The sequence below is a fragment of the Nuphar pumila genome, chromosome 2 (genome assembly GCF_984573655.1).
Source record: "Nuphar pumila chromosome 2, dmNupPumi1.hap1.1, whole genome shotgun sequence".
In the NCBI taxonomy this organism is placed as follows: domain Eukaryota; kingdom Viridiplantae; phylum Streptophyta; class Magnoliopsida; order Nymphaeales; family Nymphaeaceae; genus Nuphar; species Nuphar pumila.
Window position 1 is genome coordinate 81,458,623 of NC_143250.1, and position 144,179 is coordinate 81,602,801.

Sequence of the window (144,179 nt, forward strand, 5' to 3'; positions counted from 1 at the left end):
TTCTATGTTCTCAACCAAGAATGTTGGCCTCAACACAATCAAGTCACCTCAATGACTCATTATAAATGGGATGGTTTGTTCACATACTAAAGATTTTGGATGTGAACTTGAAGCATTCTCGCATGCAAAGAGAGAGATACTTCACAAAGGACCCTTTTGCAAAGGTTGATAAGTACTTTACTCAGATTTCTTCAAAATCTTGAGAGACAAACCTTTTTCATAAAGCCTCACAAAGGATTCAAACATCTTTTAAATTGTTTTTGGCATAGTTTTTTCTATATTTGATTTCCAAAACAACATCCTTGAAACATTTTCGTTGAAATCTAGAAGTTTTAAGCTTTCCAACCATACAAAACCACTTTGATCTAACACCAGAGTGAAAAGTTACAAGCAAAACAAGTTTTAGTTTCACAAAAAATATTTTGGAAAGTAGGGCTCACTTCAAATCAATTTTTCACTAATCAAATGATTGATTTCGACTTTAAATCAAAAAAAGTTTCTAAAAAGAAGGATGTTAGCTTTCTAATGCACCAAATTGTGCATAAATACAATGCACAGTTTGAGAGATACAACCAAAATATCGTACCTATAGGAAGGCCATGACCTACCAAGGTTGGTGGCAATATAGGTATTACCACCATTAGATGGCGGCAATATAGGTATTTTCACCAAGAGATAGCAGAAATACATAGACTATTGCCTGCAGGATCTAGTGACAATGCCTCTCTAGATGCATGGGCATTGCATTTTAAGGCTTGGGGGTCCAAAGCCTATAAATAGGCTTTCCCTCTCCCCCATTTCCATCATTCAAGCTCTCATGCTCTATCTTGAGAACTATAAGTCTCTTTCCCTTCAAAAAAATAATCCCTTTAGAAAATTGTTCCTTTAAAAAAAAAACTGTCTCTTAAAATTGTCCCTTTTCATAAAACCATCCCTTCAAAATTGTGGATTTTTGAGATTTTGTGTGGCGCCTGGAATCTCTAACCCAAAAATTTACCAAAAATTTCATTTTTTTTGAGTTTTATGCTACGGAAAATAGTGTTTTCACCTTTGGCGGTTAGACAACTCTAGATGGGTCACATGTGAGAATCATTCATGAAACTTAGAAAATTCTAAAGCCAAAACACTTGTATATATATATATATATATATTAGAGTTCATGATAAAAAATATATGGTTTGTAGAACACCTAAGGTTTAAAACAACATATAAGCAAAATATTCCAGGTGGGCCCCTGATCTTTATAAGACTCGTTCAGAATGTCACCACTACCTTGTGCCATCCATTGTCAACCATTACTCACCTACAATCCCCTTTAAAGGGTCTGAGTTGTAAAAGCTTGGCAGAAAATTATGCCAATTCTAGGTAAATATATGTGGTATTAAAACATATTGCTTAAGAACTCATACATTGATCATTTTATGCAACTCAAATGTCTCAGTTCATCAAGCAGATATTTAAGAAGTTTCTTAAAGGTAACACACATAAAACATGCCTTAAAATAATCATACAGAGGAATAATCATGCTTGAATATTTGCATTCTCAGGGCATGTTTTCATTTCAAACAATATAAATAAGAAGGCCTTTGTTTCAATATTTACCCCCCACTGTGGGTACTCACAAGGATAAACTTCAAGCCATACTGAGACCATACAGGGTGGTGTGAGTTTTATGAAATGGATTTTAAAAAGATATTTTTGGTAAAAACAGTTTTGTGAAAGCCAAACACCAAATAATAAAAAACGACTCACACTATTGTGAGATCCAAGTCGAACTCAGGTAACGGGAGAAAATTTTGTATTCCATAAAATGACAAGCTTTATTGCCTTTAAAATAAAAATAAATAAAAATAACTAACTATTACAATATGTTACCCTCTTGCAGAGGGCTAAAAAAGAATAATAAATGGTTTTATTACAAACCCAAGTTAATGAATTAAATAAACATAATCTAAAAGAAAAGAGAAAAAAGGGTCTTCAGTTGCTTGAGCTTTAGTCCTTTTGATCTTCACTGCTTCCCTTTGAATGCTTTAGTTAAACCAGCATACTTATAAGAGCTACTAGTATTTGATCTGTAGGCTCATTTACTCTTTGCTCACTTGATAAGGGCTCACTGCGGGGCCTTTTAGAGACTTTCAGAGGACCTTTGAGGGACCTCAGAGGACTCTTCAGGGGTACTTTTAAGGGCCTATCACACGTTCGATCGCTTCCCTGCAAAACAAAAATACAAAACGAGCAAAACCAAACAAAGAAACAATACCGAAATCTAATATTTCAATAAAAAAAAGCAAGAAACTTATCTAACTATAACAAACTTGTAACAAATAATTAACTAAAAACAAACTAAGTAACTAACATGTAACAACTAAACTAACTAAATAACAAACTATGCAATCTTGAAATGAATTAAAACAAACTAACTAAGAAAACAAGAAAACAAGCTAACTGAATTTGCATGAATTGAAACTAATTACAAGCTAACTATGAAACTAATTGAATAAATTTCCTAACTAACATCTACTAACTAACTAACAACAAGATGACAAAATATGCTAACCATATATGAGAATTGAAATTAACTAATATGCTAGCTAACTAACAAAAAAATAACAAACTAACTTCTAACAACTAAAATGTTGTACGATATTAACAAATTAGTTAATCTAACAAATCTGAAACAAACTAATGAAGAACTAACTAAAACTATCTAGACTAGCCACTTAATTTAATCAAATTAAATCTAAATGCAAGAACCCACTAATGTATATCAAACTAACTACTCTCTTTGCAAGATAAAAATATCAAGATATGAACTAAACAATTGACTAAATTGACGTGAATTAACTAAACTAACTAGCAATGAATTAAAAACTAAGAAATCTTCCTAATCTAATTACTGGAAAAACCAGAATTAACAGAATTAAAAATTGATGATAAAAAACATACCGATTAACTAAATTCGGCTAGCAATTAATCTACTTAATTAAACAATAATTAATCTAAAATAACTATTATCTAAACTAATTACTAAAATTAAAATTTTGGAATTAAAACTAACTTTAACTACTGAAAAAGACAATAAATTAAACTATCCTATTTGATAAAAATAAAAATGAATTATAAGATCTAATTATTCTATCGATTAATTTAATTTAATCTAATAATTGAATAAAAATAATTAAAGCAATTAATGAATATCAAGAACATGAATTAAACACTAACTAAACTATTCTAATACTAAAAATAAATAAAAAATATTCAGATCTAATTGACAAAAATTAAAAAGATTATAAAAACCCTAAATCGGCTAATTTATTCTAATATAAACAATTAATATAATAAATACTGACAATAAAGAACCTATTCTAAATTAATTCGACACTAAATCTGAACCTAAACTATCTTAAAAATCATGAAAATCATAAAAAGAAACCATTTAAAACCTAACGATCTATGTTAGTTTGTGTGCAATGATACGACAAAAACAAAACTATGGCATATGCAATGCTAGATATGATACTTATATATATATATATTATTTGCAATGAATAAAAGCAAGTAATCTAAACTAAATGCAACAAGTATACGATGATTAAACTATGCTATATGCCATGATAAAATATGATGCATGTATTCTACGGGATAAATAAAAACTAATCTAAATAATAATCTATGGAGAGATGGGGGAGAAGAAGCAAACCTCACAATTCGCCTCCGATGGAGGGATTGAGAAGAAAAAATGGTCTTTCCTTCGAGCTACACGTGCCTCCGATGATGGGGACAAGAAGAATCGACGCGAGAAGAGATTAAAAGTAAGAAGAGAAAAGGGGAGAAAGGAAGAGCAAAAGGGATAACCGGTTGGGAACGAAAAGGAGGAGGAAAAGAAGAGAGAGAGAGGGAGAAGGAGATCACATTTTTTCTTAAGAGGGAGACACCCCTCTCTGTTGAAAAATATGTTTTTATACTAAAAAAATTAGGTCATATGATTTTCCTTGAAAGCCCCAATTAATTTTCAAAAATTTCAAATGAACACTTCTAGAAAAGCGTGTTTCAAAAAATGAACACTTTTAAATCAACTAAGATATCATTTGACAATTTCTAAACTAATTTAACTATGAATTAAAAAAGTCCTGAACTAATCAAAACACTAAAAAATGCAGGGAAGGATTTAAATATGCGATTTTATCTTTATTTTGATTTCAAAGCAGTTTCTCAAAAACATTGACAAGAATGGATTTTGAATACAATTTTTTGATGGATCATGCATAGAAATATATGTGAAAAAAATGCAAAATTCATGCATGATCACAGGGGTTTATTATGCTATATAAATACTTTGTACGACTAACTAACTCTAAAAGTCATAGGGGACGATATAATGACCAAGAGAGAATTTCGCATTGGACTTATTCTAAATAAGGATGTAACCTAACCTTCTGTAGAAGTGAAAACTACCAACTTAGGACATAATTACAGTAGATCTAGTCCCCTACCTCCAATGATCAGAGATGTCGAGTTATTGCCACTTGATAAACATGTTTTTATTAACAACCATGTCAATCAGAGTTGTACACTTACCCTCTCCAAGGTAAGTATAGTTTTGAATGGGTAATGTGATTTTTTCTTTCTTTAAGAGGGACTTATCATTGCATGTGTCTCTTGTAGGCATTCTATAGGCTCAATAGCCTATGTACCCATTTTGAGTAGTCAAACGTTTTATGATACGATTATATGTACTCAACCATTCAGTATTACTCTGGCACTTATGAGCACTTCACTGGTGAAGGTGGATCCCTTTGCTCTTATAAGCACTTTGCCTATGAAGGCAGATCCCTTTAAGTGAGTGTGTGGGGTGACCTATTGCTAGGGCATCGACGCCGTCAGGGGGCCAAGCATTGGGACAAGTGAGGCCTAATCTGCCAACCTTCGACGAAGGGTACTCATCGATGGATGGTCGATTGCAGAGTGTCAGGGCATTTGACACTGGGTGGGATGAACCCCACCCGCACCATAGACATTGTCATTGGGCAACCATCTTTAGGGAGCAGGGGCAGCCTGCTGGGGCACCTGACATGGGGTAGGGATGAACCCCACCTCTGTCGTGTACGCCTAAATCAGGAAGCAACTCACCAGGGGCAAGGAGACCCCTTCAGCCATCTTTCGCAGGTAGGATTTTGCCGATGGGCAGTCTACATAAGCCACCCCACTAGACCGACAATGAAAAGTATCTGTTCCTGTCAGGGGCCCCTCAATAGTCTATTCTGGCAAACATGGGTTCACCAACGGTTTGACGATCGGGGTCCCTCTCTCCTGGTGCTTCGTTAGTGTAGATTAAGAAAGAGGAGGAGGAGGTGTTCCAACGGGGTTGTGGAGAAGAGGGGTGGTTGGTCTGTAGTCAAGAAGAAAAAGGGGTAGAAGAGGGAGGAGTTAGGGAAGATGGGTAGTGGGGCGTGCTAGTGGCTGGAGTAGTGGTTGGTGACAGTGCTATCGATACGAAGGAAGAAAAGGCAATGAAAGAAATGTTGTGGAAGCTTGCTGTCGATAGGGGTTTTATGTTGTGAACAATACTTGGGAAGACACTGGTGGGGTTGTTGGCATTCCGTCAGACTGGAGCGGTCGATGGCCCCCGTGGTGGTGTTGGTTGTAGTGGTGGCCATGGGTAGATATCGTGATTGATCGTGCAACCATGCAACATCGATCCGAGTAGTTATAAGACATGTAATTGACTAGTGATGTCACTCTCCGAGATGAATCCTTGGATGAATATGAAATCTAGCAGGATTGTTTCATCAAATTGTTCATTTGAACGAATCGAGGTGAATTGTTCCTTCACTCTGATAGGATCCTCCCTTAAACTTCTTAATCGAGCGATGGACGAGGTAAGCAAACCTATGACTCTAATACCACTTCGATGCAAATCGAAGAAACTCGATTTACAGTAAAATTCTATCTAACTACGATTATTTAGAAAAATAACTAGGGAAAACATGGAAATAACAAGAACTTATGGAACTAACTGACTTCTAAGACCCTCTATCTATATATAAATGAGATTTTTCTTAATTTTAAACCAGGTAAACTAGCTTCCCTGATAACCCTCTAAAAAGATAAAACTTATCCTAATATAAGAAAATTTGGATATTGAATCTAATACATAAATTCAGTATGAGTTATAAATGAACCAAAATACAAAATAAATCAAATACAAAAGATCCAAATGATAAAAATCCAAAATATAAATAGAATCCAAATGGATCCTTATGAACTCCAGTCTTCTACTCCGCTCCTACATCAATTACTCAGCTACTTGGATTTCATACCCTACAATGCAACCTTAAAACACGATCTCATCTCTTCACTTGTTGAAATCCCTCTTTAACCGTATTTAGGCTAAACTTGCCACCACCATTTCATTAAGCCGATGTCATGGCTTTAGAGATTAAATAAGATGCATCCCTACATCTAGATCCAAAAAAAAAGTTAATAACAGAGAAATGTTGCGAGCAAAAATGGCTTGCCAGAAACTGACAAAAGGTCCATGCTCGGCAAGTTTTATCGACGTGTCATGTTCATTTCAGGAGAATGCGAAAAGGTGGTAAAAAGTTCACCTAGACAGGGCCCACTTCATCTTTTTGGCTTAGTAACCCTTGTTAAACCAGGGTTAACACAACAGTGGTAGCATGGACCTGTTTATGAATTACCTACAAAAGTTAAACGGCCAAATATAATATTTGAAATGTTAGCAGTGTTTTTGTAAACATGCCAAGACTTAGGTGCCTTTTTGTAATTTTTTCAAAAAAAGTCACAAAGACAATATTTCAATTTTTTCTTTTTAAATTTTTTGAAGGCCTTGAATGTAGGTAGGGGTGGCAAAACCTGACAAGACCCGCCAACCCGACCCACCAACCCGCCTCTTAGGCAGGTTCGGGTTGGGCTTAAGCCAACCCGTTTATTAAACTGGTCGGGTTCGGGTTGGGGGTATGCCAACCCGCCAACCCGGATGACCGTTTAATAAACGGGTTAGGCGGGCGGGTCAACCTGCTAACCCGACCCGTCGAACCGCCAGACCCGTCCGCCAACCCACCAACCCGACCCGCCAACCCCCGCTACCCGCCAACCCATTTTCCCGACCCAACCCATTTATTAAACGGGTTGGCGGGTCATGTCGGGTTACCCATTTATTAAATGGGTTGGGTTAGTGTTTGCCACAATCGACCCGTTTAATAAACAGGTTGGGTTCGGGTTGAGGTATGCTGACCCGCCAACCCGACCCGATTGCCACCCCTAAATGTAGGGGTGTTAAAGGGTCGGTTTACCCGGACCTGACCCGAACCAAACCCTATAAGGTTCGGGTATGACGATAAATAAGAAGACCTGAATCCAGACCCCAAGGTTTGATTAATACATGAACCTAGATATAGCTTGTGAAATTTTATACTACTCACACCCGACCCGTAAGACCCATAAATTTTCAATGTGAAAATGATAAAAAGATATGGTTTTACCATGTATCGTCCAGGTTTGGTTCATGTAGTTCTTATGGGTCTGGGTATATTTTTTCTTATAGTGGACCTGATTAAACTGGGTCTGGACTCTATATCATACCCGAAAATCTGATCCAAGTCTGGTTTCACCTGAGTCCGAACCAAACCCGACCCATGGACACCTCTCTTTGGATGGCAGTAACATGATTTTCCAATTTCTTTATGACCAAGATTAAGGACAAAATATTTCAAATTTTTTCTTTTTAAAAATTTTGAAGGTCATGTCTTTGGATGCAGGGATGACAAGGGGTCGGTTTACCAAGACTTGACCAAAACCAAACCCTATAAGGTTTGGGTAAGGTGATAAAGAAGACCCGATTAAGACCTGAATCCAGACCCCAAGGTCTGATTAATACTTGAACCCGGTATAGCTTGTGAACTTTTATAGCAGACTCACACCCGACCCGAGTTCTGATTAAGACCCATAATTTTTCAATGTAAAAATGATAAAAAGATATGGTTTTACCGTGTATGGTCCAGGTTTGGTCCATGTAGTTCTTATGGGTCTAGGTATGTTTTTTCTTATAGTGGACCTGATTAAAATGGGTCCGGACCTGATCCAAGTCTGGTTCCACCTGAGTCCGAACCAAACCCGAACCGGGGACACCTCTGTTTGGATGGCAGTAACGTGATTTTCCAATTTCTTTATGACCAAGATAAGGACGGAAAAGATAAGGCGCTCGTCCCCTGAACTGCTGTGACGTTATCTGCTGCTCGTTTCCATTGCGATATAGTTCCCGTCAACAATATTATTCACCATTTTTTTTTAAAATTATTCAATTTCTTTTTTAATTTTTTTTCATGCTTTTAATGAATTAACAAGCGACCGGAATTGCATTCAGGACGGACAATGGCGTCATTGCCCGCTTTCCCTCAGGTACTCTCTTTCCCTCTCTCTCAATAACTGGAATTTATCAAGAACTGTTTTTTTTCTCCTTGTTTTGAATGGGTGGCAGTTGGGTTTTGTCCCTTGCTTCAAGAAGAGAGGTACTTGTCTTGTAAAGGCATGTTCTCAGAATCATCCTGTTGTGGATACTCAATGCGGTATGTTTTTTCAGTGACTTTGTTTATTTACTTGTTTCCTTCTTATGGTGCATTTTTTGATATGTTGGGTCATGTTGGTTCATCATCTTGAACTGAATGGTAGATTTTGTTGTAGCTGGTGATCCTGGAACATGGTTGTAGATGATGTTCTATAACAATGTACCAAGGAAAGTAAAAAAACAAAAAAAGAAAAAACTATGGACCACGAACATGGTGATGTCCTGTTGAACAGCACTGGGAAAGAATGCATAACATGCTTGTCTGTCAGGCTTGTGGGCTTGTTGGTTCATTTGTGAGGTGTAACATCCTGCAGCCATTGAAGCGTTTGTGATGTACATTGTTACTTCTGATGATGTGTTAAGTTTGTTGTTGCTGTTAGTACCCACAATAGTTGATTGGTGGAATTACCTAATACAGGGGATTTTAAGTTTTGCTGTTAATCTTGTTAGGCATAATTTCTGAGGTGTGATACACGGGTTTGAGGAGTAATTGCATTAGTCTGAACGGGACTAAAATGCTTTATCTAGCGGACTGAGAGCAATGTATGCACTATAAATCAGAAAGCCAACTGAAAAATATGATATGAGTACATGAATCAGGTGTAAGTTGCACCTGATCTTGTTTAATCACAACATAGGAAGATTGCTTGAGCTTTAGTACTTGTCATGATAACTGAATTCTTACAATCATCTCTTCCTGAGCTTTAAAGTTCACAAAACAACCTAGATAAAGCCTATAGTATATAGAGTGTTTGTACAGTTGCTATCAGGTTGTTCATGGAGAGACAATTGATTGATGCTTGCTACACCAAGAGATGTACTTTTGCTGCTAGCAGAAAATTTGTTGGTCTGCATGTAAATGGCTTGTGTAGTTGTATGTAAAATCATCATTAAAAGATGCAGCAAGTGCAAATGTGCCATGGCAATAAATACCTTAAAATCCAATGGCCTGCATATAGAGAAACATTTTTGAAGGGTCTATATGAATCTGCAGTATAAGACCTTTCAACCTACTGTTTTTGCATAGTCACTTCAATTCATCTCATCTTGGTTCTGCATCACTCAAGCGTTGCATTGTTTTGGATGTTTAATTGGCTCATGATTAGATAGATCAAATTTCTTCAATACATAACACCAATTCTAGTGTACGGAAGATATTTTTGTATTGCAATTTCTTCTTTTTTGCCCCATTTGTGCAACTTTGATCTCTTTTTTCAATCATTTAGAATTTGAGACGAATATGGCTTTATCTATATCATTTTTTTGCAGTTTGTGCACTTCCTAGAATCTTTACTCATATGATGTAATATCTTTTTCTAGGTTGAAATACTTCTAACATTTATATCTACATGATATTCTAGCATTCTCAAAGAAGGTTTCCTTTTCCTTTTTTCTCCTTTTCACTGGTCTTAGTTTCTCATACCTGGTGCTTGTGTCCTTTGGCACATGACCAAGGAAGGCTCTAATAAACTCTTCCTGATTGCTTCTCCATTAATGATCATCCTTATAATTGAAAATTGATAAAATTTCAACCTTTTGTGCAGCTCAATGCCTTCCCATGTGAGACGTTTTCCTGCTCATATTGGAAACAGACAAAATGTGTCTGGCCATGTTTCTTGATTTCATCTATTGGTTCTTTCCTTTTGTAGAGGCTGTTGGAAGGCGTCAAACACTTCTAATAGGGGCAATTGCTTCTTCTGTTTCTCTACTTGACTCAGCACCTGTTTCATGTGAGCAGTCTTCCTTTGCAACATAAATTATTTCTAAGGGAATATTCCTTCCTGCACTTTAGTGCATTAGTTTCTTAACAAATGGCGCATATCCTAAGACAAAACTCTTGATATGTCTCAGTTGCTGCAGAAACTCTGAAAGGATTTCAACCTGTATTCGACAAGAAAGATGGATATTCATTTTTTTACCCTTTTGGATGGCAGGTAGGTCATCTTGTACCTTGGCTTCTCCAAAGCCCTTCTTTATTATGGCTATTGCCAAACTTTCTTAGTGCAACATCCTTTTTCACCAGTTTTGAAGTCAGACATGTTCTTATTGAATGGTTAGAAATTTTTAAAGTGGAACTGGTTTTTCATTCAGGAAGTCGTTATAAAAGGACAAGACAAGGTTTTCAAAGATGTAATTGAACCATTGGAAAGTGTCAGCATCAACTTGATCTCCACAAGTAGAGAGGATATCAAGGAACTTGGTCCACCACAAGAGGCAAGACATATTCATACTATACAGGGCACTGAAAGAAATTTGTCAAATTATTTCTCACAATTGGTGATTGCCCCTTTAAGTTAAAAATGCTTATTTCTATAGGAAACTAATGAAGGTCTTCTATATGATTGACCAGGTTGCTGAGGCCTTGATTAAAAAGGTGTTAGCTCCTTCATCTCAAAAGACGAAACTAGTTGAGGCAGCCGAGGTTAGGACAATTTTCTTTTTGCAATTTACTTGCATATTTTTATTGCAAATGTAGGTCCACTCCATATAAAATGGATTGTTGTTTGTTCTGATTGAATTCAGGTTCCATGGCATTTGCCAATTACCCTGTGGAACTTAAGTTCTAGATATGTTGTCGTTGCCCACTTTGAGCAAGTTTTGACATGATTCTTTTCAGTATCTATTACAATGACAGTCTTGCTGTTCTAATAGGTGCATATTATAATGTTACAAAATCATTAAGTACACCAAATAAAGTTCTAGTTAATTATCCTTATTTTTATGTGTATTCCTTACCCTGTTTTTATCAAACTCACTGATCGAATTGGATTGGATCATTTGGCACAATCTTGATTTTGGTTTCTATGAATGCATAACTTGCTCATCAAGTATGATATTTCGAATGGATCTGATGAGTATCTAATTCAAAATTGTACTATGGGAATGCTCATATCCCTGAGAGTCTCTTTGAATTATCTGTATCTTCCACTTCCTTTGCTTATATATCATTGTATGGGAGAAATGGAGTTTGGCTGATCAATTTCAATATCTGAACTATGACACTTGAAGGTAATGGATCATGTCTTTTTTACACCAGAAGGAATTTATCATATGCTTTTGGTGGTTCTTTATTGTGATGGAATTTAGTTCTCATTTTTTTAGGTTACTATTTCATACTTTTGTGTTTTCTTTTTCAATTAATCAGTGATTAGATCTCATTATGTTATGTTTATGATTTACCTGGCTTGAAATTAGATGGTTGGATGGTAAACCTATTTTAATAACTATGAAAACTAATGCAATCCTGCAAGTAAATAATCATTGAGGGGAAAACAACATAAATTTTGTTGTGGCTGTTTATGTGGCTAGAAGTCTTAATATCTCATGCAATAAATAAGTTCTACAGTATTTAGAGATTCTAACAACAATTTGAAGCCCAGAATTTCCCATAAGTCCATATAGAGAAATGATAAAAAAGTAATTATTTGTAGTAGGTTCTGATTCCATGAAGTTACCAAGCTAATGATAAGATCTCCAAGAAGATGCTGTCTCAGATAAAATGTTAGCCTTGCACATATTCTCTTCTTTATTTATGGGATTGTGGCACAATAGAGAGGGAGTAAAATAAGATGTTGAACACCCTATGATCCCAAAGATGCCAAAGCTAACCAATACCAATAATTTTTTATTTGAGTAATTTTTGATAGAGCATATCATCACTTGGGATGAAATAGTGAAAGAAAATGTCCACCGGGGATAGGAAATTCTATTCACTTGTAGTTCAATGATAGAGATTGTGCCACAGAGAAATATCTAAAGAAAACTGGTGAAATTATGAGGGTTTTTAGGATTTTCCTTACCACTTTTTGGCTTGAAGAAAAAAATATTGCATGTACTGGCCACCACTTGCAGAACTATCCATCTACCAGCGCTCCCATTACCAAAAAGTGAACAACATCTTGGTCGAGGAAATAGATTGGAACTTACCACCACTTGCAGAAGCATCCATCTATCAACATTCCCATCACAAAAATGTTCACAAAGGTTGGTTGAGGAAATAGATTGAAAGTTTCTTTGTAACATGTAGGTCCTTGACCTCATCATGTTTCATGATTGTCCAACATCACTCTAAAATATAAACATGAACATGTGAAATAGACCTCTCTCTCTCTCAGTAACGCCCTGAGATATCCAGCCCTTGGAAAAATACATAAAACTTTAAAACTTTTCTTTTTACTTCTAAGAACAACCAGCAGAAACCTTTTTTACTTGGGTTTGAAGCCTCGGGCGGGTTACATTTCACTCAAAATGATATTATACTGAATATAGTATGGAAAACAATTTCATTCAAAATGCTGCAGTCCCCAATTGGATGTTGCAAATCCAAAGTATTACCACATGGTTTTTCCCAAAATGATAATTACAAAATCCAGTGCCTGGGATAGAAAAATGACTGGCTCTTTGATGTCGCCCTAGCATCCCGCAACCTCTCCGACCTTCTATTCATTTCATGTAGTTTGTAGAGGGTCAATAAGGAATACAATGACGAAACATGCATGCATAGTACATGCATACAAAAAACATTTCATCAAGAGTGCATGACATATCACCAGATAATTGTACCCAATTCTACAATATATGCATGTTTTACCAGAGTAACTAAAACATCTATCATGACATGGGTAGCTTACAATTCTTTCATTTACATTTCTTTCTTAGATGATGCATGTCAGGATTTCGTACATGCTCAATATACTTTTGTTTCTCTTTCTTTATACTCTATAGGTACAATGCAAATTAGATTAGAGGCTCGGCCCAGGGTATTATATTCAATCACTTTATAACTTATTACCTCAGCCTTGCATCTCCTTTCCTCTCTCTGGTGAGGGGCGCTTTAACGAGAGAGAAAACCCCAACACTTGCAACTTGATATATCAGAATTCATTTTCAATTGAAACATTCTCAGTACCCCCTCGTGACATAAGTGGTAGCTATCCCCTATCTCCGTGGTTGGGGAAGCAACCTTTCGTACTTAAAAATCCTATAGAGCCTAGTGTACCCGCTTCTTCTCTCATTGTAAGCTACAAGAGAATTAATCATTCATATTCTTTAGTTAACTCTCCTGGTATACATGATTTAAACAGTAATTGATCTTATGCAGATGCAATAGCCTCTACTGCGCTTAAGCACGTATGATTTTAATCTGTTATAAGGTTATCGACCACCACTTTGGGGCACTAACACAATCTTAGTTCGGTTGACCATACATAAGGTCAAGAGTGCATGCCATAATATCAGGTTTAAACATAAGCAACAACATTCTTAAGCATGATTTCACATGATGCATTTGATTATCATTCATCTGCATGTTATTGATCAAAGCATATAACCAGTCTCATGCATTGAATATATCAATATCATGTAGTAAAACATCATATTTCCAGTTCTACCAACATATATAGTATTATCACATTCATTTTAATGTAAAAACGGTCTCTCATTGGACCACTAGGCACTTACCTACGCATTCCATGTGAGGTTGTAGCGAAAACGGGTCTCCTAGCTTGTTTTCGGGGCGATTCATCTAAATCCTTTGTAATGAAATGGTAGTCTTCCACAAATGCACGAACAACTCACAAACATATGTCTATTGGAGACACTACAAGCATGACCCTTTGAAAGGGTATAAATGAAAGAACACTTGAAAAATAAATAATATTTTATTCATACACAAAATGCTTAAGAAGCATTGATACTTACAAAGGAGGGGATCACCCCTATTTATACAAGAAGGAAGAGGGAGTGGAAGAGATAGAGTCGTTGGACCTAGTCCAATGGCTCTATTTCTAGCCATTGGACTAGGTCCAATGACTAGGGGTTTAGTCAAGATCTAAATAGATCTTGACTACTTAGTTCAAATTAAACTACAAAAAGAAAAAAAAGAAAAATAATAAAAGAATAATAAAACAAATATATATTATATAATTATTTTATTAATATATATATATATAATATATATTACATGTTTACATTTTAACACTCTCCCTCAAACTTACAGTACAATGAGCGAAAGTTTGTCTAAGAGAAAGTGAAATCTGAGAGCAGTGAGAGGCTTTGTGAAGAAGTCTGCTAATTGATACTCTGATGTAACATATGGCAAATCAATGGTTCCATGTAAGTACTCCTTTTTGACATAGTGACAATCCATCTCAATGTGTTTGGTGTACTCATGGAATATCCGATTGCTTGCAATGTAGATGACACCTTTGTTGTCACAACACATTTTTTACGCTTGTGTCGCGTCAACTCCCATATCTACTAGCAATCATCTGAGTCAAACAACTTCCATAGTGGTGGTTGCCATAACTTTGTATTCAGCTTCAGTGGAGGAAAGTGAGACCTTCTGTTGCTTCTTGCACCTCCACGAAATTAAGGATTCACCTAAGAATACATAAAAACCAGTGGTTGAGTGCCTATTATTGGGATCACCTCCCCAGTCAGTATCAGTATATGCAATTAAATTTAAAGACGATGAAGCAAACAAGAAGAGTCCTCATGAAAGAGAGGTTTTTAAGTATCTAATAATACACAAAACTGCTCCCATATGCATAGAGGTGGGAGCATGCTGAAACTGACTAGCAGTGCGAACAACATGTGCTATCTCTGACCTAGTAATGGAAGGATAAAAAAGAGCTCCAATAAGCTGTTTGTAAGGAGTAGGATCGTCAAGAAGTTCTCCATCATCAATTTTTATTTTAATATTGACAACTTCTGGAGTGTCCACTTTCTTATCATCTGTAATTTCAGACTTGGAAACAATATCAAAAGCAAATTTAGATTGAGATATCAAATACCCACGAGGGGAATAAGCAACTTCAATGCCTAAAAAATATCTTAATAACTCTAAGCTAGTCATTTCAAAGTGAGTTTTAAGAAGAGTTTTGATATTTACAACTCCTTGTTTGTCGCCTCCGATGATGATCATATCATCCATATAAAGAAGGAGAATAATGATGCCTGCATCAGATTTCTTAATAAACAAAGCAGTGTCAGTTAAACAAGGTTGAAAACAAATATCAAGTATAACATGACTGTTGAGAATAGGTGGTTTTATGTTTAAGCCTTCTTAGATCAGAGGTTATTTGAAATTTTAATTTAATAATGGACTTAGATGTAATTTATTCTTTTAGGCCTCTCTCTATTTAACATAGAGAGTAGCTGCCCTAATAAAGTTAACGAGTTTTTCTTGTGCAGCCGTCTCTCTCTCTCTCTACCTAGGGTTCGGTGTATCTAATCTTTCCTTCAACATGGTATCAGAGCAGTCGATCGTGGGAGCGTGATCGTCGATCGTGATCAATCTTCGAATGATCTACACCAACAAAAAAATTTATATCTTCAAATAAGGTCAACTGTTCTTATTCTGTGTAAGATCTGATAACAGATCTGGGATTTGATGACCTAAATCTGTCATCAAATCTAAGGGAGCAGATGTTTTGTTCCTACCGTGATTTTCTGTTGTTTGGGAGAAGCCTTGCCGTGATTTCCTGGTTTTCCTGCCGTGATTTTCTGCTGCCGTGATTTCCTGTTGTTTGGAAGCCGCAACAATCTCATTTGTTGTGATCTCCTGCCGTGATGTCCTGTTGTTTGGGCACAGCAGCAATCCCATTTGTCGTGATACTTTTTTTTTGTGATTTCCTGCTGTTTGGGAGAAACAACAATCTCACATGTTGTGCTGTTGCTTGTGATTGAAAAAATGACTGATTTGTTTTAATCGTGCCCTGAAGAACTGGTATTCTTGTTGGCTGTCGAGCTATATTTTTTTGGGAGCAGTAGCTGTCGTGATTTTTTTTCTGCGTCTGCATATTATCATTGGTCGTGATTCACTGGATCTTTGTTGGTTGTTTCATTTCAGTTGATAGTTTATTTCAGAATATGGAAACAACAAGAGTGATTCCCTGCTGTGCTGGAAAATTTTTAAATTATCATTCATGTTTGTGGGCTGCTGTTCATTACTGTCGTGGAAACTGCAGGCTTGATGCCCTGCTGTGCTGAAAAAAAAAATTATTCTTGTTGAGGGCTGCTGTTTATTACTGTCGTGGTCTTTTTTTTTTGTGTGTGAACAACTGCTGGTTGTCGTATCAGTTGATGTGTGAGTGTCACACGCTATCCCTTGTGTTGCTTGAAGCCTGTCCAGATTTTTATCTCTGCTGAAATAGAATTATATCTTCAGTATGGATGAAACTTCGAAATGTGATTCCAAAATGGAACATATTGGGGAGTATAAGGCATTTGCCAATCCCTTTTTGTACGGCTCTTCTATAAGGTTGAATGAAACTAACTATGCCAGGTGGTCCAGAACTTTTATGATGTCGGTATTTGGACATCGTAGAAAACATATCTTGTTGGAAGACGAACCCACTGAAAAAGTGGGAAAATATGTTACTTGGGATGAAGATAATGATATAGTTATGTCGTGGATCATGAATAGTGTTGAACCACATATTACAGATGGTTTAATTTACTATAATACAGCCAAACAGATGTGGGACAATCTTCAAGATACGTACTCACAAGAGACTAATGTGAGTCGTATCCTGCAAGTTGAACAAGAGATATATAATTTACAGCAGGGAGATCAGACCTTGGCCCAGTACTATGCCTCCGTCAAATCTGCGTTTGAAAGACTTAATGCTCACAGACCTCTCTGTTCGAAACAAAAGGATCATCACGAACAAACTATGGTTGCTCGGTTTCTTACAGGTTTATCGTCATAATTCTCTGTTGCAAAAGTTCAAATGTTGACTGGTTCAGATGTACCTACTCTTGTTGATGCATATAATCGTCTGAGTAGACTTGCAATCTCTCTTCCACAATCTCAGCCTGTGACTCAGTCATCTGCTCTAGTTGTCTCATCTGGTTATGGGCATGAAAATTTTCAGAATATCAGAGGACGAGGCCGTGGACGAGGTATGGGAGGCAGAGGAAAGCTTCAATGTACATTCTGTGAAAAATCTGGACATTTAGAAGATCGTTGCTGGGATAAGCATGGTCGGCCAACCCCTTCTTCATCAAAGTCATATACTCCTAAAGCAAATGTTACTACTCTCGAGGCAACAAATGTACAGGATAATATCTCTGCAAGTGACAGTAGTATCACCCTCAGTCGTGCTGAATATGATGAGTTGATAGCTCTTCGTCCTTTGAGTTCCACCCCTTCTGTAGCTGGTGTTGCCTATTCAACCAGAAATCATCTTCATCCGACTGACAGTAAGTGGATTATTGATTCTGGTGCATCCAGACATTTGTGTGGAAATTCACTTGTGTTTTCAGATCTCAAGGATATTACTGTTCATCGAGGAGTCTCATTAGCCGATGGGAGTTCCTCGCCGGTTGTTGGTCAGGGAAATATTTCCATATCCTCCTCCTTACAGTTGCAAAATGTGCTTCATGCTCCAAACTTTCCTCAAAGTTTACTCTCTGTTAGTTGCCTTACAAAAGAACAAAATTGTAGAGTAATATTTGATCCGATGGGTTGTCATTTTCAGGATTTGCTGACGGGGAAGAAGATTGGTGGATGCTATGAAGAAAATGGAGTCTACTACCTACATCATCCAGTGGGTAATGTTCATGCTGCAGTGGAACACTCATTCAGTCCTGTTTAGTGGCATCGTTGCCTTGGTCATCCTTCATTGTCAAAGCTTCGTTCGGTCTTTCCTCAAATTCCTTCCACTACATCACTTCAGTGTGAAGCATGTCATTTGGGCAAGCATCATCGAAGTTCGTTCTCTTCGAGTCAGTCTAGTAATAAAGTTTTTGAACTTCTTCATGCAGATGTATGGGGTCCTACTAAGATTTCTACTAGGACTCAGTGTCGTTACTATCTTGTTATTGTTGATGATTTCTCTAAGTTGTCATGGGTGTTTTTAATAAAAGAACGATCTAAAGTTCCAAGTATTATCAAATCCTTAATTCTTGAAATAAAAACTCAGTTTGAATCTATTGTCAAGATTGTTCGCACTGATAATGCTCTTGAGTTTAAATCAAAAGGTCTCTTACAATTTTACCAAGATCATGGCATTCAACCCCAAACTTCTTGTGCTTATTCATCTCAACAAAATCGGGTGGCTGAGCGAAAACATAGGCACCTGCTTGATGTTGCCCGGACCATTATGATTCAATCTAATGTTTTTGCGTTATACTGGGGTGATGCGATTACCACTGCTTGCTATCTGATCAACCGCATGCCTTCATCTTCTGTGGGTGATCAAATTCCATTACATATCCTAAAACCTAATGCCCCACTCTTTTCTTTCTCACCAAAAATATTTGGATGTGTTTGTTTTGTACACAAACTTGGCCCTGACCGTGATAAATTAGTTGCTCAAGCTACAGAATGCATATTTCTAGGTTATCCCAAAAATCAAAAGGGATATCGATGTTATGATCCTATTTCTCGCCGAGAGTATCTCAGTGCGGATGTATCCTTCTTGGAATCCACTCCATATTACTCCAGTACCGGTTCCCCGCTGCAGGTTGATCCAGCTGAGTCTTTTCCATTACCTATACCTCTTTTTCCTTTGGAATCTGTGCCCTCATTACCGAACCAAACTTCATCCTCTTCCAGATTTAATAATCCTCCATTGGTATATGTGCGTAGAGCTCCACCTTCGCAAGAGCCTTCATCTTCTTCTTCCCCTGAGGTAAGTTCTACTGACAATAGTGATCTTCATGATGATGATAACAGGCCTATTGCTCTACGCAAGGGGACACGAAAATGTACCTTATATCCCATATCTAATTTTGTCTCCGATGCCAGAATTGACAGTCAGATGAAAACTTTTATTTCAGCCTTATCTGCTGAAACTATTCCTCTGAACTATCAACAGGCAGAGCTCGATAACCGCTGGAAGCTGGCCATGCAAGAAGAAATGGATGCTTTAGTATCTCAGCATACCTGGGATCTAGTTGATTCCTCAGCAGATGCTGACATTGTTGGATGTAAATGGGTATATACAATAAAGTACAAATCTGATGGTTCTATTGAAAGGTACAAGGCCAGATTAGTAGCAAAAGGGTATACTTAGACATATGGTATTGATTTCTTTGAAACTTTTTCTCCTGTTGCACGGATGGGTACCATTCGTATTGTTCTCTCAGTAGTTGTTCAACATGGTTGGATCTTGTACCAATTAGATGCGAAAAATGCATTTCTATATGGGGATCTATCTGAGACCGTTTATATGCAACAACCTCCAGATTCGAGGTTGAGGGGGAGTGTCAGAAGGTGTGTAGATTGAGAAAGGCGATTTATGGCTTGAAACAAAGTCCTCGTGCATGGTTTCAAAAGTTGTTTGAAGTGATGTCATGCTTTGGTTTTAATAGGTCAGCGGCAGATCATACTCTATTTATCAAGAAAACTAACTCAGACATAGTTGTTATGGTGGTATATGTGGATGACATCATCCTTACAGGAGACAATGTGAAAGATATTGAAAACACAAAGGCTCATCTTCAAAAACACTTTGTTACAAAAGACCTTGGTTCACTTAGATATTTTCTGGGTATAGAAGTTGCCAGGAGCCGTGAAGGGATGGTTTTGTCTCAACGGAAGTATGTTCTTGACTTATTAAAAGAAACGAGAATGTTGGGAGCTAAACCAACAAATATTCCCATGGACCATAAAGTTGAGTTGTTTAAAGAAGGATCAAAACCGGTTGATAGCAAAAGCTATCGCTCATTAGTAGGGAAGCTACTGTATGTAACTGTGACCAGGCCGGATATTGCTTTAGCAGTAAGCAAAGTTAGCCAGTTTATGGACAAACCAACTGAGGTACACTGGAATGTAGCTATAATGATTCTCAGATATCTAAAATCTTCTCCTGGAAAGGGGTTATTGTTCAGGAAAGGTGAAACTCTGGAGATAGTGGCCTATTCTGATGCTGACTATGCAAGATCTGTAGTGGATAGAAAATCTACCACAGGATTCTGTGTGTTTCTGGGAGACAACTTGATTTCTAGGAGAAGTAAGAAATAAAATGTGGTTTCTAGGTTGAGTGCAGAATCAGAATATCGGGCTATGGCCCAAATAACTGCTGAATTGATGTGGGTTCGTACTGTTCTTCATGATCTTCAGGTGAAGGTTTCCTCTCCTATGACCATGATGTGTGATAACAAGGCTGCAACATATATAGCGAACAATCATGTCTTTCATGAGAGAACAAAGCACATTGAGGTTGATTGCCACTATGTAAGAGATATGGTTCAAGTTGGTCATATCACCACCAAATATCTAAACTCAGAAGACCAAGTTGCAGATATGTTTACAAAGCCTCTTGCTAGACCAAATTTCTTAAAATGTTGTGACAAGCTGAGCATGATTGATATCTATGCTCCAGCTTGAGGGGGAGTGTTGAGAATAGGTAGTTTTATGTTTAAGCCTTCTTAGATTAGAGGTTATTTGAAATTTTAATTTAATAATGGACTTAGATGTAATTTATTCTTTTAGGCCTCTCTCTATTTAACGTAGAGAGTAATTGCCCTAATAAAGTTAACGAGTTTTTCTTGTGCAACCGTCTCTCTCTCTCTCTCTCACTCTCTCTCTCTCTCCCTTCTCTCTCTCTACCTAGGGTTCGGTGTATCTAATTTTTCCTTCAACAATGACTAAATCTGTCATACCAGACTTTTGGAGCCTATTTAAGAGTATAAAGAGCTTTTTCTAGATGAAGAGCTTTATCCTTAGGGATACTAATACCAGGCGGGGGGCTTCCATGTATACTTCTTCAATGAGATTCTCATTCATAAATGCATTTTTGACATCTAATTGAAAAATAGGCCATTTTCTAATGGAAGCCAAGGCTATTAAGGTTCTGACAGTGGTCATATGGGCCACAAGAGCGAATGTTTCTTCATAATCGATGCCATACTCTTGGGCATATCCTTTTGCCACTAGACAGGCCTTATATCTTTCCAAAGTTCCATCACTTTTGGTTTTGACTTTGTATACCCACCTACAACTTATAGGTTTTTTACCCGAAAAAATATCTTGGATAGTCCAGGTATTGGCCTTTTCTAATGCATCAAATTCTGTTTTCATGGCTTCTATCCATTCTATATGATTTTTGGCTTGAGAATATGATGATGGTTCAACATATGATTGTATTAATGCAATGGCTGCTCTATACAACAACAACAACAACAACAACAACAACAACTACGCCTTCATCCCAAAAGCAATGGCTGCTCTATATGTCGGTAAAAAAGATTTGTAAAGACACAATTTTTTCAGGAGGTCTAGAAATTCTAGATGTCCTTCTGAGTGGAACTTCAGAGTATTTTTTTGATGCACATGGAAGATTTTGCTCTCTACATCTTGAATATTGTAGACTAACATCCTTATGGATTTGCTCTCCATTATCATCATTTTCAACAACAATAGGACTTTGATCATTGTCAAAGTCACATTCAAAATCACATTCATTGGATTTTAAAGTTAGATCAATTAAAAAAGAATATTCAGTGACATCCTTGGATTTTTTGAATTCAAAGAAGTTTTCTTTTTCCAAAAAAGATACATTTCTTGATAGATAATTTTTCATTTTGAAAGTCGAAACACTTGTAACCTTTTTGATTATCAGCATATCCCAAAAAGGAACATAAGATTGCACAAGAAGAGAGTTTGTCATTTTTGTTGGTAAAAACAAAACATTTGCATCCAAAGACTCTTAATCTAGCATAATCTGGAGCTAAATTGACAAGTTTTTCTATTGAAGTTATATTCTTTAATAAGGAAGATGACATCCTATTGATAAGGTAGGTGGCAGTTAGGACCGCTTCTTGCAATTAGCAAGGTCCTTGTAGTTTCCATAATGTGCCAATGTTTACGTTCGGATAGGTCATTCTGTTGTGGAGTGTGTGAACATGATCTTTGATGTGTAATGCCATGTAAATTGAGATAGTCTTTGAATTCTTTGGATATAAACTCTCCCCCTGAATCAATGCGAAAAATGGAAATATCATTCTGAAACTTATTTTTAACCATTTTATGAAATATTTGAAAGTTAACAAAACTTCAGATTTATGTTTAAGAAAATAAATCCAAGTATGTCTAGAAAAGTCATCAACAAAAATGACATAATATGCAAAACCACCTTTGGAAATAACTAGTGCAGGGCCCCAAACATCTGAATGTATTAACTCAAGTAGTTGTGAAGAAACAAAAGTTCTACTACGAAACAGTAATCTTTTCATTTTTGCCAAGAATGCAGTCTTTACAAGAAAAACTTTTAGAATTACAAAATTTTCCTTAACTTGGAAAGTATTGAATTTTAGACATGTGAGGATGGCCAAGCTTTTTGTGCCATAAATCCAATTCTAATTTCTGAACATTATAACAAAATGCATTCTTGGGCAATTCCAAAAAGTCCATGTAATAGAGTCCTCCTTCTCTATAGCCTTCCCCAATCAGCTTCCTTGACTGACAATCCTGTACCCAACAACCATGAGAAGAGAAGGAGATATTATATCCATAGTCAAATATTTGCGAAACAGATAAGAGATTCAAATTTAGTTTAGGGATATATCTAACTTCTGCAATAAAAAAAATGGATTTTTGAAAATTTTCAAAACATCCTAATCCTTTTATTTCAAGAGATGTGATATCGGCCGTAAAAACCTTTGACACACTTGAGTTATTTTTAAGGTATTCAGATAAACTATTTGACATTCAGGGTCATGTGAAAAGAAGCACCAGAATCTAAAAGTCAAAAAAAGTTACCTGGACCAGAGAAAGATGCCACAACCGTTTCATTTGAGGCTTCATTTGAGGAGGATACCCCTTTGAGAAGAGGTTGAAGAATTTTCAATAATTGAGTCATAGATATAGGTGCATCTTGATCTTTTGATTCAGATTCAACAGATGCAACTCTTTTTTCTTCTCTTCTTTTTAACTTTGGACATTGAGGTTTATAGTGCCCCGGTTCATGACAATGATGACAAATGACTTTTTTTTTGTCAAAGTCACCATTTTGCCTTCCAAAATGAGGCGGCTTGTAAGTGCGGGTATGATTTTTCGGTCTAGACACAACTAGAACTGAGCCATCATAAACTTTTGGAGTACTTTTTCTAAGTCTATTTTCTTCCATAGTGAGCTCTTCTATAGTATCAACAATAGAAGGAATTTTTTTCACGATGTAAAAGGGCCAATTTGGTGGATTCAAACTTCGGCCTTAGACCATTCACAAATTGATAGAAATGTTCCATATCGAGTTGCTTTTGGCGAAGCTCGATATCTTCGACACAATGTCATTTAGGCTCAAGAAGAGCCAACTCTTCCCAAAGTTCGGACAACTCATTATAATATTCTTGAATAGTTGTTTTTTCAAGTTATTGTCCGAACTTTGTCTTGTAAATTGCATACATGTGCAATATCTTTAAGGGAATACATGTTTTTAAGGTATTCCCAAGCCTTATCAGCATGCTCAAACTTAGCAAGACTAGAGCATTTTTTAATGTCTACGCTATTAATTAGCCATGACATAATTTTTGCATGCCCTATCCTTCACTATTTCCATTTCTTTTCATAAGTGGCTAACACCTTGCCCTTCTCCTCTTTCGTTAGAGGAACCTCTTTATCACCCTCTTTCTTGGTAAGAGATAGTTTAGGTTCCGAATCAGAACCATCCATTATACCCATAATCCTTTTTCTCAAATGTGGTGCTTCATAATCGAAGCCCACATTACATAATTAATATCATTTAGCTTCATGGGTATGATGGTGATCTTATCATTGTCATCCATCTTTTACAAGGGTAAGAGAGGAATAGATGAAAGAAGAGAGAGAAAAGAATAGATAAGAGAGATAAGAAAATAAGAGAGGATAAAAATAAAAAGAATTTTGTAGTGCAAATCCTCCTTTCTTCAAATAAATCTTCTTGAGCCAAGAACAAGGTGATGAAACACCTTTTGCAAATGAGACATGGAAATCGAGGCGGAAGCATTTCAAGATCTACTGTCTCCGCGGCTCTAATACCATGTAATGAAATGGTAGTCTTCCACAAATGCACGAACAACTCACAAACATGTGTCTATTGGAGACACTACAAGCATGACCCTTGAAAGGGTATAAATGGAAGAACACTTGAAAAATAAATAATATTTTATTCATACACAAAATGCTTAAGAAGCATTGATACTTACAAAAGAGGGGATCACCCCTATTTATACAAGAAGGAAGAGGGAGTGGAAGAGTTCTTAGAGAACTCTTCTAATAGAGTCGTTGGACCTAGTCCAATGGCTCTATTTCTAGCCGCTGGACTAGGTCCAACGACTAGGGGTTTAGTCATGATCTAAATAGATCTTGACTACGTAGTTCAAATTGAACTACAAAAAGAAAAAAAGAAAAAGAATAATAAAATAAATATATATTATATAATTATTTTTTTATTATTATATATAATATATATATATATATATTACATGTTTACATTTTAACATCCTCGGCTTGACAACCTTAGTCAAGTTCAGAATATCAAAAATCCTAATTAAGGTGCCCAAGAGTTGACTCCCTTTTAGCAAGGGTAGATTATTTTTAGTCAGAACCGAACAAAACATCAGAAGGGTCGACTCATTAGAGTCTGCAATCCAAACCACACAAATAAGGTGATTTTCATAGCAGAGGTCGACTCTCTGATTGGGAGGGTCAACTCACAACATTCTGGAGTTTTAAAACCAACCAAAACAGTCTAGGGGTTGACATGAAATCTCCAAGGGTCGACTCTTATTTTGTAAGAGTTGACTCTTCTTTCTGCAAGAATCGACTTTGCTGAAAAGCAGAGGGTTTTGCCTTTTGGCACAACAAGGATCGACTCACCCCTTTGGAGGGTCGACTCTTTTGTTGTTAGGGGCTTGTACCCAGGCCATCACGAGTGTCGACTCTCCAAAAACAAACGGTGTACTCTTTCGGCCTTCACAACCTACGTAAACCTTGTAAAAATCATCTAGCATGAAGAGCCTAACGCTCACGCAGCCTACAACTATGCATACATGCTCGGTCTAGGTAAACCTACCTTGGTTCTATGCAGTTTACAACTTCAAGTTCGATGGAGCTTTACTCGAAAATGAAGGTGGTAGTTATGAGTGTAATGAAATACGCGGAAAAGAAATGTATGTCCTATAATGGACATTCACACATAGAAATCAAAGAACAAGTCCAAAAGAGGACATACACAAAAGCCAATAATGGCTAGAAATCATAAGATTGTATAAAAGCACTAAAGGGCTTGAAGAAGCCACACATTACAAAGGGGGAGACCCCACTTATTTATAGGCAAGAGCGGAGAGAGAGAGGCACCATTGGGAGACCCAACAAGGTGTCGTTGGGCTCTCAAGGGTCACAATTGTGACCGTTGGGGGCCCAACGACTCTTTGTTGGCCCCCCCCAATGAAGGTGCATTTAATGCACAAAAAGGAAAAAGAAAAAATAAGGAAAAAGAAAAAAAAGGAAAAAGAAAAGAAAAAGTAAAAAACAGAAAAAAGACTATACTGCCCCTATTGGGCGATTTTACAGAAATACCCCTTATCGGGTATGAGTGAAATATACTTATATATATATAAATATATTGATTACATGTATATTTTAACACCCCCCCTCAAGCTTTACGGGGATACAACCGAAAGCTTGTTGAGAAGAAACATGAAACGAGGAGCAGCAAGAGCTTTAGTGAAGAAATCCGCCAACTGGTACTCAGATGTGACGTAGGGCAGTGCTATGGTTCCTTTTAAGTATTCATCTCGAACATAGTGGCAGTCCATCTCTATGTGTTTAGTCCGCTCATGGAAGGTGTGATTGCTTGCAATATAAATGGCGCTTTTGTTATCACAACACATCTTCGAAGGAGTAGAGATGATTACGCCCATATCATTGAGGAGACTTCTAAGCCACACAAGCTCCATGGTTGTAGTGGCCATTGCACGATATTCCGCTTCTGTTGAGGATAATGACACCTTTTGCTGCTTCTTGCATCTCCAAGAGATCAGAGAGTCACCTAAGAAAACACAAAAACCTGTAGTTGAGACTCTATCATTGGGGTTTCCTCCCCAATCATCATCAATATAAGCAATTAAATCAAGAGATGATGAAGAGGAAAGAAAAACTCCCTTAGTTATGGTGTTTTTAATGTATCTGACTATTCTTAAGACTGCACTCATGTGTACAGTTGTAGGTGCATGTTGAAACTGACTGACTGAGTGAACTGCATGAGCTATGTCTGGCCGAGTGATGGATAAGTATGTCAGAGCCCCAACAAGTTGACGGTAGGGAGTAGGATTCTCGAGAAGTATTCCATCTTCCAACCTTAACTTTGCATTGATGACCTCAGGTTTTTTTGCCTTCTTATCATCGGAAATTCCAGATTTGGAACAAATGTCAGCAGCAAGTTTCATCTGAGAGAGAATATACCCTCGGGGGGAGTAGGCTACTTCAATACCTAAAAAATATCTTAAGAAACCAAGGTCAGACATGTCAAAATTTTCTTTTAAAACTTTCTTAATATCATGGATTCCTTGTTCATCACTTCCAGTGTAATAACCAAAAAAAAAAAATAGTTTGGATTCGGGTCGGATCCGGACCCGACCCGGACCCGAATGGAGGCACCGCCTCCCGTGTTTTTAACACAGGGAGGCAGGGGTTTCAAAGATAACCCCGCCCCCCTTCTTTCTCTCTCGCTCCTCTGCGTTGCCGACCCGCCGCCACCTGCGACAGCCCTGCTCTGCGACCACGCCAACGCTGCCGCCACCTGCGACCTGCCACCGACGCCGCCGCTACCACTGCCGCCGTCGATGATTTCCAGGTACGCTCCTCGTCCGTTTTTCTTCTTCGTCTCCCCTATTTCCTCCCGCCTCCTCTTCTTCTTCTCCAGGAGAGATCGGCCGACAGGGGGCTGCACCCCTGTCGTCGGCAGGGGGACTTCTCCCCAACCTCTCTCTCTTTGGGTCGACTGACAGGGGGGCAGAGCCCCCTGTCGTCGCCATTCGCCGGCAGGGGGCTCCGCCCCCTGTCACTTGCTGTGTCGGCAGGGGGCTCCGCCCCCTGTCGCTTACTATTTTGGCAGGGGGCTCTGCCCCCTGTCACTTGTTGGTTCAGCAGGGGGCTCAGCCCCCTGTCACTTGCCGTGTCGACAGGGGGCTCCGCTCCCCCTGTCCCTCTTGTTTCGCCGGCAGGGAGCGGAGCTCCCTGTGTCGGCCCATCTTTTCGGCAGGGGCTTTTGCCCCCTGCCTTTTTGTGGATTTTTCGGCAGGGGTGGAGCCCTGCCTCTTTGTGGTTCTTCCGGCAGAGGAGGGGCTCGCCCCCTCCTCTCTGTTCCCTCTGTTCGGCAGGGGAGGGGCACGACCCCTCCCTGCTTCTGTTACAGCAGGGGAGGGGTCGAGCCCCTCCTCCCTGCTCCCTACGCCTCATGACGGCAGGGGAGGGTCGAACCCTCCCTGCTACCTTTGACGGCAGGGGAGGGTTGAGCCCTCCCTGCTGCCTCTTTTGGTCAGGGGAGGGGTCGAGCCCCCCTCCTTGCACCATCGTCCTCTTTTCTCCTTTTCAGTCCGCAGGCTGGCAGGGGCGACGCCTCCTGTCGCCTGTGTCCGACTGGTTGGCAGGGGGTGATGCCCCCCCCTGCCGCCTGTTGTTGATCGACTGGCAGGGGTTTGCAGCCCCTGCCCCTCACTCTCTCTCTGTTATCGTTGGCCGGTAGGGGCTGTGGCCCCTACCTAACATTTTTTGACAGGACGACAGGGGCATTGACCCTGTCGCTTGACACTTTTGGATCGGCAGGGGCTAAAGCCCCTGCCTGTCGTTTCTGGGAGGTCAGCAGGGGCTGGAGCCCTGCCTGTCCTTCGTCGACAGGGGCGACGTCCCCAGTCGCCTGCATTTGTTCTTCGGCAGTAAGGGTCGTTGGGCCTTGCCTCGCTTTTCATTGGCATCGGGCGGGCCTTCGTTCGTTGTTGAAAGGCAAGGTGCGGCCTCCTGCTTCCCCCTTAGTGGCTTGCAGGGAAGGGCCTCGCTTCCTTGCTCTCTTGGCTGGCAGGGCGAAGCCTCCCTCGTTGTCTTCTTCGGGCAAGCGTGCGACCCCCTGCCTCCCCGTTGGTTGCTGACAGCATGTCAGCAGGGGCTCGTGGCCCTGCCCCTGCTTCTTGCGATTATAGCAGGTACGCATGTGCACGATGCCCTGCCTCTGTTTCCTTTACGTCAGGACGGCGATTGTGCCCCTGACTTTCTATTTTAGTATTAGCTTGCTAAGATCGTTACTTTTGCAGCTCGTACGACGGATCTTGCTCGCGCTCCGCGACCCGAGCCGCCAATCGCGTACATCCGCGGACGACAACAAGCTTGCAACTCCCAAAGGTAGGGGAAGATTGCACAGAAGACTTGGAAAATTGAATTGAGTTCAATTAACTAAAAAGGACAATTAAATAAATATATATGCATATATATATCATATATATTTATACGAGTACACATTTAACTCAAGGACGCGGTTTCACGATCCTTGTCCTTTACTTTGCCGTTGCGCATCGCACACAGGTTTTGTGTTGCACTCCTGTTTACAGTTCCTTTACTTTGTCGTTGCGCATCGTGCAAAGGTTCTGCGATGCACTCCTGCTTACAGTCTTTACTTGCCGTCGCGCGTTGTGCGAGGGTTTGCGTTGCACTTCTGCTTACCGCCTTTACTTTGCCGTTACGCCTAGGCTCTTGCTTTTGCATATGCGCTGGTATTGCATTGCTTTTGCAGATGACGTGCAGGTTCTTGCTCTTTGCGTATGCCTTAAAGGCATCCTCGTGGAGGATACAAGAGACATCTATCACTCATTCTTGCGACAAGAGTCCAGTTGGGAGCTGGCGATACACCTCCGTTTAAGGAGAGGGATACCTCGCAAGGATCCTGGCTCTTCGTGTGCGCAGTCCTGCAGAGTCGACTTGAGGTTTCAGGGAGCTGCGCAAAAGCATCAAAGACTGCTCCAAATCGAAGCATTTGGATGGATGTGACTGGCTGGTTCTGCTCGCCTTTTTGGCATATCTCGGGTGATATCGAATTGGAGGTTCAAGCGAACTTCTTAGCGGGTGTTCTGTTGAGAGACTCGTATCCCGTCTATCGAGGCCGGTATCGAGTTATGCGAGACATGTAGATACCCCGATAGCGGATGTGATTCGAGATAATCACATGCATCATGTTGGCACAAGGTATTGCTGTTTCAAAAGATAGAGTAAAGTTGATAAACTTTACATCTTTGTGAAACACTCCTGTTGAGGCTTCTATTGAGGAGCTATACCCCCTTCATCCTAGAGTACTTGTAGTCGTGCACGACACGTCTAGTACTGCGATGATCGGATGAGATGGTCGTGCGACCTCGAACAACGCTAAATGCTGTAATCACATAAATGGCCTCACATTCGCCTTCACAGGCAAGATGCTCGAGTGGTTTAAATACCACAGCATAGAATGGGTCGTTAGTTAAGCTACCCCTAACGCACCTGTTCGCTTCTGGTTGTCTGTCAAGGGAGAGGACAGATCGGTACAAAAACTCTAATGGACAGGTTGTTAACAACCACCCCACGGGCAAAGATCCGACCTCCCCAGTCATTGGAGTTAGGGGATAGGGGCTACACAAGTTAGCTCAACACTTCTGCAGAAGTTGGATGCATCCGTGGCACTGCTTTTCAGCCTCTAGGGAATCCTCTCTCGGCTAATGCCGTCCCCTTTGGAGCAGACTCAACTAGCTATTCGGGTTATCGAAAATACATAGAATAACAGATGCCCGAACTAGTCTCAGTTGTTTCTATGTTTTGCCTGCGCGTACCTGTAGGCCAGTAATTATCAAAACATAAGGTCTGTTCACACTGGTCATGGGTCGTGAGATTCACTTGCACTACTGATTCGCTTGTACTACTGATTCACTTGCACTACTGCTTCTCTTGCACTACTAATTCGCTTGCTTGCTCGATAGTTCAGTATGCTACTCGTTGAACTGTGCACGCCTGTCAAGGCGTTACTCTAGTTGGTTAAACTGCTTACGCAGTTCTTTGCGGAGTAATAAGGAGTTTCTCATACTAGTTAAATGCTTATAATAATAGCATTATACCAGTTGCTACATATTAGCATGTGACTTGCTTTATCCCTTGGTCGAACTGTTTGGTGCTTATTGTAGCGTAACACTTGTTGGCTTGCATCTCTTATGATTGATGTGATTGCATACAGCTCGTAATCTACGAACTGGTGGCAATTAGGATTGATGTGGCCGCTTGTCTTATAAGCTGCTTACATATTGTGATATAATTGTTGTCGTATGATTGCTTATGAATGGCTTGGGATGTAATGGTTTATGCCTTACGATTAATTTAATTACTTGTTCATGGACTGAGCCATTTTATGGTAATTATATGTTTTACGAGCATTGTTATAAGTGCTTGTCTTATTTAGTTGTTTTGTTTGGCTGACGGGTAGAGTTAGTTACCCTTCGCCCATAGAATCAACTGAATTGCCATATCTGCGCGTTCTCATGTGTCGTTTACACATGCTTTGAGGGCCTATTTGAGGATTGCAATATTCCTTGTGGCAATAACACGATGCGTAGGATTATATGCTTCTATGTGAAGTGATAGGATGCATATTGCTGATATGCATACTTGTGCCCATTTTGTGGCTACTGACCCCGAGGCGGTCAATGGTTCAGAGCAGTCGATTAGTGATGCATGTATCACTTAGTAGGGCGTCTCTCGAGGACCTGATCTCCAAAGGATTATCTGCGAGGGTGTGTATGATCAAGACCAGGTACCCGACTAGAGTGGTAGATTCTCTGTGAGGATGTACACTGTCCACGAACGGGTAGCCGCAAAGACGGTGAACTCCTGTGAGGAAGTGTATGGTCCAAGACCAGGTATACCATCTAGGGCAAAATTCCTTGTGAGGTTACACTTTTCCCAGACCAAGTGATCCGGGCGTTGATCTTGTTGTTTGTATTAGTGACTATCGACCTTGAGAGCGGTCATTTGTGTGGATGCGTGTATCGCAATGATTTTCATTGGATATGACATTTGTTAGGGATTGATCTCCCAAAGGTTTCGCTGTGAGGTTACACTTTTCCCATATCAGGTGACCTGGCTAGAGTGGGAGATCTCTGTGAGAATGTACACTGTCCACGAACGGGTAGCTGCAAAGACGGTAAACTCCTGTGAGGAAGTGTAGGGTCCAAGATCAGGTATACCCTCTAGGGCGGTAATTCCTTGTTCGGTCGTATATCTCTCGGACCGAACGATCCGACGTGGATCTTGTGTTTTCGCTTACCATAAAAAGTTATGGTGAGCTGTGACGATCTTCTGAGATTGTTTGTGATAGCCAACTATGAATTCATAGTTTCGGCTTTCTGTTTTAGCATGATTACATGCATGACTCAGATGTGAGAATCAGATCGTTAGTGATTTGAGTTAGTGATCATGTTTTGGACCTTCTACGGAAGGGTGAGCTTCTCTGAGAAGGTATGACGCCTTAGTGCGTCATAACCGGTGACGGTTAGCCGCGTAAGACTTTGAGAGATGAGGATCGATTAAGGTTGTTCAGGACAATGCGTTTGTTAGTAGTAGTGAGCGACAAACGATGTCCTGATGGTGATTAGATGCAGAGACCTCGTTCTAAGAACGAGGACAAGCTTGTTGCGTAGTAGTTCTCAGCTTACGATCAAATGGATCGTATGCTGCGTTGGTCAGTTGCACTGCTTACTTGCTTTGAACTGCTTACCTGCGTTAAACTGCTTACTGTTTGCACTACTTACGCATTTGCACTGCTTACTCGTTTGCACTACTTATTCGCTCGCACGCCTTATTCGCTTGTACTGCTTACGTGTTTGCACTATTCACCTGCTTGTATTGCTTACCTGTTTAACTGCATATCTGCTTTAAACTGCGTAGTCTACTGAATTAAATGTACTTAATTCAGTTCCTTGTAGTCTCTCTTGTGCACCTACTAGTTTTTCGCGAAACTAACCCATTCTATGGGTACAGGTGATGATTAGGTACACTACGGGCGATGGCGCGATTGTAAGATGGCTTCAAGACTTCTTCTTCCTGCTCTTAGCTCGCGTCCTGGACGCTATGGGTTTGTATCAGATTTTTCTTGGGATATCCGAATCTTGTGAGTTTAGTTCTTATAGCTAACGTGCCCAAAGTTGTCAGCTTGCCTTATGAATTATCAAAGAAAATTCTTCCGCTGATTTCATAATCAAACTCTGAAGGAAAGAGATATTTCTAGTCTCTTGCCTGTTTTTCTGAAAAGGTTAGCAAGTTTGAAATTTGGGGCGTTACATCCAGTGATGATCATATCATCAACATATAGTAGTAAAATAACTACTGAAGACCCTGCACTTTTCACAAACAGCGCAGTGTCAGTATAACATGAACGAAAATTCAAACTAGTCATTACACTGCTAAATCTGTCATGCCAAGCCTTTGGGGCTTGCTTTAAACCATAAAGTGCCTTTTTGAGTTTAAGAATTTTGTTTTCACCAATAGATACTCCTGGTGGAGGATCCATATAGACCTCTTCACTTAGTTCACCATTAAGAAATGCGTTCTTAACATCCAATTGATAGATAGGCCATTTTTTGACGGATGCAACCGCAATAAGAGTTCTAACACTAGTCATTCTAGCTACGGGAGCGAAGGTTTCTTCATAGTCTATTCCGTACTCTTGAGCATATCCTTTGGCTACCAACCTAGCTTTATAACGTTCTAATGACCCATCACTTTTAGTTTTAATTTTGAAGACCCATCTACATCCAATAGACTTCTTTCCAGTGGGTAATGAAGTTATTTCCCAAGTTTTAGCCTTTTCAAGGGCACTAAGTTCTAGTTTCATGGCTTCAACCCATTAAGGAATGTTTTTGGCTTCATTATAGTGTGATGGTTCATGATAAGAGTGTAATGCAATTAGGCATGCCTTATATTTAGGTGTTAGGGACTCATAGGAAACAAACCTATTAGGAGGATTGGAGATTCGGCTAGATCTCCTTAAAGAGGTTTCTTCTATGTTGGAACTTTGAGAATATTTTTCCAAAGCGCTTATGGGAGTTTCTTGACCACGCCTAACATAGGTTTGAATTGACCTATTTTCAAAATCATTACTTCTATTTTCAACATTACTAAGAGGAGTATCCTCTAAATCATTAGGAACATCCTCTACGTGAGGAGTCATATCTTCTTGAGAAAGAAGATCAAATAAGAAAGCATATTCGCTTTCATCAATATCTTTGTTTTTCTCAAAGCCGTTCTCATTTTCTAAAAAGGTAACATCTTTGGATACATATAGTTTGTTACTTTTGGGATCGAAGCACCTAAAACCTTTTTGATTTTCTCCGTATCCTAAGAACACACATTCGATAGCTTTGGGAGATAACGTATCTCTTTTATGTGTAAGGACAAAACACTTACACCCAAAAATTCTTAATCTATTAAAATCGGGTGTTCTTTCAAAAAGTTTTTCATATGGAGATATATTTTGTAGAGATGAGGATATCATTCTATTTATCAAATAAGTGGAGGTTAAAGCGGCTTCGGCTCAATAGCATTTTGGAATTTCTTTGGAAATGAGAAGAGTCCTAGTGGTTTCCAAGATGTGTCTATGCTTTTTCTCGGCTAGACCGTTTTGTTGGGGAGTCCTAGGACATGACCTTTGATGACAAATTCCATTGGTTTTCAAATATTCTTGAAATTCATTTGACAGATATTCTCCACCGGAATCTGATCGAAGAATGAAGATATTAGTTGAAAATTGATTTTTGACAATCATATGAAATTTTTTAAAGAAATTAAAAACTTCGGATTTTAGATTGAGAAAATAGACCCACACATATCGAGTGAAATCATCAATGAAAGTAACATAATATGAGTATCCTCCTTTTGATATGACTGAAGAAGGACCCCAAACATCGGAATGAACTAATTCAAAGGGTCTTTTGGACACAAATGTTCTCCTTGGAAAGGGGGTGGATTTCATTTTTCGAAAAATACAACTCTTGCAAACAAAATGTTTCTCATTACAAAATTTCTTTCCAAAAGGAAAGGAGTACATTTTTGAGAAGCTTGGATGTCCAAGTCTTTGATGCCAAGTTTCTATATGTTTATCTTGGACATGATTACAAAATGATTTAGTGGGAAGTTTCAAATTGTTCATGTAGTAGAGATCTCCCCTCCTATGGCATTGCCCAATCCGCTTCTCGGACTGGAGATCCTGTATAGAGCAATCCTTGGTTGAGAAAGAGATTTCACATCCATGATCACATATTTGAGAGACAGATAAAAGATTTAAATTAAGTTGAGGTACTACTCTTACGTTTGGCACAAAAAAATCTTTTGAAAAGTCTAAAGTTCCAAAACTTTTAACTTGTAAAGAGGTACCATCGGCGGTGGAAACAAAAGAATTTTTGGAGTTGCTACATACATTGGATTGTCCATTTTCAATAGGAGTCATATGAAAAGATGCTCCAGAATCAAGAATCCAAGAAGGCGTACCTGGAAGAGAAGAAGAGGCAATGGCGGCTCCCGAAGTTGACGGCGATTTGAGTAGAATTTGAAGTGCTTCGGATAGTTGAGCAAGGGAAAACGACTCTTTCCCTTTCATTGGCTCCTTTTGTGGGATTTTTTCAATAATAGCAACTTTACCTTTTGGAGGTTCATTTATCTTTGGACAATTAAGTCTTATATGACCCGGTTCTTGAAAATGATGGCAAATGGCTTTCCTATAATTGCCATTATAGTTATTTTGCCTCCCAAAGTGTGGAGGCTTATATGCTTTCATATGATTGCCGGGTTTAGACACGGCAAGAACTTCATCTCCTCATTTAATCATGCCAAGACGCGTTTCTTCTTGGCATATTTCGGCAATGACATCTTCCAATGGAAGCGGTTTTGATCTATGAAGAAGGGAGGACCTAACTTGTTCATATTCGGGCCTAAGCCCATGTAAAAATTGGAAACAGTGTTCTTTCTCCATTTGTTCTTTTCTCATTTCCACATCTTCACTTGATACCCATTTGGGTTCAAGAAGGGATAACTCATCCCATAAAGGTCCAAGAGTGCTATAGTAATCTCTTACACTCATTTCACCTTGCTTAATGATACATATTTTTTCTTGGATAAAAAATTGACGAGCAAGATCTTTTTGGGTATACATACCTTTCATAAAGAACCATGCTTCATTTGCTAGGCGGAATTTAGCAATGTTGGCGCAAATCTTTAGCTCCACGTTGTTCATTAACCATGCAAGAATTTTTGCATGCTTACTTTCCCAATCTTCTACCTTGGATTGGTGATCTTCAATAGCCTTCATGCGAGCATTTCTTTCTAGAGTTTTTTCTTGATCACCATCAATTTTCGTAAGTTGAAGTTGAGGTTCCCTAATGATGCCCATAACATATCCCCAAAGCTTTTTACCTTTGAGGTTGTTCTCCATGACGGCGGCCCACATCATGTAGTTAGTACCATTAAGCTTGAAGGAGAGATCAATCTTTTGTTTTCCTTCCATTATATAATCAAGAATGGAGGACAAACAAAGAGAGAGATAAAACTAGACAACTAGCTATAAGAGCACAACCAAGGCTCTGATACCATGTAATGAAATACGCGGAAAAGAAATGTATGTCCTACAATGGACATTCACACATAGAAATCAAAGAACAAGTCCAAAAGAGGACATACACAAAAGCCAATAATGGCTAGAAATCATAAGATTGTATAAAAGCACTAAAGGGCTTGAAGAAGCCACACATTACAAAGGGGGAGACCCCACTTATTTATAGGCAAGAGAGGAGTGAGAGAGGGTTAGAGAAGAGAGAGAGAGAGGCACCATTGGGAGACCCAACAAGGTGTCGTTGGGCTCCCAACGGTCACAATTGTGACCGTTGGGGGCCCAACGACTCTTTGTTGCCCCCCCCAATGAAGGTGCATTTAATGCACAAAAAGGAAAAAGATAAAATAAGGAAAAAGAAAAAAAAGGAAAAAGAAAAGAAAAAGTAAAAAACAGAAAAAAAGACTATACTGCCCCTATTGGGCGATTTTACAGAAATACCCCTTATCGGGTATGAGTGAAATATACTTATATATATATTTATATATATATAAATATATTGATTACATGTATATTTTAACAATGAGATCTCCTGCCGTTCTCTAAACAGAGGGAAACAAGAAGTGGGAGGGTGAATCTCTGGCTGCCTGCCTGTTCTTAACATAGAGAGAGAGAGAGAGAGAGAGAGAGAGAGAGAGAGAGAGAGAGAGAGAGAGTTCTGCAAAGAGGAGGATGGGAAGGTGGGTTTGGAACGAGAGGGGAGATTGCCCCTTCTTATAGGCAGAATTTGAACCAGAAGAGGGGCAGTGGTGGTGTGAACGCAAACTGAGTTTGCGCTTGGTAGGGTGGTGGTAAGGGTAAGGTGGTGCAACAAGTAAGGGGCTGAGTGGAAGGAGGGTACGATTTATGGGAAAGTGAGGTGACTCATATGGGTTGAGGTGGATCGGATCCACTCCAACCCACATGGTGCAACCGACCTACGTTGCGCCACAGGGGTCAACTCTTCTAGGCAGGGAGTCGACCCTTGTGGTCCCTTATGCCCTACAACACCAAAACACAAAAGGGAGTCAACTCTCTTTATAGAGGGTCGACCCTCAGGGGTCATTTTCAAGCAAGGGGTCGTCTCCCCTTCTGGAGGGTCGACCCTTTTTGGTCAAATGTCCCCAAGAACTTGTCAAGGGTGCTTCAAACTCATTTTAACTCTGATTTTGATGAAACAATGACCTTTTTTCTTCATAATTTCGATATGAATGCAACCGTATACTCGAAATCATAAAATATGCTTTAGAATTTATATTATATCTCATTTAACTATTTAACAAAAAATTCACGGGTATTACATCTTACCTTAAAGAAATTTTGTCCCTGAAATTCGATTACAGTTACACACTAAATAACTCTGGATACTTCTCTTTCATTTCTTCCTCTGGTTCCCAAGTGCATTTCTTAATTTCGTGGTGTTGCCATCGAACTTTTACTAAGAAAATAGCCTTCTTTCGTAAGACTTGCTCTCGTCGATCCAGAATCTTCATGGGATGTTTTGTGATTATAAGATCTTTCTAAATCTCAAGATCCTCGTACTGTATGACATGAGTAGGGCCCGACATATATTTTTTCAGTATAAAGACATGAAATACATTATGGATACTTGAAAATTGGGGAGGAAACACCACTCTATATGTTGCTCCTCTGATCTTCTCTAGAACTTCAAAGGGTCCAACATATCTCGGGCTAAGTTTGCCCTTCTTACTAAAACGAAACACACTTTTAGTCAATGAAACTTTAACAAATACATGATCTCCTATAGCAAAAGAAAGTTCTCCACGTTTCTTGTTTGCATAACTCTTGTGACAACTTTGAGCTGTCAAGAGTCTTTTATTAATCAACTATACCTGATCAGTATAACGCTAAATCACAATCAGTGATTTAGTAGTACGGTTATCAACTTCTTTCCAACGAATAGGAGATCTACACGGTCGCCCGTATGGAGCCTCATACGAAGCCATGCCAATACTCGAATGGTGACTATTATTTGTAGGCAAATTCTGCCAACTTCAGATGCTTGCTCCAGTCACCCTTTCAATCTAGTGTACATGCATGCAACATGTCTTCTAAAGTTTGTATCATCCTTTCAGACTGTTCATCTATCTGAGGGTGAAAAAGGTTGTACTAAACTTGAGCTTTGTTCCCAATGCCTTTTGTAGCTTTCCCCTGAACTTCAAAGTAAACCTTGGATCCCTGTTGGAAATTATCGACAACAGAACTCCGTACAATTTAACAATCTCATCAATATATAAATCCGTAAAACTCTCCAAGGTTTGATTTGCCCTGATCTGCAAAAAGTGTGTTGACTTTGTGAGACAGTCCACAATAACCCAGATAGTATCGTATTGATACCTTGTCTTGATCTGACCTTCCACAAAGTCCATGGTAATGCCTTCTCATTTCCATTAGGGTATCTTTATCACTTGTATCATTCCTCCAAGTCTTTGATGTTTGATCTTGACCTGACAAACCAAACACTTTGAGACGTATTCAACAATCTCATGCTTCATGCCATTCCACAAAAAGTTGTGCTGCAAGTTCTTATACATCTTTGTGCTACCAGGGTAGATGGTAAACTTGGATCTATAGGCATCATCGAACAATTCTCTCTTTAATTGTGGATCCTCATGTACCTATAGTCTTTGATCAAACTATATGCTGTCATCCTCTTCTAGGTGCAAAGCCGCTTCGTCCTCGTGACAAGCTGCTATTATCTTAGAAATATTTGGAACATTCTTCTTCTCTCTTATGATCCGATCCATGATATCGGTTCCTATTGCCATATTTGCTAACTTAGTCCTGCCGAAATCCGATCTAAATGGACTCCATTCGATGAAGCGATGAAGTCTTCCAATAGTTTCCAATGATCACTTACAATGCAAGGTAGATTGCTTACTTTTCTGCTTAAGGCATCTGCAACAATATTAGCTTTTTTAGGGTGATACGAGATAGTAGAATCATAATCCTTAAGAAGTTTTAACCACCTTTGCTGTCTCATATTCAAATCTTTTTTAGAGAAAATATATTTAAGACTCTTGTGATCCTAGAATATTTCAAATTGTTCTCCGTATAGATAGTGTCGCCATATCTTGAGAGTGAACATCACTGCAACTAATTCTAGATCATGAGTGGGATAATTACACTCGTGTACTTTTAACTAGCGAAAAGCATATTCAATCACTTTCCCATGTTGCATTAGGACACATCGTAGGCCTGTTCCCGAAGCATCACTATATACTACAAAACCTCCATAGCCTGATGAAAGTGTGAGAACAAGGGTTGAGGTAAGCCTCTTCTTAAGCTTTTGAAAACTTTCTTTGCACAAATCTTCTGTAATATTCAATAAGTTCTAGGAAGCTGCGAATATCTGTAATATTATTTGGCTGCTTCCAATCCAAAACCGCTTCTACCTTGGCGGGATCCATGGGTACTCCATCCTTAGAGATCACTTAACCCAAAAACATGACTTGATCCAACCAAAACTCGTATTTAGAAAATTTTGCATACAACTTATGCTCTCTAAGTGTCTCCAGAACACGTCGTGGATGGTCTCTATGATCTTCTTTGTCCTCTGAATATATATCATCAATGAAGACAATCATGAATTGATCTAAGGCCGAAATATTCGATTCATGAGGTCTATAAATGTTGTTGGCGCATTGGTTAGCCCAAAAGGCATCATAAAAAACTCATAATGGCCATAACACGATCTGAACGCCGTCTTTGGCATATCAAAGTCCTTAATCTTCAATTAGTGATAACCGGATCTGAGGTCTATCTTGGAGAAGACTTTTGCATCTCGAAGTTGATCAAATAGATCATTTATGCGTGGAAGTGGGCAATTATTCTTGATAGTTGCAGGATTCAGCATTCGATAGTCAATGCACAACTGCATCGATTTATCTTTTTTCGTAACAAAAAGCATAGGTGCACTCCACGTTGATACACTAGGTCGAATAAACCCTTAGTCTATAAGTTCTTGCAGTTGCTTCTTTAATTATCTTAGCTCTGCGGGTGTCATCCGATAAGGAGCTTTAAAGAATGGGGTCATACTAGACACCAACTCTATCGTAAAATCAATCGCTCGCACAGGGGGTAATCTAGGTAGATCAACGGGAAACACCTGCGCGAAATCTCTTACGACATTTAAGTCTTTTATAGGAGCCGTGCTGGGTTCTAACAAAGAAACACTAGCCAAACGGGCTTTCCACCCTTTTTCGACATAATGTTGACCCTTCAACGCTGAAATCATATTTTCCTTCCTTACTGGTTTGCTAGCCTTGTACTCACGAATGGGTTGGTCAAGATGAATAAAACGTATCCGCCTTCTGCAGCAATCCACAAAAGTGTAGTGCTCGTATAGCCAGTCCATTCTCGACATTACATCATACCCGATCATATCTAACACAATCTGCTTGGCAAAAAAGTTTTGTCCTACAACAATAATCTTAATTTCTGGCAGATATGTGCGGGCAATAGTTTTACTGCTCGTTAGTGTGACAACTTCTAAAATATAACTCATGGTGATAGGTGTCAAAGCTAACAGATTAACAAATTGCGTAGAAACAAACGAGTGTGTCGCACCAGTATCAAACAATACTTTAGTATTATAATTGACGACATGAATGATACCTTCGATGACATCAACCTCCTTCCTTAGCTCTCCTGCGGTAGTCGCATAGACACGTTCTGTGGATCGCTTCTACCCTTGTCACTGAGGCTGCTGCAATCGTTGCGGGGGTTGCTGCTATTCTCTTGGTGCAGAATTTTGCCCAGCTCGCACCAATCTCTTGGGACATTCTTTGATGTAGTGTCCTATTTCTCCGCAATGTAGACACACTTTGGTGTCCATGTAGCACTATCCCCGATGGTGCCTCCTGCACTTCGGGCATGCATTGATCTGTGGCCGCTGTTGTGAGTTGCCACCTTGCTAGACCTGTGCCTTCTTGGCGGGCGGTCCTTTGTTGTAGCCCATAGTAGAATTTTGGGGCCTCTTTCCGTTGTCTCCAGGCCTAACTGGCTGGGATTTCTTAGAAGAATCCTAGTTTGCCTGTAACTGTGTGGCCATCTCGATAGCCTGGTTTAGGTCCTGAGGTCTACTACCGATAACTCTAGACCTCAACTCGTCACAAAGTCCGTGCACATACTTTAGGGTATGTTCTTCATCAGTGGGGTAGGTATGCGAGTAATACTTCTCTAGGTGTTTGAATCTAGTAGTGTACTCTGCAATGGTATGGTTATCTTGCTTTAGTTCTAGGAACTCCAGCCTTTTCTGGTCCTTCGCATGGCGAGGAAAATAGGTGTCGAGAAACACCATTGAAAACTGGGCCCACATCAGGGCCTAAAGTTGTTCTAGGGTATAACGAACCTCTCGGGTCGTCTGCCACTAGCTCTTCGCATCTTTTAGCTGGTATGTGCTGAAGTTCACCTTCAAGTACTCGTAATACCCGGAATATCTCCTCGATCGCCCATATTCACTCATCTTAGGGTCTTCCTTCTCAGAGAAGGATAGAGGACACATATCCATGAAGCACTTATAGCTGACTCTATGGTTGTCGTTCGGGATACCTTCTTGGTTCCTCATGTTGTTCCTATTACACTGGCCATTACCATTGCCTCTGTTGTTGGCAAGGTTTTGACACATCTCGGTTAACGTGTTCAGAGCTTCCAGCAGGAAGTTTCTCTAAGCAGCCCAATTCTGCGGCTAACATCCAACCATCTAGTACATAGAAATTCTACATAAGTTCTGCTTTTTTTGACACTAAATTCATATGATGTACCTAGCATTTTATCTAGGTTTTCACATGCACAAAATTTAAACTATCATCACGACAATTATCAATTTTAACCAATCACAAGTCAGAGTTAAGAGTCAATATTTTCTTTCCTGCTCTAATACCAGTTGTAATGCCCCATGATATCCAACTCTTGGAAAAATACGTGAAATTTTAAAACTTTTCTTTTTACTTTTAAGAAAAACCAACGGAAACTTTTTTGACTTGGGTTTAAAACCTCAGGCGGATTACATTTCACTCAAAACAATATATACTCAATGTAGCATGGAAAACAATTTCATTCGAAATGTTGCAATCCCAAATCGGATGCTATAGATCCAAAAGTATTACAACACAATTTTTTCCAAAATGATAACTACAAAATCCAGTGCCTGGGATGGTAAAATGACTAGCTCTTTGACGCTGTCCCAACATCACACAATTGCTCTGACCTTCTATACATTTTATGTAGTTTGTAGGAGTCAATATCAACGGGGGCCCGTAGGAATACAATGACGAAACATGCATGCATTGTACAGGCATACAAGAAACATTTCATCAAAAGTGCATAACATATCACCAAATAATTATACCCAATTCTATAATATATGCATGCATGCCTTACCAGAGTAACTGAAGCATATATTGTGACATGGGTAGCTTACAATTCTTTCGTTTACATTTCTTTCTTAGATGATGCATGTCAGGATTCTCTTTCTTTATACTCTGTAGGTACAATGCAAACTAGATTGGAGGTTCAGCCCAGGGTAGTATATTCAGTCACTTTGTATCCTATTACCTTGGCCTTGTACATCCTTTCCTTTATCAGGTGAGAGGCGCTTTAACGAGAGAGAAAACCCCAACACTTGCAACCTAATATATCAGAATTCGCTTTCAGCTGAAATCTTCTCACTACCACCCTATGATACAAGTGGTAGTTATCCCCTATCGTCGTGGTTGGGAAAGCAACCTTTTATGCTTAAAAATCCCACGGAGCCTAGTGTACCCGCTTCCTCTCTCATTGTAAGCTACAAGAGAATTAATCATTCACATTCTTTAGTTAACTCTTCGAACATACATGATTTAAACAATAATTGATCTTATGCTTATGCAATAGCCTCTACCAGGCTTAAGCACGTATGATTTCAACCTGTTATAAGGTTATTGGCCACCACTTTGGGACACTAACACAATCTTAGTCCGGTTGACCATACATAAGGTCAAGAGCGCCTATCTGGGCTCGAACCATGCCTCCTTTCGTTGTAGAGTCCATGTGTATGACACACATGCCATAATACCAGGCTTAAACATAAGCTACAACATTCTTAAGCATGATTTCACATGATGTATTTGCATACCATTCATCCACATGCTATTGATCGAAGTATATAACCAGTCTCATGCATTGCATATATCAATATCGTGTAAAACATCATATTTTCAGTTCTACTAATAGATATAGTATTATCACATTCATTTTAACATAAAACAATCTCTCATTGGACCTCTACGCACTTACCTACGCATTCCATGCGAGGTTGTAGCGAAAATGGGTCTCCCGGCTTGTTCCTGGGGTGATTTATTCGAATCCCAGGCTTGATAGCCTTAGTTGAGTTCAGAATATCAAAAATCCTAACTCAGGTGCCCAAGAGTCGACTCTCTTTTAACAAAGGTCGACTCTTTTGAGTCAGAACCAAATAAAACATCATAAGGGTTGACTCATTAGAGTCTGCAATCCAAACTGCACAAGCAGGGTAATTTTCATAGCTGGGATTGACTCTCTGACTGGGAGGGTCGATTCACAGCATTCTGGAGTTTTAAAACCAACCAAAACAGTCTAAGGGTTGACTTAAAATCTCCAGGGGTCGACTCTTCTCTCAGCAAGAGTTGTCTCTTCATTTTGGAAGAGTCGACTCTGCTGAACAACAAAGAGTTTTGCCTTCTGACACAGCGAGGATCAACTCACCCCTTTGGCAGGTCAACTTTTCTATTGTCAGGGGCTTGTACCCAGGCCATCATGAGGGTTGACTCTCCAAAAACAAACGGTGTACTCTTTTGGCCTTCACAACCTGAACGAAAAGCAACAAGGGTCAACTTTGCTAACACAGAGAGTTGACTCTTGCATTTCCAGCTTTCTAAATGGACGTATGAGTTGCGTAAACATTCACAATTCGATAAAACTGCAAAACAACAGTTTATTCCAAAGAAGCAGAGCAAAGTTCTTTTAAAATAAACATGCATCGATTTTCAAAACATATATATATATATATATATATATATATATATATATATATATATATATATATATATATATATGAAAATAAATTTTTTTTGCTATGTTTCTCATACGTAAACCTTGTAAAAATCATCTAGCATGAAGAGCCTAACGCTCACACTGCCTCTAACTATGCATACGTGCTCGGTCAAGGTAAACCTTGTTAAAATATATATATATATATATATATACACTTATATATATATATATAAGTATATGTATATACATATATGTATATATATATATTATTTCTCATTTAGATAAATACCCGATAGGGGTATTCTTGTAAAACCACTTATGTATTTTTCTCCTTTTTATTTTTTCTCTTTTTCCCTTTTTCCTTTTCTTTTTTTTTTTCTTTATTTTTCCTTTTTGTAAAGACCACAAGGGAGCCCCACACTTGTAGTCGTTGGGGCTCCAACGGTCAGATTTCTGACCGTTGGGGCTCCCAACGACTACAAGGGAGCTCCCCCCTTGTGGTTCCTTTAGTGCTTCCCTCCTCTATAAATAGAGGAGGTCTTCCCCTCTTAAATGTATGGGTTTATACCCCTCTCTCTTCTCTTCTTCAATAATATCCAACTTATGACTTTAAGTCATTTCCATATTTGAGAGTTTTTTGTGTGTGCACATTTGGTGTTTGTGTTCTTGGCTTTAGTGGTCACTCTTTAAGAGTGACATTTGCTCTATTGGTGCTTCCGCCTCTTTTCATTACATGGTATCAGAGCTCGGTTGGTGATTGGGCTTCTCTTTTGTCATCTTGGAACGCGTGCCTCTCAAAGTTTTTTGAAGAAGAGAAGAATAGTTGGTGCCGATGGAACGTGACTCTAAAGTGGAGCTCTCTTTTAAGCTAAATGGGTCCAACTACCTCATGTGGGCCTCCGCGATGGAAAATCACCTAAGAGGTAAGAAACTTTGGGGTTTTGTTATGGGAACTACTCCCGAACCCTCTCTTGTTCTCACCAAAATTGAAAACGAGATTGAGAAGGCTTTAGATGGCGATGAGCGCATCAAAGCCATTAATGAACATCAATCCAAAATTGAGGATTGGGAAAGTAACCATGCCAAAATTTTGGCATGGTTCATGAACAATGTTGATCTTAAAAATTGTGCTAATATTGCCAAATTTAGAAGGGCCAATGAGGCTTGGTTTTTCCTTAAGGGTATGTATACCCAAAAGGATCTTGCTCGACAATTTTTTTGTCAAGAGAAAATCCGTTCTACCAAACAAATGGACATGAGTGTCCGGGACTATTTTAGCTCTCTAACCCCCCTTTGGGATGAGCTTGCTCTTCTTGAGCCTAAGTGGGTTGCTCCTCAAGATATTGAGCTAAGAAGAGAACAAATTGAAAATGAGCACTTTTTTCAATTCCTTCATGGTCTTCGCCCGGAATTTGAACAAGGGCATCTCTTCTCCATAGAAGCAAAGCCCTACCTATTGAAGACGCCCTTGCCGAGATATGTCAAGAAGAAACTCGGCTTGGTTTGAGCATTAAGAGTGATGATGTTTTGGCCGTTACTAGGCCCGGATCTAATGTTAAAGCATATAGACCTCCCCACTTTAACAAAAATAACTATGGACCTAGAAAGGGGATTATATGCCATTATTGTAATGAACCGGGGCACATAAGACCGGTTTGCCCAAAGCTTAAAGGTAAAGTTGCCGCCGTTGGAGAAGATTCTCCAAAGAAGGAAGATTGCACAAAAGAAGGAGATATCAAAGAAACTCTAAATCACATCTCCGAAGCTCTCCAACATCTACTCAAGGCTTCTCCTTCAACATCCGGGGCCGCCATTGCCTACTCTTCATCTCCTCCAGGTATGTGGATACTAGATTCCGGTGCTTCTTTTCATATGACATCTCATAAAAATTCTTTTTCAAACATTTTTTTCGAACCTATATCTTCTTGTGTTTCAACGGCCGATGGTACATTATTAAAAATTGAAAGTATTGGATCTCTTAATTTTAAAAACTTTTTTGTTCCTAAAGTAAGAATCGTTCCTAAAATAAATTTAAACCTTTTTTCCGTATCTTAAATTACCGATCATGGATGCCAAGTCTCTTTCTCACCCAAGGATTGCACCGTGCAGGATCTCCAGTCAGGGAAGCTGATTGGGCAAGGCCATAGAAGGGGTGACCTCTATTTTATGGATTTTTTGACTCTTCCATCTAACCCATCATGTAATCTTGTAAAGGACAAAAGTATTGGAATATGGCATGAGAGACTTGGCCATCCAAATTTTGTAAAAATGTCTCTTTTTCCGTTTTTGAACAATACTTGTAAAGACAATCACATGACTTGTAAAGATTGCATTTTTGGGAAATCTAAAGCTATTCCATTTCCACAAAGAAGTTACTTTACCACTCGGCCATTTGAACTTATTCATTCCTATGTGTGGGGACCTTCCCCTATTTTGTCTAAAGGTGGTTTTTCGTATTACGTGGTATTTATTGATGATTTTACTCGATTCACATGGATTTACTTCCTAAGTCGTAAATCCGAAGTTTTTTCCTTCTTTAAAGAATTTCATGCAATGGTCAAAAACCAATTTTTGGGAAATCTATCTATTCTTAGATCCGATTCGGGAGGCGAATATATGTCCAATGATTTTCAAACCTATTTGAAAGAAAATGGAATTCTTCACCAACGTTCTTGCCCCAACACTCCACAACAAAATGGCCTTGCGGAAAGAAAGCATAGGCACATAATAGAGACTACAAGAACGTTATTAATCTCAAGAAACATTCCAAAATCTTTCTGGGCCGAGGCGGTTCTAACCTCTTCGTATCTTATCAATAGAACTCCTTCGTCCTCCTTGAAAAATCTTTCTCCTTTTGAAAAACTTTACAATATGTCTCCCGATTATAAAAGACTAAGAATTTTTAGATGCAAATGCTTTGTTTTAACCCACAAGAATGATAAACTCTCCCCTAGGGCTATTGAATGCATTTTTTTGGGATATGGCGAAAAACAAAAAGGATATCGATGTTTTGACATACTTAAAAACAAACTTTATATTGTAAAATTGTCTATGAAAAGACAATACACATACGAGCACAAAGAATATGAAAAAGGATGTGCACGAAGGCACTCTCACAATACTTGAACAAATACGCAAAAGCGTAAAAATAATAAACATGCACAATGGCATGTATTTTATAGAAGGAACCGAATGCTTGAGACTCTCAAGCTTAACAATATACAAGGGGGAACACCCCTATTTATACAAGAAGTGGGAGGTGCTTGGGGGCTCCCCAAAGGAGTCGTTGGGGAGCTCCCAACGGTCACAATTGTGACCGTTGGGGGCTCCCCAACGACTCTATTGGGGAGACCCCCAAGGCACCTTTTTGAAAAAGCAAAAAGCAAAAAATAAAAATAAAAGAAATTAAAAAATAAAGAAAAAGTTACAACATATTCCAAATGGAATATGCGCAAAAGTGTAAAAGGACTAAAATACCCTTTTCGGGTAAAAAGGGGAAAAATGTATAAATATATATACTTATATATAGAGATACGTATACATATAACATATGTATACGTATCTCTAGGTATATAAGTATATATATTTATACTTACAATAATGTTTTTTAGTATACATTTTAACACCCCCCCTCAAACTTACGGTGTGATAACCGCAAGTTTGTTAAGAAGGAAATGAAATCTAGGCGAACAAAGTGCTTTTGTGAAGAAGTCCGCAAGTTGATACTCAGATGTCACGTATGGCAGATCAATGACCTTCTTCAAGTATTCTTCCCTGACATAATGGCAGTCCATCTCTATATGCTTTGTTCGCTCGTGAAATGTGTGGTTCTTGGCAATGTAGATTGCACTTTTATTGTCACAGCAAAGCTTGGTTGGTTCTTTGACAACTACTCCCATATCTTCCAAGAGGCTTCTAATCCATACTATTTCCATGGTGGTAGATGCCATGGCTCTATATTCGGCTTCAGTGGATGACAGGGAGACCTTTTGTTGTTTTTTGCATCGCCACGAGATCAAGGACTCACCTAAGAAAACACAGAAACCAGTGGTGGAGTGACGGTTACTAGGGTCACCTCCCCAATCTGAGTCAGTATAAGCAAGCAATTTCAATTCAGAGGAAGAGGATAGAAATACTCCCTTATTTACCGTTCCCTTCAAATATCTGATGATGCGGAGCACAGCACTCATATGAATGGTTGTAGGAGCATGCTGAAACTGACTGGCGATGTGTATAGCATGTGACAAGTCGGGTCGAGTAATGCTAAGATACATTAAAGACCCTACCAACTGCCTGTAAGGGGTAGGATCGGTTAGAGGCACACCGTCGTCAACCTTCATTTTTGCTCCCACAACTTCAGGAGTTTCGCATACTTTGTCATCAGAAATACCTGACCTATCAATAATCTCGCAGACAAGTTTAGATTGAGATAGAAAATAACCACGTTGCGAATAGGCAACCTCAATTCCAAGAAAATATGTCAGAAAACCTAAGTCTGTCATCTCAAATTTTGAAGTCAAGACAGACTTAATACCCTTGACTCCTTGAACATCATCACCTGTTATTAACATGTCATCAACGTAAAGTAATAGAATTACAATCCCTGCATTAGATTTTCTAGTAAACAAAGCAGTGTCAGTATAACATGATGAAAAACCATTTTCCAACATTACACTGATAAATCTATCATACCAGGCTTTGGGGGCCTGCTTTAAGCCATAGAGAGCCTTACGAAGACGAAGAACTTTATCCTTAGGAATTATCATGCCTGGTGGGGCATCCATATATACTTCTTCGTTAAGATCACCATTTAAAAAAGCATTTTTAACATCCATTTGAAAAATGTTCCAATTTTTAATAGATGCAATAGTAATAAGACACCTAACGGTAACCATCCGAGCTACAGGGGCAAAGGTTTCTTCGTAATCAATTCCATACTCTTGCCCATACCCTTTAGCAACTAACCAAGCTTTATACCTTTCTAAAGAACCATCACTCTTAGTTTTAACTTTAAAGACCCATCGACAGCCTATAGTTTTCTTTCCTATAGGTAGAGTTTGAAAATCCCAAGTTCCTGCCCTTTTAAGAGCGTTAAGTTCACTTTGCATGGCATTTTGCCATTCTATACATTTATTAGCTTCTGCAAAATTTCTTGGTTCGAAATAAGAGTGAATAGCACTAAGACAAGCCCTATATCGGGGTGAAAAAGAATCAAACGATACAAAGCGGGTTGGAGGTCTTCTATTTCTTTCAGATCTTCTATGGTCAAGAGGAGTGGAAAGCTCACTATATTGATCAATAACACTTCTAAAGGTGTCTTGGTTTCTACGAGAGTAGGTAATAGGCTCACTTGGAACTCTATTTTCTGGATCATTATGTTCACCAATATCTTCATCATTTTCCTCATCATGGTTTAATGATACATCATCATCACTGGATATGTCATCATTACTAGATAACAAGTCAAATAAGGAGTAATCAAAATTTTCTTGTTGAGAAACATTTTTTTCAAAGCCACTCTCATTTTCTAAAAAAGTTACATTTCTAGAGACATATAGCTTATCTTCTCGAAGATCGTAACAACGAAACCCTTTTTGAGTTTCGGAATAACCAAGAAAAGCACAAGGGATAGCCTTGGGTGAAAGCTTGTCATTCTTATCCGTAAGTATGAAACACTTACATCCGAAGACCCTTAACCTATTATAATCAGGTTCAAGCTTATGTAGAATCTGAAAAGGAGATATTTTGCCTAATAACCTAGATGGTAGACAATTTATTAAATAAACAGAAGCAAGGGCTGCTTCGGCCCAAAAGTTTTTAGGAATATTTTGAGATATAAGAAGAGTTCTAGTGGTCTCAATAATGTGCCTATGTTTCCTTTCAACCAACCCATTCTGTTACGGTGTTTTAGGACAAGACCTTTGGTGAATAATACCGTGATCCTCAAGGTATACCTTAAAGTGATTGGAGAGATATTCTCCCCCAGAGTCACTTCTAAAAATCTTTATGTTGCTATTGAATTGATTCTTAATCATTGAGTGAAAATTTTTAAAACATGAAAACACTTCATGTTTAAACTTAAGAAAATATATCCACGAGTAACGAGAAAAGTCATCCACAAATATTACATAATAAGAAAAACCTCCTTTTGAAACCACAGGTGCGGGTCCCCAAACATCTGAGTGAACAATTTCGAAAGTTTTGAAAGAGAACATAGTTCTTTGCTCAAAAGGTAAGCTGCGCATTTTTCCGAGAATGCAGTCTTTACAAGAAAAAGAGCTTTTACATAGGTCTTTTGCAAAATGTAAATATGATAACTTGGTGATATTAGGATGACCAAGTCTTTTGTGCCATACATTTATATCTTTATGTCGGGCAACATTACACAAAACTTTTGGAACTTGAAGAGATTCCATATAGTATAGATCTCTTCTAAAGCCTTCCCCAATCAACTTCCCGGACTGGCGATCCTGTATTAAGCATTTGTCACAAGAGAATTTAATATCACAGCCATGGTCCGTGAGTTGAGAAACAGAGAGGAGGTTTAAGTTAAGTTTAGGTATAAATCTGATTTTTGGAATAGAAAACTCTTGAGTTTCAAAATTACCTATTCCTTTAATTTCAAGAGAGGTTCCATCAGCAATGGAGACATAAGATGGGGAACGATTTTTCAAATAATCGGAAAGTGACAAAAAGTTTGGGGACATATGAAAAGATGCACCAGAGTCCAAAAGCCAAGAGATTTTACCTGGAGGAGAAGACGTGGATACGGCCGCACCGGAGGTAGATCCCTTGAGGAGAGGTTGAAGGGCTTCCACTATTTGATTTATAGAAAGGGTCCCACTTGAAGATGCCTCATCCTTCTGTGGTACCCTAGTAGTAGCCATAGCTAGAAGTCTCTTCCATTTAGGACATACGGGTTTGATGTGTCCCGGTTCTTTACAAAAATGACAAATAGTTTTGCTATAGTCCCTTCTTCCTCTTTGACCACCATTTTCACCTTGATTTTGGAATTTAAAATGAGGGGGACGAAAGGTTTTTACATTGTTTCTGGGTCTTGATACGGCATTGACCTCACTATGTTCTTCAATATTACAAGGGACCGCAAGAACATTTGGTCCTTGTTTACATAAATTCATACGAGTCTCTTCACCACTTAACTTGGTGAGAACATCTTCAAGAGAAGGGGGAGTGAAAGAGGAGAGAAGAGATGACCTTATTTGCTCAAATTCGGGCCTTAGCCCATTTAAGAAGTTGAAGAACCGATTTTCTTCAAGTTGCTTATGACGGAGCTCAATTTCCTCTCCACTCCATTTAGGTTCAAGCATTTCAAGCTCATCCCAAATAGAGGAAAGATCGGCAAAGTATTCCCTAATCGTCATTTCACCTTGGGAGAGAAAGATAGCCTTCTTTTGAAGGTAATACTTGTGAGAGAGATCCCTTGAGGTGTACATTTTTTCAAGATAATGCCAAGCTTCCGATGCCTTTTTGAATTTAATAATGTTGGCATTAATCTTGGTTTCTACGGATGAGAAAAACCAAGAGAGAATCTTGAAATTCTTCATTTCCCATTCATCGTGTTTCTTGGAGTATTCTTCAAGAGCTTTGGTTCTTTCTTCTCCCTCAAGAATCTTGATTTCGCCTTCTTTAACTATGGTAATCTTGGGTTCCGGTTCCGGAATAGTGCCAAGAACATATCCCCATATCCCTTTCCCTTTTATATGAGCCTCCATATTTCCGGCCCAAACATGATAGTTGGACCCATTTAATTTGAAACCAAGAGCAAAATGGGACTCTTTTTCACCCATTAGAGAGAAGAGAGATAGAGAAAAAAGCGTACCAACACAATATTTCCAACACCAAATTTGCACAAGATCCTTCTAAAATATTTGAGAAGAAAGATCCACCACTTCAATCTCCAAGAATCGGAAGGCACGTTTTTCGAGGCACTCGAAAAAAAGAGAATCCCACGATCTTCAATAATCAACCTTGCTCTGATACCATGTAAAATTGTCTATGAAAAGACAATACACATACGAGCACAAAGAATATGAAAAAGGATGTGCACGAAGGCACTCTCACAATACTTGAACAAATACGCAAAAGCGTAAAAATAATAAACATGCACAATGGCATGTATTTTATAGAAGGAACCGAATGCTTGAGACTCTCAAGCTTAACAATATACAAGGGGGAACACCCCTATTTATACAAGAAGTGGGAGGTGCTTGGGGGCTCCCCAAAGGAGTCGTTGGGGAGCTCCCAACGGTCACAATTGTGACCGTTGGGGGCTCCCCAACGACTCTATTGGGGAGACCCCCAAGGCACCTTTTTGAAAAAGCAAAAAGGAAAAAATAAAAATAAAAGAAATTAAAAAATAAAGAAAAAGTTACAACATATTCCAAATGGAATATGCGCAAAAGTGTAAAAGGACTAAAATACCCTTTTCGGGTAAAAAGGGGAAAAATGTATAAATATATATACTTATATATAGAGATACGTATACATATAACATATGTATACGTATCTCTAGGTATATAAGTATATATATTTATACTTACAATAATGTTTTTGAGTATACATTTTAACATATATTTCTAAAGATGTCACATTCCTTGAAGAGGAAAGTGGTTTTTCGCCCCAACCAAATGAAAATATTGATTATTCATTCTTATTTGACTTATTGCCTAAAGATGATCATATTGATCCTAATAAATTCCTTAATGAAGATCTTGTTGAACATCCAAGCAATGATCAAAACTTAGAAGAAAATGGTTCAAGACAAATACAAGTCTACTCTAGAAGGAATGAAAGGAATCCTCCTTGTGCCCTTGAAAGATTTTCCCAAAATGAGTCCATCGAAGAGACTTCTCAAAGAAGGTCAAATCGAATTTCTAAAATACCAAATAGGTTTGTTTCTTATGATTCTTTTTCACCTAATTTTCGAGCATGTCTTCTTGCTCTTCACTCTTTTCATGAACCATCTCATTACAATGATGCTAAGCAATATGCTCATTGGAATGATGCTATGCAACTTGAACTTAATGCCCTTAAAAAGGCACAAACTTGGGAAATCATTGATCCTCCCAATGGCAAGAAACCCATTGGATGTAGATGGGTTTTTAAAGTGAAAACTAAGAGTGATGGTTCATTGGAAAGATATAAGGCTAGGTTGGTAGCCAAAGGATATGCCCAAGAGTATGGGGTAGATTATGATGAAACCTTTGCCCCCGTTGCTCGAATGACTAGTGTTCGAGCTCTTATTGCTATAGCCGCAGTTAAAAAATGGCCAATTTTTCAACTTGATGTTAAAAATGCCTTTTTGAATGGTAATTTAAATGAAGAAGTGTATATGGAACCACCTCCAGGTATGGATTTAAATGGAAAAATTTTGAAATTAAAAAAGGCTTTATATGGTCTTAAGCAAGCACCTAAAGCTTGGTATGATAGGTTTAGTAACAACAACAAACAAACAACAACAACAACTACGCCTTCATCCCAAAACAATTGGGGTCAGCGATATGAACCAAAAAAGAAATTCATTTTGGGTCTTCCACATGAATCCTTTTCCTCCAATCATTTCTATCCAACGCCATGTCCTCGGTGAGGTTCAAAGCATTCATATCCTTTCCTATCATCTCCATCCAAGTCTTCCTAGGCCTACCCCGACCTCTTTTAACTAATATATTTTCCCATTTCTCCAACCTTCTAACTGGAGCATCATTAGGCCTTCGCCGAATATGTCCAAACCACCGTAAACGATTCTCTCGCATCTTATTTTCAATGGGTGCAACACCTACCTTCTTACGTATCTCTTCGTTCCGAATCTTATCTTTTATTGTATTTCCACACATCCATCTAAGCATCCGCATCTCAGCTACACTCATTTTTTGAATATGATGTCTCTTGGCAGCCCAACATTCCGTACCATATAGTAAAGCGGGTCTAATAGTCGTCCTATAAAACTTTCCCTTCAACCGCAATGGCATTCTACGATCGCACAGCACTCCAGTAGCACTTTTCCATTTCATCCACCCAACCTTTATCCTATGATTTACATCTCCATCAATTTCTCCATACTTTTGAATGATGGATCCCAAATATTTGAAATAATCATTCACCGGTATATCTTGCTCACCAAGCTTCACTACACTCCCATCACTACTTCGTTGCTTACTAAACCGACATTCCATATATTCAGTCTTACTCTTACTCAACTTAAAACCTCTAGCTTCCAATGTCTGTCTCCATAATTCTAACTTAGCATTAACCCCAGCTCTAGACTCATCAATCAAAACAATATCATCAGCAAACAACATACACCACGGTACATTTTCTTGAATTGATCTCGTAAGCTCATCCATCACTATCGCAAATAGGAAAGGGCTTAAAGCAGATCCTTGATGTAACCCAACCGTTATCGGGAAATTGGTTGTCACCCCTCCACAAGTGCGGACATTGGTTACTACTCCTTCATACATATCTTTAATTATACTAATGTACTTGAGAGAAACACCTTTCTTCATCATTGTCCACCAGAGAACGTCCCTAGGTACTCTATCGTATGCCTTCTCTAAATCAATAAAAACCATATGCAAATCTTTGTTCCTCTCTCTATATCTTTCAATAAGTTGTCTAAGAAGATGTATAGCTTCCATAGTTGATCTTCCAGGCATAAAACCAAATTGATTCTCCGATATCATGACAACCTTCCTCAACCTAGACTCAATCACCCTCTCCCAAAGTTTCATAGTATGACTCATGAGTTTTATACCACGATAGTTTGTGCAATCTTGTATATCACCCTTATTCTTATATAAAGGCACCAAAGTACTCTTCCTCCACTCATTAGGCATCTTATTTGTTCGCCAAATCAAGTTAAAAAGATTTGTCAACCATTCTAAACCTTTCTCTCCCAAGCATTTCCAAGCCTCGATAGGTATACCATCTGGGCCAACTGCCCTTCTTGATTTCATTTTCTTCAAAGCCTCTGCAATTTCTTTCTTTTGAATCTTGCGCATGAAGTCACGATTTATCTCATGAAAAGGAATGGAGAAGTCTCCAAGATCTTGAGCATGACTATCATTAAATAGCTTATCAAAATAATCTTTCCATCTCTCCTTAATCTCCTCATATTTGACTAAAACCCTTTGCGTTTCATCTTTGATACATCTAACCATACCCAAATCCTTCGATTTCCTATCTCTCATCTTTGCAAGCCTATAAATATCCTTCTCGCCTTCTTTGGTATCCAACTTGTCATAAACCTCCTTATATACCTTAGCCCTCGCGTTTCGAACAACTTTTTTAGCTTCCTTCTTTGCTATCATATACTTCTCCAAATTCTCATTATCACGACTCTTACTTAGATTTCTATAACACTCTCTTTTAACCTTAATAGCTAATTTGACATCCTCGTTCCACCATGATGTATCCTTACCTAGTGGTGCACCGCCTTTAGACTCACCCAATACCTCCTTAGCTACTTTTCTCATACCACCCGCTATCTTATTCCACATTGATTCTGAATCCTCCTCGAGACACCAATCAACTTCCTTAACTACCTGCTCTACAAACATTCCTTGTTTAGCTCCTTTCAGTGCCCACCACTTAATTCTAGGATCTATCCTATGTCTATCCCTTTTGCGGCATTGTCTAATTCTAAGATCTAAAATTAAGACTCTATGTTGTGTAGCTACACTTTCTCCTGGTATAACCTTACAATCGATGCAACAACCCCTATCTCTCTTTCTAAGTAGGAAAAAATCTATCTGACTCGTATTAACCCCACTTTTAAATGTTACTAGGTGAGACTCCCTCTTCCTAAACCAAGTGTTTGCTAAGATCATATCATAGGACAAACAAAAATCTAAAATCCTTTCTCCACTTTCATTTCTTTCTCCTATACCATAGCCTCCATGGATATTCTCAAATCCATCCCTACTAATGCCTACATGTCCATTAAGGTCACCGCCGATGAAAAGCTTTTCTCCATAAGATGTCTCTTGTACTACTCCATCTAAATCTTCCCAAAATTGATGCTTAATGGAATCATCTAAACCTACTTGAGGTGCATAAACACTAATAATATTAATAATATCCGTACCTAATACTAATTTAATAAGTAAAATTCTATCACCCTTCCTACGGACTTCAACTACATTATCTATAAACTGACGACTCATAACAATCCCTACTCCATTCCTATTCCTATTTATTCCTGTATACCAAATCTTATATCCCCAAGGTTCTATCACTTTAGCTTTCTCACCTACCCATTTGGTCTCTTGAAGACATAAAATATCAATCTTTCTCCTACACATAACATCTACTAACTCTACCAACTTACCAGTTAAAGACCCTATGTTCCAAGTGGCTAACCTAATTTTATGGTCTTGGACTAACTTCTTTACCCCCACCCGTCCAACAAAGTGAGGGAACCCTTGCCTATTTGACACCACACCCGGGCGCCGGTGTGACGCGTCGCTTCTGGGCGACGACCTAGCAACCCTTGCACATTTATCACTGCCTCCGGGCCTAGAGAGTACAGCGCGTCGCTCAGTAGGGAACGCCCCAACGAAATTCTCATATTGGTTCATTTTCATAGGATATGACAAAGTTTTTATGCTGGCTGTCACAGGCCTACCGCAACCCTCCTCCTTTATCCGGGCTTGGGACCGGCAGTGTATAACTACACAGGCGGAGTTAAATAAATTTGGTAACGTATTAATAAATTTGGGCTTTTCTTCTTGTTATACTGACACTGCTCTTTTTGTGAAGAGAACAGGTGACTCCATTATTATGCTTCTGTTGTATGTTGATGATATGATCATCACTGGGAATGACAAAAAGGGAGTAAATGATGTTAAGTCTATGCTAAAAGATACCTTTGATATGTCTGACCTTGGTTATTTACGATATTTCTTAGGTATTGAAGTGGCTTATTCCGAACGTGGATACATCTTATCTCAGATGAAGTTAGCTGCTGAAATTTGTACCAAATCAGGAATATCTGACGAAAAGAAAGTTGAGACTCCCGAAGTTATCAATGCAAAACTTAGACTTGAAGATGGTGTTCTTCTTGAAGATCCAACTCCCTACCGTCAATTAATTGGATCCCTCACTTATCTATCCATCACCCGTCCTGACATAGCTCATGCGGTTCATGCAGCAAGCCAGTTCCAGCACGCACCTACCACAGTTCATATGGCGGCCGTAATGAGAATTGTGCGATATATCAAAAATACCATCTCAAAGGGACTCTTCTTATCCTCTTCCTCATCTCTTGAATTGACTGCTTTTACTGATGCTGACTGGGGAGGCAATCCCAATGATCGTATCTCAATTACGGGTCTTTGTATCTTTTTAGGAGAATCTCTCATCTCGTGGAGATGTAAGAAGCAGCAGAAAGTCTCCTTATCATCTACTGAAGCCGAGTATCGGGCTATGGCGATGACAACTATGGAAATCGTATGGCTCAGAAGTCTCCTTGCCGACATGGGCGTTCTCATTTCCACTCCTACCAAGCTCTGCTGTGACAACAAGAGTGCGATATACATTGCCAGCAATCACACCTTTCATGAACGGACAAAGCATATCGAGATGGATTGCCATTATGTTCGAGACGAATATCTCAGAGGGACTATTTCGTTACCATATGTTACTTCAGAATATCAGCTGGCTGACTTCTTCACCAAAGCGCTTCCAACTCCACGATTTATGTTCCTCCTTAGCAAACTTTCGGTCTTCTCCCCGTAAAGTTTGAGGGGGCGTGTTAAAATATATATATATATATACACTTATATATATATATACATCCGTATATATATAAGTATATGTATATACATATATGTATATATATTATTTCTCATTTAGATAAATACCCGATAGGGGTATTCTTGTAAAACCACTTATGTATTTTTCTCCTTTTTATTTTTTCTCTTTTTCCCTTTTTCCTTTTCTTTTTTTTTTTCTTTATTTTTCCTTTTTGTAAAGACCACAAGGGGGCCCCACACTTGTAGTCGTTGGGGCTCCAACGGTCAGATTTCTGACCGTTGGGGCTCCCAACGACTACAAGGGAGCCCCCCCCTTGTGGTTCCTTTAGTGCTTCCCTCCTCTATAAATAGAGGAGGTCTTCCCCTCTTAAATGTATGGGTTTATACCCCTCTCTCTTCTCTTCTTCAATAATATCCAACTTATGACTTTAAGTCATTTCCATATTTGAGAGTTTTTTGTGTGTGCACATTTGGTGTTTGTGTTCTTGGCTTTAGTAGTCACTCTTTAAGAGTGACATTTGCTCTATTGGTGCTTCCGCCTCTTTTCATTACAAACCTACCTTAGTTCTATGCAGTTTGCAGCTCCAAGTCCGATAGAGCTTTACTAAAAAATGAAGGTGGTGGTTGCGGGATCTCCAGTTGTTCTCTAAACAGAAAGAAACAGGAAGTGGGAGGGCGAACCTCCAGCTGCCTGTTCCTAACAGAGAGAGAGAGAGAGAGAGAGAGAGAGGGTCTGGAACGAGAGGGGAGACTGCCCTTTTTATAGGCAGAATCTGAACCAGAAGAGGGGCGGTGATGGTGTGAATGCAAACCGAGTTTGCGTGTGGTAGGGAAGGGGCAAGGGTAGGGTGGTGCAATAGGTAGGGGGCTGAGGGGAAAGGGGGTACGGTTTATGGGAAAGTGAGGTGACTCATATGGGTTGAGGTGGATCGGATCCACTCCGATCCACATGGTCCAACCGACCTACGTTGCGCCGTAGGGGTCAACTCTTCTAGGCAGGGAGTCGACCCTTGTGGTCCCTTATGCCCTACAACACCAAAACACAAAAAGGGGTCAACTCTCTTTATAGAGGGTCGACCCTCGAGGGTCATTTTCAAGCAAGGGGTCAACTCCTCTTTTGGAGGGTCCACCCTTTTTGGTCAAATGTCCCCAAAAACCTTTCGGGGGTGCTCCAAACTAATTTTAACTCTAATTTTGACGAAACAAAGATCATTTTCTTCAAAATTTTGATATGAACACAACCGTATACTCGAAATCATAAAACATGCTTCAGAATTTCTATTATATCTCATTTATCTATTTAACCAAAAATTCGCTGGTATTACACTCTCTGTCTCTGTTCCTTATGATGTATGGATATCAAGACAGGTTTATGGTATGTCATTGTATGTCTGGGTGGCACACACACACACACACACACACACACACACACGGAGAGAGAGAGTATACACGATATGTAGAATATGTAAATGTGGAAGCACTCGGAAGCGCCCAGCACCAGAACTATGAACTACCAACAGCAGCACAGGTATGCTGGTCATTAGAAGTATCCATGCTGCACATATTCCTACACACATATAACATATATTCGCTAACATCGGTAAGGTTAGTGGATGCTAACAAGTTCACTAAATCCTTTTGCACATAATGAAGTTTTAACCTGGCATGGTGGTCCATACATACATTGTCACCACTGGGATAGTTAAAAAAAATTATAATACGTAAAAAGCATCTGTTAATTGTACTTCAGAAATCCAGCTCACAATTATCATGTATTCTGTATGAATGTACTGAAATACCCTTGGTGACATTGATGTAAGTACTCACAATAATTTATTCCATAGTTTGTTATTGAAAAAGGATTTGGTGGACATTTGATGCAATATGAAGGCCGTAGATGTTAGCATGCACATGCAGAGCAAATAGCGTGGCATTGTTTACTTCCATAAATTTTTGTAAACATCAACAAGTTCACTGCAATTATACCTTCTTACTCATATACACAAACTAAAGGGTCCTTGGTGTAAATTGATGCAAATATGCACTAATGGTGTTTCAGAATTTGTTATTGGGCAAAAGGAATTGGTGGTCATTTTGATACACACTCGATGCCATGGAGGTTAGCATGTGTGTGTTTGTGTTTGTGTATCTGCATGTAGGCTGCCAGGGCATCAGATACCTGACACATTTGGATTCACCCTAATCTGGATAATGTATGATCGGTTTGGGTTTATGCTGAGCTGAGAAAATAAGAGCCCAAATCTGACACCATAGAGGGTACCTAAGATATGTACTTCAAGTATGATGCTTGGGTTCAGTTTCAAACTGAATATTATTCTGGGCCAGACCTTTCCCCAGTAATATCCAAGTCTGGTTCCTAATGTCCTTCGTTGTGTATGAGTGGTTGTGCTTTTGGTAAGAAATGGCATTCTTTTAGCAAGCTTGAGATCTCCATGAGTGCTTCCAATATTGGTTTGGATGGCTGAAAAAGGCATCACTAGTTTAAACTTTGTTTAGCCTTTGGTTTCATTTCCTTAGTTTGCTATGGATGATGCCCTTGGCCATTTACCCTTTCGGTAAATCATGAATAATGTTTCATGGGATGCCGACTTTTATTATAATTTATATGAAAAATGTGAATATATCTGCTCTTCGCATTATTTGTAGCCTCATTTTCTCATTCCTATGTAAGAAATGTACTTTAGAGTCGCATGCTTCTAGCTTACAATCATGTCTTGTTATCTTTCATTGGCCTAGGCTTGATGTTTTTCTAGCTTAGTGACTAAGTGGATCTTAACCTAGGTTACAAGCATACATCATTGCTCAGAATTTGTGTATTTTTGTATTTGGAGAACAAGTGATGCAGCTTAAATATTACTAGGGGTGTCAATGGGTCGGGTTTGGTTCAAACCCAGGTGGAACCATACTTGGAGAAGATTTTTGGGTATGGAATCGGGTCCTAACCCGGATCTAATCGGGTCCACTATAAGAAAAACCATACCCGTACCCGATAAGAACTACATGAACCAAACCCGGACCATACCCGGTAAAACCATATTTTTTATCACTTTTACATTGAAAATTTGCAGGTCTTAATTGTAACTCAGGTCGGGTCCGGGTCTAGTATAAAATTTCATAAACTATACCTGGGTCCATGTATTAATCGGACCTTCGGGTCTGGACCCGGGTCTTCTTATTTATCACCATACCCGGACCCTGACTCATTACCATGCTGAAGATTGAATATGATGAGCTTCAAACATTTTCCAGATAAACCTATATTCATATTTGATCTTTCACATAAATGGCATCGGTTTCATCTTATTCTGGACTGTTGAGTTTATTACATTGGGATGATAAGACTTTCATAAAAAAGTGTTCTTTTATTTTCATGTGGCTGAATTTGTTGACATTTTTGTTATGCACTGTCCCTATTAGTTAAGCATTGTATTCTAACCTTAATACTGAAAATCTTACCTGCTTACAAGATTTTGCCTGAGTGACCTTCCTGCCGATGTTTGTGTGCATTTTCATTTTTTCAGGATTACACTGCTCAGCACTTTCTTGTAGTTCTGTGATGATCTTCATTTTTTAACTTGTAGCCAGTTTACACTCCCATATGCTGATCTTTGTTACTATTTGCTATTTCAGTACTCCTTAGATATGGTTCTTTGCTGCAAGCATGGATGCTTCTATATATATATATATATATTCTAGCTAGATGCTGCCTGAGTTATCTGAGTTCAGTACAAGACTTTTTGTGATTTCAACATTCTGCACTTTTCTGGGAGCTATTTCCTAAGCTCATTTAGATTAGATATCCGACACGCTAGTGCTCATGTAGTTCAGTAATTTAAGAGTCATCTTTCCTTGCATATAGTTAGACTTCATGCAAAGCAATATTCTAGGTTTTGCTACATCTTTTCTCAAATGACATCAAGCAAGAATTCTAATAAAAATAAGAACTTGATTGACTCATCTCCGGCTATGGTATAATGGGCCTTTGTATGTAGAGGTTACTACATGTTTTTTCTTATGCAGCATGTTGTTGATGGGAGATCATACTACACCTTTGAGTTTATTGCTGAGGCTCTAAACTATACCCGCCATGCTCTTTGTTCCATCTCTATCGGCAATGGTACGAATTCATACCCTGTTTTTTGTTCAAAAAGTGTGGAGAAGACCATCTTCTTGTTCTTTTAATCAGTTTTGCTTATTAATGTTTTTTTAGTATTTCAAATTTCCAATGTGTTTGAGGACCAAATATTTTTCTTGCAATTTGTTCTATTTTGTGTCAAGTCTGCAAGAGATAGAGGCAGATCCTTGCTTAAATTTCAATAGTCATTCAAGTGGTGAGGTGCAAGACCCAGACACATCATTTCACTGTCATAATCGTATGCAGCCAATATTATCACTTCACAACATTTCAGGAGTCCGGGTTTCATGTATTTTTTGGTACTATTCTAGACATGTAGGAACAGGACAGCTAGCTTCTCACTTTTTCTGTGTTTCGTTAGGTGGATGTTGTTCTAACTTTGTAGGCAGTTGGATTCTTACTATCATGGAAAGCTACTAATTGTTTCTCATACCTTAGTAGACAGTTGCATTCTCTTGTAGCCGTCCATGAGCATCAACTTAATATGAAGTGTCACGGACTTAACACATGATATTTAATCTAGGCTAGAACTTTGTGAGTCAATATTTATATAACGGCCCCATTTTGCTGCATTTCATGGTTAATGTGCTAGTTAGATGGAAGTTGATGTTGCTCCATAGCCTTGTTTTGATGCAATCATTCATCTTTGTAAGGGGAGTCTGTAGATTTTGTTTGGAGTTCGACTTAATGACTGGTCACATTTTGGAAGTTCATTTGGTTCTCTTATGTGGGATAAAATTATTGAAAAGGAAAAATAAAAAGCTTTAAAATTTGAATTATTAAAAAAGAAAAGTATATGTATTGGATTTTTTTTAGTGATGAAACCACCAATTTTTTCTGGATGTTCCTGTTACGGGCTGAGAGGTGTCACATTGACCATGGCCTGTTTTGGTGTCCTTAGCGTAAAACTGCATGGGAACTCTCCCCACCCACCAGAAAAAGGTTTCCCTTCTGCTTCGGCTTGTACACGGGATGCACCCCTCAGATTTTGAACTCGGATGTCCTTTCAACTGAGGACAATTGAGCCACCCCCTGGCCAGGTGTGCGGAGCCCATTGAAAGAATGAAACCCTAATCTACGATGAGAGAAGAGAAGAGAGGGAGAGAGAAATTTCCAGCTGAAAGGAGGGTTCAATCCATCGTGACTGCCCTCTCATTCTATTTAACATAAAGTGTAAACATTAGGGTACGAAAATACCCTTTTACAAAATAATAATTTACAATACATGAACTGGATCTGGACCTGATCCATTATACAAATGGATCGGGTCAGACATACAATGAAGATAATAATGTCTTCTTTTCAGCCTCCCTCAAGTTGTGCATGGTGTTGGACCATGAACAACTTGTTCTTCAAAAACCAAAATCTATCCTTTGTTAACCCTTTAGTGAGGATATCAGCAACTTGTTCTTTTGTTGACACATACATGGGCTCAATCTCTTTGTCTTCAACCTTTTTCCTGATAAAATGTTGATCTATTTCAATGTGCTTTGCTCGACTATGGTGAATGGGATTGAATGACATGTTGATGGCACTTTGATTGTCACACAGCAACAGTGATCGAACAATCGTCTCTCCCATTTCAGTCAGAAGATGTCTTATCCATGTACCCTCGGCCGTGGCAGTGGCCATTGATCTGTATTCGGCCTCAGTGCTCGATCTAGCAACCGCCTTTTGTTTTCTACTGCTCCAGGATACCAAGTTTGGCCCAATGAAGCTGCAATAACCAGATACTGATCGTCGTTCGTCTGGATCCCCCGCCCAATCAGCATCAGCATAAGTAATAATCTCATGGCCCCCACCTGGATCTAATTCTTCCTTGCCTTTGTATACCAGCCCATCACCCACTGTACCCTTTAGGTAGCGAAGTATACGTTTGACTGCCTCCATATGTGACACACGAGGTTCATGCATAAACTGGGATACCTGATTAACTGAATATACTATGTCGGGTCTAGTAAAAGTCAGGTATTGCAACATGCCAACTAAACTGCGATACTTAGTGGGATCTCCATATATATTCCCTTCTTGTGAACTCAATTTATGATGAATGACACTTGGAGTTGTTAACGGCTTACAATCTGTCATGCCTGCTCTGCCGAGAATGTCCAGCGTATATTTGTGTTGAGTAAGGGTAAGTGTATCATTCTTGTTATCAACTTCTACCCCAAGAAAATATCGCAGCTCTCCCAAATCTTTCATCTTAAATCTCTGATTTAATAACTTCTTCACCTGCTCAATGTGGCTTTTACAATTCCCTGTGATGATGATATCATCAACATATATCAACAGAAGGGTAGTAACTCCTTGTTCATTGTGAATGAATAATGAGTGATCCAGAAGAGACCTAGAAAAGCCATGCCGTTGTATTTCTAGAGAAAAACTGTCGAACCAGGAACGAGAAGCTTGTTTCAAACCATAGAGTGCTCTCTTTAATTTGCATACATATTTTTTGGCGTCTCGTTCTGCATATCCAGTGGGTTGTTCCATGTAAACCTCTTCTTTTAAATCCCCGTGCAGAAAAGCATTTTTCACATCCAGCTGGCTCAATGTCCATCCATGTTTAATGGCTAGACTCAACACAATACGAATAGTCCCCATCTTGACAACAGGACTAAAAGTTTCATCAAAGTCTTGGCCTTCCTCTTGTGTGAATCCCTTGGCTACCAGTCGAGCCTTGTACCTTTCGATGCTCCCATCTGGTTTATATTTTATCTTGTACACCCATTTTGACCCAACTACATTTCTGTTCAGTGGTCTAGGCACAATCTCCCATGTGCCACATTCATGTAAGGCCTCCATTTCTTCATTCATTGCTTCTACCCATCTTCTAGAGCTCGCAGCTTGATAGAACATAAGAGGCTCATCCTCTTTACTTATGGATGTCAAGAATAACTGAAAATCCATTGAAAATTTTTTATAACTTACCCACCTGTCAAGTGGATGTCGAATCCGTGAAGATCTTCTGATATCCATTTGCTGCGAAACGGATGATCCAGATGGATCCGTGTTCGAACAAGAAGTGAATGAGGGCTCTTTCTCTCGCCGAGTGTACACAATTCCCTTATACCTTGTTGGCTCCAAGTCATATGTGACAGTTTCCTCCGTTTGAGTCTCATTGGCTGAATCCTCATGTGGCTCATTCTGACTGCAATTTTCTGGACATTCTACTGTACCATTGGAGAAGAGTTCTGAATTTAACCATGGGTAGTATACCTCAATGCTGGAGCTTGAGTTATCAGTATCCACCATAGTTGAATTATTATCCTGATCAGCAAAGTTCATTTCATCGAAAATAACATTCCTTGATATTTTGACACGCTTACTCAGGGGATCATAACACCTGTACCCTTTGTAATCTTCGGCATATCCTATAAACCTGCATTTCAAAGCTTTATCTTGGAACTTGTGCCCGAGTGAGCTATCAATGTGCACATAACAAACAGACCCAAACACACGTAATTCATGATAATCAGGTTGTATGCCAAAAAGAGAGAAGTATGGTGACTTATTTTCTAAGATATTCATGGGCAAGCGATTTATCACATGAACTGTGGAGTGGAAGGCCTCAGTCCATAATGATGTAGGGAGATTGCTCCCGTGCATCATGCTCATTGCAGTCTCAACAATATGTCGATGCTTCCTCTCAGCAATCTCATTTTGTTGAGGTGTATGAGGGCAAGACACTCTTCTCTTTATCCCATTATGTTGAAGAAAATTAACAAAGTCACTCGAGGAGAATTCACCTCCTCCATCACACTGGAAATTAAGAATGTTGGTAGAGAAATGATTTTGAACGAAAGAGTGGAATTTCTGGAACAATCCAAAAACTTCTGATTTGTGCTTCATAAAGAATATCCAAGTATAACGTGAATAACTATCAACGAAAATAAGATAGTATTTACTGCCAGAAAAAGAACTAATTGGAGCAGGACCCCAGACATCTGAACAAATGACCTCAAATGGCCTTGAAGCTCTTTTATTAATGGAAGCAAAAGGTAAGACATGACTCTTACATAGATGACAGCTAGAACATTTTGTATCAACGACTTCTGAACTCAGACTGGACTTAGGAATAAGATTATTCATGATAAGTTTTTCAATAAAATGGCGACCACAATGGCCAAGACGACTATGCCAAAGTCTTGGCTTATTACTTTCAGAAACATTAAATAAAAAATCAGAATCAAAGACTTGGTGAGGCTTCAAGGATGAATAGTTGGGATGAATGAAGGAAGGATCTTCTTGGAAGATGTACATGTTGCCCCATCGTTTTCCTTCAGCGAATGTCCTCCTCGTGCGAAGATCCTTGACATAAACAGAAGAGGGAGTAAATTCAACTGAAGCATTTGCATCATCAACAAGCTTTGAGACAAAAACAATGTTCTTTTGAATATTAGGAGCATGGATGACACTTGGAAGTTTAAGAGAGGACTTTGACATGTGTATAATGGCATTTCCAGTATGTGAGATGGCATGATGTGATCCATCTCCTGTGATAATGCTATTCTTTCCAACATAAGGTGTAAGAGTCAAGAGTTTACCTACATCACCTGTAACATGAGTAGCTGCTCCAGAGTCTACATACCAAGTTCCTTTGTCATTTTGTTTCATATTCAATCCTGCCAAGGCTGCCAACAACAACTCTTTTACTTCTCCATCCTTTCTAGCCTCTGCTTGTGGAGTTTTCCCTTTGTTTTGAGGATTAAACCAACAGTTCGCTTTAATGTGTCCTTTCTTGTTGCATAGGAAACATGTGGGAATGGGTCTTTGTCCCTGAACATTGGGTGTTGGAAGTATGCCACGACCTCCATAGTTATTTCTCCCTTGTCCTCCTTTTCCTCGAAAAGAATTTCCTCTACCTTGACCATAACTCATTCCCATAGCCAGCACATCTTGTGTTCCGGAATTCCCATGAAAAGCTTCAGAGGAACCTTTCAGATTCATCTCATATTGCAACAGTTTTGCACGAAGATCTTCAAACTTTGGAAGTTCTGGTAAACATAGTAAGGTTGTCGTCATAACATGATAATCTGGCCCCAATCCACTCAAGGTTTGTTGTACTTTATCTTTTTCACTGACGAGACACCCAACAACCGCCAACTGATCTGTGATGCCTTTCATTTTATTCAGGTATTCCATAATAGACATGGAATCTTTTTTCAGCATTTGAAATTCTCGCTTAAGAAACATAATTCTTGCCTCAGAAATTTGTGAATATGTTTGAACTAACATATCCCACAGTTCCTTTGCCGAACAATCATCAGGAAGAGCAATAAGGACCTCCTGTGAAAGAGTTGAAGTGATATATGCCACTAGCGATTGATCTCTCTTCATCCAAGCAACATATTCTGGATTCTTGTGAAAAACAACAGATTGTTCGCCTTTATCATCCACCTTTTCTTGCGAAAGAAATTCTGGAGGCGGTGGGACCGATCCATCCAGATGACCAGAAAGGTCCTGACTTTTTATAAACGGAATAATCTGTCTTTTCCAGGTCAAGAAATTACAGTTATTCAATTTTTCAGAGACTAGTTGACCAAGAAAACTTGACAGGCATAATTGCCCGTGAGTATATTCCATTTGATGAATATGCTTGAACTGACACTTAGGTATGAAGAACAAAGAACTCGGCTAACAAAAAAAGACAGATAAGATATGACAGATGGCTAACAATGATTTGCAGTGATTAGCAGGAAAAACAGCAGAAAGGAAAAGGAAATCACAGATCAAGAGATTAACAATGGTTAGCAGGGATTAAACCACAGATCAAGAGATTAAATGTAGGAAAAACAGCAGGAAAACAACAGGGATTAAACCTGATGAACCTGATTTCACAAAGAAGCAATCACGGCTGAAAAGAAAACACAGATTGATGCTGTAACACACGGCTGAAAGAAATCACAGATTTTCTTCACAAAGATTTTCTTCACACAGATTCACGCTAGGTATTTGAGGGCCACAATACCACACAGATTCAAATCACGGCACACAGATTCACGCTGGGATTCACGGCTGATAAGTTCACTCTGCTGACGCTGGTGGATTCACGCTGGGATTTGCTCACGCAGACTCAGGCTGGGTTTTCTTCACGCAGACGCAGATTCACGCAGATGGGCTTTCTTCACGCAGGCTGGGCTTTCTTTCTTCACGCAGGCTGAAATCACGCTGATTCACGACCAGACATTCTTCACTGGGTATTTACGCTGGGTATTCACACCCAGATTCACGCAGATGGATGATGCAGATCCACGTTGATGCAGATCCACGCTGATGCACACGCTGTGCTTTCTTCACGCAGATTCATGCAGATCCACGCCTTGCTTTCTTCACGCAGATTCACGCAGATCCACAACAAGCTCTGATACCATGAAAGAATGAAACCCTAATCTACGATGAGAGAAGAGAAGAGAGGGAGAGAGAAATTTCCAGCTGAAAGGAGGGTTCAATCCATCGTGACTGCCCTCTCATTCTATTTAACATAAAGTGTAAACATTAGGGTACGAAAATACCCTTTTACAAAATAATAATTTACAATACATGAACTGGATCTGGACCTGATCCATTATACAAATGGATCGGGTCAGACATACAATGAAGATAATAATGTCTTCTTTTCACCCATGTGGGCATATATCTTGGAAAATTAGTCTATATAAATGGATTTAAGAAGTTTTTCCTTAGAAATGCTTAGATGACTGGCAGCATGATACAACTTTGTTTTTGTTTTCCCCTGACAAAATGCCCACATTTTGGATAATACACACTAAATCCATCGAGCACATCCTCTGTAAGGTCAATATTCTTCTTGAGAAACACTCTAGAATAGGCAATTCCATCTGGTTCCTGACTTCAGCAGCTGGTCAGGAAGACCATTGACTTCATGTGGTCACTTAAACTACTTTTCACAGGATCCACTGATCCTTTTGTGGAAATGGATTTTACAATCGCTCTAGCAGGTGATTTATATTCCCTGAGTATGTTCTTATGTATAGTAGTGAATGTTGCTCTGTTTCTTTCGAAAGACTTGACAATTAAAACCAAAATGCTTGAACTTCTTCCCTTTACGAAAACAACATTCCTACATTTTGGAGCACACACAAACACACAGAAGCACCAGTTAGCTAGCATGTGTGTGTGTGTGTGTGTGTGTGTGTGTGTGTGCATGGGTGTGTTATAGCAAATTTCTTTATTATGTTATACACTTTCTTGCAGGTAAGTTTTACACTCTGACAACAGGAGCCAATGAAAGGAGGTGGGATAAGATGAAGGACAAATTACACACCGTTGTGGATTCCTTCAAAATTGTTGCTGTTTAACTTGCACCTTCCTCCCCCTTTCTTTCTTTGCAACAAATCATTGTTGAGGATGACTTGATTACAGCACGGCTGTTTCTGAGCTGTTAGGAGGCATTATTTATATCATCACAAGCTATACTAAAAGTGCAACAGCATGCATGCACTGTTGTAAGCTTTCTTGTAATTTTTGTGTACAGGTGATTCAATTCTATGATATGTTAAATGATAACATTCTGAATTGACAGTTTTATCATCAGAATCTGGACGGAAATTTCCACAGAAAACCTTTTGCAAACAAGCTGCATCATGTATCTTAGTGCATGCTTGAAACCAAACACAAATCTCTGTAACTTTTTAAAAACATTAAATGATCATACTGTCCTTGCAAAATGACACATTCCTCGAAATGCCCTAAAATTTGCGAAATCCTCCCCATGTTCAAAATTTCGGATGCATAACTTTTTTAGAACATTTTTACCTTTCGTACAAGCGAACCTCTTGAGGTTCGCGCGATTTATAGGTACGTTGTAGGAAGCGCGCAACCTCTCAATAAAAAAAATATTCACATGATGATTTTGCAGATCTCATGAATTTGACATAAACAAATTTGCGAACCAAGCATGATTTCATCCCAACAAAGGAGATTTGCACATCAAACACATGCATCTTTTCAAGTTTGCAACCACCATGCGAACCTTCTATAATTAAAAGGTTCTAGCTCATCAAGTTCGTCCCATGCATTTGCGATAGCCTAAAAATTCATGCGTATGCCATGTGAACTTTCTGTAATTGAAAACTTGCGAACTTTCACAAATATTGTATGACATTCGTAAATACAGTACAACCTTCGCGAAGACACCCTGCAAACTTCTTTTAAGTAAATGATCCTTAAGAAAGTCCGCAAATATATACTTACTTTCGTAGATACATGTTGCGAATGTCAACATTTGCACTCTAGTTATACCTCTGTAAACATAATACTACCTTTGCAAATATAGTGCGACCTTCACAAAGAAAGCAAGCATGTGAACCTCTTATGATGAAATACTCTTTAACGAGATCGGCAAATATACGTTGACACACACAAATTTATTTTGCAAATGTTCATACCTTCACAAGCTTGTTGATTTATAAAAAGGCATTGTGATTATTTTTTTGTTTTAAGTTTGTTTTATCAATTTTGAAACACATTCATGGTTAGAAACCTTGTATATGAATTATTTAGTGTGTCTTATCATTTTTTAAACACCTTCGTTATTGGAAACCTTATTTATGTATTATACATTGTGGGTTATCATTTTTGAAGCACATTTATAGTTAAACACTCTGTTTATATTATCATACATTGTGTCTTATCATTTTGAGGTGCATTCATGGTTAAAAACCTTGTTCATTTATTGTTCATTATGACTTATCATTTTTTAAGCATATTCATGGTTGAAAACCATGTTTATGTATCGTACCTTGTGTCTTATCATTTATAAAGCAACTTTGTTCATTTATTGTTCATTATGCATTCATGATAAGATAAGATGAATATGAAGAAAAATAACTGATACATGTTCAACTTTATGTATTACCTAAGTGAGCATGCTTATGTTGAATGCATATGTATATTTGTCCATGCATTTATGATGAGGTAAGATGCATATGATAAAGTATACACATATATGTATTTGCCACAGAATTTGCACATCATGTCATGGAATGAATGCCATATAAACCATGATGCATGTTTTGAATAAGATGCATGATATAATGATGTCATGAAATGGTTGTAAAATACCATGTTTGTTAAGTAGCATGCTAAGATAATTTAAAATGAATGTCACACGATTTTGACATGAGACACATGCACTATGACATAAATGAAATGTATAGCATGTCGTGGAGATATACACTATAAATTGTTTGATCTTGTCCTAAAAACTGTGCCATGAACTAGATGTAATATCCTATGAAAAATATAATGCAATGATGCACATCGTGAGTTAATTACAAATATGATTATGTTTTTGTGCCATGATATGATGTGATGTATGTCATCATAAGGCATAAGGTTAAATGAACCTAGTAAACATCATTAGCTACATGTATGGATTTTCTCTGTTATGAAAATGAATCTTGCAATGTATAGCTGAAATGCGCTCTTATAAGCATGGGTGGGATTTGAACCCACAAAGTGTGAGCGAAAGTCTCACGTCACAATGCATACATCCACACATTAAAAAAATTGGTGTTATCGCCTTCACAGGCAAGGTGCTCTTATGGGCTAGAGACGTCAAAGCATATGAATGGGTTGGGTGCAAACCATGTCATGACATGTATACTACCCTGAAGGGGTATTTGGGTCACTGGGTCTATTTGCTTCATAAATCAAGGGGCATGAACCGCTAAGTACCTTAAGAAAGAAAATACTAACCCAATAACTCATTCGTACTATTGGTCTACCTGAGAGAGGGTAGAATGGTATAACATCGAGTGATGATATTGCATCTGGGTTTCATCTATATGTCATATCGACTTGAATTCAGGAGCAATGACATCCTTGGACCTCCTCTCACTCAAAGTTAGGGAGGTCAGGGTTATCCAAAAGTTGTACACCGCGTCTACTGCAGTAGTATAGATTGCAATCTAGTTACCCTTGCCGAGATTCTCTCGATCACGGACTGCTCGCTTATGGTGGGTTATCCGGTATGTTAGGAATTACAAAAAAATACATTAATGGCATAATAAGCATTATAGTATTCTCAGCAGATATGATGAAATCGACCTTCATGTACCCAAAGGTGTAATCAAGATAAACAAAGATATTCTAACACTGCTAACTATCTCACTACACTTTAATGATTGTCATATCCATTATAGTTGATTTCAATGATTATGATATTTATTTGATTTACATGTTGTGATTGCTAGCTAGTTGATTATGTGATGCAATATCAATGGATAGTTAATCTTTCTTGTGCATACATAATACATATGCAGTCTACCAAATTGTGAAGTCATGATAAGCATGATGTGATATCAATATTAGATGCTTTTGAATTATTCATTATCTATATGATTGTGGATTTTCTTACTTGCTCGCAAGTGTTTAACCCTGTTTCATGGAGTGCAGTTGATGATTGAGGAAGTAGTGCGATGTGGCAGTGAGAGGGGGAATCATCTTTCTTACTTGTCTTGGCGATCCTATGACTGCTTTTGGGGATCTCAATTCATTTGAGATGTTTTTAATTAATTCTGCAAACTTTTATTTCAATTTATGAACAAGTGATGTGATTTTGGAATGAAAATGTTTTACAAATCATGTGAGTGAGGATGGATCTGGTTTTGATGAGAATTAGGTCCTGTCCAGATCGACCCATTGTCCAACTTTTAAACCCAAACCATATTTGATAGAGTTCTGGTGTAATGCCTAAAAATTTTCAACTTTGAATATGTTCTCGCATCATTTTCCTTCCTTTGGATGTCATGTTTTCTATTACCAACAACAGTGATTGCCCAGATGAAAAGCATTACGAAGCAATTCCTTTGGTATGACTTAGACTCACACTGTCATATTCATCTCATATCGTGGGATAAGATCTGCAAACCAAAATATGAAGGTGGCTTCAGTATAAAGCCTCTACGAGAGCATAATGCAGCTTGCTTAGCAAAAAGAGGATGAGAGATATTGCAAAAGAACACGAATCCATGGGTTCAATTGTTCCATGCAAAATATCTTCAGAGAGCAACAATATGGTTCCCAAAAATCCTTAGCAGTGGGTGACATGGATGGCGCAGTCTCACTCACGGGTTGCAGTTTGTTAATGAGGGAATTCAGTGGCACATAGGAGATGGGTAGGATACAACGTTCTGGTTAGATCGATGGATTAACCACACACCACTGATTAGGCATCTCCACATGCCCATTACGAAATCTCTAATTAAATATCTCTTACGTATTAGGGTGGTTGATATGGTTTCACTTGATCAGGTCATTCAAGAACAGATCCCGACCAACATCATGCAGATTGTAGTAACAGCAGGTTTTCAGGATAACCCAGTTCAGATAAAACATAGTATTCAAGACTTGATAACATTGGGTCAGAATCATACCCATTAGCACGATGGATCTGGTGCAAGAACCATTACCCAAGGGCTGCCTTGAACCCCTTATTGGCGTGTGAAGGAAGCTATGCCAAGATCAACTTCAACAGTTGAAATTTTCATTTCATTGGCAAACAGGTGTTATCTATGTGGCAAATGGGAGGAGAGAGTTTCCCACATTTTTTTTATGTCCAGTTGCATAACAATCTTGGAGTCTAATCTGTAGAATGTTTGGAAAATGGTGTATATTAAGCGGAATTGTACAAGAAGCATTACAGAAATGGGGTAGATGCCATCAGCCTTTAAAATCCTTCATCAGGCATGGATGCTTGCATTCCAAGTTCACATTTGGAAATTATGGAAAATTCAAAATCTGATCATTTTTTTAAGAAGGGGGTTCTCAAGAATTCAGATTCGACAGATGTGTTTCGCTACCACATGGAAACATGTGCTAAGAATATGTAATGACACAGACCATTTGATAGTTTGAAGATGGCGCTATGCGGGCCAATGGACCCCATTACCTGCGAATTGGAACTAGATCAATACTTTTAGCGTGTATCGGGCAATGGCGGATAGGGTATGTAATGCTCAAGGACGTCTTTTGAAGGCAGGGTGGTGCATTGATGATGCGTCCATTACAGAGAGAAATCAAATGTTGGATATAGATTTTTAACTCTTCTTGCTTCAGCTAGTATCATACTGGAATCATCTGGGATTTGGTGATTCATATTAATCAAAGTTTGGAAGGAAGACGAAGAGTGAATGGTTTCATGGAGCAGTTCACTCAATGTTTATATCATTTCTATCGGGTTGTAGTTCGGTTTGTTCCCAAGGAGTGTAATGGAGAAGCAAAATCTCTTGCTATCATGACTACCACTAACGCATTTGAATCCAGCATATATTCCTCCATTGTAAATATGTAATTACTGTTATCATTTCAATAAACAGGTAGGGGTCTGCCTAACCCCAACTTTCTGTCGGAAGAAAAACCAGCTCCACTTGTATATTCTACAAAAGATACAGAAAGAAATGTGCTTTCCCTAGATTAGGATGATGGTAGGGTATAATCGGTAAACAAGCCAAACGAACCAATTATAAGGTATTCAGGCTTGGTTCTTTTTTTAGTGAGCTAGTTGAGCTTAAGTTCATGGCAAGCTGGAATTAGACAAGCTGAGTTCAAGCTGGCTCTTTATAACAAAATACATTTTTCACAATTGAAAATAATGAATTTTTGCTTCTAGACTTATTGAGGCAAGCTCAAATTGGCTCATTGAAAAATTACAAAATAAATTCATGTTTCAATGAGCAATAAAATTTTAACTCTAAACTTATTGCTTGCAAGCAAACACTTCAGATGTACATTAAGATATGTACTTATTCTGGTTAACGACCTTATACAGTCCAACCGAGCCAAACACCTGTTGTATATGTCCGGCTTGCCGAGCCTAGTTATTTCACAAGCTGGAACGAGTTCTTCACAATTCTGCTGTGCCAAGAGTGGCTTCTTTCATTTCCCAGCGCTAAATGATGGTCATGCTTTCGATCCTATTACCTCGTCTGCAGCACTGAGCAAAGCATGGGTTCGGTTGGTGTTGGTGCTCGAGGTGATAGCGCCAAGCACCTGATCCCTTCCCCACTTTGCTTGCTTATATATCAGTGTTACAGGATCCAGAACCAGCCTCAAATCCAAGTCATATGGTGCCAAATGATAAAGGATGAACCAATGATACCTTTTGTCTTTTCCTTCCCTTGCACGCATCCTATCTATGCTACCATATCCCTACGTTTAAGGAATTTCACGCTCAATCCCTCTTTCCTTGCGTATTACAGTGTATACATGTGATTTTAAATTTTACCTATCTCAAAAGAGATAACAAAGAGAGATAGGATTCAGTTCATTTGTGTGCTCCATTAAACCTTGTGAAAGCTCTTTTAATCAGAGGCCTGAAGTTTGGATCTACCAGTGACCTTCCTGCTATATAATATTGGAGAGATGAAACAATGCTGCAAAGCCTGGAGTCCCTCTCAAGCTTCTGATAGATGGCAAAAGCAACAGTTTTATTTGCAAAAGCAGGTATCCTTGTGGACTAACAAGGATATGGTTTATGTTCCTACGGTCCCTAACTCCAAGATGGATTCAGCTACCATCAAGGCACAAAAGAAGGGTGTCAAAAAGGCTGATCTACTAAGGCAGCGTACCAAAGCACAACTGAGTAAGCTAATATTATGGATATTCTTCCTATCAATAAGGATCATGAAAAGAAAGAAATCAAACTGCTAAGGCAACTATTAAGGCAGTTTAAAATATTTCAAATTCAGAAATTGTTACTGATAAGAGTAACCAGGGTGTCGATAAGATAAAAAATGATTGGGAAGAGATCCATACGGTGGTTATGAGAATTGTATTTCACTCTATTGTCCTTTTTGGTGCAATTCATTTTTGGCTCAATTAAGTTGCATAAGTTCTTGTTCATAGCCAGGGTAAATAACAAGAGAGAAAAGATAGAAGGCCTTGACTATGATGAAACGTATGCTCCCATAGCTAAGCTGGTAAGAGTTCGTTGCTTGTTGGCCGTGCCCACAATTTACAATTGGGGATTTTACCAGTTAAACGTAAACAATGCATTATTACATGACAATCTTGATGAAGAAGTGTATATGTCCCTACCTCCCAATTTTACTCGACAGAGAGTCTATCGGCTCAACAATGTATTTGTGGTTTAAAACAGCCATCTCGCAATTGGTTTGCCAAATTCTATATTACCCTTAAAGGAGTTGGTTTTACAAAATCTCATGCAGATTATTCTTTACTTTTATGAGTAACCAAAGAATGATGCATATTTGTTCTCATCTACATAAATGACATCATAATTGCTTGAACAAACATGGAACAAATCAATTCTTTGAAGGAATTCCTCAACACCACATTTCATAAAGATCTTGGCACTCTCAAATATTTCCTCAACATAGAAGTAGCCCGTTCCAGCAATTTCTTTTCCCAAAGAAACTACACATTAGAGGTTATTGAGGATATGAGATATCTAGGGGCATGACCATCGGATTTTCCAATGGAACAATAGCTAAAGTTGAACAATGAAGATGAAGATTCTCTTAATGATCCAACTCCATATCATTGTTTGATGGGGGTGACTTATATACCTTATCATCACTCGCCCATATATTATTTATAGTGTTCACATCCTTAGTCAGTTTATGCATCAGCCGAGAAAGCCACGGACACTGCTTTTACATTATCTCAAAGGAACCCTAGGACAAGGTATTCTTCTATATTCAAATAGTAAGCTCCAACTCTCTGGGTATTGAGATTCATATTGAGCGATCACAAGATGCTCCGCATCTAGCTACATCACCATGTTATCATCAACTGAAATAGAATATTGTTCTATGGCTCTAGTTAGTTTTGAGCTCACATGACTCAAATACTTGCTCACTGATCCCTGGTAGCTCATCCACAGCTCATTAGACTCTATTGTGGCAATCAAGCTGCACTACATATAGTTGTAAATCTTGTGTATCATGAGTGCAAGTACCCTGTAATACAAGCAAACACTATAAGAAAAACGTTAATTAGCGACAAAAATTTGCGACGAATTATTTCTGTCATAATTTTGTGATGGATTAGCGAGAGAAAATTAGTCATCCCTAAAATTGAAATTAGTTGCGGAATTTGCGACAAAAACATTCTGTCTCAAAATCCATCACTAATGAGGGACGGAAATGTTTCGTCTAAAACTCCATCGCAGCGATGAATTTTGAGACATAATATTTCCGTCGCTAATTTTCGATGTAAAACGATGCAGCTATGGCACAAAATTAACTCTGCTCTCTCTCTTTCTCTCCCCTCTTCCGCCGACCACCACCGCGCTACTTGCCATCTCCACCCCCGCCCTCTAGAGACCTCATCGACCACCTCCCTCTGGCCTCCCTTCGTCGTTCCCCCTTTGTCACCCCCTTTCCCTCGGTTGAGCCATCTCTCCCGTTTGCCATATTTCGGCCACCCAACACCGACGACCCCCACTATGCGTTTGGCCCACCCTCTTTGCCTCGCCGGCAACCCCACCTCCCTCTTCTGTCCAACCTCCGGTCGACAGCCGTCACCCCCCCCCCCTCCCTCTCTCTCCCCTCTCACTGCCGCCCTTCTCCCTCTCTCCTCTCCCGTCTGACCTCCTGTTGGAAGCCGTCGGAGCCCCCCCCCCCACACACACACACACATCTGCGACCCTCCCTCGCTGACCTCCTCTTCTTCCTTCCCCTCTCATCTTCCTCCCTCTCTGACAGCCTCGTCGTGCCTTTAATAGGGCACAGAGGGCCGAACCCTCTCTGCCTTCCTCCTCTCTCTCCCTGACTGCACCTCCCCTCTCACTGTCACCCTCGTCCCTCTTCGCACTCTATCCTCTCCCGTCCGACCTCCAGCCTTCGGCCGACAGCCGTTGAAGTTCCCCCCACCTGCGACCCTCGCCGACCTTCTCTTCTTCCTCCCTCTCTCGTCTTCCTCCTTCTTCGACAGCCTCAATCGCCCTCTTCTCACTTGACCCACGCCGGTGACCTTGTCGTCGATCATCCTTCTGTTTCGGTAGCCTTGCTCCACTGTCAGATCCCCTTCGCCGGTGAGTCTACAAGTATATCGCCCCTCTCTCTTTGTCAGGCGGTGGTGAAGCGCTGCCCCTGTCGTATATAAATTTGCATTGCAAGTGCGTAGCACTGCAAAATGCATGATGCTTAATGCTAAGCATCGCATGCGACTTAAAATGCCATGCAAAAAGAAACAAAGAAGAATGCAAATGCAAAAGCATGCAAATCGGGTAAATATCCGTGGTGAGTAAGTGATGCAAGCACATCACATGTTATTTACTTTCTTGAATGAATACTTTTCTGCTCACACACTCACTTAATTGTGGATCTCTAAGACTGTTTTGCTGGAGTTTGGATTTCATGCTGAGCATGATTTGAATGTATGAGAATAGAAGTGCTCTTATTTTTTGTAGTTCGAATTCCATGCTAGTCATGGTAGTAGTTAGCGGGATATTGAAGTATTTTTGCTACAGGTACATGTTTGACATTATTGTGATATGAATGATTGAATGTATTGTAATGTTTGACATGATTATCTATGCTTGCATGAAGTTATTTTCGATTTGATTATACATTTTATGTAAAATTGTATTATGAAAATATGCTTAAATTGAATGTATCATGTTTGTGAATGTGATTTCATCTTTCTAAATATCTTTGTGATATATATATATATATAATCATTATATCCACCAACAATGCATGATAAATTTAATATTTTTTCATCGACACATTATTATGATTCTCTTTTAACTGGTGAAGATAATATCCGTAATATTATATGATAAAATGGCTATAAACTGTGAATGGATGTACCATAGGATAGTTGATAATGATGTGTCGCTTGAATATATAGATGGTGTTGACAGTTTTGTTGAATTTACAATAGCAAGTGTAAGTACAGTGGATCTCATCGGTCGGATCAGGTGCCCCTGCACGATGTGTAAGAATAATTGATTTGCAGAACCTCATGGCATAAGATATCACCTATACAGAAAGGGTTTTATGAGTGATTATCAGAATTGGATGCTTCATAGTGAAGAATTTTAGAACAATTTTGACGTACGGGTGGATGTGGTGCATGATAATCCATATATGGATTTGATATTTGATGCCACAGGACCAGAACTGGGTTCTGCTATGGGTCCTAGTGATGTACTAACTAGGGTAGAGGAAGAAACAACAAACGATACAGTTAGTAGAGTTTATGACTTACGTAGAGATGTTGATAAGCCATTGTGGAATGGTTGTGAGAGTCATACTATCTTGTCTGCAGTTCCTCAACTATTAAATTTAAAGTTAGAGTATAATTTGATTCAATCATGTTTTGACCGTCTGTACTCTATTGTGAAAACTATATTGCCCAAAGATGAGAAATTGCCACAAAATTTATATCGTGCGAAGGTTATGGTCAACGCTCTAGGTATGGGGTATCAAAAGATAGATGCATATCCAAATCATTGCATGTTGTATTTCAAAGATCAAGAAAATAGCAGATCATGTCCATCATGTAGGCATCCTTGGTTCAAGCCAAAGACAAGAGGCAATGCTAGCACGAGGTCAAAAAAAGTGACATACAAGTCACTCTGCTACTTCTCTCTCACCCTTAGATTATAATGATTGTATATCTTTGAGGACAATTAAACACATGAGATGGCATGCAAATAAAGTTCGACATGATGAAGACAAGATCACACATTATGTTGACGTGGAAGCTTGGAAGCACTTTGATCGTACTCATCAGACCTCCGCAATGGAAGTGAGAAATGTTAGGCTAGGTTTATATACAGATGAATTTAATCTATTTGGGGGTAGATCAACCCTATACTCATGTTGGCTAGTATTTGTCACCCCATACAACCTTCCTCCAAGCTTGTGTATCAAGCGTCAAAATCTTTTTTTGTCTATTGATTCCTAGTCCGATCTCTTCGGGCTAAAATCTTGATGCATATTTAAGTTCATTGATTGCTAAACTGAAAATGCTGTGGAATGATGGTATTCTCACGTACGATGCCCAAAAAAAATAAAACTTCAATATGAAGGTTGTTGTTCTATGGACAATTAGTGACTTCCCTGCGTATGATATGTTATCTGGTTGGAGCACACATGGGAAGTTGGCATGTACGTATTGCATGGAGGATACAAAATCTTTTAGATTGACGCATGGAAGAAAGTCGTGCTGATTTGATTGTCACCGTTGATTTCTACCAAACGACCATCCGTTCTGACGATAAAAGAATGTGTTTCGAGCAGGTATAACTGAAATAGAAGATCCACCTACATGGTTGTCTGACATAGAGATTTTAAGATGATTGTGATATTTTTCATATGGACTGACAGATGCCTGTAGTTCTACGCCCTTCTTTGGATTTAAGAAGGATCACAATTGGACACATAAATCTATATTTTGAGAACTACCATATTGGCTGACCTTATTGATACAACATAATTTAGATGTGATACATGTGAAGAAAAATATGTTTGACAATGTGTTCAATATGGTAATGAATGTCAAAGGAAAAACGAAGGATAATCCGAAGGCCTGTATGAATTTAAAAGTAATATGTAAAAGACCAGAATTGGAACTCCAAGAGTACAATGGTAAAGTACTGAAACCAAAGGCAATGTACAAGCTTGGACTAGATCAAGTAAAACAGGTATGTCAGTGGTTGAGACAGTTGAGATTTCTAGATGGATACGTCTCTAACATTGCTCGGGCTGTGAAGATAGACGAGAGACAATTATATGGGTTGAAGAGCCATGATTGTCATGTCAATATGCAATGGTTGACTTCTCTAGCATTCCATGATATGTTAGACAAACCTATATGGAAGGTATTATCCGAGTTGATTAGATTTTTTAGAACATTATATGCATCAGAAGTTGTAGTAACTGAGGTAAAGAATCTCGAGGATTCTGTCGTCACTACTATTTGTCAGCTAGTGAAGATATTTTTGCTAGTATTTTTTGATGTTATGGAATATGTGATCATACATTTTCCATACGAACTTAGAGTTGGTGGTCCTGTGCAATATCGGTGGATGTACCCATTTAAAAGATATATTTTTATTTATACTTTTCTCTCTAATACTATTAAAAATTTATTATATTACGAGATGTATATTATTGATAAATACATGTTTGACCTCAAAAAAATGGTTCTGAATAAAGCAAGAGTAGAGGGTTCAATTTGTGAGGCGTACACTTTAAAAGAGATTTCAAATTTCTCATCTATATACTTTGAACCTCACATTCCAGCATGTTACACTTGCCCACCTCGTAATAATGATAGGAAATAATTTACTGTAGTTGACAAACTATCAATATTTAAACCACTTGGGCATGCCTTTGGCAGTTGCCGGTCAAGACTCTTGGAAGATTGAGAGCAAGACGCAACACAAATCTATATCTTTTTTAATTTCTCAGTGATTGACCTCTACATCGAGTAAGTATACTTAATATGTAACACTAAGTTCTATACGTGCGTACATGGTTCAATAACATAAATATTTGTTAAGTGCAAGCGATTTGATCTGGAGTTGCGAAGAGAACTTCCACATCTCACTGATTCAGAAGTACAGAAAGAACGTGAAAATAAGTTTGGAGCATAGTTCAAAGAGTTGGTAAGGACGATGACATGCATTCTTTTCATGTAAACAACAATATGTTACTTAATTGGTCTTGGTCGTGATTACAGTCATTGTTTATGCTTGTAGGTCCGCCATGGTGATGTTAATGATCAAGGAATATGTGATTTACAAAATGGTCTGACCAAAGTTGTGTAATGTTACAACAGGTATATCGTAAATGGTTATCAATTCCATACAAAAGACTATGGTGTAAACAAGTCAACGATGAATAGTGGCGTGTGTATCAACGGTAGCAGTTATGGTGAAAATAAACTTGACTATTGCGGTGTTATTGAAGAAATAATAGAGTTGACTTACTTAGGCATAAATAACACATTAACTTTATTCAAGTGTCATTGGTTTGATCCCACAGTAACAAGAGTCGACAAAGCCTCAGGCATTGTAGAGGTGAATCATAAATCAATGTTTGAAACATCTGAACCATTCATATTAGCCTCGTAAGCTTAACAACTTTACTATACTTTATATCCAAATACAAGGAAGTCAGATAGAAATGAATTGTGGGCGGTTTGCAAGGTAAAGTCTAAACTATACCCTGAATATGATCAGTTACAGGAAGACAAGATTGCTGAAGAGGGTGATTACTATCAATCAGATGATATGTATGACTTCTCTTATGGTCACGATGTCACACATGGTTTGCATGTCACATCTCCATTGTTCGATGACACACGTATGAAAGAATGTGATCCAAATTATATACTAAGTGGATGGGCGCCCAATGAAGAAGAAGACGAAGAAGACGAATATGAGGAGGAAGAAGAAGAATATGAAAGTCAAACAAGTGATGAGAAAGCATACTCGAGCTAGTTAAATATATCTTGTAATACATACTATATCACTTTCTCATATGCTCTTATGTTTGTATTTTGGAGACCATGCTAGTCATGGTTGTAGTTAGCGGGATATTGAAGTGTGTTTGCTGCATGTGCATGTTTGATATTGTTGTGATATGAATGTATTGCAATGTTTGATGTGACTATATGCATGCTTGCATGAAGTTATTTTTTATTTGATTATATATCCATATTCATGGAATTGCATATCATATTACATTCTATGTGTACTTAGCATGTACATGCACAGTTCATGCATAGTTATAAAACTGATTCATGTAGGACCTTTAAATCTTTACATTTCATGTATATGTCATGTTCATGCTCAGATCAAGAGTTATGTAACTGATCCAAATAATATTTTTATTTGTTAGAATATGATTTGTGGAGGTTACAATGGTTGAGCACCCAGTGATCGAGGACCAAGTGAAGGCAGTGGGACATCATTAGGTAGATGCCTTTGTGTTATATTTAAATATAGAAATTCATTATGTTTTTGTTTATATGTTGATATAAAAATTGTTACTTATTAATCATCTTTATAGGATCTCAGCTCAGTGATAGCAAGTCTCAGCCTTCGTCTTCACGTAATGCTTCAATAAATATATCATTTAAATAAATGTACAGCTGGTTAGTTTATATGTGCATTATGTAAATTTCTAACTTATTGTTCTATAGAGAATGTTTTGTTTACACATGACCCACTTACACCAACTACTCATACATATCACGAGACAATGCTGGATGCAAAGTCTTCTCAGTCTGACACACGATGACTCATTCAAATAGTGTATATCGATAGTCAACCATAAGTATTATATTGTCACTTGTCCAAGACTTATCTTATAAATAGTGTATATCGATAGTCGATTGTTAATGTATATCAATTCATGTGCAGTGCGAGGTTCAAGCCACAAGAAGTAATACAAGAAATTAGGAAGTCACTCCTTCAGCATCTATTAGGACCGGCCGCTCAATGGAAAGAGTATCCGAAGGAGGTGTTGAAAAGATTATGGTCCTCATTCATGATATACAATCGTTTATCATAGCTAATGTATTTCATATTTAATATTTTGTTATAGTCATGTACACTAACTTTCTAAAATTATTTGTAGGCTTCGAATCACTTCGCGACTGCGAAGAAGAAGCATGATGCGAGGATAGTGTGGCAGAAGGTGTTTGCCAATCGATTTGCCGACATACAACACAATATGAAGACTGCAACAATAAAAGCAACCGGTGGAATAGATGATCCACTGCAGTGGAAGGGTCATGACCCTTCTACTATCAGGACAGATTATTGGGATGCAATGTGCGATAAGTGAGTGAGCCATGAATTTTGAAACCGCTCAGCAATGGATACACAAAACTGAGCGAAGATGCCCGATGTTCATCTACACACAGGTGGTTCTAGGACTTTTGGGAGCCACCATAAGAAAATGGTAACTCATTAATATATGTATTGTCAAATTTATGTATATATATATATGTATGTATGTATGTATTATCAAATTTATAAGTATTTTTGCATACTTTTTAATTAATTTTTTTTATCATTTAACCTTACAGGAAGCCGAAAAAAGAGGCATTGTGCCTTACAAGGATGTGTTTATTGAAACACATAAACGTAAGAGGACGAAAGAGTTCATATCAAAGAAGGCGAGATCGACAATGATATGTATTTATTGTATTAATAAATATTATAATATATAAGTTATCATGAATTATATTATCATAAATATTGTAATTCTTAATTATTAATTCATACTGTAATCATTACTTTGTAATAGTCATACGAGCAACAAATGGTAGAGCGATATAGCGGTGACTCCACTCAGCATTTGCCTTTTGATCGTGCAAGGTGACTGCAATCGGTGAACCAAAAAAAGGTCATATGTTCGGGTTTGGGAGTAATATGAACGTCACACCAGTAGTTGCCTCCTGCAATCAGGGCTCTCAAAGTTCTTTCGCCAACATCAATTTCCACCGTCCGATTGACCCTGCTGTTTCTTGGGATGGTGTCCGCCAGCTTCTTCAGGACACAATGCGTGACTTTTTACATGAAGCCATTTTTAACCTTGTCCATAATGAGTTATGCAACTTTTTTCGGGACAGGGGAACTTCGTCTGCATTCAACATGAGCTTTGGTGCCCGTCAGGTATGAATGATTGAATCACTATGATTTTTTATTGCTAGCATTACAACGCATGCATGCATGGTTGAATCACTATAAAATTTTTGACAACCTTATAACACATATATGCATGATTGAATTACTATAAAAGTTTTTTGACAACCTTAAAACACATATAAGCATGATTTCATCAATATGAAAGTTTTTTTTTACTGCCTTATAACATATATATGCATGATTGAATTACTATGAAAGTTTTTTGATAACTTTAGAACACATATAAGCATGATTTCATCAATATAAAAGTTTTTTGACTGCCTTATAACACATATATGCATGATTTAATTACCATAAAAGTTTTGTGACAACCTTAGAACACATATAAGCATGATTTGATCACTATGAAAGTTTTTTGACTGCATTATAACACATATATGCATGATTAAATTACTATGAATTTTTTTTGACAACCTTAGAACACATATAAGCATGATTTGATCACTATGAAAGTTTTTTGACTGCCTTATAACATATATATGCATGATTGAATTACTATGAAAGTTTTTTGACAACCTTAGAACACATATAAGCATGATTTCATCACTATGAAAGTTTTTTTGCTGCCTTATAACACATATATGCATAATTTCATTACTATGAAAGTTTTTTGACTGCCTTATAACACATATATGCATGATTTCATTACTATGAAAGTTTTTTGACAACCTTAGAACACATATAAACATGATTTCATCACTATGAAAGTTTTTTGACTGCCTTATAACACATATATGCATGATTGAATTACTATGAAAGTTTTTTGACAACCTTAGAACACATATAAGCATGATTTTGTCACTACAAAAGTTTTTTTACTGCCTTATAACACATATATGCATGATTTAATTACTATGAAAGTTTTTTGACAACCTTAGAACACATATAAACATGATTTCATCACTATGAAAGTTTTTTGAGTGCCTTATAACACATATATGCATGCTTGAATTACTATGAAAGTTTTTTGACAACCTTAGAACATATATAAGCATGATTTCATCACTATGCAAGTTTTTTTACTGCCTTATAACACATATATGCATGATTGAATTACTATAAAAGTTTTTTGACGACCTTAAAATACATAAGAGCATGATTTCATCACTATGCAAGTTTTTTGACTGCCTTATAACACATATATGCATGATTGAATTACTATGAAGGTTTTTTGACAACCTTAGAACACATATAAGCATGATTTCATCATTATGAAAGTTTTTTGACTGTTTTATAACACATATATGCATGATTGAATCACTATAAAAGTTTTTTGACAACCTTAGAACACATATAAGCATAATTTCATCACAATGAAAGTTTTTTTACAACCTTAGAACACATATAAGCATGATTTCATCACTATGAAAGTTTTTTGACTACCTTATAACACATATATGCATGATTGAATCACTATGAAAGTTTTTTGACTGCCTTATAACACATATATGTATGATTGTGATATATAGCACATTTATTTGACAACCTTATAAACCATATATGCATGCTTGAATCACTATGACATTTTTTTGATAACCTTAGAACACATATCTGCATGATTGAATCACTATAATTTTTTTTGTCAGCCTTAGAACACATATCTGAATTTTGTTAATGTCCTTCACTTTATTGCTAGTCTATGTGTCATTCAGCCATGTTACTTTGATTGCCTTAGATTAGGTGCGTTGCATATAATTTATTTCATTATATTTTGTTTATCAATACTAACATTTCAGTTCTCTTGTAGGATGCTGGAGATGATCAGCGTAGAGGAGCTGATGAAGGCATGGATGAAGGGGTAGATCGAGACAATAAAGAGGATGATGCTCCAAATCTTGGTGATGATTAGATTCATGTGTTGAATTTATTTCACGTACTTGTTGTTTCAAACGAAACTCTTTGTATGTGTTCACTTGTAACTAATTAGAACTTGGCAAGAATTATAGTGGGTTGTTAAATTTGTTTCACTTATAGCTTGTGCTAAATTTGTTTCACCTGCTTTGTATGTCTTTTTTATGTGTACTTTATTTTTTATACACAGGTTATATAAATTGTATAACGAGAATTTTTTTCTCGATATTTATATTTCAAATATTTTTTTATTTTTTTTAAAATTTTGCGACGGATAATATATGTTGCAAATCTAGTGACAAATTAGGGACGGATATTAATCTGTCTCAAAAACTAAATCAGACAATGTTTTGCGATGGAATATAATCCGTCGCTAATCCGTCGATAAATTAGCGACGAAATTTAGAGACAAAAATGTATCCATCATGAAATTTTAGCGACGAAATTTAGAGACGAAAATGTATCCATCATGAAATTTTAGCGATGGATTATCGATGGATATGTATCTGTCACAAAACCAATTCAATCTTTATTTAGCAACGGATCATGACATTCGCTAATTCGTCGTGAATCAACGACGAAAGTAGCGACAAATCAGTTTTGTCGCTAATTAGCCATGAGAAAATTGCGACGGACGCTATCCATCGTTAAGCCATCGCCAATACGTCACTAAACGGATTAGCGACAGATTTGCGATGAATTATCGTCAGATAGCGTCTGTTGCTAGTTCGCAGATTTCTTATAATGGAAGATTCAAATTGGCCTGATGCATACTCAATATGTCCCAACTTCTTTGCAATATGCATATATATTCACTAAAGCTTTGGGGCATGAGCAATTCAATTTTCTCAAAAGCAAGATGGGCGTGTGTAACCCACACACTCCACCTTGAGGGGGAGTATAAGTTATCATAGTAACATTTGCCATCATACATATACCATATATTGATTGTATCTAAATTGTGTAGATAGGAAAGACATGAAAAATATCCATGAAATGAGAAAAAGTAGGGTAAGTTTTGGATATGCCAGATTCTACGTGATCAAGTTAGGTAGGATAGTTTGTTTCCATAGTCAATCATCTACCTTGTATATCTATGTAGATGTCATTCAGTAAAATATAGCAATACAAAATTTTCTTTTCTTTTCCTTTCCATTGTGTTTTTTGTCAAGCTCCCTTTCTTGAATTCCAAATAATGCTCAGTGCACATTATTGCAAAGGATGAGTAATGTCTTCTGTGCCAAATCACCATTGGCGACAAGGACTAAAACTGAAAATTTTACTGCTCTCTACTTTAAACCGAAACTAATCCATGGAGCAGCTAATGGAGTGTTTATTTCAGTTTAACAGATCTGCAATTCATTCAATTTCTAAGGAGTTTAATGGTTTAGCTCCATCCCTTGTGAGCTAATGGAGAGGATAGACAATGGTCTAATATAAATCCAGACTGGATTCCCCCCATTTAGTTCTGTAATTTCCTTGTTCTTTTGCTAATAAACAGGTAGGGGTCTGCCTGATCCCATCTTTCTTCATCGAAAAAAAGAAACTAATTTAAATTTTGTCTACAAAATATCAAAAGAAGCTAATTAAATATCCAGCATAAACATTAATGTTCAGAGTCAATCGCTCCTTTGAAGGAAACCCATGATCCTACTGTAAAAGATGTGAATGGATCGGTGAAAAGAGGGAAACAAAATGCCCAAGCAAGACATTTCCCCCATCAAGAGACCTCCTTTGCTAGAAACACGTCAGCGAGAACCATCCTTAGCGCAAAGATGTCTTCAGTATCTCTAGGGATGGCAGTGGACCGGAGGGAAACGGGGCTCCACCCCGCCTCACCTCGTTTGGACCAGGGATGGAGGACATGAAACGGAGATGAAGGCAGGGATGAAGGTTAAAATCAAAACCCGTACGGGGATAGAGGCAGGGATGGACTTACGCTTTCCCCCGCCCTGCCCCATCCTGTCCCGATCCCCACCTTGCCCCGCCTCGCCCTGTCCCAATCCTTCTTTAGGGATGGCAATGGACCAAGGGAAAATGGGGCTCCGCTCCACCTTGCCCCGTTTGGACTGGGGATGGAGGACATGAAACGGGGATGGAGGTTAAAATCAAAACCCGTGCAAGGATGAAAGCAGGGATAGAAGGCAGGATTTTGAGACGGGACTGGGGTGGAGACCTTGTCCCCCGCCCTGGTCGACTGCCATCCCTAAGTATCTCTAAGCCCTATCAAAGAGCTATAGAATATGAGAGAATAGTGAATTCGAAGATAAGGATTGCAATGGCCAGTCGCAGCCAGGCCTGGCAAATGAGTCATGTTCTTCATAGATAACCAATTCTATTGTGGTTACACCTTGAAAGCAGATACGGTACTTAACAAATTGATTTGAGTGTAATTGGACCAAATTGAATTGTAATTGGGCAGTTCAAGCCCAGTTTAAATCAAGCTTCAACTATCGAGTTGAAGGTTGTTTTGGTCGTTGCCTCAACAACCTAATGAATGGGCCAAGATGTCACTCCTTGATATTAATGTAACATATATTTTGTATAATGCTAAAATAGAAAATATCATTAAAAAATTAAACAAGCTAAATCGAGCTTTAGAGAACCCAATCTCAGGTAAGCTTGGGCTCAACTTACTTGAGAAAGTCCAAGTCCAGTTTCATGCTTGGCTCATTCAAGTAAATGAGCAAGCCCTAACCGAGACGAGCTTCTAATGATATGCTTGGTTTCTTGTGCAGGCCAGATAGACCAGAATGCAGTCCAGACATTCACAAGCACATCCCCACCATGGAACCATTTTCCCTGAGATGGCATCAAGCGATATTGAAAATAGCCATTGATGGCCACTACAAGAAAACCCACTTTTGCTGGCGCACTCCAACGGTAGCGCCAGCGTAAAGTTGCTTTTGCTCGTGCAGAAATAAACTATGCATCGAAAATGTTTTAGCGGGCGCAGTCCATACAGAGCCAGTGAAGAAACTTTTTGCTAGCGTAAGATTGTAATATCCAAGAATTTGTGCGAATATTTTAATATATTATCGAGAAATTTACTATTTGAAAAGTGTGCACTGGTAAATTAGTGGTTTATTGTTTACTCTGTTTATTTCAACATTCAATTAGGGATTAACGAGGTTTTAAATAAAGTGCCTGGATTCATATGGCAGGGGAGATCCAAATTGATCAATCTATGTGATTAGGATTGGATAGTGTTGGTAGACCCAATCCGAGGTTGAACCATTGAGTTTGGACCTGAGAGGGCTTCTGAACTCAAACGAACCCGTATTAGTTTACGAGACTTTGATTCACACTATTTGGATCTCTAAACGAGGCGGGTTAACCCAAATGAATTTGGGTAAGGTTTAGACCCATAACAGGGTTTAAACCTGACATAGGAGATATTTGGATCCATTTGCAAGAACCACATAGATCCCACTAAGAAAAGGGTATTTTGAATTCATTTAAAAACCCAAATGGATCTCGTTAAATAAAAAGTATTTTGGATCCATTTGAAAACCCAAATGAATCTCATTAAATAAATAGTATTTTGGATCTGCTTGGAAACTCAAATGGATCCCTCTAAGAAAATAAAATATTGAATCCACTTGAAGACCCAATTAGATCCCGAATAAAGTTTTTGGATCCATTTGAGATCTAAATGAATTTCATTACAATAAAATAGTTGTTCGGATCCACCTAAGATCCAAATAGATTTCCCTCTACAAAATAGTGTTTTGGATCTATTTGGAGAACCAAATGGATTCCACTAAACAAAAAAATATTTAGATCCATTTAGAAGATCCAAATGAATTTCACTAAATAAAATAAGGGTGTGAATCCGTTTGTGTGATATATATATATATATATAATAATGGGGTTTGGATTTCATGAGACCCGAATAAGTCTCACCAAATCCAACCTAAAGACCCAAAACACTTGGATTGGGTTAGGTACCCATACCCAAAACTCAATTCTTCTTCCTTTTATTTCATACCGCAGGGGAATGCCATCATTCCCCTAAGTTTTAATTTCTTTTTTTTTATTTTGTTTGTTTCTTCGCTCTTCCGACGAACCAGAACCTCTGTCGACACCTTTGCCGACGGTGTCACCCCACCCAAGTCACCCCTTCCACTTCTCTTTTTCCTCTTCCGGTGGGCACCACCACCCCCACTGAACTTCCCCTGCTTTTCTTGCGTGAACGAGGTGGCCGAACGACCATCCACGGTGGCCCAACATCATCGCCCCCCTTCCCCCTTTCTTTGACCAATTGAAACTATTGGAGAACTGGGGCAGCGCTCCCCAGACTCCCCGTTTTCACAGATCAACGGTGGGACGGGGATCACCTTCGCCCCCGCCGTCCACTATTAGTCCACAAGAAGGGTAGAGTCACTTCTGACCCACCATCCACTGTCAGTCCATGGGAAGGGTAGGGTCACCTCTGCCCCACCATCTGTGCAGCCTGTTGTGTCTCATGGGAAGGGAGGGAGGGAAGGGTGGTATTATCATCACAAAATTTTACTTTTGCAAGTCAAACTGACCTTTTGAAAATAACTCATCTCCATTTTAAATGCAGGATGATTCCGAAGAATGGGACTCGCCTATCGGTACGAGGTTCAACCGTTCCTAGCACCATAACCAGAGGTAATCGAACCAATGATCAATCATGTGCTTTGCTTTGCTCAACATGTCTAAATCGATGTTCTATTCTAAAATGCACAAAGAATCAGGTATGCACTATGAATTTCTAAAAATGCAGATTGAAAACATGGTGTATGCTTCAAATATTTGGAAAATACTTGAAAAAGGTCACTTTAAAAATCATGAATCACATTTGAGAAGTCTTTTTGAAGAAAGAAAAATCGATTTCTGAAGAAAAAAAGATCTTTTTGAGAAAATAGAATTCTGGAGAAAGACTTAGAGAAAATTGATTTTTTTTAGATTGAATTTGAAAACATCAAAAGGTATGGGCGTGTGGCCCTGTGAAAGCCTTTTCATGATGCAGTCTAACCTAGATGAATGAATGAATGCAATTAGCAAAAATATTTTCTTAAGAATTTAAGGAAAATCTTTGGAAAAGAGATTTTTGTGCCTTATAGAATTTAGATGAAATAAATTCTTTACATATCCCTGACTATGACCACAAATACATATTGAATATATCTCATTTGATTCTAAAAGGGGTAAATACTTAAAAAAGTTTGAAAAGTGTGCTATAATTTCTGAAAATGCCTAAGAGTGTAAGTTGTTTGTGACTTAGAAAAAGATGATAAATCTGAGTTTTGTTCGTATTCTGACTATGATCACAAATATGAAACCTACCAAGTTTATCAAGTCCTTAAAAGTGAGTACACGTACCATTCGTATAGACTATTGTGAATTTGAATATGCATGAATCATCATACATTAACATTATTGAAAAATACACTATATGCAATACAACCCTATTCTAAGCAGAAAATTAAATTTCTATTCCAATATTTTTACAATTTACATCAATAATAAATTAAAATAAAGGAAATAAAAATAAATAAAATACAACCTTGAATGTTCCTGCAAAACTATCAAACTTGTTAGTAAAAATATGTTGGTTTTTTGGGATTTATCCAGCAATATCTGAAAATTACTGGATTTATCTAGATATAAGTCTTTTTATATGCTTTTCTGAGATAAACATAATAAAAGATGATACAAAATTGAACAAATAATAAAAATAAATAACTTTAAAATTCATAATTTTGGCAAAAATAATCAAAATGCCCCTAAAAACAAGACTATGGTCTTGAAATCAGGGTTTTCAGAAAAGATTTTTGTAAAACTTTTAATTTAGGGATTAAACAGATTCAAATCAATACCAAATCAGGTGTGAAGAACCCTAGCATGATTATGAACATGATAAAACCCTAAAAATATAAAATGTTTCCTAAAAAATCAAAATATCATAAAAACATCAACTTTTGCCCGTATTTCAGTTGAATCGGGACTCTGCGAACATCCTATTTTTATGATTTAACTAAATAATATATCAAATGAATTCCCAAATTCACAAAAATAGAAATGTGCACTTATAATAACCTTAAAATTAAAGTTCAATAAAAAAAATATATTTTTGGTATTATTCTGATATGAAAATTAAATAAAAACATAAAAATACATTTTTTGCCCATAGGCACGTACTTAACACAGTGTCAGACACGAATCAGGCATCAAACAGTAATGAAAAATAGTAAATTTTTACATGATAAAACTAGACATCTGAAAAAAAAATATTCATTTTTACAAATTGGAAAAAGCATCTTCGGTCAGGGAGATATTGTTCCGACAATATACGTTTGATTCTGGCGAATACGTAACAACTCTAAAAACAATAGTTCTGATTTTGTCTCAATTAAAAATAGCAGACAATATTCAAAAATTATAAAAATCACACTTATAATACTAGACATGTTAATGAATTTGTGAATTTTTATGGATCATCAATCATATCTCCGATTAGGGAAATACGATTCATGCAAGTTGAACTAGGGTTTAAATGATATATAACAGTTGTAGTGAAACTGATTCTGATTTCTGATAGATAAAAAATAGCAAACGACCATAAAAAAATCTAAAACTTTCACAGGATATACTAGACATCATAACAAACACACTATAACTTACGGATCATCGATCAGATCTCTGATGAGGGAGATATCATTTCGACAAGCCGTACCTATTTATGTACAATGTTTTCACGGTACAGGAACCAGGTTTTGGTTTTTGATTTTTTTAGCAGAGTTACAGAACTCAAAATAATTCAATTTTTTAATGAAAACTCACTGACACATGCACAATTTAACCTTAAAAAAATTAGAATTTATTGACAGAAAGATAAACATGAAATAATGTTGTTTCAGCATACCCGAAATTGAGATTCGCATATTATTGATAAAATATGAATAACCCTAATCTAAATATGAAAAACCATAAAAAAACTTGTAAATATCATAACAAATTTGGATTTGATGCTTTAATGAGTAAAACAAACATGAGCATGATAAAAAAAATCAGGGAAAGCATGGTTGGAATTTGATTTAGCCATTAAAAGAAGAATTCGATCCATCGAACAGTCGAATCTCGATCTTTTTTACGCGTTTAGCATAATAAACAAAAAGTAAACATTGTTAATGGATCAAAAACGTGTAAGGGACCATCAAACATCAGTTGATCATCATCTTGAGGCCCTCACATGATTTTTTTGAAATAAAAATAAGGGAAAAGCATGCTAAAAGAGGCGACAATGGCAAAAATATATAAAAAAAGAAAAAAAGAGAAGAAGATGACTCATCTTGGGGGCTATAGCAATAGAGGAAGAAGAAATGCTTGTGGGAGAGAGGGCCACAAATTTTAGAGAGAGAGAGGGTGAGAGAACATGTGGAGGTTGACCCCTATAGCTTCTATTTATAGAGTTTCATTAGGTTAGATTTTTGAGAGTTTTATTTTCTCAAAACTCTTCCTAATTAACTCAATTAAGGGGGGCGGTTTTGGTGGAGTGTTCTAACCTAACAAGACACTAATTAACTAACTTAATTGAGTCCTAACTAACATAAAACAAATCCAAATGTGGCGCCACCTATTGTGGGCCCACATTTGATTTTAAAAGCGCTAATTTTCAAGGTTTTAAAAGCGATGTTTTAAAAAGTGAAAATAATGGTTAGTTTTTAAAATCGATTTTGATCTTTTTGAAATTCTAATTCAATTAGGACACTAACCAAACTTGAACTAGCCTAGACTTCTTCAAATGTGGCACCACCTACTATGGGCCCCATTTGAGTTTTTAGAAAACGATTTTGAAGTTTGAAAATAAAGGGGTTAAAAACAAGGTTTTTAAAAAGGGTTTAAAACAAAAGGTGAAAATCAAAATTCTAAATTCTCTAGAGTCCTAGATGAATTAAAAATCTTTCGAATGTAGCCCCAGGTATGTGGGCCCCGTATTTGAGTTTTTGAACAGGTTAAAATAAAGGTTAAAAAAAGAGTTTTTAAAACAGATAAGAATAAAATCAAAGGATAAAATTTGAGAAAATTAGAGTCCTGAACTAACTAAATTTTTTTATTAGAGTCCTAAAATTTTGAAACTCTTAAATTTTTGGTTTTTGAAAGACAAACAAGAAGATTTTCAAAGATCTTCTCAGAGGTTAGTAAAAAATAACGAAAGATGAAACCAGGGTTAGAGTCCTAATCAATTGAGACTCTAGGATAGAGTCTCAGAATTTTGAAACTCTTAGAATTGAATCTGTTTTCAAAAAATAAATGAAATAAAAGTAAAAAGAGAAAATCAGAGTAGAGTTTTGGATCAATTGAAACTCTGGGGTAGAGTCCTAAAATTTTGAAACTCTACAATAAAGTTCTGAAATTGGATTTTTTGAAAGATAAATGAAGAAATTTTTGAAAGATTTTCTCAAAAAGGAAGTCGGAGTTAGAGTCCTAATCCGACTAAAACTCTCGGACAGAGTCCTAGTCCGACTAAAACTCTAAAATTTTGATTTCTTTTGAAAGATTTTTTTAAAACGGATAAAAATAGAAATGAAAGATAGAGTCTTAATCCTACTGAAACTCTGAGATAGAGTCCTAATCTGACTAAAACTCTAAGATTTTGGGCCAAAATGAAAGATTTTGAAAGTTTTTTTCAAAAATAGGTAAAAATAGAAATAAGAGATAGTGTCTTAATCCAATTGAAACTCCGAGATAGAGTTCTAGTTCGACTGAAACTCTAAGATTTTAGCCAAAAATGAAAGAAATTGACGAAGGACAAGACTACTTCTGACTTAAAACCAAAATGAAATTTTGAAAAAAGTTCAAAAAGGTGAAAGGACAGAGTCCTAAGTCAACTAAAACTCTGAAATTTGAGAAATTTGAGAAATGAAGAAATCCAGAAGTGACACCACCTAGATGGGTCTCATCTGAGAATTGAGATCAGTTAAAAATTGAGTTTAAAATGAATTCAGGTCGCTTTCTAAAGAAAATATTTTAAAATAAAGGAATTTAAGATCCTGGGGGTTGACAAAAGGCAAATATCGATCTAAAAACCCATGTTTTTTAAATTGGTTTTGAAATAGAGTTTTAAAACTCAAATCTGGATTAAAGATTTAAAAAAACTAGTGTTGAATCTCGAAAATGACATGCAATGTAATGAAATGACATGAAATGATGCAAAATAGTATGGAATGATATGAAATGATACAAAATGAGATACAAAAGGCAAACCTTGGATGAGAGATTTGAAGTCTCGGACCCCCGACAGAGACAAAGAATTGAACATTTTTGTTCGAACACTATAAGAAAAATGGCCATTAGCAATGGAAGTTTGCGATGGATTTTTTTTGTCGCAACTTTGCGGTAGATTAATGAGAGAAACAAATCCGTCACTAAAATCTGTAATATTTATGAAAATAGCGACAGAAAAACTTTCGTCACCAAATCCATCACTAATTAGCGACATCAGGTTTTTGTCGCAATACTCGCGGCATTTAGCGACGGATTTGGCGTTGGAGGGTTTTTTGTTGCTACGTAGAAACGACTTAGCGACATAAATATTTTGTCGCTAACTGGTCATGTAAATTTGCAATGGAGTTGCGACAAAAGTAGGTCGTCGCCAAATCTGTCGCTAAGTTTCCCGTAAATCCCTAATCAAAACCCTTCTTTCTCTTTCCTGTTTTGTCTCTCCTGCTCAACGCACTCCCCCGGTCGTCGCCCTCTCCCGCCCGACGCACTCCCCAGCCCGCCGCTCGTCGCTCCCTGGTCTGCCGCCCGTCCCTCCCTCGGCCCATCGCCCCCCGTTATGCCACCCATCGCTCCTCGTTCTGCCGCTCGTCCCTCCCCCAGCCCATCGCCCCCCGTTCCACCTTCCGTGGCCCCCCGCCCACCGCCCGACGTCTCCCAGGTAAGTGGGTCATTTTTTTTCCGGCAGAGGGGCGCCTGCCTCATTTTTTTTTCCTGCAGGGGGTCGCCCCGTGCCTCATTTTTTATTTCCGGCAGGGGGTCGCCACCCTGCTTTTCCGATAGGGGGTCGCCCCCCTGCCTCTTTTTTTTTCGGTAAGGGTGGGACCCCCTGCCTCTTTTTTTTTCCGGCAAGGGGTCGCCCCCCTTGTCTCATTTTTTTATTCGGGCAGGGGGGCGCCCCCTGCCTCTTTTTTTTTCGGGCAGGGGGGCGACCTCTGCCTCGTTTTTTTTTTTCCGGCAGGGGGTCGCCCCTCTTGCCTCATTTTTTTTCGGCAGAAAGAGCGACAAGCCAGGGGGCGCCCGACGATTGCCGGATTCCTGAACCACGACATCACCCCGTGTGTGTCGCTCTGGGGGACAATCACTGCCTCTAGAGACCTCGTGCCGCTGTCGTACATCGCTGGCCTACTGACTGGCCGGCCGAACTCGAAAACCTGTTGGGCTGAACAGAGAGGTGGTCGATGCTTGGGAGGCGTTTCGCCTTGCCGACATCCAGTTCGACTTTGATATTTATTCTAAAATTTTTTCTTTCGGTAGAGGGTGACTTCATTTTAACACAGTGTCTCTTGCAGATTCCTCAACGGATCCCGCTTGTACCCCGTCACCCGTGGTAAGTAAGTGACAAAAACAATGCAAATCGGGTAAATACTCGTGGTGAGTAAGTGATGCAAGCGCATCACATGTTATTTAATTTATTGGATGCAACACTTTACTGTTCATACACTCAGTTGTTGATATCTAGAACTGCTTTGTTGGAATTTGAAGATCATGTTGAGCATGATTTTAATGTATGAGAATAGAAGTGTTCTTATTTTTTGAGTACGGATTCCATGGTAGTAGTTAGCGGGATATTGAAGTGTGTTTGCTGCAGGTACATGTTTGTCATTTGTTTAATATGAATATTTTTGATGTATTACAATGTTTGATGTGATTGTATCTATGCTTTGCATGTAGTTACTTTCAATTTGATTATGACTTATATGTAAAATTGTATAATGAAAGCATGTTTCAAATGAATGGATCGTATTATGAATAATTTGCACATGAAATATTAAGTTATCAATGCATGCATCATAATTCTTGTGATTGTATGACATCATATATTGCATGATAAATTTGATATTTTCTTTATCATAACATTCTGATGATTCTCTTTTAACTGGTTAGGATACTATTCGTAATATCATACGACAAAATGACTGCAAACCGTGAATAAATGTACCGTAGGATAGCTGACAATGAGTTATCGTATAAATATATGGATGGTGTTGAAAGTTTTATTGAATTTGCAACGGCAAGTGTCAGTACAATGGATCTCACAGGTCAGATTTGGTGTCTCTGCAAGATTTGTAAAAACAATCGATTTATAGAACCTCATGGCGTTAGACATCACCTATATAGGAAGAGTTTTGTGAGTGATTATCAGAATTGAATGCTTCATGGTGAAGAATTTATAAACAATTTTGATGCATGGGTGAATGTGGTGCACAATAATCCATATATAGATTTGATATTTGATGCCGCAAGAACAAAACTGGGTTCTGCTATGGGTCCTAGTGATGTAACAACTGCAGTAGATGAAGAATCACCAAACGATGCAGCTAGTAGATTTTATGATTTACTTAGAGATGTTGATGAGCCACTTTGGAACGGTTGCGAGAGTCACACTGTCTTGTCTGCAGTTCTTCAACTAATAAATTTGAAGTCTGAGTATAATTTGAGTCAATCATATTTTGACCGTTTGTGCATGATTGTGAAGAGTATGTTGCCCAAAGATGAGAAATTGCCACAAAATTTCTATCGTGCGAAGGTTATGATCAACGCTCTAGGTATGAGGTATAAAAAGATAGATGTTTGTCCAAATCACTGCATGTTGTATTTTAAGGATCAGGAAAACAATATATGATGCTTGTCATGTGGGCATCCTCGGTTCAAGACAAAGACAAGAGGCAATGGTAGCACGGGATCAAAAGAAGTTTCATACAAGTCGCTCTGCTACTTTTTTATCGCTCTTAGATTGCAACGATTGTATATGTCTTCAAGGACAACTAAACACATGAGATGGTATGCAAATAAAGTTCGACATGATGAAGACAAGATCATGCATCCTGTTGACGTGAAAGCTTGGAAGCACTTTGATCGTACTCATCAGAACTTCGCAAAGGAAGTGAGAAATGTTAGACTCAATCTATGTACAGATGAATTTAATCCATTTGGGGGTAGATCAACTCCATACTCATATTGACCAATATTTGTAACTCCATACAACCTTCCACTAAGCTTGTGTATGAAGCGTCCAAATCTTTTCTTGTCTCTATTGATCCCTAGTCCGACCTCACCTAGCCAAAATCTTGATGTATATTTAAGGCCATATTGGCCGACTCTATTGATACGACATAATTTGGATGTGATGCATGTGAAGAAAAATATGTTTGATAATGTATTCAATATAGTAATGAATGTTAAAGGGAAAACAAAGGATAATCCGAAGGCCCGTATGGATTTAAAAGTAATATGTAAAAGACCAGAATTGAAACTCAAAGAGTATAATGGCAAAGTACTGAAACTAAAGGCAAGATACATGCTTGGACCTAATCAAATAAAGCAGGTATGTCAATGGTTGAGACAATTGAGATTTTCAGATGGATATGTCTCTAACATTGCTCGGGCTGTGAAGATTGACGATAAATAGTTATATGGGTTAAAGAGCCATGATTGTCATATCTTTATGCAACGATTGATACCCCTAGCATTCCATGATATGTTAGACAAACCTATATGGGGGGTATTGTTTGAGTTGAGTGGATTTTTTAGAACATTATGCGCATCAGAAGACGTAGTATCTGATTTAAAGAATCCCGATGACTCTATCATCACTACTATTTGTCTGCTAGAAAAGATTTTTTTGCCAGCATTTTTTGATGTTATGGAACATTTGATCATACATTTGCCATATAAACTAAGGGTTGGTGATCATGTGCAATATCGGTGGATGCACTATAAGAAAAATGCTAAATAGCGGCGACCATTTGAGACGATTTTTTTTCGTCGCAAATTTGTGATGGATTAGCGAGAGAAAACTATTTGTCGCTAACATTCAAAATATTTACAAAATTAGCAACAAAAATATCTTCGTTGCTAATTAGCGATGTATTAGCGACAACATCTTTCCGTCGCTAAAACACTACAAAAAAATGCTAATTAGCGACAAAATTTTTCCATCGCTAATTCGCCGCTAATTAGCGACGGATTGGTGACAAAAAATTCCCCTCTCTAATTCTGTCACTAATTTTCGATTTAAACCGTCCCACCTGAGGCGCAAAATTTTCCCTCCCCCCGTTCAAAAATTCCCATCCCTCCATTTTTCCCTCCCCCCGTTCGATTTAAACCGTCCCCACCTGAGGCACTTCTCAAGATGCTAGAAGCCCCGCCTTTCCTCTGACGACACACAACGACCTCTCGCACCACAGATGGCAGATGGAAGAGGGCGTTGAGTCGGCTGAACCACAGGGTGGGCAGGAGCAGGGTGGGCCGCTACTTCAAGCTCAAGGAGCGCACGTCCAGCTTCATCACCGAGATCAGGGCGGGGATGACCACGTTCCTCACCATGGCCTACATCCTCGCTGTTAATGCCAGCATCCTTACCGACTTCAGCAGGCCCTGCTCCATCTCAGATTGCGTGCTGCTCTGCAGCGATCCCTCTGTCCTCGTCTCCTCCTGCTCAGGCACCAACGACACCTCCACCCTCCGCGTCGTCGTCTAGCCCGACACCTCCTGCAAGTTCTCCCCCGTCAACCCTAGCTATGCCACCTGCCTTGACCGCATAAAGAAGGACCTCATTGTCGCCACCGTCGCTCGTCGACTTCCTCATTATGGGGACCCTCGCCAACCTCCTCCTAGCCCTCGCACTCGACATGGGCACCAACGCCTACTTCGCTTACACCGTCGTCGGGTTCCACGACTCCGATAACATCCCCTACAAGAGCGCCCGGGCCGCCATCTTCGTCGAGGTCCTACTCTTCCTCCTTATCTCCGTTGTGGGCCTCCGTGCGAGGCTCGCCAAGCTCATGCCCAAGCTCGTCCATGTCTCCTCCTCTGCAAAGATCAGCCTCTTCTGGCGTGACAATGGCGTCGGCCCCCGGAGATCAACTCTCGTCTGCGTCTGCCGTGACTGGCTCGCTGCGAAAGAGCGTCCCGACACCGGAACACGCAGGTTCTGTGCAAAAAAAATTGCTCCCTGTCGGAGAACGTGTCGACAAAGAGCAATTTTTTTTATTTTTTTTTTTAAATTTAACGATGGATTAGCGACATATATTATCCATTGCTAATTTAAAATAACGAAGGACTCGCGATGGATCATGTCTGTCGCTAATTCATCGTAAATTAGAGACGAAAGTAGCGGGGTATAAGTTCTGGCACTACTTAGCGTCAAAAATTTTGCGATGAAAGTTATCCGTCGCTAAACTGTTTAGCAATGGATTAGCGTCAGATTAGTGACGGATTTAGGTCGTCGCTAATCCACATGTTTCTTATAGTGATGTACCAATTTGAAAGGTATATATTTTCTTATATTTGTCTTTTCAATGACAGATATTTCAAATTTGAAATGTATATTTTTGACAGATGCATGTTTGATCTCAAAAAAAAGGTTCGTAACAAAGCAAGAGTAGAAGGCTCTATTTGTGAGGCGTACACTTTAGAAGAGATTTCAAATTTCTCATCTATGTACTTTGAACCTCACATTCAAACACGTTACACATGCCCGCCTCGTAACGATGATGGAGAACAAGTAACTGTAGCTAACAAACTGTCGATATTTCAACCACTTGGGCATGCATTTGGTAGTTGCCGATCAAGACTCTTGGCAGATCGAGAGCAAGACGTAACACACATCTATATTCTTTTTAATTGCTCAGCGATCGACCCATACATCGAGTAAGTATATGTAGACGCAACACAATTCTAAATCATTTTATGTTCTATACGTGCATACATGGTTCGGTAATATAAGTATTTGTGGTTTGCAGACGATTTGATCTAAAGTTGCGAAGAGAAGTTTCATATCTCACTGATGCAGAAGTACAAAAAGAACGTGAAACTAAGTTTGTGGAGTGGTTGAAAGAGTTGGTAAGGACGCTCACATAAATTATATACTTATAACAACACTAAGTTACTTAATTAGTCGTGATCACAATCATTGTTTATGTTTGTAGGTCCGTCATGGTGATATTAAAGATCAAGGAATATGTGATTTACAAAATGGTCCGACCAAAGTTGTGCAATGTTACAACAGATACATTGTAAATGGTTATCGATTCCATACAAAAGACTACGGTATAAACAAATCAACGATAAATAGTGGCGTGTGTGTCAATGGTAGTAGCTACGGTGAAAATGAACATGATTAATACGGTGTTATAGATGAAATAATGGATTTGACTTACTTAGGCATAAATAATTGGGTAACTTTATTCAAGTGACATTGGTTTGATCCAACTGCAACAAGAGTCGACAAAGCCTCAGGCATTGTGGAGGTGAATCATAAATCAAGGTTTGGAACATATGAATCATTCATATTAGCCTCGCAAGCTCAACAAGTTTATTATACTTCATATCCGAGTACAAAAAAGTCAGATAGAAATAAATGGTAGGCAGTTTGCAAGGTGAAGTTCAAACTATACCCTGAGTATGATCAGTTGCAAGAAGACAAGTTAACTGAAGAGAGTGATTTCTATCAATCAGATGATATCTATGACTTCTTTTGTGATCACGATGTTGCGCATGATATGCATGTCATATCTCCATTGGTCAATGAAACATTTATAGAAGAATGTGATTCAAATGATATACCAAGTGGATGGGTAAACAATGAAGGAGATAAAGAAGAAGAAGAAGAAGAAGAAGAAAAAGAAGAAAAAAAGAAGAATATGAAAGTCAAACAAGTGATGAGAAAGAATTCTCGAGCTAGTGAGCAAAATCTTGTAATAAAATCCTCTATTTGAATGTATTCTAATGTTTTAAATGTATTGCAATACTTGATGTGAATGATTTGAATTATTTGAATGTATAGAAACGTGTGACAATGATTTGAATGATTTGAATGTATTACAATACTTGATTTGAGTTATTTGAATGTATTGAAATACTTGATGTGAATTATTTGAAATAATTTGAATGTATTGCATGATATTTTTTATTTGTTAGAATATGGTTCGTGGAGCTTACAGTGGTCATTCATTCAGTAGTAGTCAGTCTCAGCCTTCATCTTCATGGGCTCTTTTGATAGGTATATCATTTAACTAATTGGATGCTTGATTAGTTGAAATGCACATTCTAAGAATTTTTAACATATTTTTTTACAGATGATGTTTCGTCTGTACATGACCCACCTACACCAGTTGATCATACAAGTCAGGAGCCAACACAAGATGCAGGGTCTTCTCAGTCTGGCACAAGAAGACTCATTCAAATAGTGTATATCGATAATCGACCGTAAGTATTTCATTTTCACTTATTGCATATCTTATAAATATTGTATATTGATATTTACTGTGTACCAATTCATGTGCAACACGAGGTTCGAGCCATAAGAAGTAGTACGCGATATTAGGAATTCACTACTTCAACATCTACCAGGACCGATCGCTCAATGGAAAGAGTATCCAAAAGAGGCGATAGACAGATTGTGGTCCTCATTCACGGTATACAGTTGTTTGTCATAGTTAATATGTTTCATATTTAATTATTTGTTATAGTCATGTCTACTAACTTTCTAAAATTATTTGTAAGCTTCTAATCGCTTCGCGACTACGATGGAGGAACATGATGCAAGGAAGGTATGCCAGAAGGTGACTGTCAATCAATTTACAGACATGCTGCATAATTTGAAGACTGCAACAAGAAAATCATCTGGCGGAATAGATGATCCACTGCAGTGGAAGGGCCATGAACCTCCTACTATCAGGTCAGATGTTTGGGATGCAATGTGTGACAAGTGGGCTAGGGATGCATTTTGAAACCACTCAGCGAAGGCTGCACAAAATTGAGCAAAAATGTCTGAAGCCCATCTACACACAGGTGGATCTAGGACTTTTGGGAGCCACCTGAAGAAAATTGTAACTCATTAATATATAAACAAATCAATTTTATAAGTATTGTTGCAAACCTGTTAACTAAATCTTTTATCATTTCACTTCGCAGAAAGCAGAAAAGGAGGCATTGTGCCATACAAGGATGTGTTTGTTCAAATACATAAATGTAAGACCACGGGAGAGTTCATATCGAAGAAGGTGAGAACGACAACAATATGTATTTATTGTATTAATAATCATTGTAATATACAAGTTGTCATAAACATTATAATTCTTAATTATTAATTCATACTGTAAACATTATTTTGTAGGAGTCATATAAGCAACATATGGTAGAGTAATATGGCAATGACTCTACTCAACATCCATCATTTAATCCTACGGCATGGGTGACTGCAGCAGGTGAACCCAAAAAGGGTCGTGTGTTCGGGTTTGGGAGTAATATGAACACCTTACCAGTCGTTGCTTCCTCCAGTCACGGCTCAGAGACTTCTCCCATCAACATCAGCTCCAAGCATCCGACTGATTCTTGGGATGATGTACCCCAGATCGTTAAGGACACAATGTGTGACTACTTCCATGAAACAATTGCCGACGTTCTCCGGGATAAGTTCAATTGTTTTTTGCAAAACAGGGGAGCTTTGTTTGCAGGTGCCTCTCAGGTATGAAAGTTCCATGTGATGTATTGGATGTTGTTAGATTTCATATAACTTTGATTGTCTTAACTTAGGTGCATTGCATATAGTTTATTTCAGTATATTTTGTTTATCAATACTGACCTTTTATATAATATTTCAGTATAATATTTTTACTGCCTTAGAACACATATGAGCATGATAGAATCACATATACAGTTTTTTTACTGCCTTTGAACACATATGAGCACGATATAATCACATATACAATTTTTTTACTGCCTTAGAACACATATGAGCATGGTAAAATCACATATACAGTTTTTTGACTGCCTTAGAGCATATATGAGTATGGTAGAATCACATATATAGTTTTTTTGACTGCCTTAGAGTACATATGAGCATGATAGAATCACATATAAAGTTTTTTTGACTGCCTTAGAACACATATGAGCATGATATAATCACATATACAGTTTTTTGCCTGCCTTAGAACACATATGAGCATGATAGAATCACATATACAATTTTTTTACTGCCTTAGAACACATATGAGCATGATAGAATCATATACAGTTTTTTTGACTGCCTTAGAACACATATGAGCATGATATAATCACATATACAGTTTTTTGTCTGTCTTTGAACACATATAAGCATGATAGAATCACATATACAGTTTTTTGACTGCCTTAGAGCACTTATGAGCATGATAGAATCACATATACAGTTTTTTTGACTACCTTAGAACACATATGAGCATGATATAATCACATATACAGTTTTTTGCCTGCCTTAGAACACACATGAGCATGATAGAATCACATATAAAGTTTTTTTACTGCCTTAGAGTACATATGAGTATGATAGAATCACATATAAAGTTTTTTTGACTGCCTTAGAATACATATGAGTATGATATAATCACATATACAGTTTTTTGCCTGCCTTAGAACACATATGAGCATGATAGAATCACATATATAATTTTTTTACTGTCTTAGAACACATATGAGCATGATAGAATCACATATAGAGTATAATTTATTTCAGTATATTTTGTTTATCAGTACTGACCTTTCTTTTCTCGTGTAGGTTGCTGGCGATAATCAGCGTAGTAGAGCTGAAGGGACAGATCAAGACAATGAATAAGAGGGCACACAAAATCTTGGCATTGATTAGATTAATGTGTTGAATTTGTTCTACCTTCTTTTTGTTTCAAAAATGTAAATGTTGAATTGTAAATAATTAGAACTTGCGAATTTTACAGTGGATCGATTAATTGTTTTAGTTTCCTTTTATATGTATTTTGATGTGTACTTTGTTTTTTATTCACTGGAAATATAAATTGTTTAGGAAATATAAATTGTATCACGAGAATTTTTTTCTCGATATTTAATTTTTAAATATTTTTTTTATTTTTTTCCTTGTTTGTGATGGATTAACGACGGATATATCCGTCGCTAATTACTATTAGCATTGAATGTAGCGACGACTATAAATCCGTCGCAACACCAAAATCGCCGTATAGTAACGACGGCCTTGCGACGGATGTTGGCATTCATTATTCCGTCACAACTTAGCGATGGAACTGGCGACAGATACATTTCGTCGCTACTTAGGGACGGAATGGGCGACAGATATATTTCATCGCTAATTAGCGTAAAAAAAATCATGATGAAAGATATCCGTCGCTAATTCGACGTTAATCCATCGCTAATCTGTTTAGCGACGGATTAACGTCGGATTAACGATGGATTTAGGTCGTCGCTAATCCACAGGTTTCTTGTAGTGGAAGGCAAAACTTGATGATTGAATTTGAGCCAAAATGAAGATTGCATTTTGAAATATTTGAATTTGGGATAAAATTTGGGCTTTGAATAGCCCTAGGTCAAATGTCGACCAACTGGTTTCTTGAAGGATTTAGAGAGTGGGTCTCAGTGGTCAAAGGAAAGAGTTTGTAAGCGAAGGTGATAAATTTGAGGTGTTTACATGTGGTCATCGTTAATTTTCATTTTTTTGCCCAGAGATTTAGCTGCTAAATCTCGTGAGCGCACAAAAAAAATCGACAAAGCATCCCAGATGCTTCGTCGGTAGGATGTATCATCAAACACTTTAAATCCCCGTTAACACTTTAAGTGTTTGATACGGGTTGTTACTCTAAATTATATGTAGTAGGTTCAGATTCCGTGAAGTTACCAAGATAGTGGTAAAATCTCCAGGAAGATGCCGTTTCAGACAAAATGTTAGCCTTGCACATATTCTCTTCCTTATTTGTGGGATTATGGTGAACACCCCATGATCCTAATGATGCCAAAGCTAACCATACCAATAAATTTGTATTTGCAGCCATTTTTGGTAGAGCATATCAAAGAAAATGTCTAAGAGGGATAGGGGTGTCAATGGATCGAGCAACTGGATCCCTACTCATAACGGATCTTATTAGGGTCAGGGTTTGGTTACAAAGAAGGGGGGTCTGATTAACTTTCTGGGTCGAACCGTTTTGGTCCGGTTATTAAATGGGTTGGGGTATGGTTTACAAAATTTCTACCAAACTGAGTCCAACCCGGGTTCCGTTTAAGATCATCTGCAAATTTTCAATGTAAAAAACTTATAAAACAGTATTTTACCGGGTATGGGTCAAGTCCTATTTTTTTAATTCTTATCGTATCTGGGTATGGTTTTTCTTAAAAAAGTCCAGATCATACCCAAATCCGGATCTGATACCCGCATCACTTAGTTGGATCCAGGTTTGAACCAGCCCCGTTGACATCCCCAACCAGGGATCGGAAATTCTATTCACCTGCAGATCAATGATAAGAGATTGCACCAAAGAGAAAGATTAAGGAGCATTGGTAAATTTCTGTTTTTTCTCACCACTGTAGCCTGAAGAACAAAAAATACTGCATGTACTGCCTACTTGCAGCACCATCCATCTACCCGGCACTCCCTCACAGAAAAGTGAATCAAAGGTTGGTTGGGGAAATAGAGATAGATAGATAGATAGATGCGGTTGATAATATCAAAAGGCTTTTCGTTTCGTTGGATCCATCTGTCTTCACTCTTCAATAACGTGAATCGATACTAACCACTCGTGGATTCCAAAGGATGATAAGTGCATATTACACAATGAGCAAGGGCATTTGTATCAAATCATCATTACCAACAACAACTGAAGCTGAAAGTTCAATTGAAATCTAAATTAGATGGTATATTTTGACTACAAAATGACAAAAGAACTAAAGCCAGCTTTCCAAGCAAAACAGCAAAGTTGAAATCCCTCGTTCAAAGAACCATGATCTTCATGTAAAACATGTGAATGAACACATAGGGTAGAAGACAGACAGAGGGTACTACACAAAAAAGCCGAAGGCACTAGCATTAATCAGAGGCCGGCTTCGCCAGAAACACATCGGTGAGAACCGTCTTTGAGCGCAAAGATGTCTTCAGTATCTCCATACCCTATCAAACAAATAAAACACTTAGTTGCCTTATTCCAAAACCAGGCCATTTCTATGGCCTGTCATAGCTAGAGCAGGTAAACTAACCAAGATGGTCTAAGTAGACGCCTTCCGATTCTACAATGAGATTGTAACACTAAACCAAGTTCTACCAAACTGGGCTATTCATCGTGTATTTTATACAATATTATATTAGAAAATAAGTAAACAGGCCTTAATGAGCCCAATTTCAGGTGAGTTTCGTCTCAACTTAGTGAATTGAAGAAGTCCAAGCCCGACTTCAAGCTTGGTTCATTCAAGTAAACTAGCAAGCCAGTGCCGAGACTGAATTGTTGCAGTAGTAGGAGAAGCAAGTTTCACCTAGCTTGGCCCAGTGTATCAATTCAGTCCCGGCTTTATTAGAAGCAAGTTTCACCTAGTTTGAACCCGTGTCAATTCAGTCCCGGCCTTATTAGAAGCAAATTTCACCTGGTTTGAGTTGTTGCAATGGTCCTGTCATCCATCATCAATATAAGAATGGAAAACACAAGTAGAGGGTTTACCTCCTGCACTCCCACCACGACGATTCTCTCTTCCATGGCACCAAGGTCAATGACATTAAGCTTCTTCATAAGGGAGAGGCTAGAGATGGTGGAGAGAGGGGTTACGGACAAGTCGTCGGTTATGGTGTATGTCACCACTCCCTTCACAAATCCTAATTTCTCCCCTTTTTGGCTTTCATTGCTACTTCCATCCGACTGCAGAAAGGAGAGTTTCCTGCTCATTTGGTTGCCACATTGAGGGCAACGTGTGCCACAAGTGGTGGTCATGGAGGTTCCAGAGCATCTGCTGTTGCATTCATAGTACTGCTCGGACATAGGTGCAGCCTTCCATGGCAGTTGAAGGCTACCAGTGACGATCCTAGAAGGCAGAGGAGGGCTCAGAAGCTCGGTCTTCACTTCGTCAGGGGACTTGGATCCGGAGATGAAAGAGTTGTCCAGATTCTCCAAGCTTTCGAACAACTTCCCAATGGTGCCGGGAACGGATTGCTTCCCCAGTAGGCCAACTATGGTGCCCAAAGGCAATGAGAGAAGGGTGAAGAGAAAGTCCACTAGGTCTTTTCTTGCTTCTGCGAACAAGACTTTTCTGCTTTTACCATCTATCAGAAGCTTCAGAGGGATCCCAGCCATGTTCTTCTTTAGTTCCTCCATTTGCTCAATGACTCCTAACAGCGCCACGTCTTTTTCAGCTTGAGTGTGAGGTGACGATGAGATTCTCCAAAGTTCCGGCTTCTCATATATAATTAAGTAGGCAAAGTGCAGAAGGGATCAGGTGATCATGGCTACCACCTCGAGCCCCAGTTCCAACCAATCGCTATTGAGTAAGTGCTGGTAAAGTACTCATGATCTTTCTTGTTAAAGATACTATTAGATGCAAAGTGGCACCTTAGTGTTGTACACTTATGCTACTTGCAGCATTTCTTCGTGAAACTTGGCATCTTGTTTGGGTTCGGTGCTGTCTCATCACCGCCCAAGAGAACGTTTTGCAGTCGTTCTTCTAATCATTGCAGGGAAGTATATAACAAAATAAAGTTGTTTTGGAGGATGTCTCCGTTTCATTGCAATATGCATACAAGCCGAAGTATTGTTTAAAGAACGTGATATTTTAGCACATAATCTACTAGAAAAACATTGCATTTTAGAGCAAATATCAACGCCATAAAAACAGTTTCTATATTTTTGTATAACAGAACATGCACACACAGCACAAAGAAAAACACCAAAGATAACATGGTTCGGCTTCTCTCAAGCCTACTTCCCTCTCTTACAAGACGACAAGGAGATGGGGATTCTTTCCTCTGCTTTGCAATATTCTCTACAAGGTAACTGCCCAACAAGTTTGACATCATTCCCATTCACGTTGTTTTTTTCTTCCTATGATTTGGCCGTATCTTGAACTTTTCTTGAGACACCATAGCTGGGACGTACTGGATTGCAGTCTTCTTGGATTGAATCCAAACTTGATCCTCTATAACACACACTTCAAGCTGAACGGGCGAGAAGGGACGTGAAGCTTGTACTTGAGTTCCGCTAGTGTGGCTGTCAGAAGACGTTTGATGAAGTCAGCTAGCTAGTCTTTGGTAGAGATTACTTAACCATGAGTTCGTGCTTGGAAATGAGATCACAAATGAAGTGGACGATCATCTCGATGTGTTTGCGTAAATAACGAAGAACAAGATTTTGCCGCAATTTATATAGGCTTCTCATGGATTTTGTGATTGCTATGTTGGAGGATTTTGAGGGAAAAGTCATCGTGCGCCGACCGTTTGTTAAAATTCCTCGATAGGCTTCTCATGGATTGAGTCATTGAACTTTGATTTTGTGGTTCCTACATAGATCTTTACTAGTTGATGTTGCGGTTGGTACATGATCTCTACTAGGACTTCTGTTAATTGGCTTAAGCCCATGAGTAGGGCAACATTCGCCTGCATCTCTACACATTCATAGGCTACTCGTTCGTTGACATGGATCTTGACAAAATCTACCAGAGTTTCAAAATGGCGAACAATAAAGACCTGACGCAGCTTTAAACGCTACATGTATAATTCTAGAATTGATACTGCCTCCCCTCTCTTTTTTTCCTGTTTTGTTATTTTGGAAAGTCAGGCTAATGCCTTGGAAAATGTTTTCTTGAGCTGAGGCAATTTTGTTAAATAAAGTCAGGGTCGGTGTTTGGTGCCACCTATTTATGTTACTATTAAATACAAACTTCACCTTAAAGCTGTACAAGTACGAAAAGATTTCACCATTAAAGATGGTGCATCTTCTTCACTTTTCACATTAAAGATTTCACCATTCTTTCCATTCACTCTTTCTTTTTAACCATTCTTTCCATTCATGGCAGATGGCAGAGCATGATTCACAGCCATATACAGAACCATGCCAAGAGGTAGGTCAAGGTCAAGATCAAAATCAAAGCTTAAGAGAAGCCCTAGGATCCAGCTCAAACTGGTAGTAGACAATGAGAACAACAAGGTGTTGTATGCTGAAGCAGGGGCGGACTTCGTAGACTTCCTGTTCAGCCTTATTACCCTGCCGTTGTCCTCCATCTTTGGCCTGCATGTGGAGCAGCCCGAGGTGGGCTCGGTGGGGAAGCTCTTTGAGAGCATAGTGAAGATGGAGGAGTCTTTCTTTGTGGGTTCGAGATGGGAGAAGGAAGAGCTCCTCAGCCCAGCCTTGCCCTCTACCTTTGAAGGGTTAGACCTTGACTGGCCGTGTGAGGAGGGACCTGACCCGGTGATGGAACAAAGGGATGATGGGGGCGGCATGATGTATATGATAACCAATGACTTGGAGATCACCCCCATGTCCACCATCTCTATTCTTGCAGTTATGAAAATGTTTGATGTCAAGATTGAAAATGTGGAAGAAAAGATGATCACCATGGGGCAGGACGAGGTGAAACTCTTTGCCATTGTCCTTTTTCTTGGGTTATTTGCAAATACATACCTAGGTTTGTTACACGGTTCAATACCACTCATATATTTTATTGCAATGTAGAAACATGTCTTGATGTTTCATTGTTTTTTTAAGGAATCTTGATCTTTTCATTCTTATCCATGCCTTTCGAATGTTGGGCTCTAATTTTTAAAGAAAATTTAAGAGTATGAAAAACCACATTTTGATATTTTTTTTGATCGATTTACATTTTTTTTTTCTTTTGACATTTTGTCTGCTAAAGGTGCTTCTCAATCCATGATTGATCTTTTTGTTGCATAGGAGGAGAAAAGGAGAAAATCGAATATGTTTAGTTGGGTGGTATTCCTTTTTAGAAAAAAGGTCTTGTATGCATACCAGATTGATACCAGGGGATGCTTTGAGAGAGAGTAAAGTGGTGCATTTCACTCTCACATTATTAGCATTAACTAGGCTTAGTACAGTAGATAAGTGGTGCATCAGATAATTACTTGGATGAACATAACAAATTTCATGTATATCATTGAAATTTGGTAAAACATGGATAGAATTGATTTATTTATAAAATATGGATAGATACTTGTAAAGAACCTTTTTTCCCACCAATTATTGGAAGAATTACATTTTCTTTTTCGTTTACGACTGATCATAATACTTGTCTTAACATTAGTTGTTGGTGTTTGACAGAAAATAGACATGTTGAAGGCGGTATTCTCGTCAAAGAGTGTCTTCACAAAGGCTTTCCTGGCTCGTAAGGTTCATTATACATGCATATTCTTGTTTTTTTAATATTATATTATTGTGCTTCATTTCGCTTCTTTTTGAGGATTAATGAAACCAACTGAACCGGCTCATGGCTCGGCTTTGTTCAGCCCCATTTCCAGCTTATTAAGAGCTTCTAAAAGAGGCCAGAAATGCACAACTCAGTGTTAGGAGTCTGTACTTAAAAGAACACCTTTTAACAACACTATGATTTATTAAGGTGGTCAGCTTGATGAGTCTAGAGCTGGGGTTAATGCTAAGTTAGAATTATGGAGACAGACATTGGAAGCAAGAGGTTTTAAGTGGAGTAAGAGTAAGACAGAATACATGGAATATCGTTTTAGTAAGCAACGAAGTAGTGATGGGAGTGTAGTGAAGCTTGATGAGCACGAAATATCGGTGGATGATTCTTTCAAATATTTGGGATCTATCATTCAAAAGTATGGAGAAATTGATGGAGATGTAAATCATAGGATAAAGGTTGGGTGGATGAAATGGAAGAGTGCAACTGGAGTGTTGTGCGATCGTAGAATGCCATTGCGGTTGAAGGGAAAGTTTTATAGGATGACTATTAGACCCGCTTTACTATATAGTACAGAATGTTGGGCTGCCAAGAGACATCATATTCAAAAAATGAGTGTAGCTGAGATGCGTATGCTAAGATGGATGTGTGAAAATACAATAAAAGATAAGATTCAGAACGAGGAGATACGTAAGAAGGTAGGCGTTGCACCCATTGAAAATAAGATGAGAGAGAATCGTTTACGGTGGTTTGGTCATATTCGACGAAGGCCTAATGATGCTCCAGTTATAGAAGGATGGAGAAATGGGAAAATATATTAGTTAAAAGAGGTCGGGGTAAGCCTAGGAAGACATGGATGGAGGTGATAAGAAATGATATGAATGCTTTGAACCTCAGGACATGGCATTGGATAAAAATGAATGGAGGAGAAGGATTCATGTGGAAGACCCATAATGATTTTCTTTGTTGGTTCATATCGCCGACCCCAATTGTGCTTTGTTGTTGTTGTTGTTGTCGTCAGCTTAAATGTGAGGAAACTTTTAGACTCATCAATGTCAAAACCCCTTTTTTTTTTCTTTTCAAATTATAAAATTAAAGGAACTAGCTTGCTTTCGTGCCTTGGTGAGCTATGGCTTTATGGCATGCAGTAAACAAGCCGACTCAGAAGCATCAAAGCTCACTGGGCTTGTCTACCAGTACCACAGCCCCTAGCAACTATCTTGTACTAGTTTGTTCCCAAATCAATTGAATGCCTACTATCTTCCTCTAGCAGGAAAAGCGAATGCATTCACCTGAGCCCACAGGTATTCGGGCTTTGGTTCGAAGGGAAAGAGTTGTGAGGCCCAGAAGGAATTCAAGAGGGAGCGTGCGGTCTCCAGCAAGCAGAACGCCCAGAGGAAGATCGGTTTCACGTGGACGAACAACCAGAGGACAAATTGGAGGAAGGAGGGGTACAGGGACTGCGAGTGGAAGGGCTAGAAAAAATGTTAGGAGAGGAGGACGAGGCCGAGGAGCTAAGGCTCGGTCTTCAGCTAACCGTGGGCGCAGGGTTGGGAGAGGAGGGAGGAGGACAAGTCGGAGTGCAACGCGACGCAGAACACGAGCTTCCTCAGCCGACAGTGCCGAGAGTGGTGGTGGAAGGCAGCTGGGTGGCCGTGCAGTGAAAATTGAGACAGATGACGAGTAGAGGATGCAGGAAATTGCTGACTAATTAAGCTATGAAATGTTATGTGCTAAAGTTGTATGCTTTTGAGTTTTGGCCTTGTTTACTTGTCCCTTATTTTTGTCCTTCTGCTGTGTATATTTGCCAGTGCCACTGCTTGAGAATCGTTGTTAGTTTTTCTGTCAGAGAAAGAAAGAAAAGAGGTCGTATCAGGGAATGGCGAAGACTCGAAACACAAATGGTTAAATCTGATGTTATGAAATCATCACCATCCGTGGCCTCCATCCCCACCATTCATTCCCCCAAACGATGGGGCCCACCAAAAGGGCTGATGTCATTACACAGAGGCCGCAGATCGATTTCAAAACACAAACACAAAAACAAAAATTGTTCTTTTGGCATATCACAAAAAAAAAAAATCATTGTTAGAAGTTTTGTCACATTTAAATTGAAAATTAATGCGTCCAATGAACGTTATACATAGCTGAGAGATGAATGACACGCAAAAACCTTCAAAACGAAGGGTCGCCAGTTAGATGATGGAATTTTTTCGACTCAGTTTCTTATATATAGATGAATGGACGGTCGCGGTTTTGCTCAAGGCACAAAGTGTTTGGTGGTGTAATGCGTGCCTTTTGGGTATATTTGATGGCTTGTCCAAGGTGACTAAATTGATTATGTTTGCTCCGTAACAACAGCTTCAAGTTCAACATCTGTTTGGACCTACTCAAATATTATTTGATCATGTATATATTTTAGGGTTTATTTCATACTAAAATATGCATGATTTCACGAAAAAACATATTAAAAACCTAAATTTATGTTAGTTTCGAGTAAATATGTTAAAATAATTAAAAAAATAAAAAATACTTGAAAATTAGTTTTGTTTTACAATTTAGTATATATTTTAATGTTTGTCATTAATGTAGTAGTTTTAGTTTTTAAAAAATAATAAAACATTAGAGTTAAAATAGAGATAGATTTTTTTAAAATATAGGCAAAAAGAGGTGTTTTGTAAATATCTTTTTGTTGACAAGGTTGTAAAATGAAAAATTCAAAAATATTAAGAGTTAGAAATTAATTTTTTCTCTCTCAAATTCTTTTAAAAACCTCACGAAGGGGAGGGAAGAAGGGTCTTTTCACGAATTGCTATTTGCCCTCTCTTCTTCCCCTTCCTCTCCACCTCTTCCTCCTCTTCTTCTCCTTCTCCCTCTTGTTCTCATCTTTCTTCTTCATTTTGTCCGGTGGAGACAACCAGCCCGGCGGCAGCAACCGTGGAGGTCAACCTCTTCTTCCCAACCCTTCCCTACGGTAAGTAATGTTTCTTCTTCTTCATTTTCTTCCTCTTCTTCTTCTTTTGTTCTTCTCATTCCTCTTATTTCTCATTAGATTAGTTTAAGCTGAGATAAAATCAAAATAAAGTGACATCGTAGATTTAGTTTCATCTGATTTTTGCATTTTAGCATTCATTCAAATCTTGTTTTACTGTATTTTGATTCAAAGATTTATAGATCGTATTTTGATTTGAGTTCATAGGCATAGTTTCATTTCCAGATTGCTTTTCAATTTTAATTCATATGCATTGTTTTAGTTAGGATTGTTCGATCAGATATTCATTTTGAAACATTTCAATTTGCAATGTGTTGTCATTTGCATCTAGATTTTTTCTTTTCTTTCATTCATTTGTGCATTTCTCACCTAATCTAGCATCATTCGTGCATTTCATTGCATCTAAATATCATTGCACACCTGAATTCATTGGATCATGAATCTGCATTTCCTGAGCTGCCGGATTTGCATTATAGTTGTCGAATTTCCACTGTTTACCAGCATTTTGTGTTCACCGGCAGAGCAGACTTGATCTAACGTTCTGGAATCACCTGCTTCTGTTTTTGTCGGATTTGAGTATGCATCCACCATGAAAGCATCTCAACTATCAGGATTGATTGGAATCATTTGCACTTGTCCGGCTATAATCATTTGATTTCCGGCAAGGAAGTGTTAGATCACCTGATCTACTGATTTCCGACATCTTCATTAAATTCCTGCTTTGCATTTTTAATTCCCCGTTTGATTCCATTTCATCTTAATTTCTTGTTTTCATTTGTTGCATTTTTTTTCCTTCCTTGATTTCCTGTTTTTCAAGTGATTTCCTGTTTTTCCTGTTTGCTTTCATTCTTTGTTTTTCTGTTTCTTTTTTATCTCTCGATTTCTTGTTTTGCATTCGTTGATTTGATCTCATGTTTTGATTCATTTTCTAACTTCATGTTCATTTCCTGTGTTCCTGTGTTGCTTTACATTCCGGTTTCCAGTTTTTTTATTCTACAAGTCGATTTCCTGTTTTTCAATTCAATCATTTCCTGTTTTTTTTTTACAGTCCTTTTCCTGTTTTTCTGGGTTTTTTTTTCATTTTTTGTTTGATTTTACAAGTAATTTCCTGTTTTTCTTTCAAGTCACTTCCTATTTTTCTGTTTTTCAGTCTCGCAATTGTCAATTTCATGTGTTTAGTCATTGTAATTTCTGTTATTAAATTTTTGTTTTTTATTGCATTGCATCTCTTGTTTTTCATTTTCTTCCTTTCATTTTCTGTTTTTCAAACACTTCATTTCCTGTTTTTTTTTAATCATTCATTTCTTGTTTTTTTTTTCTTTTTTTGTTAATCATTCTTTCTCGATTTTCTATTTTTCTCATTCAGTCATTTTCTATTTTTTTTTTTTACAGTCCGGATTTCTTGTTTTTCTGTTTTTTTTATTTCATGTTTGTTAAAGTCATTTCTTGATTTTTTTTTCTTATATTCTTTTCCTGTTTTTTTTTAAGTCATTTCCTATTTTTTTTTTCAATACTGAATTCCTGTTTGTTCAATCTGTGTTTTTCCTGATTAGTTTTTTTTTTACATGCTGATTTTTCTGTTTTACATTATAGTCAATCTTAGTTTTTCCTATGTCTTTATGTACTGAATTTCTTGTCCTTTTCACTCATTAATTGCATGTATTCTTCATTCTTTGTTTTTCATTCATTGATTTCCTATTTCAATTTCACATGCTTTTAGTTAATTGAGTAAGTGTTAGTTGTTAGTTAAGTAAATTGTTAGTTGATTAGTAAAGTGATTAGTTAATTGTTAGTTAAGTAAGATAATTAGCATTGTTAATTGCTTTGTAATTAGTTAGTTAGTAGTTAGATTTAATTAGAAATCATTTTCATTTAAAATTGGCATTTAGATTTCTTTCATGATTTCTTTCGTATTCTTAGCATTTAGTTAGTATATTTTGTTTAGTATAGTTTCTACTTTTCTCTCTTGTACTGCTCGTGTTCGTTTGACTTGTGAAGGATTGCACAGGAGTGGAGCGAAAGTGATCGAGTGACACAGAAGCACAAGAATAGAAGACTTTTGCTTTTATTTTAGAATTTAGGAATTTAATTTTGGGTTTGTAATAAAGTCTTTTAAGCCCTCTACGTAGGGTATTCATTTGTTGTAATAAGTAGTTAATTAGATTTCTTTTTCTTACTTTTTCATTTTGGCAATAAAATAAATAGTAGTTTAGTTGTTTGTTTGAATACGAAGTATTCCTGTTCCCTAAGTTTGACCTGGTCTCTTCCACTAGTGAGAATCGGTTTTTATTATTTGATGTCTAGCTTTCACATGATTTTCATTTAAATATCTTTTCAAAACTATAACATCTTCAAAAAGACATCAAATTTTTGACGATGTTGCCGGGAAACAGTGAAATACGAGTATTCACTTTATTGCCTAGTGTTTGCTTTTTGTATTTATGTTTAGAACCACGTGTATGCATACCGTAGAGACGAGCTTACTTTTCTACACAACCCACCGACTAGGATCCCTTTAGAGGTGATTGTGTACGATTGGTACAATGCATATAGATTTCATTTTTTTGCATAATCCCTGGTGTGTGCAACTGCATGGTGTTTGTCTATTTCTCATTTTTTAGTTTACTCACTTTGTGGTTTGCGTGGTTTGGTCGCTAGCGCGTTAGTTAGGTAGAAAAACCCAAATATAGGATGGTTGTTGCATCGGTCTACGTCGAGGTGCATGCAAGGGCGATGCTCACTTGACCCCGAGTTGGTAGAGCTGATTGAGGACCCAGAGTCCCTTATTAGGAGAGCCCAGAGAGCTACAATCATGACTAAAGATCAGCAGATGATTCGTCCTCTTAGGGAGTACTTCATGCCCAACACCTATACTCCTGCCTTCTGCATCACAAGACCTGATGTAGGAGCAAAGCATTTTTAGATTAAGACCAGTGTAATTCAGATGCTACATTCGTTTTATGGCCTTAGTAATGAAGACCCATATCGTCATCTCGATGAATTCCTTGAGATTTGTCCAACAGTGCGAATCAACAATTTTGGAGACGATGCTATGAGGTTAACCTTGTTTCCCTTCTCTCTGAAGGATAAAGTCAAGCATTGGCTGAAGGCGTTAGATACAGTTTGAATTACCATGTGGGAGCATATGCAAAGAGAGTTTTTAAAAAAATATTTTCCAATTGGTAAGATTAACCAGTATCGAAAGGTCATCACTAGCTTTTCACAAATAGAGGGAGAAATGTTTCACGAGACTTGGGAGAGGATGAAGGATCTTCTTCGCAAGTATCCCCACCACTAGGTGCCTCGCTGGTAACTGGTGCAATATTTCTATGACGGTCTTACTGAGAAGAACCGTCAGATGGTTGATGCCGCGTGTGGGGGCACTTTTATGCTCAAAAGTGAGGATGAAGCATGGTCGTTTTTTAAGACATTGAGCGAGAATTCGATGCACCATGCTACAGCTTCATGTTTCAATAGAGTTGCATCTGCACAAGATAGCACCAAGAAGGCAAACATTTTTGAGATAGGGATGAACCTTGAGTTGAGCAACAAGGTAGACCAACTATCCCAGAAATTAGATCAGTTATTGTTGGGTCCCTCTCCTGCCATGCAGGCGTGTGTGTTGTGTGCAAGTCCTGCACACCATGTCCTTGAGTGCCCAATTGCGCCACAATACCCTGAGTTTTGCCAATAGCAAACTTAGATGGCTCAAAACTTCGCTAGGCCTGCACCCAACCCATTTGCCAACACTTATAACCCGGGCTGGCAAAATCATTCCAATTTTTCATGGCATAACCCACAGACCCAACCCCCTAACCCTTCTCAGAACCAACCCAGGCAAGGCGGTTATGCGCCTAGATTTCAGCGATCGAGTTATCCCCCAGCCCAACCTGCTTATACTCAACCCATTTTCATGAGCCTTCACCTAGTCAGTCCTTCGAGGACAAGATTTTACAAGCTTTGAGCTCGCATACCCAGTCTATTTCCAAATTAGAGACACAAATGAGGCAACTCGCCGAGGCGCTTAGCAGGTGAAGTGAGGGGACACTGCCTAGCCAATCTATAGTTAACCCTAGGGGTAAAGAGCCTATGTATAGCCTGCATATGACATATGTACATCAAGAGCATGCTCAAGCAGTAGTGACCCTCAGGAGTGGGAAGCAATATCATGCGAGAGAGGTTGCAGAAGAAAGTGAGAAGATAAGTGAGAAGCAGCCTATTCCGAGTGTTTTACCTCAGGAAAGCGAGAGGGTTCTTTCATCTGAGCCTTCAAAAGCCTATATTCTCAAAGCCCTCTTTACTGATGCGTTAGAGAGATCGAGAGCACTAGGTAAGTCAGGAGTGAACATGCAAGAGATGCTTGAGATATTCAAGCACGTCCAGATAAACCTCCCCTTACTAGATGTCATCCAGCAAGTTCCTGCATATGCAAAGTTCCTCAAGGAGCTTTGTATGCAGAAAAAGAAGTTGAGGTCCCATATGCAAAAGAAGATTTATTTGACTGAGAAGGTGAGTGCGGTGTTGCAGCACCAAACTCTACCAAAGCTCAAGGACCCAGTGACCCCTATCATCTCATGTGTCATAGGGCACATTATTGTTGAGCGTGCACTGCTCGACCTTGGGGCAAGTATCAACATCTTGCCAGGTTTCTTCTATGAAACATTTGGATTTAAAGAGATGAAACCTACACCTATGACTCTTCAGCTTGCAAATAGATCAATAAAGGTCTCGAGAGGGATACTTGAAAATGTTTTAGTCAAGGTGGAGGATTGTTATTTTCTTGTTGACTTCATGATTCTAGATATAGAGGGAGCTAATAGCATACGACAAACCCCCATTATTCTTGGTCGCCCCTTCCTAGCTACTGCCAATGCGTGCATTAATTGCCTCACTGGTGCGATGGATGTTTCATTCGAAAATAGGAAGATAAGGCTGAACATTTTTCATGCATCAATGGAGCCTGATAATGAGGAGGCTTCTTTCGAGGTTGATGTCATTTAGGAACTCGTAGAAGCTGAGCATGCTTAGTTGTTGAGTGATCCACCTCAGGAGAAGGAGGATGAATCACTAAAAGAGGATCGCCTTGAAGTGATAGATAGTGAGACAGGCGAATTGAGTTAGACTTGGCACTTCGAGCCACTTCCAGAGTTGGCGGAGAAGCCAACAAGACCATCAAAAGAGAGTCCCCCAGAGTTGGAGTTGAAGCTTTTACCGGCCTCACTCAATTATGTCTTTCTAGGAAAAGAGCAGACACTCCCAGTCATCATTTCTGCAGACCTGAGCGATTCACAAGAGTATCAATTATTATAGGTCTTGCATGAGCATAAGGAGGCTATTGAATGGTCTGTTGCGGATTTGAAGGGGATTGATCCTTCCTTTTGCATGCATAGGATCATTATGGATGAGGGGGCTAAACCCTCAAGAGAGGTGCAAAGGAGGCTAAATCTCCACATAAAAGAAGTGGTGAAGAAGGAAGTAGTTAAATGGTTAGACACTGGGATCATTTATCCCATCTCCGACAGTCAGTGAGTGAGTCTTACCCAGGTTGTTCCCAAAAAGTTTGGGCTCACTGTGGAGAAGAATGAGAAAGGAGAAAGTGTTTCTATGAGGACTACTATGGGATGACGCGTATGTATTGATTACAGGAAGTTGAACAACACAACTAGGAAGGATCACTTCTCGTTGTCGTTCATTGACCAGATTTTAAAGAGACTCGCAGGCCAGCAATATTATTGCTTTTTAGATGGATATTCGAGATATAATCAGGTGGTTGTACGTCCCGAGGATCGGGAGAAGACGACATTTACCTATCCTTATGGTACATTTGCTTATAGGAGAATGTCGTTTGGGCTCCATAATGCCCCAGCTACATTTCAGAGATATATGATGGCAATTTTCTCTAACATGATGGATGACGTCCTTGAGATCTTCATGGATGATTTCTCGGACTATGGATCTTCATTTGATGATTGTCTCCAAAAGTTATCTTGTGTACTTCAGCGTTGTAGGGAGACAAATTTGGTGCTTAGTTGAGAAAAGAGTCATTTCATGGTAAGACAGGGGATTGTTCTTGGATATATTGTGTCTGAGAAAAAGATTGAGGTCGATAAGGCCAAAGTGGAGACCATTGCTAGATTAGCTTCACCGACCTTTGTGCGGCAAGTGCACTCGTTTCTAGGGCATACAGGTTTCTATAGATGGTTCATTAAGGATTTTAGCCAAATTTCTCGACCATTGTATAACCTGTTGTCGAAAGACCAGCCATTTGTTTTTTATGATGCTTGTTTGAAGGCATTCTTAGCCCTGAAGGAGGCTCTGACCATCGCTCCTATTCTTCAATCTCCTGAGTGATCAGTGCCATTTGAGATTATGTATGATGCGTCAGATTATGCGGTTGGAGCGATTCTTGGTCAGAAGATTGAGCGACGATCTCATGTGATTCATTATGCTAGTAGGACCCTATCTGATGCACAGATGCATTATACTACCACTGAAAAGGAATTACTAGTCGTCGTTTTCGCGCTTGAAAAGTTTTACTCGTATTTGTTAGGCTCCAAGATCATCATTTACTCAGATCATGCAGCATTACGATATTTAATGAGTAAAAAGGATGCCAAACCACATCTCATTCGATGAATTCTTCTACTATAAGAATTTGATCTTGAGATTCGAGATAAGAGAGGATGTGAGAATCTTGTAGCAGATCATCTGTCCAGACTAACTGTGGACTCATCCACTGATCAGGGACAGATTGTTGATTCTTTCCCGGATGAGCAGTTATTTCATATTTAGTGTCTACCCTGGTTCGCAGATATCATAAACTTTTTGGTGACAGGAGAGTATCCTATGCATTGGAACCAGAATGGGCGAGATAGATTTTTTGCGCAGGTGAAACATTACTTCTGGGAGGAACCAGAATTGTTTAGATTATGCCCGAATCAGATGATTCAAAGATGTGTGCCTGAGGAGGAGTATGACTTCATTCTATCTTTTTGTCATTCTTTAGCCTGTGGAGGCCATTTTTCTAGTCGGAAGACCGCCGCAAAGGTCCTCCAGTCTGGATTTTGGTGGCCAACACTTCATAGAAATGCTCACGAGTTCTGTAGGAAGTGTTTGTGATGTCAGCAGACAGGTAGCATTACCAAGCGTGACATGATGCATCTCCTTCATATTCTGATTGTGGAAATTTTTTATGTTTGGGGCATTGATTTTATGGGTCCTTTTCCGCCATCGTTTGGATTTGTTTATATTTTAGTGGCGATCGATTATATTTCAAAATGGGTCGAGGTTGTGGCCACCCACACCAATGATCATAAAGAGATGTTTTGATTTATCAAGCACAATATTTTTAGTCGGTTCAAAGTCCCTAGAGCGATCATTAGTGATGGTGTATGCACTTCCATAATGTGCAAGTAGCTTCCTTACTTAGAAAATATTTTGTGCATCATCAGATTGCTACACCTTACAACCCGCAAACTAGTGGCCAGGTTGAGGTCTCTAACAGAGAGATCAAGAGGATTTTTGAAAAGACAGTCCGACCATACCGCAAGGACTAGTCCCAGCGCCTTGATGATGTCTTGTGGGCTTATATGACTGTTTTCAAGACCCCAATTGGTATGTCGCTGTTTCGATTAGTTTTTGGGAAACCATGCCATCTCCCTATTGAGTTAGAGCATAGAGCATATTGGGCTATCAAAAAGTTCAATTTCGATATGACCCAAGCTGGAGCAGAGAGGAGATTACATTTGAGTGAGATGCAGAAAATGCGTAATGAGGCCTATGAGAGTGCCAAGATTTACAAGGCTCGAACCAAGCAGTTTCATGATCAACATATTGTTAGGAAGCAGTTCGAGCCTGGTCAAAAAGTGTGGCTTTATCATTCGCGTCTTCATCTTTTTTCAGGCAAGTTGAAGTCAAGATGGAATGGTTCATTTATTGTGCATAGGGTGTTTCCACATGGAGCGATAGATCTTTTAGACCCTCGCACGGGTAGCATTTTTAAAGTGAATGGGCAGCGGCTGAAGCCCTATATCTCAGATACTGTGATAGGACATGACATCGAGGATGTCGATCTTTTAGAAGCATAGGGCTCACAAATGTTTGTATATTATATTTTAGGATTTTATAAATATTCATAGAATAGCATTTCTTTTTCAGTTTAGTTTTGTTTTCATATAGTCCATGTCCATAATGCATAGATCATGTTCAACGTAGGCATACTTTCACATCTTAGATTTCATTTCAAGTTAAGTATACTTTCTTTCCCTTATTTATTTCGTCTCAAGTGCATTCACTTAGTTTCATATAAGCATGGGGGAGTGCCACTGGGACAGTGTCATTCAAGCATGGGAGAGGGTGTAGTAGCTCACCTGAATATTCTTATCTACATTTTGTACATGTTTACATATCTTTCATGAGAAGTAGGTTTTTAAAGAAAGAGTTTGAACTTATATGACTTTTATTTCAAATATAATGTTTTTAGAGGATTTTTAAGCCCCACGAAAATTTTTTCTGACATGGATCTAGAAATTATGGTTGTTTATGCAGATTTCAAAGAAATGATGATAGAAACATGTAGAGTTTATTTTGAATCACAAATATGAATATGCACAGTTTTATTTTTGAAAAACTAAACAAATAAACAAAAGCGCAAAAATGAGCTCTAAAGTGGAAAAAAAGTGCATGTGTTAGGTTGTTTGGATAATTTCATAATCCCTAGTAGATGGGGTTTAAACGTAAGTTGAAGTGTTTGAGTTCCATTTTGAAAAAGAGAGTGAAAATCTTCGTGATCCCTAGTAGCTGAGAACAAACACAAGTTGAAGTGTTTGAATCTCATGTCGAAAAGGTAAATGAAGGAAGTCACTTTTATGTCTTAGTTGATATCTTTTGGTATACATTGAAAAAGTATAGAAGATATTGACATTGCACAGGGCATAAAAGCAAACCATATGCAAGCCATAAAATGAAAATAAGTGCATAAGAAGAAAAAGCGTGAAAAACTGAAAATCAAGAAAAGAGCTTAAAAAGAAAAAGTTCACTGCTTAGAAGTGTGATTGAGAAAACCTGTGCAGAAAACATAGGAGTGAGGAGGATAAGTAAATAATAACCTATTTTTATTGGATTTTCTAAGAATAAAACATAAATAATTGTGATATTTAGAAAAGTGAAAGAAATTCTTTTTCTGTGGTGGTATATAAAAGACTCTAATTATGTTTTGATTTTGAAATAACAAGAAATATTTATGAAAACAAAGTCTTTAATTACCTACTACTTGTGAAGATATGTAATATTATGCATACATGACAGAGATGTTTGTGGGTAGCATCACTGTAAACCCTCACGAGACCTTACTCATCCACTAGGGTAACTCAGGGGTTGAAAGGACTTGTTGCATGTGCTCAATGCAACCGTGATTCCTACAAAAGTGAGTTTGTGATAGTTTGATTTCTTGCACTTTTCTTGCTTGTTCGAGGACTAGCAAAATATAAGCATGGGGGTATTTGATCATGTATATATATTAGGGTTTATTTCATACTAAAATATGCATGATTTTATGAGAAAACATATTAAAAACCCAAATGTATGTTAGTTTCGAGTAAATGTGCTAAAATGATTAAAAAATAGAAAATGCTTGAAAATTAGTTTTATTTTGCAATTTAGTGTATATTTTAATGTTTGTCATTAATGTAGTAGTTTTAGTTTTTAAAAAATAATAAAAAAATTAGAATTAAAATAGAGATAGTTAGATTTTTTAAAATATAGGCAAAAGGAGGTGTTTTGTAAATATCTTTTTGTAGATGAGGTTGGAAAATTAAAAATTCAAAAATATTAGGAATTAAGAATTAATTTTTTTTCTCTCAAATTCTTTTAAAAACCTCATGAAGGGTGGTTGATATTTTGGAAGTGGTATTTTTAAAACAATAATTTTCAATAAAAACTTTGGAAAATCGTCAACCAAATATAAATAACCGACTTTCCACGAAGTGGTAAGTACGGGTCGAATCCTCAGGGAACAGGAATTACTCAGAATATTTCTAAAAAATTTAATTTATTAATCACAAATAACTATCTACAAACACAATTTTAATAACAATTACAAATTAACACTAAAATGAAATGAAAAAAACAATTCAATCTTCAGTTGCACGCCAAGGGTATTTCGGTCCTTTCACTAGTTATCCAATCTTTGCACTTGGACAATGATCCCTGGAAAATGAATATGCTTTTCAACCTAAAAACAAAGGAAAATAAAAAATTAGTAACTTATTCTAATAATGCAAGCTACGAATGAAACTAAATCTAATTTTCAAGAAATTAATAAAGCAAATCCTAATTATAATAAAACAATTAAATAAAATATTAAACTAATTCAAAAATCAACTAACCTAAATCCAACAATGTTGTATGATGCAGATGCAACACCTAATATGCAGAAAATACTGAAAACAGTACGAAAATGTTAAAAAGAATGAAATTACAAATATGCCCCTAACTAGTGTAAAATAGATTCTCTTATGTTGTAGGTGAAGTTAGCAAGTTTATGCACAAGCCACAAAAGATTCATATGGAAGTTGTGGACAGAATTCTTAGATATATTAAGAAATCTCCAGGTGAGGGTCTCCATTTCAAAAGGAATAATCATCTTGATATTACTGGGTATTTAGATGCTGCGCTGGAAGTGCTTTGGATAGAAAGTCTACTACTGGCTTTTGTATTTTTGTCGAAAGAAATTTGGTTGCATGAAAAAGTAAGAGGCAAAAGGTGGTCTCCAGATCAAGTGTTGAAGCTGAATACAGAGCAATGGCTAGTACAACATGTGAACTGATATGGGTCAAGGCTCTCATGGAAGAAATGTGATTTAATGTTCAAGGGCCAATACCTATGCATTGTGAGAATCAGGCCGCCATTCACATTGCTGCAAATCTGGTATTTCAAGAAAGAACTAAACATATAGAGATAGACTGTCATTTTGTGAGAGAAAAAGTTCAAAACAAAGAGATATCTACTCCCTTCGCAAGCAGTTCCGAGTAGCTAGCAGACATATTCACTAAGATTGTCACCAAGAATACTCTATATTATATTCTTGACAAGCTAGGGACCTATGACATATGCGCCCTCAGCTTGACGGGGGGTGATAACGCTGGTATCTCCAGCTCACATTTCTTATCCCTAAAAGACCTCCTAAGGATAACTATAGTCATCCTTAGCAACAACCGTTACTTGTTATTCTTTCCTTTATGATTAGTGTAAGGAAGCTATAAATACTTGTGTAATCTTGCTTAAGAGATATACGAAATAAAAAGGATGGGTTGGAGCTTTACCTCATGGATGTAGGTCACAAAGACCAAACTACGTATATTTTGTGTCTGCTTCATGTTTTTGCAGTGCTTTAGTCTTCATCTTCCAATATTTTCAATTACCAATGAAATGCGTGTGGACGAGAGGGCCAATGTCGAGATCTAGATTCTTTGCTTGGTTGGGCTTATGGATGAGGTCCTCACACACAAGAACCGGATAGGAGAGGCTTCTGTTTAGTCAATGTTTGTTGCATGTATGGTACGAATAACAAATCCACCACTCACTTTTTGTGGTTTGGTTCTTATTTTCAACCCTATTATTAGCTTCTTGGAAATAGCTTAGCATCTTCTTTCGCATGTCTTCCTTTGGTAGAGACCTCCTCCTCCAACCACCATTATGACCTCAAACCAGCAAATGGTATTTTGTGTAGTGATGTTTGTTGATTTTTGCTTGGGGGTTGTTTGGAGGGAGCAAAATACAAGGACCTTCGGAGGAGGGGCTCACCCTACTTTTTTGCTCTTTCATGTCCTATATCATGTTTTTCATATAACTGCAAATAAATGGCCAGCGAAGGACCTACACTAGATTCTCTCCACTTTCACTAGTTGCCCTGATCTTCTTGTAAAGTTGGGGTCGAAACCTCCTTACCCTAAACTCTTTTTACTTATTTTTAAATAAAATTAAGTTTCCTTCTTTCTAAAGAAAAATATGGGCCACACGTTTCTAAAATTTTCAATATGAGATAAAGTTTACTTGGAAAGTTTCAAACATGGGAATGAATTTATTAATATCTTTAACTCAGGTTAAATTATAAGTCAAATTACAACAATGACCTTCATCATTAAAAGTTCACATTGTTTACTCTCTGTTATTTTTTTTAGGATAATTAAGTACTATTCAAATTTTAAGGGAACTATTACAAACAAAAAGGGACTCACATTTTTCAATATGATGGGTGTTGACCTGAGCTCCTTAATTTCAAAAAGGTGTGGCTCCTATTTGGAAGTAGGGCTAAAGGTTGGCCCCTAAATGAATTTTTCCAAGATGATATATATACATATATAATGCACCATGAGTGTCATTTTGGTTTGTTTTATAGGGATTATCCTCCTCAAATAGTTTTCAATTTGATAGATCTCAACAAACTGAAAAAACAATATTTACTTTGTAACTCTGCTGCAAGGAGGAACAACACAACCCTTAGTATTTTGACTACCCGTATTAGGATCCAACCAGTTATTATGGAGAATATATTTTCCAACGGTAAGATCACTGCTACATCATTTCCTATGCAGTCTTTCTGTGGAACAATAGTACATAGAGCTCGTCTATCTCAATTCATTGTCATTATCCAATAATGTAGTTAGTGTAGATACAAGTCCAACTTCAACATTCAACCTCAAGGGGAAATGGGATCAGGTCAGAGTGTGCACTGACTTCCGACCACCTCTGGATATTGTTTGATCTCAAGATAAACGACATCCAAAACCTCAAGAGGCAATTGCGTGTTTCGGTGTGTAAGGAGAAATATTTTGGGACCCACGATAATTCATATGCCAATGTTGCCCATAATGACTTTATAATAAAATAACATATAAAAAAGGTAGATATGATTTTGATGGAAATGTCCTCCCGTAAGATAGATATGTGTTAGACAAAAATGTCCTCCTGCTCCCCATAAATAGATTTGCATGTTTCACCTTTGTTTTTAGCTTTTGTTACAACACATGGCTGCCTTCTCGTTCTTGCCTTATGTTAGATAAAAAACCTTTCTGGGTTCGTTCCTACCTCATGGAGATAACTATAAATCAAATGACTGGTTCGATCATTGGTGGGCGTTATAGGGGGATTTGTCGGCCATCTCTTTTTACAGTCTTCTCTTCTTCTTCATTTTCGTTAGGCAGTATGGAAAAAAACAATGACACACAAGCATTCCAACAAGTGCCATTAAGGTCACATCGTGAGTCTCTTTCCATGTCATCATGCTATTGTTGAAGAACATATGTCATCATGAGTGTCATTAAGGCATTATTTTGTTATTGCAGGTAGATTTTATCGTTTCAACGGTTGAAAACTTGAAGACATTTGTAAGACGCTGGGACTTGTTGACAAGAATGCTTGGTTACATATTCGAGCAAGGGCCTCTACCTCATCTGGTATCGTTCATTCACTCAGTATATTCAATGTAATGCAAATCGTGGTTGTAGTAACACATATATCGATTTATGAAATATTTTTTTGTTTATTAATATCGATTTGTACTATATTATGTGTTTTTTAGTGTCGATTTGTGAGATATTTTTTGCTTGATAATATCGATTTGTAATATATTATGTTGAATTGTCGTATATGGATTTGTAAGATATTATGTATTTTCTAGATTCATTTATGAAATATTGTTTTGGTTGAAAATATAGATTTGTAATATATTTTGTTGAATTTTCGTATATCAATTTGTAAGATGTTATGTGTTTTCAAGTGTCGATTTGTGAGATGTTGTTTTGTTTTTTAATATCGATTTATAATATATTATATTGAATTACTGTATATCGATCTGTAAGATATTATGTGTTTTTTAGTGTCGATTTGTGAGATATTATTTTGTTTGTTAATCTCGATTTGTAATATATTATGTTGAATTTTCGTAAATTGATTTATAAGATGTTATTTGTTTTTCAGTGTCGATTTTTGAGATATTGTTTTGATTGTTATTATCGATTTGTAATCTATTTTGCTGAATTGTTGTAAACGTATGCGCTGGCTAACACAAATTGATGTTTTGCTCATGACAGTGTTGAGCATATCAACTGTTGCAGTGAAGATGATATGTCTCAATCACTGGAAAGTCATGGAGCAACGGACATTCATACTATCGACTCACCTGAAGAAGTGAATATGTGCACTATTAATGCACATGATAATAAGGGTGTAGGCATTGGATTCATCTAGACTTGAATATTCCAGCGAACGAAATGCAATTCGATAATGATATTCCATCAGACGAAATGCAATTCGATAATGAGGTACACGATCATGATAGTGCACTTGACAAAGATGCAAGCACCTCAAGTCTACATGATATTACACCTAACTCTATTCCCGTAGAGGGAATGCAGTTTAATAATGAGAAAGTTGCATACAAATTTTATAATGATTATGCCTTAAAACTTGGATTCAGTGTTAGAAGGTATTCTTGGGCAAAAAATGCACAGGGTGTCGTGGTGAGAAAGGCATATGTTTGTTCTAAGCAAGGTTAGAAGAAGTCAAGTGAAAATCCAACAAGGAGCAAGCTAGATTCAAGATGTAGTTGTTCAACGAGAATGGTGTTAAGAAGACTTCAGAATGAGAAATATATAGTTTGTACTTTAATCAATGATCATAACCATGAATTAGCCCCTTCTTTTATGACTCCTATGTTAAGGTCACATCGTAAAGTAATTGAAATGCATGTTGCAGTTGCTGAAATAGCTAATAGCGTCGGTATTGCACCAAGAAAGACATACAATTTGTGTGCATGTATAGATGGTGGTTGCGAGAATATATCATTCACACCTATGGATCTAAGAAACCATTTGGAAAGTAAGAGGTCAAACAACATGAAGAATGGAGGTATATGTTTTTTGGTTGATTACCTACAGAAGAATTCAAGCAATGACCCTGGTTTTTTTAGTGCAATGCAACTGAATGAAGATGGGTATGTTGTGAATATGTTTTGGGCAGATTCAAAGTCAAGAGTAGATTATTAATGCTTTAATGATGTGCTTGTTTTTTATACGATAGTGAAGATTAATACAAAACAATGGCCATTTACGTAGTTTGTCAGAGTGAACCATCACTCACGGAGTTGCATATTAGGCGGTGCTTTTTTGTATGACCAGACCAAGGAAACCTTTGAGTAGTTATTCAGAGTATTTACACAGACAATGAATGGGAAGCACCCTGGAGTTGTACTTACAGATGGTGATCATGCAATTATGGTTGCAGTGTCTCATGTATGGCCATATGTACATCATTATCTATGTTTGTATCATATCTTTCAAAATACAGCAAATAACATAGGACACATTTTTAATCAAAAGATAAAGATAGGGTTTGATAAAATGTTTAGAAAGTGTATACTTAAGAGCATGGACAAAGTCACTTTTCTGTCTGATTAGGAGCAAATGATTCAGATGTACAACATTGAAGACTATGTGTGGTTACAACATTTATATGCAGACAAAGAGAAGTGGGCATTGGCATATGGAAGACAATACTTTTGTGCAAGTATAATAAGCACACAAAGAGCTGAATCTATGCATGCCACACTGAAAAAAAACCTTGTATTCATGTTTAACAATGTTTCGCTTCATGCAACAATATGAATTATTTATAGACAGTCTTAGAAAGAATGAACTTAAACAAAATGTGAAATGCTTCAACACCCGCCCTGTAACTTTGGGCATGAAAATATTGACGCTACCTGCAAATCTGTATACACTAACTGTATTTGAATGAACTAAGAAGGAGGTTATACAGGTCATGAATTGCAACATATAAGGACATGTGCAATATGGGAATATACACAAATATCATGTTGTATGAGAGGGAGAAGAGCATCCAAAAAGGCAAGAAGCACATGTTACGTATAATGTTCACAACAGAACAATTGAATGTACGTGCAAAATGTTTGAATTCAAAGGTATTTTATGTCGCCATGCATTAAAGGTACTTAATCAAGACAAGATACAAGAAATATCTGAGTCATATATAATGCGAAGATGGACGAGATAAGCAAAGATTGAACTATTGGATAAAAATAATGTCAGCCCATCTGGTGTTGATGAGAAGTGTCACATAGCCTCCCGTTACCAACAACTATGTAGGTCACTTATGCATGTTGCAGATTTGGCATCGAAAAGCGAATACGCCTATGTATGTATGAGAAAAGTGTCAAGAAAATTGCTTGAAAAAATGCAGTTAATTCACCATGAGTCTGTTGCAGCTCGTGAAGACCAATCTAAGATAACGGGATCAAACATCGTAGGTGAAAATCATGCTTTCTCTAACCCTTGTGAGAAGTTACGTTGAAGCGTAAACATCATCTTTGACAAGTCATGAGTAGACCTTATAGATTATGATAGAAATATTCACTTAGCGAAGGGTATTAAAAGGAAACTTGCCTCTGATCGTAGTCATCGGAGGACAAAGGGTTCACTGGAATTGGTTTGCAAGAAAATGTCTAAGAAACAACCAACCTTTAAGAAACCAAGCCCTTCACATGAACAGGTATGTAATGAAGTATATTGCTTCCCATGTAAATTGTATTACGTGCAACCTATCAATATCTAACTTGTTTAATTTTCAACATGCAACAATACCCTACAGACGTGCATTACAATGTTGGAACCTGCAATCCACCAGACATGTTTGAGTGGAACGATGGCATGAGTTTAACAAGTCTTTTGGTATGTAACAATTTTGGGATGATGTTTGCATTTCTTGTTGAACTTATTGTAGTGCCTGATATTGTTTTATTTAATGACAGGCTCAGTTCCAGTCAAAAGTGAGCAACACAACACAGGAATCACGTGTGGATTCTTCAACTACAAAATAGTTGTAGCATTTAACTTTCATTAGTGTAAATCATTGTAATATTTAGCATTCTGTAATTCTTTGTTGTAATTCTATAATTTTTTATTGTAAATCGATAATTCTTTCTTGTAATTCTATAATTCTTTGTTGTAAATCTATAATTCTTTATTGTAATGTTATAATTCTTTGTTGTAATTCTATAATAGAAATCATACTACAAATATCATAAAACTTGTCCCTAGAAAACACATAATATCTCATAAATCGATATACAATAATTGTGCATAATATCTTACAAATCGATATACGACAATTCAGCATAATAGCCTACTAATCGATATTAACAAACAAAACAATATCTCAACAATCGACACTAGAAAACACATAACATTTTACAAATCAATATATGGCAATTAAACATAATATTACAAAACGATATTAACAAACAGAATAATATCAACAAATCGACACTATATCGGGAAGCTTTATTCTAAAAACGGTGTGTTGTAGATGTGGTTTCGCCTCATTAATTTCCTCGAGAGAAGAAAGAGTGTGCTAACAAAAACAATAATCAGACTGACACTCAGAAGCCAAAGATTGAACCTGCTGATGAACCTTTTCCTATTTCATCAATTAATGACCTAAAAGTGACCATTTTTAAGAAAGCTCATAATTCTCTTTAGCTTGATATCTTACAAATCGATTTACGATAATTCAACATAATATCTTTCAAATTGATATACGAAAAATCAGCATAATATATTACAAATCGATATTTACAAACAAAACAATATCACCAAATCAATATTCGAAAACACATAATATCTTACAAATCGATATACCACAATTCAGCGTAATAGCTTACAAATTGATATTAACAAACAGAACAATATCTCACAAATCGACACTAGAAAACACATAATAGCTTACAAATCGATATACAGTATTTCACCATAATAGCCTACTAATCGATATTAACAAACAAAACAATATCTCACAAATCGATACTAGAAAACACATAACATCTTACAAATCGATATACAGCAATTCAACATAATATTACAAATCGATATTAACAAACAGAACAATATCAACAAATTGATACTATATTGGGAAGCTTCATTCTAAAAAAGGCGTGTTGTAGATGCGGTTTTGCCTCATTAATTTCCTCGAGAGAAGAGAGGGTGTGCTGACAAAAACAGTAATCAGACTGACATTAAGAAGCCAAAGATTGAACCCGCTGATGAACCTTTCCCTATTTCATCAATTAATGACCAAAAAGTGACCACTTCTAAGAAGGCTCGTAAGAATTTTCACTTCTCTTTGGCTTGATATCTTACAAATCGATTTACAACAATTCAGCATAATATCTTATAAATCGATATACCGCAATTCAGCATAATAGCTTATAAAGCGATATTAATAAACAAAACAATATCTCACAAATTGACACTATAAAATATATAATATCTTATAAATCGATATATGACAATTCACCATAATAGCTTACTGATCGATATTAATAAACAAAACAATATCTCACAAATTGACACTATATCAGCATAATAGCTTACTAATCGATATTAACAAGTGCCAATTGCATAATTTTGTAAGATGTTTTGATTTTTAAGATATTTGTATTATGATTTTGAAATATGTGTCTGCATAATTGACATTGTTACGATTTGCGTGCTTGAAGTGGCAATTTGCGTATTCAACACACATGTGCCAGTGCGTAATATTGGTTTATGGATCAATGTGAATTTCGAACATCCTTATAAAATTTGTATATACAGTCTACAAAATTTGTTACAAATGTCTGTACACAAAAAATTTCTCTTATTTGGGAAATTGAATATTGAACCAAAAATTGCTCTCTTTTTCTCTCAGCAATAGAACATAACCCTCTTCACGTTATCCTTGAGAACCGGTAGACGTTTAAAACGGCTTCCTCTTACTCATGAGGGCCTCGCATCCTTCGTTGCTTTCTAGGTATTCCTGTAGTCTAGGGTTTTGTATCCATCGTAATTAGAAAATCCATCAGTTTTTTGCATAGTTCTTTGCGAAATCCAGAAATATCATTCTGAAAAAATAAAAACCGATAGACAAACCAATATAGAAATATAGTCAGCACTAATATAGGATAATAAAACATGTTTAAGTGTACAACATACAGCGGTGAATTCTAGTACTCATCCATAGTATATTGCTTCAATATACTTAATTACAAAGATGGCACAATCGATGCCATTATTTTGTAAATGAGCATCCTTGGCGATGTGAATCCTCTACGGGCCAATGTCGACACTCAACATGTATCTGAAAAATCCAACCTGTGGTTTATACAAAAGCAAGTAAATTTCAGGCCACGGTAGAAGATACAGTAATCTTATAGATAGAAAATTACCAAATGCACAATGTCACAGTCTACACCAATGTTAGATTCCAAGAAGTTGTATAACCATATTTTTTTGTTTTCGTGCATCCAACATGTATAAGACCCAATGCTTTTCTGATTGCCAAAATGTAGGAATTAATATCTGAAAATCAATGTTAAGAATCAACATAGAAATCGATATTAAGAATCAAAACAATATCTTAAATCGATATTAGGATTCAACATATAAAACGATATTAAGAATAAAAAAAATATCTTAAATCGATATATGAATTCTTATTGATAGATTAAAATAGATATTAAGAATCAACATATAAATCAATATTAATAATCAAAACAATATCTTAAATTGATATTAGGATCCAATATATAAATCGATATTAAGAATCAGAACAATATCTTAAATGGATATATAAATTCATATTGATAGCTTAAAATAGATATTAAGAATCAACATAGAAATCAATATTATGGATAAAACAATATCTTAAATCGATATTAGGATCCAACATATAAATCGATATTAAGAATCAGAACAATATCTTAAATAGATATATAAATTCCTATTGATAGCTTAAAATAGATTTTAATAATCAACATAGAAATCAATATTATGAATCAAAATAATATCTTAAATCGATTTAACATATTGCAAACTAATATGGTCATAAACCTTTTCACTTGAGGAAAAGTTTGCCATTTGGTCATCGTCACCCCAGTATTGTAGTCCATCTAGAAATCCAACCGCGTATGGCATCCGGTGGACGATACTCTGTTGAACGAAACAATAATAATAGTACGTTTAAAATACATAAGTACATTAGTAAATCAAAAAGAAAATGAACATATAAGATATCCAATATACCATAAAATAATGGGTGATGATGCGTATAGGCATGGATAATCCCTTGCTTTGAATATACATGACGAAATCGTATATAGTCTGTTTACAACAAATATGCACTTGTTAATATACATGACCATGACATACGTAAATGAATAACGAATAGTACTTTCATATGTATAAAACTACTGATAGTGTGTCCTGCAAATTCATCTCGCATCCGATCGATGTTTGCTTTGAGCATTTTGTTGAGTTTTTGGGCACCTTGTTTTGTGGATGTTGCACTAAAATTAGCTGAATATTCAGTAAAGGAGCTGTTGTATTGTATTCAATAAGCGAAATGTAAACTACATAAAAAAGATAAATCAAGTTAAAGCAATTGAAGGTACCCTTTTTTGTGGATGGTCGACTGAATCACAACTTCCTTCTTCAACATCGATACAGTTTTTGCGATGACGGTGGTTAACTAATACGTCGGGTTTTCTGTTTGTTGTTCACGAAGCAGGAAAATGAAAGGTTGCCTGTTCCTTGCTCTAAAAGAAAATGTCGTGTGTTCCTTACGAAACACACTACCGAAGTTAATCATTTCACGTTGTTTCACATCCCACCCATTTTCAAAAATACCGCCTCCAAAGATTATATTAAATAAATTAATTAAATTGCGCATTAAATAAAATACGTCATTTCATTTGCTAGTATCATCGTAACGATATTAGTACGTGTAAATGAATGACATGTTGCTTAACATCAGTAGTGTGTTAGATAACATTTACCTAAACTCTAGACCCTAAACCCAAAACTAATCTTATGTGACGTTCCTTGCACTTAAAGAAAATGCTACAAATAATAAACCCTAAACCTGAAATCGCTTAACGGTTGAGCAAACCTACGTACAAATCATAGTAACTTCATAATCGCTATACATAATAAACTCAAAACTAGTAATCGCTATATAAGTTAGCAAACGTAAGTACAATTCGTGGTAACTTCATAATCTCTATACTTATTAATCGCTATACTAAGTAATCGCTATCACAGTAAATGCTATAAATAATAAACCGTAAACTAGTAATCGCTATACGATTTAGCAAACGTAAGTACAAATCATGCTAACTTCAAAATCGCTATACTGACTTATCACTATTACAAGAATCACGGTAAATAATAAATCCTAAACTTGTAATTGTTATACGAATTAGCTACTTGTAAGTACTAATCGCTAACTTCATAATCGCTATACTGAGTAATCGCTATTACAAGATTCGTTATACATAATAAACTCAAAACTAGTAATCATTATACGATTGACCAAACGTAAGTACAAATCTTGGTAACTTCATAATCGTTATACAGAGTAATCGCTATCACAGGAATCACTACAGAGTAATCACTATCACATCAAACATAAGGAAAGAATTAAATAATTATACTCATTAATCGTTATCTATGTTACACTTATTAAGGAAAGAATTATATAATTACAACAAAGAATGAATGAATTACAACACAGAATTATCGAAATACACAAATCACGTATGTTTATTCACTGGCACTTGATGACTCAGATGGACCTACAAATCGTCTCTTTCTTTCCCTTGGTGGAGTCTCTTTATTCGGTGGCCTCTTCGTTCCCTTGATCTTATTAAACCCACTGATAATCATATCAACCAACAACCCAATTTGTCTCCCCAAATTCTGCACGTCCTTCTATAACTCCTTATTCTCCCTCTCCAGCATCGCGAACCTTCTGTTGAACGATACATTCTCCTTTCAGAGCAGTGTTTGCTCCCTATCGTGTATTGCAACAGAGGGAATCACAGGAAGTGCCAAAGGGACACGAGGGATATTACGTCTATGCTGGAAGACGACATGATCAGGGACAAGAGTGTCCTTACTTTCAGGTTGTTGCTTCTCAATCTGTCGATTTGGATGCATGGGTTGCCAATATTGTTTGAAATAGTTGGGGGTCATATTATTGTTCTTTATAATCATATGGTATGACACGAATACCTCCTTTGTTCCATTTATCTAATTGTTTCCTGAAGCGTTTGTGTCAATTCACGTTCCTATCCCCACTACTATTCATTTTCCTTCTAAATAGCACAAGTTTTTTTGGTACCGACTGTCCCAAGCCAGCTTGTAGAAGTACTTGACTACCATGCTGCAACTCGGCTTCACATTTGCCAAAGATCCAAATATCACAAACAGACAGTCTCGCAGCCACAACAGCAACCTTTTTGTCCTCGTCTTCCATATTTACATAGGATCTTCAAACAACCTGTGCATTCGAGATTGTAATTTAGATATAGACATAATTATTCATGCAAAATGTTGAATGCGATAATGATTTATACTAAAGAAGATAAAATCCTAAGGCAATTATTACTTAAGAATACTAAACATTATAACGATTTACGCTGATGAAAGTTAGATGCTAAGGAGATAACAATTTGTACAAAGGAAGACAAAATCCTAAAGCCATTATTACTTAAGAATGTTAAACATTATAATGATTTATGTTGATGAAAGTTAAATGCTAAGGAGATAACGATTTGTTCTAAGGAATACAAACTCCTAAAGCGATTATTAATTAAGAATGCTAAACATTACAAAGATTTTAAACCATTTACCTCATTTAATTGCAGTCCATCTAAAATGAACTAAGCATTTTCCTCCTTGACATTTATTGAAGCCCACTGGCCGATCCTGGGAAAATCACAAACCACAGGGCCACACAGAGGACGCAATGCGACAATATGCTCTCACATCCAGGCCTATAAAATCAATATATTAGTAAGACTACAACCTTCAACAAGCTTAGTCCATACGTACTAAATATTTAATAAACAAATACCTGAACAAATGGCCAAAACCCGTCGATGATTTTTGTACCATTACTCGCACAGTAAAGTTGATTGTACAAGTGTGCAAGCATAGCAGTACCCCATGCCCAATTGTTGACTTCATCTAAGTCTTTCAGGAACTGCAGCCACAAGTAACTTATTCTCGAACTAGAACAATTGAAAAATAAAGTAAGTCCAAAAAAATAAAGGAAGCTGCACAACTCTTGGTCAGCTGCTTCAGATGCACATGTAGCGGACCGGCCTTCCCATTTATTACAGAAAAAATGAACTTTCATCGTTGAGGAATTGCCTCCACCATAAATACACTCACGCCATTCCTTCATCGATATTCCTAGAAGGGCCGTGTAATTGTTCCCTGGGTTATAGTTTGAATCCCTTGTTAGGAGAACACTTCTATGGCACTTGAGACCCGTAATTTGTGCCACATCTTCTAGGGTCATGGTCATCTCAAAAACCCCAAACTGGAACATTTTCGTCTTATGGTTTCACTTATTGACAAGGTAGGTCATGGTGTTCCAGCAATTTTCAAAATAATGTTGGTCCAGAAGGCCGCTGAAGTGCATCATTCGTAATCGGTCCTTCTGATATTCACTCACCTTTTTGTACCACAATAGAACTACAGGTCACTAACACCGCCTTTTCAGTTTTTTACCTGCTGCTTTGTTTCTCTTCTTACCAACCTGTAACACAAAATATCAAATTATAATTAATCGCTATACATAGTAATCGCTATCACAGTAATCGCTATACACAGTAATTGCTATACATAGTAATCACTATAACAATAATCGATATATAGAGTAATCGTTATTCATAGTAATCGATATACAAAGTCATCGCTATATATAATAATACCTACAATAGTACATTGCTATATCCAATAACAATTAACGTACCTTGGTCACACTTGTCTCCTCTTCATCCCCTCCCTTCCATAGCTTTTGTACTTCTTCCTTCCTTCGCTCTTTTGCATCCATCCTCTTTTTTTCCTTTCTCTTTCCTTTCCTTCTCTTCCTCCTTCTACTTCTTCATTTCTCTTTCCTTCTCTTCCTCGTCCTCCTTATCCTTTATCTTTTCTTCTCTTCCTCATCCTCCTTCTTCTTTCTTTCTCTTTCCTTCTCTTCCTCGTTCTCCATCTCCTTCCTTCATCTTTCCTTCTCTCCATCATCCTCCTCTCCTTCCTTTGCCTTTCCTTATCTTCCTCATCCTTCTTCTCATTCCTTTTTCTTTCCTTCTCTTCCTCATCCTGAATCTGCTTCATTAGCCTTTCCTCTTTCTTCTTCTTCAATTGTCTTTACTTCTCTTTCTCCTCCTCCTTATTTTTAAAATATCTTTGCTTATCTTCCTCCTCTTTCCTCTTCTTCAAATTCCTTCAATTTTCTTCCTCCTTATTTTTCCTTTGTTTTTCTCTCTCCTCCTCCTCCTTCTGCCTTCGCTTTTCTTCCTCCTCTTTATTCTTATGTTGCTTTTCTCTCTCCTCCTCCTCCTCCTTCTTCTGCCTTCTCTTCCTCCTTCTCTTTATTCTTCCTTTGTCTTTCCCTCTCATCCTCCTCCTCCTTTTGCCTTCACTTCTCTTTCTCCTTATTGTTCTTCCTTTGCTTTTCCCTATCGTCCACCTCCTCCTTCTTTCGCCTCAATTTCCTTTGATTTTTTGCTTTATCCTCCTCCTTCATTTCCTTTTGCTTCTCTTTATCATCATTCTTCTTCTTTTCCATCTGTACTTCTTCCTCAACATTCTTTGTTGGATCATCATCTTCAATATCTGACGAATTAGGCTCTGCTCTATACTTTAGCAGCAATTTCTCTCTTTCTTTGTCATTCTCAATCATCAATATTTTGTAGTATGCTTCTAATTTCTCATACAAAGCATGTTGTTTGATGATTTCGGTTATAGATTTTCCATCGAATGATGAAGTGTTTCTTCTCTTATGAATGTAAGCCATTGGTAACCTACACAACACAAAAACTCACCGAGACGACAAAGGGAAGTCCGGGGAAGAAGACAAAGCATTAAATTTTTTGTGGATCATTTATGGGGTAATATTGCGAGGATATCCTTTTATAACAAAGAAGTTCAATACTTATGGGACCCACCAAAGTTTTTATAATAAAATAATATCTACCTTTTAGCGGTTCGCATTTTAGGCAGTTTACGCAATGACGTCATTGTCGACCATAAAGCGATATGGAAATTCTTGTTGAAAGCTTATAAATTGATATACTGAATCATGATAGAAATCAATATTATGAATCAAAACAATATCTTAAATCGATATTAAGAATATTATGCTGAATTGTCGTATCGATGATTAATATATTATGCGATATGTATATCGATGTGTAAGATATTAGGTATTTTCTAGTATCGATTTGTAACATGTTATACCATGTATTGTCCTATCGCGATCTACATATTGATGTCTATGTAACCACAACTGGATGAAAATCGCAATTTACATGAGTATAAATCGCGATACAAGTGCACAGACAAATCATTGTCTCATCTAGCCTTCAAATTTACATATCGTTATACACATTGTTTAGGGTATCGTTTAGGGTTTAGGGTTTAGGTATAATGTTTATGATTTAGGTTTAGGGTTTGGGGTTTAGTGTTAGGGTTTAATAAGAATTGACACAATTTGTAATATATTCTGCCATATGTACATCGATTTGTATGATTTTATGTGTTTTGTAGTGTTGATTTGTAAGCTATTAGGCAGAACTTTCGTATCAATTTGTAATATTTTATGCGATATGTATATCGATGTGTAAAATATTATGTGTTGTCTATTATCGATTTCGTTCACAAAGAAAGAGTTTTGGGATGAATCGATTTTCATGAATCGTGAGCCACAAAAATAGAATTGTTAATATTTTTTGCATCACCATTCATGAAAATGGCTTCATCTAAAAAGCACATAAATTCTGTTTAATAATGTATCATTCACATGTACAAATCATTATAATAGGTATCATTCACATGTATAAATTGTTGTCTCATCTAGCCTACAAAGCTACAATTTTGAAATTTCTGTTGATAGCATCATACAAATCGATATGGAAAGTCCTGTTGATAGCTTATAAATCGATATATAGAATCAGCATATAACTCGATATTTAGAATTATAACAATAACATATAAATTGATATTAAGAATCAAAACAATAACTTAAATCGATATCAAAAATCAATACAGAAATCGATATTAAGATTCAAAACAATATCTTAAATCAATTTGGAACCCTAGTATAGATATATATATAAAACCCGATCCGACCCGTTGTCCAAGTGTAAAACCCTAATCTATTTAACCTCTCTTCCTCTTTTCTGCGGTAGCGCAACTTTTTCTTCTTTTTTCTCATCCGCCTTCATCTTCTTCTTCTTCTCCTTCTTCGACATTTTTGTCAAAGACATATCTATCTTTTAGAGACTCATTTTTACAGAAGAGATCACCAAAACATCCATAGTGTTCACCGTCGAGTTCATTTTCTGCTGCAAAGCAATTCTATGTGCAGCTGCAGATACATTCTCTCCAAGAAAATGAGCTCGTTAGTAATGGCAGCTCACTGCACCATTTTCCTTGGGCTGAGGCTGATAGATACTTCAACAGTGGTGCGCTCTTAAGAATATGCTTCACAAACTTCAGCTCAGGCACTGAACCCCTGAAGGAGCCGATGGGCTATATCATAAGTTGCTTTTACGTATTTGTCTTCGATATACTTTATGACAAATACATAAAAGAGATTTATGATGTAGCACATCGGCTCTTCAAGGGGACAGTGTCTGAGCTGAAGTTTGTGAAGCATATTCTCAAGGTGCACCATTGCTCGAGTCTCTATGAGCCTCAGCCCGAGGGAAATGGTGCAGTGGTATGCTATTACTAATGAGCTCATTTTCTTGGAGAGGATGTATCTGCATATGCAAATAGAATCTCTTTGCAACAGGAAATGAGCTCGACAATAAACGATACAGATGTTTTGGTGATCGCTTCTGTAAAAATGGGAGTCTCATAAAGATAGATATGTGTTTGATGAAAATGTCCTTCCATAAATAGTTGTTCACATTCCCGCACCTGGATTGCATTAGAAGCTCATCACTAATTTGAACGTAAGTTTCATACTTGTGATGATATCTGTTTTCTTTCTTGATGATGGTCATGTATTGTATCTAAACCAAAGCATTTGTCATGATGTATTGTATATAAATTCTAATATTTTTTGTATATGAATGTGGTTTTAAATCATGTGAATTTATAGTTACAAAATTGCGATGAGAACGATATGTGTTTGTAAAAGTAAATTGCGATACCACGTGGCCTTCACACATTATTGTGTAAATTGTGATGGTACGTGTCATTCACTTAGACAAAGCTCATTGTCCAAAAGACAGACGACATTATATAAATCACGATGGTATAACGATTTACATAATAACGTCTATGTCAGCCACATCTGGATAAAAATCATGGTGCATGATTACAGAGCGTGTTTGTGCAAATCATTTTAGCTGTTTATCAAAATTTATGCCAAGTGATTCATTACTAGTAGATTGCTTTTATGTTTCATAATTCACCGTTTCAGACATTTATTAACACAACTATGTAAATCGCGATAGGAACAACTCGTAAAAGCAAATTAGTGACATTTTCACTATACACAACGCTAAATGATTGTTTGATTTTTATTTATGAACGCCAATCATTACAATGATTTGTTCAGTGACAACGGTTTAGTCCATTTGCCTTTGTTACGACAATATTGCCATAACATCATACAAATAGATATGAAAATTCCTTTTGATAGCTTATAAATCGATATATAGAATCAACATATAACTTTATATTTAGAATCATAACAATAACTTATAAATCGATATTAAGAATCAAAACAATAACTTAAATCGATATCAAGAATCAACATAGAAATTAATATTAAGATTCAGAACAATATCTTAAATCGATTTGGAAATTCATTTTGATATATTAAAAATTGATATTTAGAATCAAAACAATATCTTAAATCGATATCAAGAATCAAAACATTTTCTTAAATCGATATGGCAAATCCTATTAATATCTTAAAAATCGTTGTAATGTTTAGTCCATTTGTCTTTGTTATGAAAATATTGTCATAGTATAACGCAAATCGATGATTAAATATCATACAAATCAATATGAAAATTTCTGTTTATAGCTTATAAATCGATATACCGAATCATCTTCATAATCGAGGGTTTAGGTATAGGGTTTAGTTTATAGGTTTTAGGGTTAGGGTTTAGGGTTTAGTAATATATTAAGGGTCTATGGTTTAGCATTGCGGTTTAGTAAGATATTAAGGGTTTAGGGTTAGGGTTTAGTAAGATATTAAGGGTTTAGGGTTTAGGGTTAGGGTTTAGGGTTATGGTTTAGTAAGATATTAAGGGTTTAGGTTAAGGGTTTAGGGTTTAAGGTTTATGGTTTAGTAATATATTAAGGGTTTATGGTTTAACATTATGGTTTAGTAAGATATTAAGGGTTTAAGGTTTAGTAAGATATTAAGGGTTTAGGGTTTAGGGTTTAGTAAGATATTAAGGGTTTAGGGTTTTGGGTTATATTAAGGGTTGATGGTTTAGCATTACGGTTTAGTAAGATATTAAGGGTTTAGGGTTAGGGTTTAGTAAGATATTAAGGGTTTAGGGTTATATTAAGGGTTTATGGTTTAGCATTACAGTTTAGTAAGATATTAAGGGTTTAGGGTTTAGGTTAAGGGTTTAGTAAGATATTAAGGGTTTAGGGTTTAGGTTTAGAGTTTAGGGTTAGTGTTCAGTAAGATATTAAGGGTTTAGGTTTTAGGTTTTAGGTTTTAGGGTTTAGGGTTTAAGGTTTAGGTTTAGGTTTAGGGTATAGGATTTAGTTTTAGGTTTTAGCTTTTAGGGTTTAGGCATTAAGGGTTTTAGGGTTCCTGCTTTAAACATACAAATTAGTGCTTCAAACATACAAATCAATGTAGAAATCACACCCTTCATAAGTACATATAGTTATAACGTTTGGACTTCAACATTAAACATCAATGTATGATTTAGCAAACTTGATTACAAATCTTGGTAACTTTATAAATCATAAATCTCTATTGCATTAAATGTATAAATCGTTGCTGTTTTAAATGTGTAAATCATAAATCATAAATCATAAA

General features: G+C 37.7%; 3 protein-coding genes across 4 annotated transcripts; 2 read left to right on the plus strand and 1 right to left on the minus strand.

The window, feature by feature from the left end:
* Positions 1–8,226: 8,226 nt before the first annotated feature.
* LOC149845843 (psbP-like protein 1, chloroplastic) lies at positions 8,227–69,709 on the plus strand. 2 transcript variants are annotated; one of them, XM_089997752.1, is made up of 8 exons: positions 8,227–8,421; positions 8,501–8,588; positions 10,237–10,317; positions 10,439–10,521; positions 10,679–10,801; positions 10,938–11,009; positions 62,013–62,109; positions 69,343–69,709. In XM_089997752.1, the coding sequence occupies exons 1-8, from the start codon at positions 8,395–8,397 to the stop codon at positions 69,444–69,446; spliced, it is 675 nt and encodes a 224-aa protein (XP_089853878.1). In that variant the 5' UTR covers positions 8,227–8,394; the 3' UTR covers positions 69,447–69,709. The 2 variants fall into 2 exon arrangements, with proteins under 2 accessions (XP_089853878.1, XP_089853879.1); XM_089997753.1 differs by lacking the exon at positions 62,013–62,109 and having other exon boundaries at positions 8,229–8,421.
* A 38,011-nt stretch (positions 69,710–107,720) lies between these two features.
* On the minus strand, positions 107,721–108,990 carry LOC149845844 (uncharacterized). Its single transcript, XM_089989468.1, has 2 exons — positions 108,343–108,990; positions 107,721–107,801 (listed from the first exon to the last, which is right to left on the minus strand). The coding sequence occupies exons 1-2, from the start codon at positions 108,988–108,990 to the stop codon at positions 107,721–107,723; spliced, it is 729 nt and encodes a 242-aa protein (XP_089845594.1).
* Positions 108,991–110,718: 1,728 nt separating this feature from the next.
* On the plus strand, positions 110,719–113,518 carry LOC149845845 (uncharacterized). Its single transcript, XM_089989481.1, has 3 exons — positions 110,719–111,237; positions 111,943–112,011; positions 113,366–113,518. Exons 1-3 carry the CDS (start codon positions 110,719–110,721, stop codon positions 113,516–113,518), a joined length of 741 nt encoding a protein of 246 aa, XP_089845607.1.
* Positions 113,519–144,179: the final 30,661 nt, after the last annotated feature.

Excerpts from the sequence above, each read along its gene's own strand:
- LOC149845844 (XM_089989468.1), bottom strand. The coding sequence starts at position 108,990 with ATGGAGGAACTAAAGAAGAACATGGCTGGGATCCCTCTGAAGCTTCTG. Across the intron at positions 107,802-108,342 it reads TCGTGGTGGGAGTGCAGGAG|GGTATGGAGATACTGAAGAC; the intron begins GTAAACCCTCTA and ends TTTGTTTGATAG.
- LOC149845843 (XM_089997752.1), top strand. The coding sequence starts at position 8,395 with ATGGCGTCATTGCCCGCTTTCCCTCAG. Across the intron at positions 8,589-10,236 it reads TGTTGTGGATACTCAATGCG|AGGCTGTTGGAAGGCGTCAA; the intron begins GTATGTTTTTTC and ends TTCCTTTTGTAG. Across the intron at positions 10,318-10,438 it reads TGACTCAGCACCTGTTTCAT|TTGCTGCAGAAACTCTGAAA; the intron begins GTGAGCAGTCTT and ends GATATGTCTCAG.
- LOC149845845 (XM_089989481.1), top strand. The coding sequence starts at position 110,719 with ATGCCAAGAGGTAGGTCAAGGTCAAGATCAAAATCAAAGCTTAAGAGA. Across the intron at positions 111,238-111,942 it reads TCACCATGGGGCAGGACGAG|AAAATAGACATGTTGAAGGC; the intron begins GTGAAACTCTTT and ends GGTGTTTGACAG. Across the intron at positions 112,012-113,365 it reads AGGCTTTCCTGGCTCGTAAG|GGAAAGAGTTGTGAGGCCCA; the intron begins GTTCATTATACA and ends TTTGGTTCGAAG.